At 49.5% G+C, this 131,988-nt stretch overlaps 1 long non-coding RNA gene across 1 annotated transcript; it reads left to right on the top strand.

The window, feature by feature from the left end:
- The first annotated feature begins 18,702 nt into the window (after nt 1-18,702).
- Nucleotides 18,703-83,930, top strand: LOC128946152 (uncharacterized). Its single transcript, XR_008483945.1, has 3 exons — nt 18,703-18,788; nt 81,094-81,190; nt 83,804-83,930. It is a non-coding gene; the product is annotated as an uncharacterized LOC128946152 (long non-coding RNA).
- The last annotated feature ends 48,058 nt before the right edge of the window (nt 83,931-131,988 follow it).

The following is a 131,988-nucleotide window of genomic DNA, read 5'->3' as shown; positions in this document are numbered from 1 at the left end:
CTGGTTTTTCCTTGCTGTTCAGTCTGCATCATATACATCCCTTACCCACAGTTTTGCAGCATTATCTTTTTCCATAATTAGGGAGTGTTTTCCGTGGTCTTGCTCAGGCCCTTCCTCCCTGCAGTTTCCGCCATGGGTTAAGGCCTGACTTACTGAAACTTCCACAGAGCTGATTCTGGGTGGGCAGGGAAAAGGCCAGAGGGTTTTCAGCAGTCAGCACAGTCAGATGGCTCCTGTGAGGAATATTTCACTTGCTCCTTCACAGCTCTTGCCTGCAAATTGTCCTCTTGCTCAGATGGGGCTCCAGTTTCTTTTTTTTCCTCCTTTTTCTTTCCCAAGTTATTCAGTTTTCCATACATTTATTTAAAGGGTCACACAAGCAACAGGTCTGCTTTTTCCACAGATCCTTCCAGAGCCACGTGCTGTGCCTGCTCCATTCTGGTGCAAAAGCACCTTCTCCTCTGAGGAAAACTCAGAATATCCATCCAGCTGTCTTGACTGAGCAAGGCATTTTCTCTGAACCCTGCCCCCTGTTCATTTCAGAATCTGCAGGGAATTTGGGACATAAATTAAAAAGCTATTTGATGCTCCTTGAGGTCTAGAAGCTGGTTTTGCATTTGTTCTTACTTGAACGCACACTGAGACAAATGGCTCTGCTTTACTGAAGCTGCTTCCTTTGGCATCCTGAGGAAGCTTCCCAGTTAAAAAATAAATATGGCTCTGTTTTTCCAGCCCTGCTTTACCAGCAAAAGCTGGGGAAGGAAATGTAATCTCCTTGGGTCTGTCCTGATGTTTTGCACAGCTAATTCCCATTTATTGAAAGAATTCTTCCACGCCAGATTAACGTTTTATTTTTTGTTATGTGTTTACATTTTGGAAGGAGTAAGGGTGGTGGTGTTGGAAATTCTAATGAGGGACAACATTTCTGATTCAAAAGACTCAGGCTTCTCTCTCCTGATTTTTCTGCCTGATCCTTCAGACTGCAGGAAGTTTTGCTTGGGTCATTCACCTGCAACAGGATGTTATGTGAATACAGAATTAATGTATGTAGCCTGTCACTTGGAATTGCTGCTGTTTCTGCTGCTGGAGAGCTCCCAGGGTTGCAGAGTCCTTGCAAGCAGCAATAACAGGAATGTGCCTGTGATCCTGCAAAGCCAGAGGAGGAGCAGGGAGCTGCAAGTTTCCCCCATCACTGCGGGGTGTGAATAAATAGATCTAATCAACAATTTACATGTTAGCCCCGGACCAGGGTTTTTAGGATGTGTCATTCAGCCCAAGGGAAACCTCTGCATCTCAGGCTGGTGGTGTTTCTAAAAGCACCTCTAAGTGATCACTGAGGCTGGATTTTGAGCTGCATTTACATTTTGATAGAATCTGCTGCTTTCCTTATCTGAAACAAAGCCTACCTGATCTTCATTAATTACACTGTCATTTCACCTAACCAGGGTGCTACTAATTACAGTTATCTGTCTGTTCTTCACCAGATAATGCACAAAAGAATTGTTATCCCTGGCTGTATCTGGATTAGCTGGAGCTGTAAGGGGGGTGCACATGGTGATGGGTTTTACAGCTGGAGTGCAGGTATTTATAGACTGTCTGAGGAAATGCTGGATGAGTGGCTGCTGCCCCACTGGCTGTGCTGCCATCCCAGCAGCAAAACATACAGAAAACACTGCTTAAACACAGAAAAATGGTTACTGCAGGGTGGCTGGAGCAGGCCAGCTCCACAAGAGAGGTGATGGAGTCCTGGGACATCCCAGACCCTCCTGAGCACAACCCTATGGCTGGAGGGGACACTGCTGGAGCAGGGGTTGATCCCAGAGGTGTTTCCAGGCTCAGCTATCAGGGACTGTCTGGCAGTGCCTTTTTTGAGACAGAAAATCTCACAGTGGCTTCACAGAGGGCTGCAAGCCCTGGTGGTGGTGCTGACTGCTGCCCCACTAACATCAGCTGCAGTCTGAGCGGGGCAAGCACAGAAAGGGCTTCTCTGAAAAGAGGCAGCAGGAAATGTCTGAGCTGCTGGGGAGCTGTGGGTCCAGAGGGCTGGAGCCAGGAGCCAGAGGCTGCAGGGAAGGGGGTCCATGAGGGCAGAGCCTTTGCTGGAAGAGAAGCCAAGGGGCTTTCACTTGACTCCTGTTTCATCATCCTTCCACACACTGATCTCTTCAGATGCTCTCCAAACCTTTGGTTTGCTTTCTGAAGGGGAAAGGACTTGTTCTGGAGGAGGAGCAGAGCCAGGCTGCTGAGGAGAGTGGTCGCTGTCAGCTGGCAAGAGAGGAGGGACACGGAGGCCAGAGGGGGGACACTGGGTGAGGAGATGTTCACATTCAGCTCCATCCACTGTGAGTGCCATACACACCTGCACTCCTGTTTGTACGGCTTGCTGTACTTGATAAACTGATAGATGTGAGTTTGGGCATTTTTGTTACCTTTTTGTATTCTGAAGAGAACTAAAGATGGTTCACATGATTTTTTTTTGTGCCTTCAGCAGTGCAGGTGATACAGGCAGGGATGGAACAGCAGCATCTTTATACTTGTCAAGTCTCCATCCACACCCAAGGCTCTGCCTGAAGCTCAAAGTGATTTTCTTGCAGGCTTAGAACACTACACCAGCAGGGAGAACAAGAAATTCAGTGGAGATTATGCTCCAGAAAAACTGTATGCGTGGCCCAAAAGCTAAATATGGAACCATGGAAGTGCACACTGCAGTGGTAGGGGAGGTGGGAATGCTGAATGGGGAGGTTTCCTGCCCTTCTGGCACCAGGAACCAGGGGTCCTCTGGTTCTCCATGGTCTTCCTTGAGGATCTCTGGTTCTCCATGGTTCTCCTTGAGGATCTCTGGTTCTCCATGGTCTTCCTTGAGGATCTCTGGTTCTCCCTGGTTCTCCTTGAGGATCTCTGGTTCTCCATGGTCCTCCTTGAGGATTTCTGGTTCTCCATGGTCTTCCATGAGGATCTCTCTCCATGGTCTTCCATGAGGATCTCTCGTTCTCCATGAGGATCCGTGGTTCCCCATGGTTCCCCCCAGGACTGTGCTGGTGCCTTGCCCGGAGCTTGCTGTGACAGCAGGCAGTAGTTTCAGGTGGGGCTGCTCTGCTGGCAGGGCCTTGGTGTTCCCAGCAGGGCAGGGCAGGGATGCTCCTGTCCCAGCAGGACACTGGGCATGCAGGTACCACCCTACAGCAGCTGCTCCTCCTCTGCATCACTTCCAGGGACAGAACTCCTGTCCTGCTGCGTGGCAGGGAGCCCTGCAGAGCCAGCACGGAGGGGGCAGGCTGGGCAGCAGCTGGGCAGCACTGGTTTAATCCTTTTTGCCTGTTCCTGCCATGGAAGCTGTGTACTGGGTGAGATGTGTGTGTTTGGGGAGGGCTGGCCCAACCATTAGCCCATCAGGGTTTGCAACACTGGCAGCTGGGGAGAAAACTGTTATTAAGTGTAACATGGCACCTTGGAGACAGAAGCATGGGGAGACAATAAATACAGCCTTCCATAATGCCATTTTATGGTGTCACTCTTCAGAATTTATTAAGACTTAGTTGCAGCCATGCCTGCAGCCTCCTGTGCTGGAATCCATAAATTGTGTTCATTATCTCCAGCACTTGCTCTGACCTGCTGTGTTTTACAAGGAGGGAGACACTGGAAGTGTGGGGACACCCCAGCTGCTTTCTGCAGCCATTCCCCTGGTGCCAATCCAGGTTTTCTGGGGTTGCTGGGACACCCCAGGCTGTGCTTGGCTGCGTGGATGGACCCCAGGTGTGATGTGGTGGTTGAAGAGAACACTGAGGGACTGAGGAGCTGCCAAAATCACCACAGCTCCACAGGGAGCAGGGAAGCAGCTGGGCGAGGAGGGAGCCATGGGCGCCTTGGAGCACACTGGCACATTTGTCACTCCACTGTGGGACCACTCCAGCAGTCTTGGATGTGCTGAGGATGCTGGAGATGGAAAAGGGTTCACAGGAGCTCCCTGAACTGCACACAGGGAGATGCTACACCCCTGCTTGGTGTCCTCTTGCACCAGTGTTCTCAAATGAAAACACAAATGAAATTGTGTTCCTTTAGCCCACTTTTTGTCATGACATATCCCTGCAGCAGCACGTTTGTGTACCTTCATCCTTATCCTCAGCATTTAGGTCCAGGATGGAGGAAAACAAGTTCAAGCCCAACCTCCTGTTAATTTATTATGTTCCTTGTGCTTAAGGGCAAAATTTAAGTTGCCAAAAGCAGATGTTTGCATGCTCTTTTTTTGGCTCTCAAAGTACTTTCTGTGTGCTTGATTGATGGACGTCCCTGTTACATTAATAGCTGGGCTTTGCAGAAAGCTGTTATTACCAGGAGAATCTGGTGTGGGTTTCAGTTTTTCTTCTTGCATTGAATATCCATTATTAATATCTTTCTGAGGGAAAAGAAAAAAAAGGTTTCAATTCAGGCATTTTGCTTTGATTTCTCAGGCTTCTTCTCAACTGTCTTTACAGTGGTGCTTTTAAAATCAATATTACAATTGTTCTTTATATTTTACTGAGTGGTTGAGGATTTCTGCATCTTGCTATTGATTTCTGATTGTATTGCAGGACATGTAGGTGCACACAGGTTGCTCTGTGATGGATAACTTTATATGTCTTCCTAATCATCACTGAGTTGCCTTCTGCATGTTCCCTCTTGCTGGATGCTGCTCCTGAGCATGGAAGGCACCAGGAGAGCTCTGAGTGCAATCCTGAGACACCAAACTTGTGACTTCTCATTTAATTCAGTTTGGTTTTCAATCAGACACAGAGGTCACATGAGGCTTGTGGGGTCTCCTCTTTTGTGTTGTCTTTGCAGAGTTCTTCTGCCCTTGCTTTTCAGGCAGCTTCATGTTCTGTGTTGCAGGAGCAAAACAAGTCATTGTCCTGGCTTTGTGTGGGGTGGTCATAATGCACCTTTGGCTTCCAGCACTGACCTTGGCCCTTGGGGCAGCTCTGCAGGCAGATCTCGGCATTTCAGAGGTGCAGAGTCATTGGATCCCAGAATGGTTTGGGTTGGAAGGGAACCTTGAAGCTCATCCAATTCCAATCCCCTGCCATGGCAGGGACACCTCCCACTGTCCCAGGCTGCTCCAGCCCCAGTGTCCAGCCTGGCCTTGGGCACTGCCAGAGATCCAGGGGCAGCCCCAGCTGCTCTGGGCACCCTGTGCCAGGGCCTGCCCACCCTCAGAGGGAACAATTCCTGATTCCCAATATCCCATCCATCCTCGCCCTCTGGCAGTGGAAGCCATTCCCTGTGTCCTGGCACTCCAGGCCCCTGTAAAAGTCCAAGTCTCAATGAAGCAATGCAGAAGCCCAGTGTGCATTGGTAACTGCTGTAAAGCTGGATTTGCAGACTGAGGCTCTTGGAGCACATCAGCACTGATGGCACAATCTGTGTGAGAGCTTGTTGGCACCAGAGGAACCTGTGAGGAGTGACAGGACTGTGGCCAGCACGGGTGCTCCAAAATGCTTCCGTGGCTCCAGGTGGGTGTACAGGGGAAGAGCTCTGTGTGTGTGTGGGCACAGTCCTTCCCAGCTCTGCATGCCCTGGCACAGGCTCCACATCTGCCAGGGGCTGTGGCTGTGCCAACAGGCACTCTGCAGAGGGCTGGCTGTGCACAAATCTCTGCTGGCTGGACTGGGCTGTTTGCTCCTCAGGCTTATCCTGGACAGGCTCCTGCACCTTCAGACGTGGAGGCTACACCTGGCTTCTGAGGAATTGGTTGTTGCAGTTTGTCTGTCCGTGCTGGGGACCAGGACAAGCACTGGCACAGGAGCTGGTCCTGTGTCCCCGGGATAGCAGGGCTCGGTGGTGGCAGCACTGGCAGGAGACACGGCAGAGCTTGGGAGGGGATGGGGCTGGCATGCATAACAATGGGCAGGCTCTGACCTTGGCGCTGGAACTCACTTAGCAATTCTGTTGATGTTCTGGAAACGAAAATATAATTCAGGCCACCTTCTCCTCCAAGCTGACCCTGAGAATCTGGGAGAAGAGCTACTGAATAATTAGGGGCTTTTTTTTTCTCCCCCCTTTTTGCTGGAGTTACTGCTCAGTGTTGAACTGTGCTCTTCTACAGTGTCATCACTTCCCTTGAACTTACTGCTCCGAGTGTACTTAGCATTAATATAATTACGTAAATTTCAGTCTCATTAATCACTGGGGGCTGCGGCACATCTTTGTTGTGCTGTTTCGTGGGTGGCTTGGCTGGTGGGAACCCCTGGCCAGGGATGGGGGCTGTGGCTGGAGCACTCCCCCTCTGCTCCTGAGCCTGGTTTAGCTGAGCTTTGTGTGTCTCACCCTGCAGGATCTGGAGTGTTTGCCAGCACTGCCATGATTGCAGCCTTGCTGCCGCAGAGGAGAAAAGGGAAAGGTGGGTTTGTCCCAAGGGAGTTTGGCTGGACCACATCCCTGCTGCTGTCCCTGTGATTTGGGTCTGTGGGGTCCCAAAATGCAGAGCCCAGCCTCGTGGCTTGGCAGTGAACACCCAGAGCCCGTGCTCTGTGCAGGGTCTGCTGCAGGGCTGTTTGATGATGCTGTGCTTCTGTCTCTGTGGCAGAGCTCTCAGCCTTCCTGGCAATGTAAATTCTCCTGGCTGCATGCTAAAATTACACTGAGTTATTGATTTATCTTTGAGAGGATTTCCTTCCCGAGGGACATTTCTGGCTGTTGTAGTGATTTAGTTCTCCTGCAAGGGCAGAATCCGTGGCAGAGCAGAGCCACCCTCCTGCCCTCGAGGCTGCAGCTCAGGGTCGCGCTCCCTCAGGCTTCCTCTGCAAGCTGATTTCTGTTCCAAGACTGGGACAAGGTTACATGGCTGTTATTTCTGTGTAACAACTGCAAATAAAAGGGCATTTTCAACTTTCCACTGCAGAAGCTGCAAGTCTGGGACAAGGCTTTGTGCCGTGGCACCAACATTATCTTGGGCATGTCTCAAACCCAGCTCCAAGGCTGGCACGTGGGACTTGTGGAGCCATGCCAGCCTTAATACACTTGGACTCCTGGGAATGTTTTAGTTCCTCAGAGTGGGGTATGATGGGAGCAGGAGCTTTCAACACTTTTCTCCTAAAGCTTCAGGGTACAGCCTCTCTTTTCTTTGCTTTCTATTGACTCACAATGGAGCATCTCTAAAAACCAGGCCAGGTGAGTTCCTGCTGCTGGTCCTGAGGAAGCCAAGACAGTTCTTTTCTTCTATCCCCAGTTTTCTCCCCTTGGCCCTGAAAGCCCCCCCACCAACTATGGCTCAGCTGGTGAGCACCATCAGTAGAAGGACCTGACCCTTCAGGACATTGCCCAATATTTCAGATACTCTGTGGCTGGAAAATGCCCAGCTCTGTGTCCTTGGGTGCCCATTTGAAGCATGTCCCTGTGGGTTCCTGTATCTAACCCCACTTTCTAGTGGATTTGGCACCAATCTCAGCTGCACACTGATAAAATGGGAGACTGCTCGTGCATGTGGTGTTATAAAACAGCATCCACCAATTAGGCCCAGGGAGAACGTCAATTTATTTTCCTGTGAACCAAGTGTGGCACAGCTCCTTCCTTTCCCAGTGATCTATCTGTGAGACAAAACATATCTTTAGTTTATATCTTAAATACTGCAGTGTTGGCAAGTTCTCTTGACAGAAATTAGGCTAATGTCCCTTACGGCTGCGTTAGCTGTAGAAACAAGGCTTTAAATTGAAGCTTCGCAAAGCGCTATTCCAGCGCGCTCTCCAAGGCATCTCCTTATTCCAGCTTTTATTATCCAAATTTGTTCTCGCTCTGCCTTGGCAGCAGGGCTGGCAGGCAGCTCTGCCCATCCATCCTGCTGGTCTGGCAGCCAGGGGGTGGGAGCAGCACCTCCAGGCTGGCCCGGGCAGTGCTGGCCAAGCCCTGCGGAGCCCTCGGCCCCGGGATGCTCCAGCTTGGGGGGCACCACTGCTGGGACGGGGCTGGGGCCTGGGTGAGGGCAGGCAGCTGACACCCATCGAGCACAGAGGGGATCCAAGGCAGTCAGCTGCACGCCCTGACAGTGGCACAGCATGTCCTGAAACGCTCCCACTGCGAGCTGGAGCTGGGAGAAGGTAGTTTGTGTCGTGTGTGTCTCATCCTTGCAATTTCAGCACTGAGTTACAGACTCAGAAGCTGAGAACAAAAACGGAGAGTGCTGAGGCCTGGTCATGAATCTCCTTCTTGAGCTTCCCAGCCCTCCCCTGGAAAATAGTTTCCTTTTTTGTTCTTTTGCCCTCCTCAAATTGAGCCCTTTTAGCCTTTAACTCCACGTTTCCAACAACAGATTAACCATGGCTGTTTTAAACCTCCTGGTTCTCACACTGGTGTTGGTCCTGATGGATTATCCCTCCCTATTGTGTCCTTTCTGTGCCTCCACATTGCCAGGTTCTTTGGTGGCCCTCTCCTGAGTCACTGAGAGAGGAGGAGAGGCTGAGAGGGACACATGTGGGAGACATGATGGTTGATGATGTTCTGGAGGTGCTAGCCTCCATCATAGTAAAGAAGCCTCTCTCAAAAGGTATTAGATGCCTAAAATCCCACAAAATTAATATCATCCTCAGTTCCTTTTGTCAGGTTCTCAATTCTCCTGGTCAGCTGCCTTGTTCTTCTCTGCCTACATCCTGCATTGATTTTCTCTGAACGTAGCCAAGCCTTCAGCATCCCAGATGGGCTTTCTGGAATAACAAATAGACCTGAGGAATGACAATTATTGAATGGATTGTAGCATTGGCTTGGGGATAAATATTGTAGGGAGTTGGAAAGGGATTAAAACTGGCATTTGTAAGTAAGCTTCTCATGGATGTTGCCTTGGGGACATGGTGAGACAAAGGTCACTGCAGTGTCTCTGCAGCCTGGTGTGCCATTTGAAAGATGAAATATCAGTGTGGCTGGATACATTTGGTCTCTCTGTTTCTTCTGCTCGGACCTTTGTGGGATTAAACTCTCTAAACTGCTGCAATTCACAGACTTCAAGCCCAGTATCAGAAGAAAAAATAAATCAAGTGCCTTGTATTAAATCCTGAGCACATGGCTCCTGCTGCACCCAGGGCTGTGGTAACTCACTGCAGTGCCTGCCTTGAAGCTGGGGAGAAGGCTTTGCTGGCAAAGTGAAAACAGGTTGTGCCCACTCTACGAAAGGACACCCCTTCTTCTTCCTGCCCTGTGGTTATTTTTTCCTGGTGTGTTTGCTGCTGTTGCACTGAAGGCAGAGCAGCCCTCCCAGCAGGGAGGTGGAGAATGGAGCACTTGTTGTATGAGCTCTTTGCCACAGGAAGCATTTCCCTCCTGCAGCAGCAGCAGCAGCAGCAGGTACATCAGCAGATGCTGCAGCAGTGCCCCCATCAGAGGCCCTGTATTTCCCCCTGGAGCCCTCCTGTCACCCCTCCTTCCCTGAGACCCCTCCTCCCCAGGCTCTTCGCTGGCTTTCACCTTCAATTCCATCACTTCCAGACTTCCCAGGGCGCCCAGGCACCTCATAGGAGGGCCACGCTGTGCCTTGTGTCCTGTCCTTGTGGCTCCCCTGCACGGGAGGGATGAGGTTTGGTGTGTGTTCAGCAGGCTCAGCTCTGGGCATGAGGCTGGGCCCCCTGGTGTGCCACCACCATCATCATCGTCACCTTGGCTGCCATGGAGGGTGGGTGGCAGTCACAGGGACCTGCTCTGGCACTGCCAACCATGGTCTGCCTGTCCCAGGGGCTCACGTGCCCCTCCTTCCCCCTTGCTGCAGGAGCTGCCGGAGAAGCCAAGTGGATTGGGCAGGCGGTGTGAGGAGAGAGCCCAGCCCAGCCTCACCCAGAGGGTGCCTCTGTTTGAATGGCAGCATTCAGAGCACTCAGCACCCACTGATCAGCTGGGAGAACATAAATCCCAGTGCCACAGGAGAGCCCTGGCTCAGGGAAAAGGGCCAGTTGTGAGCACTGTCCAGCCCAGTGTCCAAATGGAATGGTGCTTTCACATCTCTAATCAAGGGTTACTTAGTGGAGAGCCCCTTCCTTGTGAGGCTTTGTTCTCTGCTAGCTGTGGATTGAATCACAGGAGGAGGGATTGGATTCTGGCATCATTTTAAAAACATTTTCATTCTATTTGCTGAGGGGAACAAATTACAGAGAAGACCTCTCAGCACTGTGACAAAAGAGTGACTCTAAAACCCTTTTCAGCCAAACAAGTGTTTGAGCTGAAGGCCTGATGGATGGTGCTTAAAGATGTGGTTAGTGCAGCAAGGTTGGCACTAAAAATCACTGGGTGCAAGAAAGTTCTCCCAAGGTTACTGTGGGGGTGTGTCTCCCTGTAATCCTGGTGTGAGCAGCCCTTAACACCCTGAGTCCACCAGTGAGCTCTGTGGCATCAGCCATGGGAGAGCAGCAGCACAGCAAGCACCAGTGAGTCACTTGTCTCTTGCTAAATGAGAAATTGCAACAGGATCAGCCCTTTTGGGGTGGCATCACTGTGGCAGGAGGGCTGGAACTGGATGATCTTTAAGGTCCCTTCCAACCAAACCGTTCCACAATTCTTTCCCTGTCCCTGTCCAAGTGGGGTTCAAGCAGAAAGCAGAGATGCTGCTTTGGGACCTGTGAGGAGCCTGGGCAGGAGCACACCTGCTGTTGGGATGTACCAGAACAGGGTGGCTTTGGGGCTTTCCCAGGAATGCCTTTGCTGCCAGCAGCTGTGCTGGATGTTGCACAGGGGACAGATTCACCCTTGGCAAGCTTGAAAGCATTTCAGATGGCTTCTGTCCCTGCTCCAGTGCAGCACAGAACAAAATCAGATGTTGGAGAAGATGTCATACTTAGACATCACCATTCTGACAGGTCAATTTCCAGGATGTTTAATAGCATTGCTTGGAATGTCACAGAAAGGTTTGTCAGATAAACTAGCCAACTGAAGTTCTTACATGAGACTTCCTTGGTTTTGTTGAGGTGCTTTGAACTCTTCATTCAATCTCTCAACAATTCATTCCCTTCAGGCCTTTCTGGAAGAGCCTCTGCAAGGTCTGTGGCTGGGGGATCAGGCCCTGCCTGCTCCCTGTGTGTCTGGGTGTGGAATCCTTTGAATCCCTCAGGGCAATCCCCAGGGCTGTGCCCTGGAAGAATATGCTATGGAGTCTCCACCTAGGCTGAAAGAGAAAATTTCCCCATGGAGCCTCGCACAACACTATGAACCACCCCAGTTCCTTTCCCCATATGTCCCAAACTCTGGTAGTTTCTCCTTTCCCTGTTCCCTCATTGGTTGTGGTATCCCTGGTGGCTGGCTCTGTGTTGCTCTGCGTCTACCCTGTAGGGCAGTGCCCTTTGCCCTGCCCTTTGTGCCACCCAGTGTCTTTGGACCATTGGCCACTGACCCCTAATTAACCCTGTGCACACCACATGGCCAGCTCTTTTGTCTCTGATTCCCCTTTGGCGTTCTGGAATAAGCCTTTGCAGGAATTTATCATACAAAAGGCCCTTCTGCCTCTCGTGGCTGAACTGGCCATGGTGAGTCTGGTGTGTGGACTTGGCTGCTCTCCCTGAATGTTTACCCAAGCAGCTTTTCCACAGGAGATGCTTATTGGGAAATAGGCAGTAGCATCCACCATCTAAACCCCTGTGTTGCTCCATCTGGGTGCCCTGGGAGGCAGAAGGAAGCAGCAGTGCCAATTATTTGCTCATGCTGTAAGGACAGAAATCCTCTCTGCGGGTTTCCTCTGCAACCCCAGGAAGAGAAGGACATCTCTGTCCTTGTCAGCCCTCTGGGCAATGATCAGACAGAACAGCGATGAAACCAGGCTGGCAGCACCAGGGCTGGTCACTCGCAGGCAGAGGCAGCCCAGCTCCTCCAGCCCGAGCTGGGCAGTGCCTGGGAGAGGTGGCACCATGGCACTGGGCATGGTGCATCACCCCAGGGGTTCCTTCTGCATCCCATCCCCTGCAGAGCCCCTGCTGTCCCTGGTTACCTGAGCAATGGAGAGGCAGTGCCCAGGCTGGTGCTGCTCTGAGGAGATGCTGCACTCAGCAGGCAGCTCTGGCTCCCCAGCAGTACCATGGGAGGAGGAGCTGCCCAGGGAGTGCATTTGTAAAGCATTTCTTCCCCAGGAAGAGGAGTTTGTCACAGGAGTTTGTACTTGGGTTGTGAACACAGGTGTCTGAGCTTCCTCCCTGCCTGAGGTGGGGAATGCTGGGGGGGCTGGGGCAGCTGCTGGGGGAGTTTCCAGGCCTGGTGCTGTGAAACCTCTCCACCAGCTATCAGGAGGAGGTGACATAGAGCATATTAATGACATTTTCCAGTGGCACTTAATTGGGAGGAGCAGTGAGTGTCAGACAGGGAACTAATGCAAAAGGCTATAGCTGAGTGAAGAAGGGAAAGTAAAAGAAAGGAAAGAAAGAAAAGATCGGAAAAAAAGGGAAGAAAGGAAGAAAGGAAGAAAGAGAAAGAAAGAGAGAAAGAGAGAGAGAAAGAGAGAAGGAAAAGAAAGAAAGAAAAGAAAGAAAAGAAAGAAAGAAAGAAAGAAAGAATGAAAGAGAAAGAAAGAAAGAAAGAAAGAAAGAAAGAAAGAAAGAAAGAAAGAAAGAAAGAAAGAAAGAAAGAAAGAAAGAAAGAAAGAAAGAAAGAAAAAAAGAAAGAAAGAAAAATATATAAATGAGATTCAGGCTCTGGGCCTCTTCTTCCCATCAGTAATCCATCTCATCCTTACCTGTGTCTGTTACATGTCTTCCTTTTGTGTGAAAAATGTTCTGTTTTGAAGTAACAAACAATCTGGAGAGTGGTAGATTTGCCTTTGTAGGAAAGAAAGGAAAGAAAAACGGCGGCAGGCTTTGCTGCTTCCTTGCTCAGCAGCTGTAACCAGAGTCTGGGGTCAGGGTGTGAGCTGAGCCCCCAGACTGGGTCTGGCTCCTCTGTTTTCCTCTGAGCACGCTGGTGTGGGACATCCCATCCACCCAGGCACAGCTGGAGTCAGGCACAGTGTCCCCATGTGCCACCAGCACGGGACGCCCCAGCCTCGGCCAGGTCCCAGCCCTGGCACTGGTGGCTCCTGGAGCTGGGGACGCAGCTGTGGGGAGCTCCGCTGCTCGCTGGGATTTGTCTCCTGGTGGTTTTTAATTATTATTTTATTAAGGGACAAGGTGTGGTGCCATCAGATAACTTATTATGGATGCTCTGGCAGTGTGATTATTTCAGTCCTGCAGCACTGCCAGTGTGGTTTGCTGGAACATTCACATATTGATTCCAGATTCCTTTGTTGCCTGTACTAGAAAGAAAGTCCCTTTTCCCTCACTCCCTGCATGGTGAGAAACGAAGAGTAAAGGAAGGTAGATGTTATCTGAGGCTTGCTCACACACCAAGGTAATTTTTGAGAGCTGCAGAGCCACTTACTGACTCATAACTGGGGCTTGTTTTCAAACCCTTGATAGATTTTGAATTCTCTTACAATGGCAAACAAGGATGCTCACTTGGGGACGAGCCAGGGATCTGCCTTAGTGAGCTGGATCACCTTTGTTCTGCTTGCTCCAGCCTTCCCAGGGGACATTCCTGTGCCAAGGGGACAGGGTGGTGCTACAGGGGGAGAGACTCCTGTCCCTCTTGGGCTCCTCTTGATGGGCAGTCAGTGGCTGTCAGCTTTGTCCAAGGGGTGGGGATGGGATGGGATGGGATGGGATGGGATGGGATGGGGAAGCCACTGCCAGGAGTGCAGTGAGTTACTGCACAACCTTGGTGGGAGGTTTGCAGGTCAGTGTGTGATGTACAACTTGCCAGCCTGTAGCTGTGCAGTGAGTTGGGGCTCAGCCCTGTCCCCATGCTGGAACACAAACCCACCTGTGGAATGTGGAATGATGTGCTGGAAAGGAGCCCAGGATGAGACCTTTCTCCTTTAGTGAGGAAACACAGCTGATCATTTGGTTGCTCTAGAAGAAGAGAGATGGGGTTCTTTGGTTATCACTGCGTGCTGCATATTCCACCAGCAGCCCTCTGCTTTTACTAATGTGGTGCACAACGTGCCTGATCCTCCCTCAGTTGTGAGCCTGGTGGAAGCATGTCCTGTTTTCCATTTGTTTATTAATTTATCATCTTGTTTTTAGCCTCTGCAAAGCTTTATATTGGTATAGAGCCTGGGAAAAATGCACAGAGCAGAGTAACAGATAGTTGTGATTTGGTTACAAGGCAATAATTCAAGTGGACAGGTTTAGCTGATAACATAAAGCACACGAGAGAAATCGCTTTGGTTTATAAATGTCAGCAGAGCCCCTGTGAGGGAGCTGCTGCCTGGTGCTGCTGCTCCAGCCAATATATTATAAGGAGATATAAACAGATGTCTGAAAAAATCTGGCTGACCAAGATTAAAAGAATGGGGCTATAAATTAAAGTCTTCCTCGGCATCTCTTTAAGCGTCTTTATGGACAGAGTGCATCCAAATGAAAGAGTGCCAGTGCTCAGAGGTACCTCCAGGTGCTTTGGGCTGCAGAGGCAGCACCCAGGGGTGGGGACAGCTTGTGGGGACAGCAGTGTCCGTCAGAGCTGGCATGGGAGACCAAAGCCTGTCCTGGTGCTTCTGCAGCTAATAAAGGGATTAAATCAGGAGCAGGAATAACACCATCCCTGCAGTGTTGCCACAGGATCAGTGTCTCCTGCCTGGAAAATAAATGTTGTCGCTCTGCTTTGACATTTATTCCCAATAAAGACCTTGTCATTTGTGCAGTGACAAGGGTTTTATCCTCTGGGAGTACTTTTCCTGTTGGACACTGTCTTTTTGGCTGTGAGGCAGCTGAGTGACTGAGGGGCAGGTGGGAGGCACGTCCCCAGCAGCAGCATTGGGAGCTCTGCTCACACCCTGGGGCTTTCTCCTGATCCATCATCCCAAGGCAATGCAATAACACCTATTCAAACAGAGAGCAGGTTCAGATTGGATATTAGGGAGGAATTGTTCCCTGTGAGGGTGGGCAGGCCCTGGCACAGGGTGCCCAGAGCAGCTGGGGCTGCCCCTGGATCCCTGGCAGTGCCCAAGGCCAGGCTGGACATTGGGACAGTGGGAGGCGTCCCTGCCGTGGCAGGGGGTGGCACTGGATGAGTTTTAAGGTTCCTTTCCACCCAAGCCATTCTGTGAGTCTGTGATCTTATTTTTAATTGATTTTAATTTATTTTAATTGTGGTTAAAAAAATCCCAAGAGTGGGATATTTTTTAATTGGTAAGGGTTCCAAACCAATTGTGGGAGCAGGAATTTGCTGCTTCCCTCTCCACAGCTGGAACCCTTCTGGCAGGTTTGTGGAGGGGATTTCACAGCTATTTCTACTCACTGGGTAGTTGATTTAGAGCTGGGAAATTAACTGGAATGGAAACTCTTCTTTCCCTTTATGAGGAGCAAGGGATGAGGTCTGGCAGATGTAGGATTTGCAGCTCTCAGGGAAGAGGGACAATTCAGTAGCACATCTATGCAGTGCCTACCTGTGAATACACATATTTTATTTGTCTGAGGTGTCAAGGAGAAAAAATGTTACGAAATGGCTTAAATGAAAGCGTGGTTTTGTATTTTTTAAATTGAGTTTCATTTCCCAAATGCAACTTAATGCAAACAATAAGCAAAAAATTAATTTCTCTTGGGAAAAAGCTATTAACAGAATGGTTCTGTTTTAGCAGCATGTGAAGCTTTGTAATTGCATACACATGTATTGCTCCAGTGTGTGCTCCCAGTTGTTGAATAGTATCAAATTATAGAAATCAAAGAGAATCAACTATTTTTAAGGGAAATGTCTAGAAGCTACATACTGAAACATGATTAAAATTTAGTATTTCCAGCTTACTTGTCTAAATCAGCAATTTTAATCACATTATTCAAGCCAATCCACCCTCAAACACACTTTTGACTTCAAAATACCCCAAACTAAATAAGACAGAAGACCTTCCTTGAGCAGCTGTAACATTTTTATGTGTCAGTGTCAATCTTTTTGTTGAAAACAGAGATATTTTTCATGGTTTCTTTATTAAAGCAGCGCATTTGTCCTGCTGTGCCATGAACCTGGGCTGCTGTGCTGGGTGGGGAGGGGAAATCTCTGGAGCACCAAGAGCTGCTTAAACACATCAGGGCTGTGAGTTTTGCTCTGGGGTTCGGAGTCTCCTGGTTAAATCCCATTTAGTGTGCAAAGGAGGAGCAGGAAGGGTTTGTGCCTTGGCTGATGCAGCCTTGGGGATTTGGCTGTGCTGGGGGTGCAGCTCATGAGCACCAGGCCTGGGTTTGGTTTTGTTTTCTGCTTGCTGATTAGACAGATGAGTAATGCCATGGTTGACTCTCACAATTAAAAGGGAAATGTTAAGAGAAGTTTTATAGTTATGTTTTACCCCCTTGTGTTGTTATCAGGGATGCCCTGGGTTTGGGACATTTGGGAGGGTCACTCGTTCCTGTGGCAGCACCTGAACCCCACTCAAGGTGTCAGGAAGGGATCTCCACCCCTGGGCAGGGAAGGAGGAGTCGATGGACAGAACTTTGGGGGGGGCTAAAGGGTTACAAGATGAAACCTCCCTGGTGTGGGTGAGCACATGGTGGGGAAATCCTCTGCTCCCAGCGCTGTAATCTTTTCTCTATTCCATCTGCTGTTGTATTTCTGATAAGGTTTTAATAAACCTTTTAAATTTTTTGGAAGTGAGTAGCATTTCTCACACTGAGAACAGAAACAGGAGGGCTGGGGCCCCCAGCCCCCCACCCTTCTGGAGCCTGCTCCTGTGCTTTCCCTTTGGGTGATTCCCTCGATGGGATTCCATCCACCTCCTTCCCCTCCCTGGCAGGCTGTTGTGGCTGGATGCAGCTGGAGCTGTGCTGTGCTCCCTGTCGGGGGCCATTCCCGGCTGTGTGACAGCCCAGAGCTGCCACAGCCACTGCTGGGGCTGTGACCTGGCCTGCCCAGCGCTGGTGGCACAGTCAGGAATGCTTTGGGCTTTGCGGGGAGGCAGCCAGCCGGGCCCTGGCTGTGTCTGCAGAGGAGGGGATCGTCCTCCCGCCTCCCGTTCAGCCCGCGATGGCATTTCATCCTTCAGAGCCTGGCCTGGAAGGGACCTCACAGCTCACCTTGTTCCACCTCCCTGCCGTGGGCAGGGACGTCTCCCGCTAGAGCAGGTTAGCATTGGCTGTGTTTTCCTTGCTGGCAGAGCCCTGTCCTGGTGTTGCCCGAGCCAGGGACAGGAGATGTGATGTTGCCCTTTTCATGGAGATCCTACAAACTCCTTTCTGACCAGCACTCCACTGCCAGCAAGGGGCACACATTGGTGAGGGCACCAAATTCCTGCAGAGCCCAACTTCTCAGCGGGGGAGGATGCTCCCATAGATAGACAGAGATTAAAGGTCCTGTGTATCACAAATTTAAGGAGTAGTAGGAGGTTGAGATCTGTCCATGGAAAGCATTCCAAGTGTGGAGGAGGCACATGTAGCCTATTCTCCTCTAAAATGGGGAGATAAGCACACCTGTCCTCTCACATATCCAACCAATGCAGCTTCCAGTGGACAGGACTGATGGGGAGAAAGAGAGTCTACCAGAAATGCAAACTTTGTTTTAATAGGAAATCCTCCAAGATGGATTTTCCTGCACTTTCTAAATGCATTTATACCTATTGGATGACTACAGGCTTTGAAATGTTTCTGTCTGAATTGTGACAAACATCCCAGTCTTACACAGGAAGGACCAGGTCCTTTGATCAGGGAAATGTCTCTTTGGTCTTGAACAGGAGAGATCGATCAATTTGTTACCAAGACCAGAGATTTTATCTGTGAGTACATGTATTTATTCTACAAAATAATTACCCTTGCCTTCACTTCCCTTTGGTAGGAGATGCTCCCTGTCTCCTGCAAGCTGTTACTCTATCCCAGGTATCTTTTTAGGTAAAAGGAAGAGAGAAAGGAAAGGCTGAATAAGAAATCCTCCTCATAAGGGGGGAGGGTGAGCAGCTTTGGTCTGTCTGTCCATCTGTGAGCAGCTCTGTAGCTGTTCACCTGCAGACTCACTGTCCTGGGCAGGCAGAATTCCTGCATTGGGAGACGAAGAAATGCCATCAAGAGGTTGCAACCAAATATTGCCTCCCCTTGACCCCAGTGCTGGGCTGGCCATTGAGATGTGTTTGTGGTGAACTGATGAAAACCACTCTGAATTTCCTATCTTTTCTGCATTTAAAACAGAAGCTTAATGTATTCTGTGTATTTTTGTTGGCAGATAGTAGTAATCATAAATTCCTTTTAATACAATATTTCCACACCAGCACAGCCTTGATGTGCAGCGTACCTGGCTGTACCCTGTGGGATGCTTTGATTTCCCTTTGGCAGCTGCATTTTGTTCTGTCTGCCCCAATCAACAGCAATTCCCCTTTTTCCATCTAGCCTCCAAATCCACTCCTGGTGTGGAGTTTTAGTGCTCTGCTAGGACCTGGGCTAGAAGGGAAGGAATCAGTGTCTGCTGGGCTCAGGGTTCCACCTCCACTGTGGATCAGAGCCAGCCTGGCAGTGGAGGGACACCTTGGGTGGCTCAGGGTGGCAATTCTGGGAGGGAAAAGCAGCACTTCAGGGGTGCTGCTGGATGGGAGGAGGGTCAGTGGTAGATATCCCACTGCTCACTGTATGGGATGGGGAGGAGCTGCTCCCAAGGAGGAGCACATGTCTTCAGTTCCCAGTTCCTCCCCAAGCTGGAGCAGTGCAGTGCTCTGAAATAACGTGACCTTTGCTTGCAGGTCAGGATGTTCCTGCAGGGTCACACATGCGGCTGAACCTGCAGACAGGAGAGAGAGAAGCCAAACTCCTGGACAGAGAATATGGGGAAGGTGACACGAGAGAAGAGAGAAGAAGAAAAAGGTACAGATATACAAGGCTTTGGGTTGGGTGGGCTGTGGGATTCATGCCTTTTATTAGAGGCCAGGTTCCCTGGTACACTCAATTCCTGCATCTTCCAGAGAGTTCATTGCTGGATGAGGAGCTCAGCAGTGCTGAAAGCAGAGGCCTGTCCTTTGTGTTCCCTTTGGGATGGCAGTGGAAGTGCCCTGAGAACACTTTCAGAGCACTTCAAGGCTTCTCATGCCACGACATCAAAACAGCTTCCACACAGCCTGTGGAGTTCTGGCAAAGTCTTTGGGTTGTCCTTGATTTGCTGTGTTTGGAGTGTGATGGTTATCTCTGCGCTTTTTAGGCCAAGCTACTTCCAGGAGTCTGTCTTTTGGAATTTATCTGCCGCAATACAAAAACCTTTCTCCCGTACTGCGGTGATGACATCTTGTACTGCAACATGCAAAATGATTTGAGCTTCTGCTCAAACTAATGTTGCCTTAGCTAGGCTGGCATCATGGTGTAAGGATATCCTAATGGTTGATGCTTTGGCCATTTGTGCAATGGTAGGTTTTGGGGAAAGTGACATGAGGGATGAGAGAAAGAGGAAAAAGAGACATGCAGGTCATTGGGTTAGATAGCCTGTAGAATTTATGCGATTTATTGGAGTCCAGAATCTCTGGAGCACATAATTCCTGCCTCTTCCTGAGATTTCATTGCTGGGTGAGGAGCTCAGCACTGCTGAAAGCTGAGGCCTGTCCTTTGTGATCCCTTTGGGATGGCAGTGGAAGTGCCCTGAGTGCACAATCAGAGGCAGCTTCATGGCTTCTCATGCTACGACACTAAAACTAAATGTGCAAGGTGGCATCCTAGAATGACATGTAGTCCTTTGAAATATCTGCAGGCAGTGGTCTGAAACTGCTATCTGAGCCTGCTCCTTGGGATCAGCTGTGAGGGGCTGAGGGCTGGCCTGAGCCCGGTGCTGTGTCCCACTGGGAGCAGCCGCACAGGCTCACGTGCAGAGCAGGCCCAGCCAGACGCCCTGGAGATCTCACCTGCCCTGCAGCCACCATTGTCAAGGTGCTGTAAAGATCAGCTGGTGCTGACTTTCCCCTTGGACCCCTTGGTTTAGTCACTATGGGGAATTTCTTTCCTGAAGCCCATGGGATTTGCCCCTGGCAGCTGTGATGGGGATGCTTGGGGAGTGTGGGTCTTTGAGGGAAGCTGCCCGGGCAGGGGCTGAGCTCGGGGCCCTGTTGGGCCCATGGCCCCCAGCAGCAGCAGCAGCAGCCCCAGGGCCCAAAGCCCCGTGCCCCCTGCCCAGCACAGGCTGCCCTGTCCTTGCAGCTGTCACCCGAGTGGGGCCCAGGGGCCAGTGGCCACTGCCAGCAGCAGGAATGCGGGCAGGGTGAGGATGCCCTGGCCTGGCTTTTGTTTCTGGAACAATGTGGGCTCAGAGCAGTGCAGAGCAGACTGGGAAGCAGAGCCCAGGGCCTTTGGAGGCTGCAAGGCTTAAAGATCAGCCCCTGCAGCAGCCCAGATGCAGGTGGCCCAGTTGCCAAGGCTGTGGTGGCCTTGAGAGCATGTGCAGGTGGATTTTGCATGGCTGTGGCCTGCTGGCGTCTCTGGGCCCAGGAGTGCCTGTGGCTGCAGCAGGAAGAGTGGCTGAAGGTTTGCTGGCTGCTTTGGTGGCATGGCTGCAGGGGCCAGTGCTGTGAGAGCCCCCTGTGTAAGAGCTGGTGAGAGCTGAGCTCTTGGGGACAGCGCTGTGCCCCAGGCCAGGAAGAGCAGCAGTGCCCAGGGCCAGGAGTGGTGTCAGTGGGAGCCCCTGTGCACAGGGACCCCTAGCCCCGGGGTGGCCGTGCCAGCACCCCCAGGGACATCCAGCCCTGGGAACGCGGAACAAGTGGAACCCACAAATGTGCAAAGGCTGCCTGTTCCCAAAGGAATGGCAAAGAGAAGTCAGGTTTTCAAAAGAAACAGTATTTATTTGCCGAAGATAGGCAAATCTAGGATTTACAGAACATGTGTCATTATAACAATTGTTATAACAACAACAATGTACAGAACATATTTACATGGGATCCGAATGGCTAACAATCTTCAAAACGTATTTACAGGAATCTTCTAACATAGTCAACATATTTACAGGAACTTCTAAACTTTCAAACGTATTTACAAGGTATCGGATCTGTGCCATCTTGGGCATGAGTCCTGGAAGAAAGGAAGCAGCCGAGCTGGACTCAGCTGGCAGCACAGGGCCCAGCAGGGCTGGGAGCTGGGCCCCAGGGGCTGGGCCGGGGCTGGCAGGGCTGGCGTGGCCCCAGGCAAGCGCAGGGCAGGCCGGGGCTGGTGCTTGTGGCAGCACAATCCAGGCCCCCTGCGGGCACCGTGTCCCTGAGCGGGGTCATCCAGCCCAGCCCCAGCCTGGCGTCAGGGGACCCAGTGTGTGTGTGGGCAGGGTGTGGGAAGCATCTGCCTGTCTTACCTGTGGGGCTCCATCTTCATCCAAGGACCATGGGCTCCTCCTCATCCTTCTCGTCCACATCCATCTCTTCGATGTTGTCGTCCTCGTCTACTTCCATGTCCTCAACAGGGGAGGACATGGAAGTAGAGGAGGAGTCCACCTCCATCATCTCTTCCTCCTCCATAACCAGGTCCACTTCCATGGCCTCCACAGTGTCTCTGTCAGCCTGCAAGGGGCAGCAAAATCTCCCAGTGGGCTTCCTGTCCCACACCTTCCATTCCCACATGGCTGCAACCTGCCCAAGCCGGGTGCCTCCTGCCTGGCATGGCACTGTACCTCCATGGGCACAGCAGAGCACATTGTGCTGGGATTGGCGCTCCAGTGCAGGCAGCAGGAAAAGCCAAGGCAGCAGCAGCAGCTCTGTGCTGATGGTCAGAGCGCAGGGTGAGCAGCAACTGACCCTTGGCAGCCGGTGAAGTGTCTGCTGTGCTCGTTTCCAGGTCCTGGACGTTCCACCTGGAACCCTCTGGGAGCTGTGATGTCACTGAAGTTTCAGGGGTGCTGCTCAGTTGGAGATGGGGATGGCAGAATGATCAAATCCTTGAAGGTTTGGCTTGGAAGGGACACTCAAGATGATGTGGTTCCAAGCTGAGCAAGCTCCCAGCACAGCAGGTTGCTGCGGCCACTGTCCCACCTGGCCTTGGATGTTGCTGGGGATGGGGCATCCACAGCCTCTCTGCACTGGTCTCTGTGTCAGGGACAAGCACCCTGAGAGTAAAGAACTTCTTGCCATCATCAAATCTCTTCCACCTCTTGCAGTTTCATCCCATTTCTCCGTGTGCTGTCACTACAGTTCCTGAGAAAGTGTGCTCTCCCACTTCCCTTTGTTTCAGGCTGTTCCTACAGGGTTACACATGTGACTTAACCTGCAGACACGAGAGAGACAAGCCAAGTTCCCAGTCAGAAAAAATGCGGAATGTGGCTTGAGAACTGAGAGAATAAGGAAAAAGAAAAGACATGGAAGTCTTTGGGTTGCGTGGGTGATGGGATTTATGCCTTTTATTAGAAGCCCGGTCCCTGGTGCACTCAGTTCCTGTGTTGCAGCCTGCCCACAGCAACCTCTGGGAGGGACCTGCACTTGCAGAGCTGGGAGCCGGCTTGCTTGGATGGCTGATGGATGAGGCAAGAGAGGGATCGTTGTGTGGAAATCCAAAAAGTGTGGATTGCGCTGAAGAGGGTCCAGGAATGGAGACAAAATGGGGCTGGGCACACAATATGGGGGTTAACAGCGCAGGATCATTGCAGTAAGCCAGGACCAAATTGATACAAGAGAGTTCGAACATTCCGAGGGAGTACATATAAGGAAAATGCAGCAGTTGAACTGGGTGATGCCAGCAAAACGTACTGCATCAACATGAGCCTGCAAATGCCCATGGGCGACACAATTGCATTCAGAGCGGTGACTTTTTTTACCTTGGTCACTTTGCCCTGAGGTATTACAGTTCCAATGGTAGGCTCCTGTGCCCTCACATCCCCCGCTTTTTGTTATCTATAAAGAACGCTTCTGCCATAGACTTTTGGAGGTAGTTAGCAAAAATGGATAAAATAACCAACACAATGAATACAAAAAACAAAGCCCTCAAAACTGTCTTAACTAAAGATGAAATCCAGCCTCGCAATCCCCTGTGTTTGGAAAGTCCAGTGAACCAGTCGTTGTTGCCTTCCATCTGGATCTTGTTTCCTTGATCTTTTAGCAGCTGGATGCCCTGGTATACTGACTCCCTATGTGACAGCAGGTAGAAAAAACACGTGCCATCAAAAGCCTGACAGGCATGGCCATGGACAAGAAATTGTGGCTTGTGTGTGGAAGCACCCAGCTGAAGGCATGTGGCTCAGTGAGGAGTATCCAGATTCCTGCTGCAGAGGCTACAAATGGCAGCATCCTCTGACTTTAGCTGATTTATTTTCTGGCGGCTTGGGTGTCCTAAAAGTAAACAGAAAAAGAGATTAGAAGATGAAACTTAAGTTGGAGTCCCACTCACCTTTCTCTTCTGTAAGGCAAGGGTGTGAACACAGCTTATTACAAGAATCATAGAGCAATGCTAAAATATAATTTTTACAAATGTTAAGACATAGATCCTGGTTAGTGGTGTCTGAGCTATCTTGGTCTTGGTGTGTGTGGTCAATGCTGCTTAGGAGATCTTCTGTTCTTCTTCTTCTTTCCCAGGCTGCTGCTGTCTCCCTTAGGCTTCCATTTTGTTCTTCTGATGTTTGCCTCACCGTTCCCAGAGTTTTTATGTATTTTTCTGGGATCGATCTTAGGACTGTGTCTGTAGAGACAAGGGCATCTTCTCTTTCCCAAGAAATTAATGGGTAGGTGCCTATAACTTGTTTAGATTCAGGTTCTTTGCTCAGCACAGGTTGCTGGTGTTTTAATTGGGCTGCAGTTGAATTAGTAAATGCCTGATGACTGGGGGAGTTGTCTCCATAAATGAATTGTTCAAAAAGTTGAATACATTAAAGGCCTTGGCCAGTCTGTCAGTGGAAGATAATATCTGTACTCCCCCTCTCAGTTGCTCAAGGATCCTTTTGGTGGATCAGTGGGCCCTCTCAGCTGTGGACTTTCCAGTGGCGGAGTGTGGTATGCCTGTGACATGTTTTATACCCCAGTGGTAAGAAACTTGTTGGAATCAGTGTGAGGTATAAGCAAGAGCATTATCAAATTTAATTTCCTGTAGAACTGCGAAGGTGGAAAAAATGAAAAAGTAATGTTTTATAGCATCTTCTGATTTTTCACCAGCATGGGCAGAGATGAAAATCCCACTGGAAAAGGCATCGATTGAGACGTGGATGTACTGTCTTCTGCCGAAAGGGGCCTAGTGTGTGATGTCTGATTGCCAGATGTGGAGACTCTCTAGTCCTCTTGGATTGACTCCAGCTCTGACAGAAGCAAGGCCATGTTCCTGACAATTGGGGCAGGTGGCTACAAGGGATCTTGACGGGTCTCGGGTGTTTTTGAACATCCTGAGCAGCACAGGAATGTTTTGGTGGTAGAATTTTTGGCTGATCCTAGCCTGTGTAAAAATGATCTAAGGCGTATTGCAGTGGTTCAGATGTTTGAAGTAGGCAATTGAGGTGCTCTGGAGTGAGAAGTAAGTATATATTCACAAGGTCTGTACCTGTAAGGGAGCACAGATGCTCTCTAGCTTTCCTGATTAGTTGTGCAATAATTTTCTGTTGGGTTGTTATCATTTTAGTAGGTTGATGTGCTCTGAAAACGCATTCAATTTCTTTGAGGGGATCTGAGATAGTTGAGTCCCCCTGAAAGAATAATGCATGGAATTTTGGACTTAGACCAAGGATTGCCAGGGAGAAAGGAAAATCTGTGTGCCTGTTTAGTTTGAATCACCCAGGATGCCTTTTGTACAGTTGCTTAAGCCTCCGGTGTCAGTGATCACTGGAATCGAGTCCTTCACTGCCTTTAAGGAGGAGCAGGAACAGTGGCGTGAGGTCTTCTGTGGTCGATCCCAGCAGTGAATGTACCCAACTGATGTTTCCACAGAGCATTTGGGGTTCTGGCAGAGTCTTTGGGTTGTCCTTGATGTGCAGTGTTTGTAGTGTGATGCTTCTCTCTGCAGTTTTTAGACCAAGACACTTCCAAGGGGCTGTCCTTTGAACTTTATCTGCTGCAATCTTAAAACCTTTCTCCTGTACTACAGTGATGACATCTTGTACTGCAACATCCAAAATGATTTGAGCTCTTGCAAAAACGACTGTGTCGTCCACGTAATGAAAAATGATAGCATTAGGATGTTCATTTAGTGGTCCGTAAAACGAAAAGCGATTAGCTTTAGGGCGAGAGAATTTGGACATCAAGCAATTGACAAATTTTTGGTCTACTCTTCAGTCGTTGAGGCAATACAGTCCACTGGTACCTCTGTAAAGGTGCTTGTCGATTTAGTGACGGAAAAGGCAACCCAGGAGGGTGTCATTGGGCTGCATCGGGGTGTCAAAAAAGTAGTCATTAAGATCTATATCAACCGTCTGCCAATAACAGTGTAATTGTAGTTACAATTGGATTAAACCTCCCTGAACTAGCCTTCCTTCAGATCTCAACCCATGCAATCTTCAAAGCAATGCTCTTCCTATGCTCAGGCTCCATCAATCACAGCCAAAATGGCAAAGAAGATATCCGAAAAATAGGAGGACTCCAAAAACTGCTACCCACAACTACAGCATGGCGCACCATCGGCAATCTCGAGGTAACATGGAGGCTGAGGGCAGGCTGGACTGGAGGGAACCACTGTCCTCGATGACCTCATTGATTTTCCTGAGGTCCTGCTGGAGCCGCCTCTTGTCCTTGCCAGGCTTTCATATGATAATGACAGGCACATTGCAGGGGCTAGTAGATGGTACAATGTGGCCCACAGTCAGTTGCTCCTGCACGAGGGACTGCAGGGCCTTTAAATTTCTCCCTGGGAGCGGCCACTTATCCACCCATATGGGGTCGTTGGTCTTCCAGGTTGACTGAAGGGTGGTGCGCTGCTGGGTTGCCCTGTCTAGAAATCCTGAGGTGTTGATAGGATCTCTGACCCTGTCCCCCTTTGGGACATGAGGTCTTTTTCTCAAATTGTTATTGGTGCCCGGGTGACAAAAGATATTACCGTAGGAACTGTGCCCTCAGGACCTTCCCTGCAGATGTTACTGTGACTCCAGAAGCTGGTAGTGGCTCCCCTGGTAGCTAATAATTACCCCAGCAGCTGGAACCAGGGGCCATTGTTTTAGCCAATCAGAGCAGGAAATTATGGTGACATCAGCTCTTGTATCTAATAGTCCTGAAAGACATCTCTTTCTCCCATTACAAGACAAAGCACACTTTAGAATGGGTCTGTTTCTGCCTGTTGTCTGTGCCCACATCACCATTGGATCAGCTGGTGTGGTGGTCATCTCCCGTAGGAGGTAGGCTCTGACTGTAACTGTTCCTCTTGGAATGAAAAGGGGAGGGTCTAAGCATAGAGCCTGGACAGTTATCTCCTGCAAAGATGTCAAGGCGAGTACCTCAGGTAGTAGAGTGAGTGTCTCCATCCCTTCCCTGGTGTTGGTTAAAATCAAAATGTCTCTGGGATGTTCTTCAGGCCTGTATTTACCTGTTGGAATATGGTGAACATAAATATCGTGGATTGGAATTGAAAAGGCTCTTACCAGCTGCCTTTGGGTTCCAGGGCAGAGCTGTCTTCTGTTGAGTTTTCCGCAGTGATCGAGCTGTCCCACTGGATCTGAGGAGGTCGCTGTGCTGGTTTTCCACAATGTTGGAGAGAGTGGGGTGGAACGGCCTCGCGTTTGGTGTCATTGCGCGGGGCCTTTCTGCGTCTGTGTGGGGTTTCCCGCAGGCCAGCGGTTTTGCTGGTGTTTGAAAGCATGTGGACGAGGAGGGCAGTGAGGACAGTGGCTGCAACAGCAAGAAGGTCCCTGGTAATAGGCTTTATTTTTACAATTGTGTTGAAAATGCCCCATTTCCCTACACTTAAAGCCAGGTCATTTTTCATGTGTATGTCAGGGAATAACTTGGGAGGCTACTAGCACCTCTACTATAGCCTGACTGGTAGCCTTAGCTTGGCTGGCGTCACAGTGTAAGGATGCCCTAAGTGTGCATGCCTCGACCATTTGTGCAATGGTAGGCTTTGGGTTAAGGGGTAGAGAAGGTAAAATGTCTTTACAGGTGTTATTAGTATTTGCTTCAGCAAGTTTAGTAAGGAGTACCCTCCTGGCTTTTGGATATTCACCTTGCTTCTCTATTGCTTGTGTAAGGTGGTCAATAAATTTTAGAAAGGATTGCCCAGGTCCCTGCAGATTGTCTATGAAATCTAGAGTAGGTGTTGTTCCATTGGGTGTCTGCTTGAGAGCTGTCTTTGCAGCACTTATATCTCTTCTCACAGAGCTCTGGGAAGGTCTATTGAATGAGGTTTTGTGAAATCTTCCTCCCTGGCTAGATGGACTAGTGTTAGGTGTGCCCACCTGTCTTCCCTAGCATAGTCTTTTAATAGTTGTTCTATTAGATTTTTCCCCCATTTCTTCCCACAGAATAATTTCAGTGGGAGAAAGTAGGATGTAAATAAAATGGAGCAGATTGTGAGGCACCATAACATGTGCAGTGAAGGTGGCATTTAACAAATTATTAAAAGACGGTGAGCCCCTCCCATGGTCTTTTGCTGCTTTACAAAGATCTTTCATCTTCAGTGTGCGTGACAGTTTCCCATCAGGGGTTAGCCCCACTCTGGTACTGCACCGGTGCTGCTTGTATTTTAGCTACCAATTCCCAGTCCCCCTCTTCAGCCGCCAGCTTCCGCATCCTCTGCCAAGAATCCTCAGGCTCATGCTGAACGTCAGATGAACCTTCCCTCTCCTCTCCAGAAGAGGGAACTTGTTCTTTGGCAGAGGAGCGGGGCCGTGGGGTGACTGGCCACGCCCGGTGTTGTGGGCCTTTGGTAGCCAAGATGGCGGCCTTCCGGTTACCACCCCTCACACTTCCAGCTCTGACAGTGTGGGATCTGCAAGGGGCTGAGTTGGTGGTGGTAGGGCAGCGGGAGTAGGCAAGGAAGCACTGGATCCCAATGCAGGGGTGGTTCCTGATGCAGGGGTAGGACCCAAGACGGGGAAGACCCAATGAGAGAGCTGCGGGTGGGAGGGAGTTTGACATTGACAACCCCCTCCAGAGGAGGGACTCCATTTTGTGAGCTATCTGAGGGGGATCCAGTGAGGAGAGGTACTGGAGAATGGGTTAGGGTAGAATCCAGGCCTGTGTGACTGGGCAGGGGATAGAGAAGGAGGGAAGATGTCAGACAGCAGGTGGCTTGTCTGTGCTTTACAGCAGTTCCTGTCTCTCACCCTTATCTTGATATCAGTGGGTTCAGGAATGCCGGGGGCAGAACTCAAAATATGATTTGAGTATTAGAACATTGAACCCTTGAGAAAACTGTATAAATCATGTGAAAAATTAGATAAAATTTTGCGACTCTTATCCCTCCCTGAGTTTTCAAAAGAAAGGGTCTTTCCCAAACTGAGTCCCAAAATGCTACATGATGAATTGAATCAACAGAAATATCTGGGAACTCCTTTAAAGCCAATGAATAAATGATTTCCAATTCCCTTAATAAAAGTCTTCCCCCATGAAAGGAGAACCTCTCTAACTGAAACTTATAGGTCCCTATCAACTTTGGATAATTTGTTACCCAGAGCTGCCCCTGATGTAAAAGGTGGCCCACACACAGGACTAAAAAAATCACCCAAGGATTCTGCAGTGCAGGCTCCTGTTCCCCAGCTCACTGCTCTGGTGGCCCTGGATGCAGGTGTTTCAAAATGTCCCCTGGGCCTCACCAGCTGAGCCAGCCCTCATCCATCGTGCTGCTGCAGGGTGCCAACGCTGCAATCAGCAAGCCCTAATAAAACTGATAAAACATTGCATTTAGAGGGCTGCCTCACTTTAATTTATCATTTTTGTCATGAGGTATTATAGTTCCAGTAAGAGGCCCCTGGGCCTGCAAAACCCTGCGTCCTCCTGAGATATCATTGCTAGTAAGGAGCTCAGCACCGCTGAAAGCTGAGGCCTGTCATTTGTGATCCCTTTGGCATGGCAGTGGAAGTGCCCTGAGTGCATATTGAGAGGCAGCTTCATGGCTTCTCATGCCACGACACAAAATTAAAAGTGCAAGGTGGCTTCCTAGAATGACATTTAGTCCTTTGAAATATCTGCATGCAGTGGTCTGAAACTGCTTTCTGAGCCTGCTCCTTGGGATCAGCTGTGAGGGGCGGAGGGCTGGCCTGAGCCCGGTGCTGTGTCCCAGTGGGAGCAGCCCCACGGGCTCACGTGCAGAGCAGGCACTGCCAGAGGCCCTGGAGATCTCACCTGCCCTGCAGTCACCTTTGTCAAGGAGCTGTAAGCATCAGCTGGTGCTGACTTTCACCTTGGACCCCTTGGTGTAGTCACTATGGGGAATTTCTTTCCTGAAGCCCGTGGTATTTCCCCCTGGCAGGTGTGATGGGGATGCTCGGGGAGTGTGGGGCTTTGGGGGCAGCTGCCCGGGCAGGGGCTGAGCTTGGGGCCCTGTTGGGCCCATGGCCCCCAGCAGCAGCAGCAGCAGCAGCAGCAGCAGCAGCAGCCCCAGGGCCCAAAGGCCCGTGCCCCCTGCCCAGCACAGGCTGCCCTGTCCCTGCAGCTGTCAGCCGAGTGGGGCCCAGGGGCCAGTGGCCGCTGGCAGCAGCAGGAATGCGGGCAGGGTGAGGATGCCCTTGCTTGGCTTTTGTTTCTGGAACAAAGTGGGCTCAGGGCAGTGCAGAGCAGGTTGGGAAGCAGAGCCCAGGGCCTTTGGAGGCTGCAAGGCTTAAAGATCAGCCCCAGCAGCAGCCCAGATGCAGGTGGCCCAGTTTCAAAGGCTGTGGTGGCCTTGAGAGCGTGCAGGTGGATTTTGCATGGCTGTGGCCTGCTGGCGTCTCTGGGCCCAGGAGTGCCTGTGGCTGCAGCAGGAAGAGTGGCTGAAGGTTTGCTGGCTGCTTTGGTGGCATGGCTGCAGGGGCCAGCGCTGTGAGAGCCCCCTGTGTGAGACCTGGTGAGAGCTGAGGTCTTGGGGACAGCGCTGTGCCCCAAGCCAGGAAGAGCAGCAGTGCCCAGGGCCAGGAGTGGTGTCAGTGGGAGCCCCTGTGCACAGGGACCCGCAGCCCCGGGGTGGCCGTGCCAGCACCGCCAGGGACATCCAGCCCTGGGAACACGGAACACGTGGAACCCACAAGTGTGCAAAGGCTGCCTGTTCCCAAAGGAATGGCCAAAGGAAGTCAGGTTTTAAAAAGAAACAGGATATATTTGCCAAAGATTGGCAAATCTAGGATTTACAGAACATGTGTCATTATAACAATTGTTATAACAACAACAAAAATGTACAGAAGATATTTACATGGGATCCAATGTGCAAACAATCTTCAAAACGTATTTACAGAGAACTTCAAACGTAGTGAACATATTTACAAAAATCTTCTAAACTTTCAAATGTATTTACAAAGGCATGGCATCTTTGCCATCATGTGCATGAGTCCTGGAAGAAAGGAAGCAGCAGAGCTGGACTCAGCTGGCAGCACAGGGCCCAGCAGGGCTGGGAGCTGGGCCCCAGGGGCTGGGCCGGGGCTGGCAGGGCTGGCGTGGCCCCAGGCAAGCGCAGGGCAGGCCGGGGCTGGTGCTTGTGGCAGCACAATCCAGGCCCCCTGCGGGCACCGTGTCCCTGAGCGGGGCCATCCAGCCCAGCCCCAGCCTGGCATCAGGGGACCCAGTGTGTGTGTGGGCAGGGTGTGGGAAGCATCTGCCTGTCTTACCTGTGGGGCTGCATCTTCATCCAAGGACCATGGGCTCCTCCTCATCCTTTACGTGAACTTCCATCTCCTCGATGTTATCCTCCCCATCCACCTCCATCTCTTCTATGTTGTCCTCCTCGTCTACTTCCATGTCCTCAACAGGGGAGGACATGGAAGTAGAGGAGGAGTCCACCTCCATCATTTCTTCCTCATCCAGGCCCAGGTCCACATCCATCTCCTCCACAGTGTCTCTGTCAGTCTGCAAGGGGCAGCAAAATCTCCCAGTGGGCTTCCTGTTCCGCACCTTCCATTCCCCCATGGCTGCAGCCTGCCCAAGCCGGGTGCCCCCTGCCTGGCATGGCACTATACCTCCATTGGCAGAGCACATTGTGCTGGGATTGGTGCTCCAGAGCCGGCAGCAGGAAAAGCCCAGGCAGCAGCAGCACCTCAGCGCTAAGGGTCAGAGCGCAGAGTGAGCAGCAACTGACCCTTGGCAGCTGGTGAAGTGTCTGCTGTGCTCGTTTCCAGGTCCTGGACGTTCCACCTGGAACCCTCTGGGAGCTGTGATGTCACTGAAGATTCAGGGCTGCTGTGCAGTGGGAGATGGGGATGGCAGAATGATCAAATCCTTGAATGGTTTGGCTTGAAAGGGACCCTCAAGATGATCTGGTTCCAAGCTGAGCAAGCTACCAGCACAGCAGGTTGCTGTGGCCCCTGTCCCACCTGGCCTTGGATGTTGCTGGGGATGGGGCATCCACAGCCTCTCTGCACTGGTCCCTGTGTCAGGGACAAGCACCCTGAGAGTAAAGAACTTCTTCCCATCATCAAATCTCTTCCAACTCTTGCAGTTTGATCCCATTCTCCCTTGTCCTGTCACTACAGTTCTTGATCAAGAGTCCTCTCCCACTCCCGTTTGGGTCAGGGTGTTCCTGCAGGGTCACACGTGTGGCTTAACCTTCAGACAGGAGAGAGAGAAGCCATGTTCGCAGTAAGAGAAAATGGGGAAAGTGACACGAGAAATGAGAGAAGACAGAAAATGCAGAGACATGCAAGGCATGTGTTTGGGTGGGCTGTTAGATTCATGCCTTTTATTAGAGGCCCGTTCCCTGGTGCACTCAGTTCCTGCCTGTCCTGAGACTTTATTGCTAGTGAGGAGCTCAGCAGTGCTGAAAGCCGAGGCCTGTCCTTTGTGTTCCCGTTGGGATGGCAGTGGAAGTGCCCTGAGTGCACATTGAGAGGCACCTTCATGGCTGCTCATGCCACGACACCAAAACTAAATGTGCAAGGTGGCTTCCTTGAATGACTTTTAGTCCTTTGAAATATCTACAGGCAGTGGTCTGAAACTGCTTTCTGAGCCTGCTCCTTGGGATCAGCTGTGAGGGGCGGAGGGCTGGCCTGAGCCCAGTACTGTGTCCCAGTGGGAGCAGCCCCAAAGGCTCACGTGAAGAGCAGGCACTGCCAGAGGCCCTGGAGATCTCACCTGCCCTGCAGCCACCTTTGTCAAGGTGCTGTAAACATCAGCTGGTGCTGACTTTCCCCTTGGACGCCGTGGTGTACTCACTATGGGGAATTTCTTTCCTGAAGCCCATGGGATTTGCCCCTGGCAGCTGTGATGGGGATGCTTGGGGAGTGTGGGGCTTTGGGGGCAGCTGCCCGGGCAGGGGCTGAGCTCGGGGCTCTGTTGGGCCCATGGCCCACAGCAGCAGCAGCAGCAGACCCAGGGCCCAAAGCCCTGAGCCCCCTGCCCAGCACAGGCTGCCCTGTCCCTGCAGCTGTCACCCGAGTGGGGTCCAGGGGCCCGTGGCCGCTGGCAGCAGCAGGAATGCGGGTGGGGTGAGGAGGCACTGGCATGGCTTTTGTCTCTGGAACAATGTGGGCTCAGGGCAGTGCAGAGCAGGCTGGGAAGCAGAGCCCAGGGCCTTTGGAGGCTCCACGGCTTAAAGATCAGCCCCTGCAGCAGCCCAGATGCAGGTGGCCCAGTTTCAAAGGCTGTGGTGGCCTTGAGAGCGTGCAGGTGGATATTGCATGGCTGTGGCCTGCTGGCGTCTCTGGGCCCAGGAGTGCCTGTGGCTGCAGCAGGAAGAGTGGCTGAAGGTTTGCTGGCTGCTTTGGTGGCATGGCTGCAGGTGCCAGTGCTGTGAGAGCCCCCTGTGTGAGAGCTGGTGAGAGCTGAGCTCTTGGGGACAGCGCTGTGCCCCAGGCCAGGAAGAGCAGCAGTGCCCAGGGCCAGGAGTGGTGTCAGTGGGAGCCCCTGTGCACAGGGACCCGCAGCCCCGGGGTGGCCGTGCCAGCACCCCCAGGGACCTCCAGCCCTGGGAATGTGGAACAAGTGGTACCCACAAGTGTGCAAAGGCTGCCTGTTCTCAAAGGAATGGCCAAGAGAAGTCAGGTTTTAAAATGAAACAGTATTTATTTGCCAAAGATAGGCAAATCTAGGATTTACAGAATATTTTTCCTTATAATAATCGTTATAACTGCATCAACAACAATGTACAGAACATATTTACATGAGATCCGAGGGGCTAACAATCTTCAAAACATATTTACAGGAAACCTCTATTGTAGTCAACATATTTACCGGAACTTCACAACTTTCAAACGTATTTACAAACGCGTGGCATCTCTGCCATCATGTGCATGATTCCTGTAAGAAAGGAAGCAGCCGAGCTGGACTCAGCTGGCAGCACTGTGCCCAGCAGGGCTGGGAGCTGGGCCCCAGGGGCTGGGCCGGGGCTGGCAGGGCTGGCGTGGCCCCAGGCAAGCGCAGGGCAGGCCGGGGCTGGTGCTTGTGGCAGCACAATCCAGGCCCCCTGCGGGCACCGTGTCCCTGAGCGGGGCCATCCAGCCCAGCCCCAGCCTGGCGTCAGGGGACCCAGTGTGTGTGTGGGCAGGGCGTGGGAAGCATCTGCCTGTCTTACCTGTGGAGCTCCATCTTCATCCAAGGACCATGGGCTCCTCCTCATCCTCCTCATCAACTTCCATGTCCTCAGTGTCATCCTCCTCATCTATGTGCATCTCCTCGATGGTCTCCTCCTCGTCTACTTCCATGACCTCAACAGGGGAGGACATGGAAGTAGAGGATTAGTCCACCTCCATCATCTCTTCCTCATCCTGGCCCAGGTCCACATCCATCTCCTCCACAATATCTCTGTCAATCTGCAAGGGGCAGCACAATCTCCCAGTGGGCTTCCTGTCCCACACCATCCATTCCCACATGGCTGCAGCCTGCCCAGGCCGGGTGCCCTCTGCCTGGCATGGCACTGTACCTCCATGGGCACATCAGAGCACATTGTGCTGGGATTGGCGCTCCGGAGCAGGCGGCAGGAAAAGCCCAGGCAGCAGCAGCAGCTCTGTGCTGAGGGTCAGAGTGCAGGGTGAGCAGCAACTCAAACTTGGCAGCCACTGAAGTGTCTGCTGTGCTCGTTTCCAGGTCCTGGACGTTCCACCTGGAACCCTCTGGGAGCTGTGATGTCACTGAAGTTACAGGGCCACACCACCGTGGGAGATGAGCATGGGAAAATGATCAAATCCTTGAATGGTTTGGCTTGGAAGGGACCCTCAAGATGATCTGGTTCCAAGCTGAGCAAGCTCCCAGCACAGCAGGTTGCTGCGGCCCCTGTCCCACCTGGCCTTGGATGTTGCTGGGGATGGAGCATCCACAGCCTCTGTGCACTGGTCCCTGTGTCAGGGACAAGCACCCTGAGAGTAAAGAACTTCCCATCATTAAATCTGATCCACTTCCTTCAGTTTGATCCCATTCCTCCATGTCCTCTCACTGCATATTCTGACAGAGTCCTCTCCCACTTCCCTGTGGGTCAGGCTGTTCCTGCAGGGTTACGCATGTAGCTTAGCTTGCAGACAGGAGAGAGAGAAGCCACGTACCCAGTCAGAGAAAATGGGGAAAGTGGCTTGAGAACTGAGCGAAGACGGAAAAAGTAGAGACATGCAAGCATTGGTTTGGGTTGCGTGGGATATGGGATTCATGCGTTCCATTAGAGGCCACGTTCCCTCGTGCACTCAGTTCTTGTGTTGCAGCCTGTCCACAGCCAGCCTGTGTGCGGGACCTGCACTTCCAGAGGTGGGAGCACGCTTTCTTAAACTGCTTGTTAACGAGGTGAGTGTGGGATTTTTGTGGAACTCTAACCACTATGGATTGCAATTAAGAGGGTCCAGGGAGGGAGACCAAAATGGGGCTGGGCACCCAATATGGGGGTGAACAGTGTAGGATCATTACAGTACGCCAGGAGCAAAATGGTAAAAGAGAGTTGGAACAGTCTAGGGGAACACATATATGGAAAATACAGCAGTTGAACTGGGTGATGCCCGCAAAACGTGCTGCATCACCATGAGCCTGCAAATGCCCATGGGCGACACCATTGCATTCAGAGCGGTGTCTCTCTTTTATCTTGGTCAGTTTGCCCTGAGGTATTACAGTTCCAATGATAGGCCCCAGGGCCCCCACAACTCCCCCCTTTTTGTTATCTATAAAGAAGGTTTCTGCCATAGAGTTTTGCAGGCATTTAGCAAAAATGGATAAAATAACCAACACAATGAATACCATAAACCAAGTCCACAAAACCTTCTTAACTAAAGATGGAAGCCAGCCTTTCATCCCCCGATATTTGAAAAGTCCAGTGAACCAGTCCTTGTTTCCTTCCATCTGGATCTTGTTTCCTTGATCTTTTAGCAGCTGGATGCCCTGGTATACTGACTCCCTCTGTGACAGCAGGTAGAAAAAACACGTGCCATCAAAAGCCTGACAGGCATGGCCATGGACAAGAAATTGTGGCTTGTCTGTGGAAGCAACCAGTTGAAAGCATGCGGCTCAATGAGGAGCATCTAGATTCCTGCTGCAGCAGCAACCAATGGCAGCATCCTCTGACTTTGATAATTTGTTATCTGGAGGCTTTGGTGGCCTAAAAGTAAACAGATAAAGAGAGTAGAAAGTGAAAAGTAAGTTGTGGTCTCACTAAACTTTCTCTTCTGTAAGGCAAGGGTGTGAACACAGCTTATTACAAGAATCATAGAGCAATGCTAAAATATAATTTTTACAAAAGTTAAGACATAGATCCTGGTTAGTGGTGTCTGAGCTATCTTGGTCTTGGTGTGTGTGGTCAACGCTGCTTAGGAGATCTTCTTCTGTCCTTCTTCTTTTCGAGGGTGCTCCAATCTGTCTTAGAGTTTCATTCTGTTCTTCTGATGGTGGCTTAGGTGTTTGCTTCACTGTTCCCAGAAACAGTTTTAAAGTATTTTGCTGGAATCCATATTAGGAGTGTTGCTGTAGAGACAAGGGCATCTTCTCCTTCCCAAGTAATTAATGGAAAAGGGCCCATATTTTGTTTAGATTTGGGGTCTTTGCTCAGCACAGGTTGCTGGTGTTTTAATTGGGCTGCAGTTGAATTAGTAAAATTCCTGATGACTGGGGGAGTTGGCTCCATAAATGGGTTTTCCAAAAAGTTGAATACGTAAAAGGCCTTGGCCAGTCTCTCAATGGAAGATAATATCTGGACTCCCCAGCTCTGTTGATCAAGGATCCTTTTGATTGACCAGTGGGCCCTCTCGGTTTTGGACTGTCCTGTGTTGGAGTGTGGTATGCCTGTGACATGTTTTATACCCCAGTGGTCAGAAACTTGTTGAAATCAGTGCAAAGTATAAGCAAGAGCATTATCAGTTTTAATTTCCTGTGGAATTGCTAAGGTGGAAAAAACTAAAAAGTAATGTTTTATAGCATCTTCTGATTTTTCTCCAGCATGGGTAGAGGCGAAAACTACACAGTAAAAGGTGTAAAATGACACATGGATGTACTTTAGTCTGGCAAAAGGGGCTTAGTGTGTGATGTCTGATTGCCAGATGTAGAGACTCTCTAGTCCTCTTGGACTGACGGCATTTCTGACAGAAGCAAGGCCATGTTCCTGACAATTGGGGCAGGTGGCTACAATGGATCTTGCCTGGTCTCAGGTAATTTTGAACATCCTGAGCAGCGCAGGAATGTTTTGGTGGTAGAATTTTTGGCTGATCCTCATCTGTCTAAAAATTATCTAAGGCATATTGCAGTGGTTCAGATGTTTGAAGTAGGCAATTGAGGTGCTCTGGAGTGAGAAGTAAGTATATATTCACAAGGTCTATTCTTGCAAGGGAGCACAGACGCTCTCTAGGTTTCCTGCAATAGTTTTGCAATAACTTTCTGTTGGGTTGTTATCGTTTTAGTAGGTTGATGTGCTCAGAAAATGCATTTAATTTCTATGTGGGGATCGGAGAAAGTTGAATCCCACTGAAACAATAATGCATGGAATTTTGGACTTACAACAAGGATTGCCAGGGAGAAAGGAAAAGTTGTGTGGTATCTGTGTGCCTGTTTAGTTTGAATCATCCAGGAGACCTTTAGTACAGCTGCTTCGGCCTCCGGTGTCAGTGATTGCAGGGAATCGAGTCCTTCACTGCCTTTAAGGAGGAGCAGGAGCAGTGGCGTGAGATCTTCTCTGGTGATTCCCAGCAGTGAATGTACCCAACTGATGCTTCCACAGAGTTGGTGGAGTTCTTTCAGAGTCTTTGGGTTGTCCTTGATGTGCAGTGTTTAGGGTGTGATGATTCTCTCTGTGCTTTCATGCCAAGATCCTTCCAGGGGACTGTCTTTAGGTCTTTATCTGCTGCAATCTCAAAACCTTTCTCCTGTACCGCAGTGATGACATCTTGTATGGCAACATCCAAAATGAATTGAGCTTCTGCACAAACGTTTGTATTGTCCATGTAATGAAAAATGATAGCATTAGGCTGTCTTTTCCAGCTGGGCAAGAAAATTTGGGCTCCAAGGTATTGACAAGTATTTGGCTTCTTCTTAATTCTTTGAGGCAATACAGTCCACTGGTACCTCTGTAAAAGGTGCTTGTCAATTTACGGATGGAAAAGGCGAACAAGGGGCTTTCATTGGGGTGCAAGGAGATGTCAAAAAAGCAGTAATTTAGATGTATAACAACCATCTGCCAAACTCGAGGTAACACGGAGGCTGAGGGCAGGCCGGACAGAAGGGCACCCATGTCCTCAATTACCTCGTTGATTTTCCTGAGGTTCTGCAGTAGCTGCCTCTGGTCTTTGCCAGGCTTTTGTATGTCAGGGACAGGCGCATTGCAGGGGCTAGTAGATGGTACAATGTGGCCCACAGTCAGCTGCTCCTGCACGAGGGACTTCAGGGTCTTTAACTTTCTGCCTGGGAGGGGCCACTGATCCACCCATATGGGGTCGTTGGTCTTCCAGTTTGACAGAAGTGTGGTGCGATGCTGGGTTGCCCTGTCTAGAAATCCTGAGGTGTTGATAGGATCTCTAGCCTTGTCCCCCTTTGGGACAAGAGGTCTCTTCCCCAAAGTGTTATTGTTGCCCGGGTGACAAATGATCTTAGTGTAGCAACTGTGCCCTCAGGACCTTCCATGCAGATGGTGTCTTGACTCCAGAAGCTGGTAGTGGCTCCCCTGGTAGCTAATAATTACCCCAGCAGCTGGAACCAGGGGCCATTGTTTTAGCCAATCAGAGCAGGAAATTATGATGATGTCATCTCCTGTATCTAATAATCCTGAAAGACATCTCTTTCTCCCTTTAAATGACCAAGCACACTTTAGAACAGGTCTATTTCTGCATGTTGTCTGTGCCTACATTGCCATTGGATCAGCTGGTGTGGGGATCCTGTCCCGTAGGAGGTAGGCTCTGACTGTAACTGTTCCTTTTGGAATGAAAAGGGGAGGGTCTAAGCATAGAGCCTGGACAGTTATCTCCTGCAAAAATGTCAAGGCGAGTACCTCAGGTAGTACAGTGTGTGTCTCCATCCCTCCCTTGGTGTTGGTTAAAATCAAAATCTCTCTGGCCTCTTCTTCAGGCCTGTATTTGCCTGTTGGAATTTGATGAACATAAATATCGTGGATTGGAATTGAAAAGTCTCTTACCAGCTGCCTTTGGGTTCCAGGGCAGAGCTGTCTTCTGTTGAGTTTTCCGCAGCGATCAAGCTGTCCCGCTGGATCTGAGAAGGTCACTGTGCTGGTTCTCCATGGTGTTGGGGAGAGTAGGGTGGAACGGCCTCGCGTTTGGTGTCATTGCGCAGGGCCTTTCTGTGTCTTTGTGATGTTTCCCGCAGGCCACCGGTTTTGCTGGTGTTGGAAAGCGTGTGGACGAGGAGGGCAGTGAGGACAGTGGCTGCAACAGCAAGAAGGTCCCTGGTAATAGGCTTTATTTTTACAATTCTGTTGAAAATGCCCCATTTCCCTATACTTAAAGCCAGGTCCTTTTTCATGTGTATGTCAGGGAATAACTTGGGAGGCTACTAGCACCTCTCCTACACCCTTACTGGTAGCCTTACCTTGCCGGCGTGACAGTGTAAGGATGCCCTAAGCGTGCATGCCTCGACCATTTGTGCAATGGTAGGCTTTGTTTTGAGTGGTAGAGAAGGTAAAATGTCTTTACAGTTGTTATTAGCATTTGTTTCAGCAAGTTTAGTAAGGAGTACCTTCCTGGCTTTTGGATGTTCAACTTGTTTCTCTATTGCTTGTGGAAGGGGGTCAATAAATTTTAGAAAGGATTGCCCAGGTCCTTGCAGAATATCTATGAAATCTAGAGTAGGTGTTGTTCCATTGGGTGTCTGCATGTGAGCTGTGTTTGCAGCGCTTCTGTCTCCTCTAACAGAGCTCAGGGAAGGTCTATTGAATGAGGTTTTGTGAAATCTTCCTCCCTGGCTAGATGGACTAGTGTTAGGTGTGCCCGCCTGTCTTCCCTTGTATAGTCTTCTAATAATTGTTTTATTGGTTTTTTCCCCATTTCTTCCCACAGAATAATTTCAGTGGGAGAAAGTAGGATGTTCATAAAATGGAGCAGATCGTGAGGCACCATAACATGTGCAGTGAAGGTGGCATTTAACAAATTATTAAAATATGGTGAGCCCCTCCCATGGTCTTTTGCTGCTTTACAAAGATCTTTCATCTTCAGTGTGCGTGACAGTTTCCCATTGGGGGTTAGCCCCACTCTGGTACTGCACTGGTGCTGCTTGTATTTTAGCTACCAATTCCCAGTCCCCCTCTTCAGCCGCCAGCTTCCGCATCCTCTGCCAAGAATCCTCAGGCTCATGCTGAACGTCAGATGAACCTTCCCTCTCCTCTCCAGAAGAGGGAACTTGTTCTTTGGCAGAGGAGCGGGGCCGTGGGGTGACTGGCCACGCCCGGTGTTGTGGGCCTTTGGTAGCCAAGATGGCGGCCTTCCGGTTACCACCCCTCACACTTCCAGCTCTGACAGTGTGGGATCCGCAAGGGGCTGAGTTGGCGGTGGTAAGGCAGCGGGAGTAGGCAAGGAAGCGCTGGATCCCAATGCAGGGGTGGTACCTGACGCAGAGCTGGGACCTAAACAGGGGGAAGACCCGATGAGAGAGCTGGGGGTGGGAGGGAGTTTGACATTGACGACCCCCTCCAGAGGAGGGACTGCATTTTGTGAGCTATCTGAGGGGGATCCAGGGAGGAGAGGTAGTGGAGAATGGGTTAGGGTAGAATCCAGGCCGGTGTGATCAGTACAGACGTGGGCAGGGGGTAGAGAAGGAGGAGAGATGTGAGACAGCAGTTGCTTGTCTGTGCTTTACAGCAGTTTCCGTCTCTCATCCTATTGGTGTCAGTGGGTTCAGGAATGCCGGGGGCAGAACTCAAACTCTGGGTTGAATATTAGAACTTTGAACCCTTCTGAAAATTCTATAAATCATATGAAAAACTGGGTAAAAGGTTGTGACTCTTATCACTCTCTGAGTTTGCAAAAGATAGAGTCTTTCCCTTACTCAGTCCCAAAATGCTACATGACAAACTGAATCAACAGACATGTCTGGGAACTCCTTAAAAAGCCAATGAACAAATGACTTTCAACTTCCCTTAGTAAAAGTCTTCCACTCTGCAAGGAGAGACTACCTAACTGGAAGGTATTTATCTCTCTAAGGATTGGATAATTTGTTACCCAGAGCTGCCCCTGATGTAAAGGGTGGCCCACCCACAGGACTAAAATATCTCCCAAGGATCCTGCACTGCAGGCGGCTGTCCCCCAGCTCGCTGCTCTGGTTCCTCTGGATGCAGATGTTTCAAAATGTCCCCTGGGCTTCACCAGCTGAGCCGGCCCTGTTGCTGCTGCAGGGTTCCAATGCTTCCTTCAGCAAGCCCTGATAAAACTCAGGTCCCACTCCAGGGCGGTGGCTTACCCGAGGCGTCTTCTGTCCCGTGATGGTGGCAGAGCCAGATTCTCACTGGAGTGGCTCTCAGGAATTCTCAAAGAAGCTCCCGGTTTGGGCAGCCCTTGTGGCGTGTCCACAGCCAGACACTGTGAGAGACCTGCACTCCCAGATCTAGGAGCAGACTTGCTGGAATGCATGATGGATGAGGCAAGAGAGGGATCTATGTGTGGAACTGCAAATACTGCGGATTACACTGGAGAGGGCCCAGGGAAGGAGACAAAGTAGGGGTGGGCACACAAGGATTTCCATGGGGGAAAAAAGGACCTTGTACACAGTAATTCAGGACTAACAGGGGTTAGGAGAGGGGAGAACATCCTAGGGGAGTATATATAAGGAAAGGAGGAAGTTCATGATACCAAGGAAATGTGCTGAATCTGCATGATCCCACAAAAGACAATGAGCAAGATCATTGTATTCAGAGGGATTATTCACCTTACTTTAATTCTATATCCTTGTCATCAGGTATTACTATTCCAGTGGTAGGCCCCCCGGCCTGCAGAACATTGCCTCTGCCTCAGACTTCATTGCTGGGTGAGGAGCTCAGCAGTGCTGAAAGCTGAGGCCTGTCCTTTGTGATCCCTTTGGGATGGCAGTGGAACTGCCCTCAGTGCACATTAAGAGGCACCTTCATGGCTTCTCATGCCACGACACCAAAAATAAATTGGCAGTTTGGGTTTTTGAATAACATTTAGTCCTTTGAAATATCTGCAGGCAGTGGTCTGAAAATGCTTTGTGAGCCTGCTCCTTGGGATCAGCTGTGAAGTGCTGAGGGCTGGCCAGAGGCTAGTGCTGTGTCCCACTGGAAGGAGCCCTACAGGCTGACGTGCAGAGCAGGCACTGCCAAAGGCCCTGGAGATCTCACCTACCCTGCAGCCACCATTGTCAAGGTGCTCTAAACATCAGCCGGTGCTGATTTCCCCATGGAGAATTTCTTGGTTTAGTTCCTATGGGGAATTTCATTCCTGAAGCCCGTGGTATTTGCCCCAGGCAGGTGTGATGGGGATGCTCGGGGAGCGTGGGGCTTTGGGGGCAGCTGCCCGGGCAGGGGCTGAGCTCGGGGCCCTGTTGGGCCCATGGCCCCCAGCAGCAGCAGCAGCAGCAGCAGCAGCAGCAGCAGCAGCAGCAGCAGCAGCCCCAGGGCCCAAAGGCCCGTGCCCCCTGCCCAGCACAGGCTGCCCTGTCCCTGCAGCTGTCACCCGAGTGGGGCCCAGGGGCCAGTGGCCGCTGGCAGCAGCAGGAATGCGGGCAGGGTGAGGATGCCCTGGCTCGGCTTTTCTATCTGGAAAAATGCGGGGTCAGGGCAGTGCAGAGCAGGCTGGGAAGCAGAGCCCAGGGCCTTTGGAGGCTGCAAGGCTTAAAGATCAGCCCCTGCAGCTGCCCAGATGCAGGTGGCCCAGTTGCCAAGGCTGTGGTGGCCTTGAGAGTGTGCAGGTGAATTTTGCATGGCTGTGGCCTGCTGGCAGCTCTGGGCCCAGGAGTGCCTGTGGCTGCAGCAGGAAGGGTGGCTGAAGGCTTGCTGCCTGCTTTGGTGGCATGGCTGCAGGTGCCAGTGCTGTGAGAGCCCCCTGTGTAAGAGCTGGTGAGAGCTGAGCTCTTGGGGACAGCGCTGTGCCCCAGGCCAGGAAGAGCAGCAGTGCCCAGGGCCAGGAGTGGTGTCAGTGGGAGCCCCTGTGCACAGGGACCCGCAGCCCCGGGGTGGCCGTGCCAGCACCCCCAGGGACATCCAGCCCTGGGAACGCGGAACAAGTGGAACCCACAAGTGTGCAAAGGCTGCCTGTTGCCAAAGGAATGGCCAAGAGAAGTCAGGTTTTAAAATGAAACAGTATTTATTTGCCAAAGATCGGCAAATCTAGGATTTACAGAATATGTGTCATTATAAGAATTGTTATAACAACAACAAGAACAACAATGTACAGAACATATTTACATGGGATCCGATGGGCTAACAATCTTCAAAACGTATTTACAGAGAACTTCAAACGTAGTGAACGTATTTACAGAAATCTTCAAAACTTTGAAACGTATTTACAGAAATCTTCAAAACTTTAAAACGTATTTACAAAGGCGTTGCATCTGTGCCATCATGAGTATGAGTCCTGGAAGAAAGGAAGCAGCAGAGCTGGACTCAGCTGGCAGCACTGGGCCCAGCAGGGCTGGGAGCTGGGCCCCAGGGGCTGGGCCGGGGCTGGCAGGGCTGGCGTGGCCCCAGGCAAGCGCAGGGCAGGCCGGGGCTGGTGCTTGTGGCAGCACAATCCAGGCCCCCTGTGGGCACCATGTCCCTGAGCGTCCATCCAGCCCCGCCCCAGCCTGGCGTCAGGGGACCCAGTGTGTGTGTGGGCAGGGTGTGGGAAGCATCTGCCTGTCTTACCTGTGGGGCTTCATCTTCATCCAAGGACCATGGGCTCCTCCTCATCCTTCTCGTCAACTTCCATGTCCTCGGTGTCATCCTCCTCATCTACGTCCATCTCCTCGATGGTCTCCTCCTCGTCTACTTCCATGTCCTCCACAGTGGAGGACATGGAAGTAGAGGATGAGTCCACCTCCATCATCTCTTCTTCATCCAGGCCCTGGTCCACATCCATCGCCTCCACAATGTCTGTGTCAGTCTGAAAGGGGAAGCACAATCTCCCAGTGGTCTTCCTGTCCCACACCATCCATTCCCACATGGCTGCAGCCTGCCCAAGCTGGGTGCCCCCTGCCTGGCATGGCACTGTACCTCCATGGGCACAGCAGAGCACATTGTGCTATGATTGGCGCTCCAGAGCAGGTTGCAGAAAAAGCCCAGTCAGCAGCAGCACCTCAGAGCTGAGGGTCAGAGCACAGGGCGGGCAGCAACTGACCCTTGGCAGCCGGTGAAGTGTCTGCTGTGCTCGTTTCCAGGTCCTGGACATTCCACCTGGAACCCTCTGGGAGCTGTGATGTCACTGAAGATTCAGGGCTGCTGTGCAGTGAGAGATGGGGATGGCAGAATGATCGAATCCTTGAATGGTTTGGCTTGAAAGGGACCCTCAAGATGATCTGGTTCCAAGTTGAGCAAGCTCTCAGCACAGCAGGTTGCTGTGGCCACTGTCCCACCTGGCCTTGGACGTTGCTGGGGATGGGGCATCCACAGCCTCTCTGCACTGGTCCCTGTGTCAGGGACAAGCACCCTGAGAGTAAAGAACTTCTTCCCATTTTCAAATCTCTTCTGACTTTTGCAGTTTGATCCCATTCCTCCGTGTTCTGTCTCAACAGTTCCTGTCCAAGAGTCCTCTCCCACTTCCCTTTGTTTCAGGCTGTTCCTGCAGGGTTACACTTGTGACTTATCCTGCAAAGAGGAGAGGGAAGCCGAGTTCCCAGTCGGAAAAATTGCGGAATGTAGCTTGAGAACTGAGAGAAAAAGGAAAAAGAAAAGACATGCAAGGATTTTGCTGCATGGGCTGTGGGATTCATGTCTATTATTAGAGGCCCGTTCCCTGGTGCACTCAGTTCCTGTGTTGCGGCTTGCCCACAGCAACCTCTGGGAGGGACCTGCACTTGCAGAGCTGGGAGCCGGCTTGCTTGGATGGCTGATGGATGAGGCATGAGCGGGATTGTTGTGTGGAACTCTAAATAGTGTGGATTGCGCTGAAGAGGGTCCAGGAATGGAGACAAAATGGGGCTGGGCACACAATATGGGGGTGAACAGCGCAGGATCATTACAGTAAGCCAGGACCAAATTGATACAAGAGAGTTGGAACATTCCAAGGGAGTACATATAAGGAATATGTAGCAGTTGAACTAGGTGATACGAACAAAAGGTGCTGCATCAACATGAGCCTGCAAATGCCCATGGGCGACAACATTACATTCAGAGCCGTGTCTCTCTTTTACCTTGGTCACTTTGTTCTGAGGTATTACAGTTCCAGTGGTAGGCCCCTGGGAACTCACATCTCCCCCTTTTTGTTATCTAGAAAGAAGGCTTCTGCCATAGAGTTGAGCAGGCATTTAGGAAAAAGGGATAATATAACCAACACAATTAATACAAAAAACAAAGCCCACACAACAGTCTTAACTAAAGATGAAATCCAGCCTCGCAAACCCCTGTGTTTGGAAAGTCCAGTGAACCAGCCTTCTATCTGGATCTTGTTTCCTTATCTTTTAGCAGCTGGATGCCCTGGTATACTGACTCTCTATGTGACAACAGGTAGAAAAAACACATGCCTTGTAGTGCCTGACCGCCATCGCCATGGACAAGAAATTGTAGCTTCTCTGTGGAAGCACCCAGCTGAAGGCATGCGGCTCAGTGAGGAGCATCCAGATTCCTGCTGCAGCGGCTACAAATGGCAGCATCCTCTGACTTTAGCTGACTTAGTATCTTGAGGCTTGGGTTGCCTAAAAGCAAACAGATAAAGAGATTAGAAGATGAAACTTAAGTTGTGTTCCCACTAAACTTTCTCTTCTGTAAGCCAAGGGTGTGAACACAGCTTATTAAAGAATCATATATCAATGCTAAAATATAATTTTTACAAATGTTAATCCATATATCCTGGTTAGTGGTGTCTGAGCTATCTTGGTGTGTGTGGTCAACGCTGCTTAGGAGATCTTCTTCTTTCCTTCTCCTTGTTCTTTCTCAGGCTGCTGCTGTCTCTCTTAGCCTTCCATTCTGTTCTTCTGATGGTAGTTCTGGTGGTTGCCTCATTGTTCCCAGAAACAGTTTTAAAGTATTTTGCTGGAATCCATCTTAGGAGTGTTGCTGTAGAGACAAGGGCAGCATCGCTTCCCCAAGTAATTAATGGAAAAGGGCCCATAATTTGTTTAGATTTGGGGTCTTTGCTCAGTACAGGTGGCAGTTCTTTTAATTGGGCTGCAGTTGAATTAGTAAAATTCCTGATGATTGGGTGAGTTGTCTCCATAAATGGGTTGTTCAAAAAGTTGAATACGTAAAAGGCCTTGGCCAGTCTCTCAATGGAAGATAATATCTGGACTCCCCAGCTCTGTTGATCAAGGATCCTTTTGATGGCTCAGTGGGCCCTCTCGGCTATGGACTGTCCTGTGGTGGAGTGTGGTGTGCCTGTGACATGTTTTATGCCGCAGGGGACAGAAACTTGTTGGAATCATTGCAAGGTATAAGCAAGAGCATTATCAGTTTTAATTTCCTGTGGGATTGCTAAGGTGGAAAAAACTAAAAATTAATGTTTTATATCATCTTCTGATTTGTCAACAGCATGGGCAGAGGCAAAAACTGCACTGTAAAAGGTGTCGATTGAGACGTGGATGTACTTTAGTCTGGCAAAAGCGGCTTAGTGTGTGATGTCTGATTGCCAGATGTGGAGACTCTCTAGTCCTCTTGGACTGACTTCAGCCATGACAGAAGCAAGGGCATGCTCCTGAGAATTTGGGCCCGGGGCTACAATGGATCTTGCTGGGTGTGGGCTAATTTTAAACATCCTGAGCAGCACAGGAATGTTTTGATGGTAGACTTGATGCCTGATCCTAATCTGTCTAAAAATTATCTAAGGCATATTGCAGTGGTTCAGATGTTTGAAGTAGGCAATTGAGGTGCTCTGGAGTGAGAAGTAAGTATATATTCACAAGGTCTATTCCTGCAAGAGAGCACAGACACTCTCTAGGTTTCCTGCATTAGTTTTGCAATAACTTTCTGTTGGGTTGTTATCGTTTTAGTAGGTTGGTGTGCTCTGAAAACGCATTCAATTTCTATGTGGGGATCTGAGAAAGCTGAATCGCACTGAAACAATAATGCGTGGAATTTTGGACTTACAACAAGGATTGCCAGGGAGAAAGGAAAATTAGGGTGGTATCTGTGTGCCTGTTTAGTTTGAATCACCCAGGAGACCTTTAGTACAGCTGCTTCGGCCTCCGGTATCAGTGATTGCAGGGAATCGAGTCCTTCACTGCCTTTAAGGAGGAGCAGGAACAGTGGCGTGAGATCTTCTCTGGTGATTCCCAGCAGTGAATGTACCCAACTGATGCTTCCACAGAGTTGGTGGAGTTCTTTCAGAGTCTTTGGGTTGTCCTTGATGTGCAGTGTTTAGGGTGTGATGATTCTCTCTGTGCTTTCACGCCAAGATCCTTCCAGACAACTGTTTTAGGACATTATCTGCTGCAATCTTAAAACCTTTCTGCTGTGCCGCTGGGATGACATCTTGTATGGCAACATCCAAAATGAATTGAGCTTCTGCACAAACGACTGTATCGTCCATGTAATGAAAAATTATAGCATTAGGCTGTCTTTTCCGCCTGAGCAAGAGAATTTGGGGTCCAAGGCATAAACCAGTATTTGGCTTCTTCTTCATTCTTTGAGGCAATACGGTCCACTGGTACCTCTGTAAAAGGTGCTTGTCAATTTACGGATGGAAAAGGCGAACAAGGGGCTTTCATTGGGGTGCAAGGAGATGTCAAAAAAGCAGTAATTTAGATGTATAACAACCATCTGCCAAACTCGAGGTAACTTGGAGGCTGAGGGCAGGCCGGGCAGGTGGGCACCCATGTCCTCAATGACCTTGTTGATTTTCCATGAGGTCCTGCAGTAGCTGCCTCTGGTCTTTGTCAGGCTTTTGCATGTCAAGGAAAGGCACATTGCAGGGGCTAGTAGATGGTACAATGTGGCCCACAGTCAGCTGCTCCTGCACGAGGGACTTCAGGGCCTTTAACTTTCTTCCTCAGAGGGCCCGCTGATCCACCCATATGGGGTCGTTGAACTTCCAGGTTGACTGAAGTGTGGCACACTACTCAGTGGCCCCGTCTAGAAATCCTGAGGTGTTGATAGGATCTCTAGCCTTGTCCCTCATTGGGACAAGAGGTCTCTTCCTCAAAGTGGTTTTGGTGCCCGGGTGACGAATGATCTTCCTGTAGCAACTGTGCCCTCAAGACCTTCCATGCAGATGGTACCTTGACTCCAGAAGCTGGTAGTGGCTCCCCTGGTAGCTAATATTTACCTCAGCAGCTGGGTCCAGGGGCCATTATTTTAGCCAATCAGAGCAGGAAATTATGATGATGTCAGCTCCTGTATCTAATAATCCTGAAAGACATCTCTTTCTCCCTTTAAATGACCAAGAAAACTTAAGAACAGGTCTATTTCTGCATGTTGTCTGTGCCCACAATACCATTGGATCAGCTGGTGTGGTGATCATGTAAACTAGGAGGTTGGCTCTCGCTATAACTGTTCCTTTTGGAATAAGAAGGGGAGACTGTAAGTATATAGCCTGGACAATTATCTCCTGCAAAGATATCAGGGCGAGTACCTCAGGTAGTAGAGTGAGTGTCTCCATCCCTTCCCTGGTGTTGGTTAAAATCAAAATGTCTTTGGGCCGTCCTTCAGGCCTGTATTTGCTGTGGGAATATGGTGAACATAAATATCGTGGATTGAAATAGAAAAGGCCCCTACTAGCTGCCTTTGGGTTCCAGGGCAAAGCTGTCTTCTGTTGAGTTTTCTGCAGCAATCGAGCTGTCCCGCTGGATCTGAGGAGGTCGCTGTGCTGGTTCTCCACGGTGTTGGGGAGAGTATGGCGGAACGGCCTCGCGTTTGGTGTCATTGCGCGGGGCCTTTCTGCGTCTGTGTGGGGTTTCCCGCAGGCCACCGGTTTTGCTGGTGTTGGAAAACATGTGGACGAGGGGGGCAGTGAGGACAGTGGCTGTGACACCTAGAAGGTCCCCAGTAATAGGCTTTAGGTTTACAATTCTTTTTAAATTGCCCCATCTCCCTACACTTAAAGCCAGGTCCTTTTTCATGTGTATGTCAGGGAATAACTTGGGAGGCTACTATCACCTCTACTACACCCTTACTGGTAGCCTTAGCTTGGCTGGCGTGACAGTGTAAGGATGCCCTAAGTGTGCATGCCTCGACCATTTGTGCAATGGTAGGCTTTGTGTTGAGTGGTAGAGAAGGTAAAATGTCTTTACAGTTGTTATTAGCATTAGTTTCAGCAAGTTTAGTAAGGAGTACCTTCCTGGCTTTTGGATGCACAACTTGTTTCAATATTGCTTGTGGAAGGTGGTCAATAAATTTTAGAAAGGATTGCCCAGGTCCCTGCAGAATGTCTGTGAAATCTAGACTAGGTGTTTCTCCATTGGGTGTCTGCATGAGAGGCGTCTTTGCAGCACTTCTATCTCTTCTAATAGAGCTCAGGGAAGGTCTATTGAATGAGATTTAGTGAAATATTCCTCCCTAGATGGAATAGTGTTAGGTGTGCCTGCCTGTCTTCCCTAGCATAGTCTGTTAATAGCTGTTGTATTAGTTTTTCCCCCATTCCTTCCCACAGAATAATTTCAGTGGGAGAAAGTAGGATGTGCATAAAATGGAGCAGATCGTGAGGCACCATAACATGTGAAGTGAAGATGGCATTTAACAAATTATTAAAGTACGATGAGACCCTCCCATGGTCTTTCATTGCTTTTGAAAGATCTTTCATCTCCCGTGTGGGACAGTTTCCCATCAGGGGTTAGCCCCACTCTGGTACTGCACCGGTGCTGCTTGTATTTTAGCTACCAATTCCCAGTCCCCCTCTTCAGCCGCCAGCTTCCGCATCCTCTGCCAAGAATCCTCAGGCTCATGCTGAAGAAGAGGGAACTTGGTCTTTGGCAGAGGAGCGGGGCCTGGGGTGAGTGGCCACGCCCGGTGTTGTGGGCCTTTGGTTGCCAAGATGGCGGCCTTCCAGTTACCACCCCTCACACTTCCAGCTCTGACAGTGTTGGATCCGCAAGGGGCTGAGTTGGAAGGGGTAGGGCAGCGGGAGTAGGCAAGGAAGCGCTGGATCCCAATGCAGGGGTGGTACCTGACGCAGAGCTGGGACCCAACACAGGGGGAGGACCCGATGAGAGAGCTGCGGGTGGGAGAGAGTTTGATATTGACGACCCCCTCCAGAGGTGGGACTGCATTTTGTGAGCTATCTGAGGGGGATCCAGTGAGGAGAGGTACTGAAGAATGGGTTAGGGTAGAATCCAGGCCGGTGTGATCAGTACAGACGTGGGCAGGGGGTAGAGAAGGAGGGGAGATGGCAGACAGCAGGTGGCTTGTCTAGACTTTACCGCAGTACCTGTGTATCACCCTTATCTTGGTATCAGTGGGTTCAGGAATGCCGGGGGCAGAACTCAAAAACTGGATTGAATATTAGAACTTTGATCCCTTGAGAAAACTCTATAAATCATATGAAAAATAGAGTAAAATGTTGCGACTCGTATCACTCCCTGAGTTTTCTAAAAATAGAGACTTTCCTTAACTCAGTCCCAGAATGCTATAAAACGAACCGAATACAAAGAAATATCTGGGAAAGCCTTTAAAAGCCAATGCAGAAATGACTCTCAACTTCCCTTAGTAAAAATCTTGTACTATGAAAGGAGAGACTACCTAACTGGAAGATATATATCGCTCTAAGGATTGGATAATTTGTTACCCAGAGCTGCCCCTGATGTAAAGGGTGGCCCACCCACAGGGCTAAAATATCACCCATGGATCCTGCACTGCAGGCGGCTGTCCCCACATTCCCTGCTCTGGTGGTGCTGGATGCAGATGTTTCAAAATGTCCCCTGGGCTTCACCAGCTGAGCCGGCCCTGTTGCTGCTGCAGGGCGCCAACACTGCATTCAGTAAGCCCTGATAAAACTGATAAAACGTTGCATTTAAAGGGCTGCCTCACTTTACTTTAATTTGTCATTTTTGTCGTGAGATATTATAATTCCAGTAAGAGGCCCCTGGGCGTCCACAACCTTGAATTCTCCTGAGATATCATTGTAATGAGGAGCCCAGCAGTGCTGAAAGCAGAGGCCTGTCCTTTGTGTCCACTTTGGGATGGCAGTGGAAGTGCCCTGAGTGCACATTGAGAGGCACCTTCATGGCTTCTCATGCCACGACACGAAAACTGAATGTGCAAGGTGGCTTCTTTGAATTACATTCAGTCTTTTGAAATATCTACAGGAAGTGGTCTGGAAATGCTTTCTGAGCCTGCTCCTTGGGATCATCTGTGAGGGGCTGAGGGCTGGCCTGGGCCCAGTGCTGCGTCCCAGTGGGAGCAGCCGCACAGGCTCACGTGAAGAGCAGGTACTGCCAGAGGCCCTGGAGATCTCACCTACCCTGCAGCCACCATTGTCAAGGTGCTGTAAAGATCAGCTGGTGCTGACTTTCCCCTTGGATGCCGTGGTGTACTCACTATGGGGAATTTCTTTCCTGAAGCCCATTGGATTTCCCCCTGGCAGGTGTGATGGGGATGCTCGGGGAGTGTGGGGCTTTGGGGGCAGCTGGCCGGGCAGGGGCTGAGCTCGGGGCCCTGTTGGGCCCTGGCCCCCAGCAGCAGCAGCAGCAGCAGCAGCAGCAGCAGCAGCAGCAGCAGCAGCAGCCCCAGGGCCCCAAGCCCCGTGCCCCCTGCCCAGCACAGGCTGCCCTGTCCCTGCAGCTGTCAGCCGAGTAGGGCCCAGGGGCCAGTGGCCGCTGGCAGCAGCAGGAATGCGGGCAGGGTGAGGATGTCCTGGCCTGGCTTTTGTCTCTGGAACAATGCAGGCTCAGGGCAGTGCAGAGAGGAGCAGGCTGGGAAGCAGAGCCCAGGGCCTTTGGAGGCTGCAAGGCTTAAAGATCAGCCCCTGCAGCAGCCCAGATGCAGGTGGCCCAGTTGCCAAGGCTGTGGTGGCCTTGAGAGCATGTGCAGGTGGATTTTGCATGGCTGTGGCCTGCTGGCGGCTCTGGGCCCAGGAGTGCCTGTGGCTGCAGCAGGAAGGGTGGCTGAAGGTTTGCTGGCTGCTTTGGTGGCATGGCTGCAGGTGCCAGTGCTGTGAGAGCCCCCTGTGTGAGAGCTGAGCTCTTGGGGACAGCGCTGTGCCCCAGGCCAGGAAGAGCAGCAGTGCCCAGGGCCAGGAGTGGTGTCAGTGGGAGCCCCTGTGCACAGGGACCCGCAGCCCCGGGGTGGCCGTGCCAGCACCCCCAGGGACATCCAGCCCTGGGAACGCGGAACAAGTGGAACCCACAAGTGTGCAAAGGCTGCCTGTTGCCAAAGGAATGGCCAAGAGAAGTCAGGTTTTAAAATGAAACAGTATTTATTTGCCGAAGATCGGCAAATCTAGGATTTACAGAATATGTGTCATTATAAGAATTGTTATAACAACAACAACAATGTACAGAACATATTTACATGGGATCCGATGGGCTAACAATCTTCAAAACGTATTTACAGAGAACTTCAAACGTAGTGAACGTATTTACAGAAATCTTCAAAACTTTAAAACGTATTTACAAAGGCGTTGCATCTGTGCCATCATGAGTATGAGTCCTGGAAGAAAGGAAGCAGCAGAGCTGGACTCAGCTGGCAGCACTGGGCCCAGCAGGGCTGGGAGCTGGGCCCCAGGGGCTGGGCCGGGGCTGGCAGGGCTGGCGTGGCCCCAGGCAAGCGCAGGGCAGGCCGGGGCTGGTGCTTGTGGCAGCACAATCCAGGCCCCCTGTGGGCACCATGTCCCTGAGCGGGGCCATCCAGCCCCGCCCCAGCCTGGCGTCAGGGGACCCAGTGTGTGTGTGGGCAGGGTGTGGGAAGCATCTTCCTGTCTTACTTGTGGGGCTCCATCTTCATCCAAGGACCATGGGCTCCTCCTCATCCTTCTCGTCAACTTCCATGTCCTCGGTGTCATCCTCCTCATCTACGTCCATCTCCTCGATGGTCTCCTCCTCGTCTACTTCCATGTCCTCCACAGTGGAGGACATGGAAGTAGAGGATGAGTCCACCTCCATCATCTCTTCTTCATCCAGGCCCTGGTCCACATCCATCGCCTCCACAATGTCTGTGTCAGTCTGAAAGGGGAAGCACAATCTCCCAGTGGTCTTCCTGTCCCACACCATCCATTCCCACATGGCTGCAGCCTGCCCAAGCTGGGTGCCCCCTGCCTGGCATGGCACTGTACCTCCATGGGCACAGCAGAGCACATTGTGCTATGATTGGCGCTCCAGAGCAGGTTGCAGAAAAAGCCCAGTCAGCAGCAGCACCTCAGAGCTGAGGGTCAGAGCACAGGGCGGGCAGCAACTGACCCTTGGCAGCCGGTGAAGTGTCTGCTGTGCTCGTTTCCAGGTCCTGGACATTCCACCTGGAACCCTCTGGGAGCTGTGATGTCACTGAAGATTCAGGGCTGCTGTGCATTGGGAGATGGGGATGGCAGAATGATCGAATCCTTGAATGGTTTGGCTTGAAAGGGACCCTCAAGATGATCTGGTTCCAAGTTGAGCAAGCTCCCAGCACAGCAGGTTGCTGTGGCCACTGTCCCACCTGGCCTTGGACGTTGCTGGGGATGGGGCATCCACAGCCTCTCTGCACTGGTCCCTGTGTCAGGGACAAGCACCCTGAGAGTAAAGAACTTCTTCCCATTTTCAAATCTCTTCTGACTTTTGCAGTTTGATCCCATTCCTCCGTGTTCTGTCTCAACAGTTCCTGTCCAAGAGTCCTCTCCCACTTCCCTTTGTTTCAGGCTGTTCCTGCAGGGTTACACTTGTGACTTATCCTGCAAAGAGGAGAGGGAAGCCGAGTTCCCAGTCGGAAAAATTGCGGAATGTAGCTTGAGAACTGAGAGAAAAAGGAAAAAGAAAAGACATGCAAGGATTTTGCTGCATGGGCTGTGGGATTCATGTCTATTATTAGAGGCCCGTTCCCTGGTGCACTCAGTTCCTGTGTTGCGGCTTGCCCACAGCAACCTCTGGGAGGGACCTGCACTTGCAGAGCTGGGAGCCGGCTTGCTTGGATGGCTGATGGATGAGGCATGAGCGGGATTGTTGTGTGGAACTCTAAATAGTGTGGATTGCGCTGAAGAGGGTCCAGGAATGGAGACAAAATGGGGCTGGGCACACAATATGGGGGTGAACAGCGCAGGATCATTACAGTAAGCCAGGACCAAATTGATACAAGAGAGTTGGAACATTCCAAGGGAGTACATATAAGGAATATGTAGCAGTTGAACTAGGTGATACGAACAAAAGGTGCTGCATCAACATGAGCCTGCAAATGCCCATGGGCGACAACATTACATTCAGAGCCGTGTCTCTCTTTTACCTTGGTCACTTTGTTCTGAGGTATTACAGTTCCAGTGGTAGGCCCCTGGGAACTCACATCTCCCCCTTTTTGTTATCTAGAAAGAAGGCTTCTGCCATAGAGTTGAGCAGGCATTTAGGAAAAAGGGATAATATAACCAACACAATTAATACAAAAAACAAAGCCCACACAACAGTCTTAACTAAAGATGAAATCCAGCCTCGCAAACCCCTGTGTTTGGAAAGTCCAGTGAACCAGCCTTCTATCTGGATCTTGTTTCCTTATCTTTTAGCAGCTGGATGCCCTGGTATACTGACTCTCTATGTGACAACAGGTAGAAAAACCACATGCCTTGTAGTGCCTGACCGCCATCGCCATGGACAAGAAATTGTAGCTTCTCTGTGGAAGCACCCAGCTGAAGGCATGCGGCTCAGTGAGGAGCATCCAGATTCCTGCTGCAGCGGCTACAAATGGCAGCATCCTCTGACTTTAGCTGACTTAGTATCTTGAGGCTTGGGTTGCCTAAAAGCAAACAGATAAAGAGATTAGAAGATGAAACTTAAGTTGTGTTCCCACTAAACTTTCTCTTCTGTAAGCCAAGGGTGTGAACACAGCTTATTAAAGAATCATATATCAATGCTAAAATATAATTTTTACAAATGTTAATCCATATATCCTGGTTAGTGGTGTCTGAGCTATCTTGGTGTGTGTGGTCAACGCTGCTTAGGAGATCTTCTTCTTTCCTTCTCCTTGTTCTTTCTCAGGCTGCTGCTGTCTCTCTTAGCCTTCCATTCTGTTCTTCTGATGGTAGTTCTGGTGGTTGCCTCATCGTTCCCAGAAACAGTTTTAAAGTATTTTGCTGGAATCCATCTTAGGAGTGTTGCTGTAGAGACAAGGGCAGCATCGCTTCCCCAAGTAATTAATGGAAAAGGGCCCATAATTTGTTTAGATTTGGGGTCTTTGCTCAATACAGGTGGCAGTTCTTTTAATTGGGCTGCAGTTGAATTAGTAAAATTCCTGATGATTGGGGGAGTTGTCTCCATAAATGGGTTGTTCAAAAAGTTGAATACGTAAAAGGCCTTGGCCAGTCTCTCAATGGAAGATAATATCTGGACTCCCCAGCTCTGTTGATCAAGGATCCTTTTGATGGCTCAGTGGGCCCTCTCGGCTATGGACTGTCCTGTGGTGGAGTGTGGTGTGCCTGTGACATGTTTTATGCCGCAGGGGACAGAAACTTGTTGGAATCATTGCAAGGTATAAGCAAGAGCATTATCAGTTTTAATTTCCTGTGGGATTGCTAAGGTGGAAAAAACTAAAAATTAATGTTTTATATCATCTTCTGATTTGTCAACAGCATGGGCAGAGGCAAAAACTGCACTGTAAAAGGTGTCGATTGAGACGTGGATGTACTTTAGTCTGGCAAAAGCGGCTTAGTGTGTGATGTCTGATTGCCAGATGTGGAGACTCTCTAGTCCTCTTGGACTGACTTCAGCCATGACAGAAGCAAGGGCATGCTCCTGAGAATTTGGGCCCGGGGCTACAATGGATCTTGCTGGGTGTGGGCTAATTTTAAGCATCCTGAGCAGCACAGGAATGTTTTGATGGTAGACTTGATGCCTGATCCTAATCTGTCTAAAAATTATCTAAGGCATATTGCAGTGGTTCAGATGTTTGAAGTAGGCAATTGAGGTGCTCTGGAGTGAGAAGTAAGTATATATTCACAAGGTCTATTCCTGCAAGAGAGCACAGACACTCTCTAGGTTTCCTGCATTAGTTTTGCAATAACTTTCTGTTGGGTTGTTATCGTTTTAGTAGGTTGGTGTGCTCTGAAAACGCATTCAATTTCTATGTGGGGATCTGAGAAAGCTGAATCGCACTGAAACAATAATGCGTGGAATTTTGGACTTACAACAAGGATTGCCAGGGAGAAAGGAAAATTAGGGTGGTATCTGTGTGCCTGTTTATTTTGAATCACCCAGGAGACCTTTAGTACAGCTGCTTCGGCCTCCGGTATCAGTGATTGCAGGGAATCGAGTCCTTCACTGCCTTTAAGGAGGAGCAGGAACAGTGGCGTGAGATCTTCTCTGGTGATTCCCAGCAGTGAATGTACCCAACTGATGCTTCCACAGAGTTGGTGGAGTTCTTTCAGAGTCTTTGGGTTGTCCTTGATGTGCAGTGTTTAGGGTGTGATGATTCTCTCTGTGCTTTCACGCCAAGATCCTTCCAGACAACTGTTTTAGGACATTATCTGCTGCAATCTTAAAACCTTTCTGCTGTGCCGCTGTGATGACATCTTGTATGGCAACATCCAAAATGAATTGAGCTTCTGCACAAACAACTGTATCGTCCATGTAATGAAAAATTATAGCATTAGGCTGTCTTTTCCGCCTGAGCAAGAGAATTTGGGGTCCAAGGCATAAACCAGTATTTGGCTTCTTCTTCATTCTTTGAGGCAATACGGTCCACTGGTACCTCTGTAAAAGGTGCTTGTCAATTTACGGATGGAAAAGGCGAACAAGGGGCTTTCATTGGGGTGCAAGGAGATGTCAAAAAAGCAGTAATTTAGATGTATAACAACCATCTGCCAAACTCGAGGTAACTTGGAGGCTGAGGGCAGGCCGGGCAGGTGGGCACCCATGTCCTCAATGACCTTGTTGATTTTCCATGAGGTCCTGCAGTAGCTGCCTCTGGTCTTTGTCAGGCTTTTGCATGTCAAGGCAAGGCACATTGCAGGGGCTAGTAGATGGTACAATGTGGCCCACAGTCAGCTGCTCCTGCACGAGGGACTTCAGGGCCTTTAACTTTCTTCCTCAGAGGGCCCGCTGATCCACCCATATGGGGTCGTTGAACTTCCAGGTTGACTGAAGTGTGGCACACTACTCAGTGGCCCCGTCTAGAAATCCTGAGGTGTTGATAGGATCTCTAGCCTTGTCCCTCATTGGGACAAGAGGTCTCTTCCTCAAAGTGGTTTTGGTGCCCGGGTGACGAATGATCTTAGTGTAGCAACTGTGCCCTCAAGACCTTCCATGCAGATGGTACCTTGACTCCAGAAGCTGGTAGTGGCTCCCCTGGTAGCTAATATTTACCTCAGCAGCTGGGTCCAGGGGCCATTATTTTAGCCAATCAGAGCAGGAAATTATGATGATGTCAGCTCCTGTATCTAATAATCCTGAAAGACATCTCTTTCTCCCTTTAAATGACCAAGAAAACTTAAGAACAGGTCTATTTCTGCATGTTGTCTGTGCCCACAATACCATTGGATCAGCTGGTGTGGTGATCATGTAAACTAGGAGGTTGGCTCTCGCTATAACTGTTCCTTTTGGAATAAAAAGGGGAGACTGTAAGTATATAGCCTGGACAATTATCTCCTGCAAAGATATCAGGGCGAGTACCTCAGGTAGTAGAGTGAGTGTCTCCATCCCTTCCCTGGTGTTGGTTAAAATCAAAATGTCTTTGGGCCGTCCTTCAGGCCTGTATTTGCTGTGGGAATATGGTGAACATAAATATCGTGGATTGAAATAGAAAAGGCCCCTACTAGCTGCCTTTGGGTTCCAGGGCAAAGCTGTCTTCTGTCGAGTTTTCTGCAGCAATCGAGCTGTCCCGCTGGATCTGAGGAGGTCGCTGTGCTGGTTCTCCACGGTGTTGGGGAGAGTATGGCGGAACGGCCTCGCGTTTGGTGTCATTGCGCGGGGCCTTTCTGCGTCTGTGTGGGGTTTCCCGCAGGCCACCGGTTTTGCTGGTGTTGGAAAACATGTGGACGAGGGGGGCAGTGAGGACAGTGGCTGTGACACCTAGAAGGTCCCCAGTAATAGGCTTTAGGTTTACAATTCTTTTTAAATTGCCCCATCTCCCTACACTTAAAGCCAGGTCCTTTTTCATGTGTATGTCAGGGAATAACTTGGGAGGCTACTATCACCTCTACTACACCCTTACTGGTAGCCTTAGCTTGGCTGGCGTGACAGTGTAAGGATGCCCTAAGTGTGCATGCCTCGACCATTTGTGCAATGGTAGGCTTTGTGTTGAGTGGTAGAGAAGGTAAAATGTCTTTACAGTTGTTATTAGCATTAGTTTCAGCAAGTTTAGTAAGGAGTACCTTCCTGGCTTTTGGATGCACAACTTGTTTCAATATTGCTTGTGGAAGGTGGTCAATAAATTTTAGAAAGGATTGCCCAGGTCCCTGCAGAATGTCTGTGAAATCTAGAGTAGGTGTTTCTCCATTGGGTGTCTGCATGAGAGGCGTCTTTGCAGCACTTCTATCTCTTCTAATAGAGCTCAGGGAAGGTCTATTGAATGAGATTTAGTGAAATATTCCTCCCTAGATGGAATAGTGTTAGGTGTGCCTGCCTGTCTTCCCTAGCATAGTCTGTTAATAGCTGTTGTATTAGTTTTTCCCCCATTCCTTCCCACAGAATAATTTCAGTGGGAGAAAGTAGGATGTGCATAAAATGGAGCAGATCGTGAGGCACCATAACATGTGAAGTGAAGATGGCATTTAACAAATTATTAAAGTACGATGAGACCCTCCCATGGTCTTTCATTGCTTTTGAAAGATCTTTCATCTCCCGTGTGGGACAGTTTCCCATCAGGGGTTAGCCCCACTCTGGTACTGCACCGGTGCTGCTTGTATTTTAGCTACCAATTCCCAGTCCCCCTCTTCAGCCGCCAGCTTCCGCATCCTCTGCCAAGAATCCTCAGGCTCATGCTGAAGAAGAGGGAACTTGTTCTTTGGCAGAGGAGCGGGGCCTGGGGTGAGTGGCCACGCCCGGTGTTGTGGGCCTTTGGTTGCCAATATGGCGGCCTTCCAGTTACCACCCCTCACACTTCCAGCTCTGACAGTGTTGGATCCGCAAGGGGCTGAGTTGGAAGGGGTAGGGCAGCGGGAGTAGGCAAGGAAGCGCTGGATCCCAATGCAGGGGTGGTACCTGACGCAGAGCTGGGACCCAACACAGGGGGAGGACCCGATGAGAGAGCTGCGGGTGGGAGAGAGTTTGATATTGACGACCCCCTCCAGAGGTGGGACTGCATTTTGTGAGCTATCTGAGGGGGATCCAGTGAGGAGAGGTACTGAAGAATGGGTTAGGGTAGAATCCAGGCCGGTGTGATCAGTACAGACGTGGGCAGGGGGTAGAGAAGGAGGGGAGATGGCAGACAGCAGGTGGCTTGTCTAGACTTTACCGCAGTACCTGTGTATCACCCTTATCTTGGTATCAGTGGGTTCAGGAATGCCGGGGGCAGAACTCAAAAACTGGATTGAATATTAGAACTTTGATCCCTTGAGAAAACTCTATAAATCATATGAAAAATAGAGTAAAATGTTGCGACTCGTATCACTCCCTGAGTTTTCTAAAAATAGAGACTTTCCTTAACTCAGTCCCAGAATGCTATAAAACGAACCGAATACAAAGAAATATCTGGGAAAGCCTTTAAAAGCCAATGAACAAATGACTTTCAACTTCCCTTAGTAAAAATCTTCTACTCTGAAAGGAGAGACTACCTAACTGGAAGATATATATCGCTCTAAGGATTGGATAATTTGTTACCCAGAGCTGCCCCTGATGTAAAGGGTGGCCCACCCACAGGGCTAAAATATCACCCATGGATCCTGCACTGCAGGCGGCTGTCCCCACATTCCCTGCTCTGGTGGTGCTGGATGCAGATGTTTCAAAATGTCCCCTGGGCTTCACCAGCTGAGCCGGCCCTGTTGCTGCTGCAGGGCGCCAACACTGCATTCAGTAAGCCCTGATAAAACTGATAAAACGTTGCATTTAAAGGGCTGCCTCACTTTACTTTAATTTGTCATTTTTGTTGTGAGATATTATAATTCCAGTAAGAGGCCCCTGGGCGTCCACAACCTTGAATTCTCCTGAGATATCATTGTAATGAGGAGCCCAGCAGTGCTGAAAGCAGAGGCCTGTCCTTTGTGTCCACTTTGGGATGGCAGTGGAAGTGCCCTGAGTGCACATTGAGAGGCACCTTCATGGCTTCTCATGCCACGACACGAAAACTGAATGTGCAAGGTGGCTTCTTTGAACTACATTCAGTCTTTTGAAATATCTACAGGAAGTGGTCTGGAAATGCTTTCTGAGCCTGCTCCTTGGGATCATCTGTGAGGGGCTGAGGGCTGGCCTGGGCCCAGTGCTGCGTCCCAGTGGGAGCAGCTGCACAGGCTCACGTGAAGAGCAGGTACTGCCAGAGGCCCTGGAGATCTCACCTACCCTGCAGCCACCATTGTCAAGGTGCTGTAAAGATCAGCTGGTGCTGACTTTCCCCTTGGATGCCGTGGTGTACTCACTATGGGGAATTTCTTTCCTGAAGCCCATTGGATTTCCCCCTGGCAGGTGTGATGGGGATGCTCGGGGAGTGTGGGGCTTTGGGGGCAGCTGCCCGGGCAGGGGCTGAGCTCGGGGCCCTGTTGGGCCCTGGCCCCCAGCAGCAGCAGCAGCAGCAGCAGCAGCAGCAGCAGCAGCAGCAGCAGCAGCAGCCCCAGGGCCCCGTGCCCCGTGCCCCCTGCCCAGCACAGGCTGCCCTGTCCCTGCAGCTGTCACCCGAGTGGGGCCCAGGGGCCAGTGGCCGCTGGCAGCAGCAGGAATGCGGGCAGGGTGAGGATGTCCTGGCTTGGCTTTTGTCTCTGGAACAATGCAGGCTCAGGGCAGTGCAGAGAGGAGCAGGCTGGGAAGCAGAGCCCAGGGCCTTTGGAGGCTGCAAGGCTTAAAGATCAGCCCCTGCAGCAGCCCAGAGGCAGGTGGCCCAGTTGCCAAGGCTGTGGTGGCCTTGAGAGCATGTGCAGGTGGATTTTGCATGGCTGTGGCCTGCTGGCGGCTCTGGGCCCAGGAGTGCCTGTGGCTGCAGCAGGAAGGGTGGCTGAAGGTTTGCTGGCTGCTTTGGTGGCATGGCTGCAGGTGCCAGTGCTGTGAGAGCCCCCTGTGTGAGAGCTGGTGAGAGCTGAGCTCTTGGGGACAGCGCTGTGCCCCAGGCCAGGAAGAGCAGCAGTGCCCAGGGCCAGGAGTGGTGTCAGTGGGAGCCCCTGTGCACAGGGACCCCTAGCCCCGGGGTGGCCGTGCCAGCACCCCCAGGGACATCCAGCCCTGGGAACGCGGAACAAGTGGAACCCACAAGTGTGCAAAGGCTGCCTGTTGCCAAAGGAATGGCCAAGAGAAGTCAGGTTTTAAAATGAAACAGTATTTATTTGCCGAAGATCGGCAAATCTAGGATTTACAGAATATGTGTCATTATAAGAATTGTTATAACAACAACAACAATGTACAGAACATATTTACATGGGATCCGATGGGCTAACAATCTTCAAAACGTATTTACAGAGAACTTCAAACGTAGTGAACGTATTTACAGAAATCTTCAAAACTTTGAAACGTATTTACAGAAATCTTCAAAACTTTAAAACGTATTTACAAAGGCGTTGCATCTGTGCCATCATGAGTATGAGTCCTGGAAGAAAGGAAGCAGCCGAGCTGGACTCAGCTGGCAGCACTGGGCCCAGCAGGGCTGGGAGCTGGGCCCCAGGGGCTGGGCCGGGGCTGGCAGGGCTGGCGTGGCCCCAGGCAAGCGCAGGGCAGGCCGGGGCTGGTGCTTGTGGCAGCACAATCCAGGCCCCCTGTGGGCACCATGTCCCTGAGCGTCCATCCAGCCCCACCCCAGCCTGGCGTCAGGGGACCCAGTGTGTGTGTGGGCAGGGTGTGGGAAGCATCTGCCTGTCTTACCTGTGGGGCTTCATCTTCATCCAAGGACCATGGGCTCCTCCTCATCCTTCTCGTCAACTTCCATGTCCTCGGTGTCATCCTCCTCATCTACGTCCATCTCCTCAATGGTCTCCTCCTCGTCTACTTCCATGTCCTCCACAGTGGAGGACATGGAAGTAGAGGATGAGTCCACCTCCATCATCTCTTCTTCATCCAGGCCCTGGTCCACATCCATCGCCTCCACAATGTCTGTGTCAGTCTGAAAGGGGAAGCACAATCTCCCAGTGGTCTTCCTGTCCCACACCATCCATTCCCACATGGCTGCAGCCTGCCCAAGCTGGGTGCCCCCTGCCTGGCATGGCACTGTACCTCCATGGGCACAGCAGAGCACATTGTGCTATGATTGGCGCTCCAGAGCAGGTTGCAGAAAAAGCCCAGTCAGCAGCAGCACCTCAGAGCTGAGGGTCAGAGCACAGGGCGGGCAGCAACTGACCCTTGGCAGCCGGTGAAGTGTCTGCTGTGCTCGTTTCCAGGTCCTGGACATTCCACCTGGAACCCTCTGGGAGCTGTGATGTCACTGAAGATTCAGGGCTGCTGTGCAGTGAGAGATGGGGATGGCAGAATGATCGAATCCTTGAATGGTTTGGCTTGAAAGGGACCCTCAAGATGATCTGGTTCCAAGTTGAGCAAGCTCCCAGCACAGCAGGTTGCTGTGGCCACTGTCCCACCTGGCCTTGGACGTTGCTGGGGATGGGGCATCCACAGCCTCTCTGCACTGGTCCCTGTGTCAGGGACAAGCACCCTGAGAGTAAAGAACTTCTTCCCATTTTCAAATCTCTTCTGACTTTTGCAGTTTGATCCCATTCCTCCGTGTTCTGTCTCAACAGTTCCTGTCCAAGAGTCCTCTCCCACTTCCCTTTGTTTCAGGCTGTTCCTGCAGGGTTACACTTGTGACTTATCCTGCAAAGAGGAGAGGGAAGCCGAGTTCCCAGTCGGAAAAATTGCGGAATGTAGCTTGAGAACTGAGAGAAAAAGGAAAAAGAAAAGACATGCAAGGATTTTGCTGCATGGGCTGTGGGATTCATGTCTATTATTAGAGGCCCGTTCCCTGGTGCACTCAGTTCCTGTGTTGCGGCTTGCCCACAGCAACCTCTGGGAGGGACCTGCACTTGCAGAGCTGGGAGCCGGCTTGCTTGGATGGCTGATGGATGAGGCATGAGCGGGATTGTTGTGTGGAACTCTAAATAGTGTGGATTGCGCTGAAGAGGGTCCAGGAATGGAGACGAAATGGGGCTGGGCACACAATATGGGGGTGAACAGCGCAGGATCATTAAAGTAAGCCAGGACCAAATTGATACAAGAGAGTTGGAACATTCCAAGGGAGTACATATAAGGAATATGTAGCAGTTGAACTAGGTGGTACGAACAAAAGGTGCTGCATCAACATGAGCCTGCAAATGCCCATGGGCGACAACATTACATTCAGAGCCGTGTCTCTCTTTTACCTTGGTCACTTTGTTCTGAGGTATTACAGTTCCAGTGGTAGGCCCCTGGGAACTCACATCTCCCCCTTTTTGTTATCTAGAAAGAAGGCTTCTGCCATAGAGTTGTGCAGGCATTTAGGAAAAAGGGATAATATAACCAACACAATGAATACAAAAAACAAAGCCCACACAACAGTCTTAACTAAAGATGAAATCCAGCCTCGCAAACCCCTGTGTTTGGAAAGTCCAGTGAACCAGCCTTCTATCTGGATCTTGTTTCCTTATCTTTTAGCAGCTGGATGCCCTGGTATACTGACTCTCTATGTGACAACAGGTAGAAAAAACACATGCCTTGTAGTGCCTGACCGCCATCGCCATGGACAAGAAATTGTAGCTTCTCTGTGGAAGCACCCAGCTGAAGGCATGCGGCTCAGTGAGGAGCATCCAGATTCCTGCTGCAGCGGCTACAAATGGCAGCATCCTCTGACTTTAGCTGACTTAGTATCTTGAGGCTTGGGTTGCCTAAAAGCAAACAGATAAAGAGATTAGAAGATGAAACTTAAGTTGTGTTCCCACTAAACTTTCTCTTCTGTAAGCCAAGGGTGTGAACACAGCTTATTAAAGAATCATATATCAATGCTAAAATATAATTTTTACAAATGTTAATCCATATATCCTGGTTAGTGGTGTCTGAGCTATCTTGGTGTGTGTGGTCAACGCTGCTTAGGAGATCTTCTTCTTTCCTTCTCCTTGTTCTTTCTCAGGCTGCTGCTGTCTCTCTTAGCCTTCCATTCTGTTCTTCTGATGGTAGTTCTGGTGGTTGCCTCATCGTTCCCAGAAACAGTTTTAAAGTATTTTGCTGGAATCCATCTTAGGAGTGTTGCTGTAGAGACAAGGGCAGCATCGCTTCCCCAAGTAATTAATGGAAAAGGGCCCATAATTTGTTTAGATTTGGGGTCTTTGCTCAATACAGGTGGCAGTTCTTTTAATTGGGCTGCAGTTGAATTAGTAAAATTCCTGATGATTGGGGGAGTTGTCTCCATAAATGGGTTGTTCAAAAAGTTGAATACGTAAAAGGCCTTGGCCAGTCTCTCAATGGAAGATAATATCTGGACTCCCCAGCTCTGTTGATCAAGGATCCTTTTGATGGCTCAGTGGGCCCTCTCGGCTATGGACTGTCCTGTGGTGGAGTGTGGTGTGCCTGTGACATGTTTTATGCCGCAGGGGACAGAAACTTGTTGGAATCATTGCAAGGTATAAGCAAGAGCATTATCAGTTTTAATTTCCTGTGGGATTGCTAAGGTGGAAAAAACTAAAAATTAATGTTTTATATCATCTTCTGATTTGTCAACAGCATGGGCAGAGGCAAAAACTGCACTGTAAAAGGTGTCGATTGAGACGTGGATGTACTTTAGTCTGGCAAAAGCGGCTTAGTGTGTGATGTCTGATTGCCAGATGTGGAGACTCTCTAGTCCTCTTGGACTGACTTCAGCCATGACAGAAGCAAGGGCATGCTCCTGAGAATTTGGGCCCGGGGCTACAATGGATCTTGCTGGGTGTGGGCTAATTTTAAGCATCCTGAGCAGCACAGGAATGTTTTGATGGTAGACTTGATGCCTGATCCTAATCTGTCTAAAAATTATCTAAGGCATATTGCAGTGGTTCAGATGTTTGAAGTAGGCAATTGAGGTGCTCTGGAGTGAGAAGTAAGTATATATTCACAAGGTCTATTCCTGCAAGAGAGCACAGACACTCTCTAGGTTTCCTGCATTAGTTTTGCAATAACTTTCTGTTGGGTTGTTATCGTTTTAGTAGGTTGGTGTGCTCTGAAAACGCATTCAATTTCTATGTGGGGATCTGAGAAAGCTGAATCGCACTGAAACAATAATGCGTGGAATTTTGGACTTACAACAAGGATTGCCAGGGAGAAAGGAAAATTAGGGTGGTATCTGTGTGCCTGTTTATTTTGAATCACCCAGGAGACCTTTAGTACAGCTGCTTCGGCCTCCGGTATCAGTGATTGCAGGGAATCGAGTCCTTCACTGCCTTTAAGGAGGAGCAGGAACAGTGGCGTGAGATCTTCTCTGGTGATTCCCAGCAGTGAATGTACCCAACTGATGCTTCCACAGAGTTGGTGGAGTTCTTTCACAGTCTTTGGGTTGTCCTTGATGTGCAGTGTTTAGGGTGTGATGATTCTCTCTGTGCTTTCACGCCAAGATCCTTCCAGACAACTGTTTTAGGACATTATCTGCTGCAATCTTAAAACCTTTCTGCTGTGCCGCTGTGATGACATCTTGTATGGCAACATCCAAAATGAATTGAGCTTCTGCACAAACGACTGTATCGTCCATGTAATGAAAAATTATAGCATTAGGCTGTCTTTTCCGCCTGAGCAAGAGAATTTGGGGTCCAAGGCATAAACCAGTATTTGGCTTCTTCTTCATTCTTTGAGGCAATACGGTCCACTGGTACCTCTGTAAAAGGTGCTTGTCAATTTACGGATGGAAAAGGCGAACAAGGGGCTTTCATTGGGGTGCAAGGAGATGTCAAAAAAGCAGTAATTTAGATGTATAACAACCATCTGCCAAACTCGAGGTAACTTGGAGGCTGAGGGCAGGCCGGGCAGGTGGGCACCCATGTCCTCAATGACCTTGTTGATTTTCCATGAGGTCCTGCAGTAGCTGCCTCTGGTCTTTGTCAGGCTTTTGCATGTCAAGGCAAGGCACATTGCAGGGGCTAGTAGATGGTACAATGTGGCCCACAGTCAGCTGCTCCTGCACGAGGGACTTCAGGGCCTTTAACTTTCTTCCTCAGAGGGCCCGCTGATCCACCCATATGGGGTCGTTGAACTTCCAGGTTGACTGAAGTGTGGCACACTACTCAGTGGCCCCGTCTAGAAATCCTGAGGTGTTGATAGGATCTCTAGCCTTGTCCCTCATTGGGACAAGAGGTCTCTTCCTCAAAGTGGTTTTGGTGCCCGGGTGACGAATGATCTTAGTGTAGCAACTGTGCCCTCAAGACCTTCCATGCAGATGGTACCTTGACTCCAGAAGCTGGTAGTGGCTCCCCTGGTAGCTAATATTTACCTCAGCAGCTGGGTCCAGGGGCCATTATTTTAGCCAATCAGAGCAGGAAATTATGATGATGTCAGCTCCTGTATCTAATAATCCTGAAAGACATCTCTTTCTCCCTTTAAATGACCAAGAAAACTTAAGAACAGGTCTATTTCTGCATGTTGTCTGTGCCCACAATACCATTGGATCAGCTGGTGTGGTGATCATGTAAACTAGGAGGTTGGCTCTCGCTATAACTGTTCCTTTTGGAATAAAAAGGGGAGACTGTAAGTATATAGCCTGGACAATTATCTCCTGCAAAGATATCAGGGCGAGTACCTCAGGTAGTAGAGTGAGTGTCTCCATCCCTTCCCTGGTGTTGGTTAAAATCAAAATGTCTTTGGGCCGTCCTTCAGGCCTGTATTTGCTGTGGGAATATGGTGAACATAAATATCGTGGATTGAAATAGAAAAGGCCCCTACTAGCTGCCTTTGGGTTCCAGGGCAAAGCTGTCTTCTGTTGAGTTTTCTGCAGCAATCGAGCTGTCCCGCTGGATCTGAGGAGGTCGCTGTGCTGGTTCTCCACGGTGTTGGGGAGAGTATGGCGGAACGGCCTCGCGTTTGGTGTCATTGCGCGGGGCCTTTCTGCGTCTGTGTGGGGTTTCCCGCAGGCCACCGGTTTTGCTGGTGTTGGAAATCATGTGGACGAGGGGGGCAGTGAGGACAGTGGCTGTGACACCTAGAAGGTCCCCAGTAATAGGCTTTAGGTTTACAATTCTTTTTAAATTGCCCCATCTCCCTACACTTAAAGCCAGGTCCTTTTTCATGTGTATGTCAGGGAATAACTTGGGAGGCTACTATCACCTCTACTACACCCTTACTGGTAGCCTTAGCTTGGCTGGCGTGACAGTGTAAGGATGCCCTAAGTGTGCATGCCTCGACCATTTGTGCAATGGTAGGCTTTGTGTTGAGTGGTAGAGAAGGTAAAATGTCTTTACAGTTGTTATTAGCATTAGTTTCAGCAAGTTTAGTAAGGAGTACCTTCCTGGCTTTTGGATGCACAACTTGTTTCAATATTGCTTGTGGAAGGTGGTCAATAAATTTTAGAAAGGATTGCCCAGGTCCCTGCAGAATGTCTGTGAAATCTAGACTAGGTGTTTCTCCATTGGGTGTCTGCATGAGAGGCGTCTTTGCAGCACTTCTATCTCTTCTAATAGAGCTCAGGGAAGGTCTATTGAATGAGATTTAGTGAAATATTCCTCCCTAGATGGAATAGTGTTAGGTGTGCCTGCCTGTCTTCCCTAGCATAGTCTGTTAATAGCTGTTGTATTAGTTTTTCCCCCATTCCTTCCCACAGAATAATTTCAGTGGGAGAAAGTAGGATGTGCATAAAATGGAGCAGATCGTGAGGCACCATAACATGTGAAGTGAAGATGGCATTTAACAAATTATTAAAGTACGATGAGACCCTCCCTTGGTCTTTCATTGCTTTTGAAAGATCTTTCATCTCCCGTGTGGGACAGTTTCCCATCAGGGGTTAGCCCCACTCTGGTACTGCACCGGTGCTGCTTGTATTTTAGCTACCAATTCCCAGTCCCCCTCTTCAGCCGCCAGCTTCCGCATCCTCTGCCAAGAATCCTCAGGCTCATGCTGAAGAAGAGGGAAGTTGGTCTTTGGCAGAGGAGCGGGGCCTGGGGTGAGTGGCCACGCCCGGTGTTGTGGGCCTTTGGTTGCCAAGATGGCGGCCTTCCAGTTACCACCCCTCACACTTCCAGCTCTGACAGTGTTGGATCCGCAAGGGGCTGAGTTGGAAGGGGTAGGGCAGCGGGAGTAGGCAAGGAAGCGCTGGATCCCAATGCAGGGGTGGTACCTGACGCAGAGCTGGGACCCAACACAGGGGGAGGACCCGATGAGAGAGCTGCGGGTGGGAGAGAGTTTGATATTGACGACCCCCTCCAGAGGTGGGACTGCATTTTGTGAGCTATCTGAGGGGGATCCAGTGAGGAGAGGTACTGAAGAATGGGTTAGGGTAGAATCCAGGCCGGTGTGATCAGTACAGACGTGGGCAGGGGGTAGAGAAGGAGGGGAGATGGCAGACAGCAGGTGGCTTGTCTAGACTTTACCGCAGTACCTGTGTATCACCCTTATCTTGGTATCAGTGGGTTCAGGAATGCCGGGGGCAGAACTCAAAAACTGGATTGAATATTAGAACTTTGATCCCTTGAGAAAACTCTATAAATCATATGAAAAATAGAGTAAAATGTTGCGACTCGTATCACTCCCTGAGTTTTCTAAAAATAGAGACTTTCCTTAACTCAGTCCCAGAATGCTATAAAACGAACCGAATACAAAGAAATATCTGGGAAAGCCTTTAAAAGCCAATGAACAAATGACTTTCAACTTCCCTTAGTAAAAATCTTCTACTCTGAAAGGAGAGACTACCTAACTGGAAGATATATATCGCTCTAAGGATTGGATAATTTGTTACCCAGAGCTGCCCCTGATGTAAAGGGTGGCCCACCCACAGGGCTAAAATATCACCCATGGATCCTGCACTGCAGGCGGCTGTCCCCACATTCCCTGCTCTGGTGGTGCTGGATGCAGATGTTTCAAAATGTCCCCTGGGCTTCACCAGCTGAGCCGGCCCTGTTGCTGCTGCAGGGCGCCAACACTGCATTCAGTAAGCCCTGATAAAACTGATAAAACGTTGCATTTAAAGGGCTGCCTCACTTTACTTTAATTTGTCATTTTTGTCGTGAGATATTATAATTCCAGTAAGAGGCCCCTGGGCGTCCACAACCTTGAATTCTCCTGAGATATCATTGTAATGAGGAGCCCAGCAGTGCTGAAAGCAGAGGCCTGTCCTTTGTGTCCACTTTGGGATGGCAGTGGAAGTGCCCTGAGTGCACATTGAGAGGCACCTTCATGGCTTCTCATGCCACGACACGAAAACTGAATGTTCAAGGTGGCTTCTTTGAATTACATTCAGTCTTTTGAAATATCTACAGGAAGTGGTCTGGAAATGCTTTCTGAGCCTGCTCCTTGGGATCATCTGTGAGGGGCTGAGGGCTGGCCTGGGCCCAGTGCTGCGTCCCAGTGGGAGCAGCCGCACAGGCTCACGTGAAGAGCAGGTACTGCCAGAGGCCCTGGAGATCTCACCTACCCTGCAGCCACCATTGTCAAGGTGCTGTAAAGATCAGCTGGTGCTGACTTTCCCCTTGGATGCCGTGGTGTACTCACTATGGGGAATTTCTTTCCTGAAGCCCATTGGATTTCCCCCTGGCAGGTGTGATGGGGATGCTCGGGGAGTGTGGGGCTTTGGGGGCAGCTGCCCGGGCAGGGGCTGAGCTCGGGGCCCTGTTGGGCCCTGGCCCCCAGCAGCAGCAGCAGCAGCAGCAGCAGCAGCAGCAGCAGCCCCAGGGCCCCAAGCCCCGTGCCCCCTGCCCAGCACAGGCTGCCCTGTCCCTGCAGCTGTCACCCGAGTGGGGCCCAGGGGCCAGTGGCCGCTGGCAGCAGCAGGAATGCGGGCAGGGTGAGGATGTCCTGGCTTGGCTTTTGTCTCTGGAACAATGCAGGCTCAGGGCAGTGCAGAGAGGAGCAGGCTGGGAAGCAGAGCCCAGGGCCTTTGGAGGCTGCAAGGCTTAAAGATCAGCCCCTGCAGCAGCCCAGATGCAGGTGGCCCAGTTGCCAAGGCTGTGGTGGCCTTGAGAGCATGTGCAGGTGGATTTTGCATGGCTGTGGCCTGCTGGCGGCTCTGGGCCCAGGAGTGCCTGTGGCTGCAGCAGGAAGGGTGGCTGAAGGTTTGCTGGCTGCTTTGGTGGCATGGCTGCAGGTGCCAGTGCTGTGAGAGCCCCCTGTGTGAGAGCTGGTGAGAGCTGAGCTCTTGGGGACAGCGCTGTGCCCCAGGCCAGGAAGAGCAGCAGTGCCCAGGGCCAGGAGTGGTGTCAGTGGGAGCCCCTGTGCACAGGGACCCGCAGCCCCGGGGTGGCCGTGCCAGCACCCCCAGGGAACTCCAGCCCTGGGAACGCGGATCAAGTGGAACCCACAAGTGTGCAAAGGCTGCCTGTGCCCAAAGGAATGGCCAAGAGAAGTCAGGTTTTAAAATGAAACAGTATTTATTTGCCGAAGATCGGCAAATCTAGGATTTACAGAATATGTGTCATTATAAGAATTGTTATAACAACAACAACAATGTACAGAACATATTTACATGGGATCCGATGGGCTAACAATCTTCAAAACGTATTTACAGAGAACTTCAAACGTAGTGAACGTATTTACAGAAATCTTCAAAACTTTGAAACGTATTTACAGAAATCTTCAAAACTTTAAAACGTATTTACAAAGGCGTTGCATCTGTGCCATCATGAGTATGAGTCCTGGAAGAAAGGAAGCAGCAGAGCTGGACTCAGCTGGCAGCACTGGGCCCAGCAGGGCTGGGAGCTGGGCCCCAGGGGCTGGGCCGGGGCTGGCAGGGCTGGCGTGGCCCCAGGCAAGCGCAGGGCAGGCCAGGGCTGGTGCTTGTGGCAGCACAATCCAGGCCCCCTGTGGGCACCATGTCCCTGAGCGTCCATCCAGCCCCGCCCCAGCCTGGCGTCAGGGGACCCAGTGTGTGTGTGGGCAGGGTGTGGGAAGCATCTGCCTGTCTTACCTGTGGGGCTTCATCTTCATCCAAGGACCATGGGCTCCTCCTCATCCTTCTCGTCAACTTCCATGTCCTCGGTGTCATCCTCCTCATCTACGTCCATCTCCTCGATGGTCTCCTCCTCGTCTACTTCCATGTCCTCAACAGTGGAGGACATGGAAGTAGAGGATGAGTCCACCTCCATCATCTCTTCTTCATCCAGGCCCTGGTCCACATCCATCGCCTCCACAATGTCTGTGTCAGTCTGAAAGGGGAAGCACAATCTCCCAGTGGTCTTCCTGTCCCACACCATCCATTCCCACATGGCTGCAGCCTGCCCAAGCTGGGTGCCCCCTGCCTGGCATGGCACTGTACCTCCATGGGCACAGCAGAGCACATTGTGCTATGATTGGCGCTCCAGAGCAGGTTGCAGAAAAAGCCCAGTCAGCAGCAGCACCTCAGAGCTGAGGGTCAGAGCACAGGGCGGGCAGCAACTGACCCTTGGCAGCCGGTGAAGTGTCTGCTGTGCTCGTTTCCAGGTCCTGGACATTCCACCTGGAACCCTCTGGGAGCTGTGATGTCACTGAAGATTCAGGGCTGCTGTGCAGTGAGAGATGGGGATGGCAGAATGATCGAATCCTTGAATGGTTTGGCTTGAAAGGGACCCTCAAGATGATCTGGTTCCCAGTTGAGCAAGCTCCCAGCACAGCAGGTTGCTGTGGCCACTGTCCCACCTGGCCTTGGACGTTGCTGGGGATGGGGCATCCACAGCCTCTCTGCACTGGTCCCTGTGTCAGGGACAAGCACCCTGAGAGTAAAGAACTTCTTCCCATTTTCAAATCTCTTCTGACTTTTGCAGTTTGATCCCATTCCTCCGTGTTCTGTCTCAACAGTTCCTGTCCAAGAGTCCTCTCCCACTTCCCTTTGTTTCAGGCTGTTCCTGCAGGGTTACACTTGTGACTTATCCTGCAAAGAGGAGAGGGAAGCCGAGTTCCCAGTCGGAAAAATTGCGGAATGTAGCTTGAGAACTGAGAGAAAAAGGAAAAAGAAAAGACATGCAAGGATTTTGCTGCATGGGCTGTGGGATTCATGTCTATTATTAGAGGCCCGTTCCCTGGTGCACTCAGTTCCTGTGTTGCGGCTTGCCCACAGCAACCTCTGGGAGGGACCTGCACTTGCAGAGCTGGGAGCCGGCTTGCTTGGATGGCTGATGGATGAGGCATGAGCGGGATTGTTGTGTGGAACTCTAAATAGTGTGGATTGCGCTGAAGAGGGTCCAGGAATGGAGACGAAATGGGGCTGGGCACACAATATGGGGGTGAACAGCGCAGGATCATTAAAGTAAGCCAGGACCAAATTGATACAAGAGAGTTGGAACATTCCAAGGGAGTACATATAAGGAATATGTAGCAGTTGAACTAGGTGATACGAACAAAAGGTGCTGCATCAACATGAGCCTGCAAATGCCCATGGGCGACAACATTACATTCAGAGCCGTGTCTCTCTTTTACCTTGGTCACTTTGTTCTGAGGTATTACAGTTCCAGTGGTAGGCCCCTGGGAACTCACATCTCCCCCTTTTTGTTATCTAGAAAGAAGGCTTCTGCCATAGAGTTGTGCAGGCATTTAGGAAAAAGGGATAATATAACCAACACAATGAATACAAAAAACAAAGCCCACACAACAGTCTTAACTAAAGATGAAATCCAGCCTCGCAAACCCCTGTGTTTGGAAAGTCCAGTGAACCAGCCTTCTATCTGGATCTTGTTTCCTTATCTTTTAGCAGCTGGATGCCCTGGTATACTGACTCTCTATGTGACAACAGGTAGAAAAAACACATGCCTTGTAGTGCCTGACCGCCATCGCCATGGACAAGAAATTGTGGCTTCTCTGTGGAAGCACCCAGCTGAAGGCATGCGGCTCAGTGAGGAGCATCCAGATTCCTGCTGCAGCGGCTACAAATGGCAGCATCCTCTGACTTTAGCTGACTTAGTATCTTGAGGCTTGGGTTGCCTAAAAGCAAACAGATAAAGAGATTAGAAGATGAAACTTAAGTTGTGTTCCCACTAAACTTTCTCTTCTGTAAGCCAAGGGTGTGAACACAGCTTATTAAAGAATCATATATCAATGCTAAAATATAATTTTTACAAATGTTAATCCATATATCCTGGTTAGTGGTGTCTGAGCTATCTTGGTGTGTGTGGTCAACGCTGCTTAGGAGATCTTCTTCTTTCCTTCTCCTTGTTCTTTCTCAGGCTGCTGCTGTCTCTCTTAGCCTTCCATTCTGTTCTTCTGATGGTAGTTCTGGTGGTTGCCTCATTGTTCCCAGAAACAGTTTTAAAGTATTTTGCTGGAATCCATCTTAGGAGTGTTGCTGTAGAGACAAGGGCAGCATCGCTTCCCCAAGTAATTAATGGAAAAGGGCCCATAATTTGTTTAGATTTGGGGTCTTTGCTCAATACAGGTGGCAGTTCTTTTAATTGGGCTGCAGTTGAATTAGTAAAATTCCTGATGATTGGGGGAGTTGTCTCCATAAATGGGTTGTTCAAAAAGTTGAATACGTAAAAGGCCTTGGCCAGTCTCTCAATGGAAGATAATATCTGGACTCCCCAGCTCTGTTGATCAAGGATCCTTTTGATGGCTCAGTGGGCCCTCTCGGCTATGGACTGTCCTGTGGTGGAGTGTGGTGTGCCTGTGACATGTTTTATGCCGCAGGGGACAGAAACTTGTTGGAATCATTGCAAGGTATAAGCAAGAGCATTATCAGTTTTAATTTCCTGTGGGATTGCTAAGGTGGAAAAAACTAAAAATTAATGTTTTATATCATCTTCTGATTTGTCAACAGCATGGGCAGAGGCAAAAACTGCACTGTAAAAGGTGTCGATTGAGACGTGGATGTACTTTAGTCTGGCAAAAGCGGCTTAGTGTGTGATGTCTGATTGCCAGATGTGGAGACTCTCTAGTCCCCTTGGACTGACTTCAGCCATGACAGAAGCAAGGGCATGCTCCTGAGAATTTGGGCCCGGGGCTACAATGGATCTTGCTGGGTGTGGGCTAATTTTAAACATCCTGAGCAGCACAGGAATGTTTTGATGGTAGACTTGATGCCTGATCCTAATCTGTCTAAAAATTATCTAAGGCATATTGCAGTGGTTCAGATGTTTGAAGTAGGCAATTGAGGTGCTCTGGAGTGAGAAGTAAGTATATATTCACAAGGTCTATTCCTGCAAGAGAGCACAGACACTCTCTAGGTTTCCTGCATTAGTTTTGCAATAACTTTCTGTTGGGTTGTTATCGTTTTAGTAGGTTGGTGTGCTCTGAAAACGCATTCAATTTCTATGTGGGGATCTGAGAAAGCTGAATCGCACTGAAACAATAATGCGTGGAATTTTGGACTTACAACAAGGATTGCCAGGGAGAAAGGAAAATTAGGGTGGTATCTGTGTGCCTGTTTAGTTTGAATCACCCAGGAGACCTTTAGTACAGCTGCTTCGGCCTCCGGTATCAGTGATTGCAGGGAATCGAGTCCTTCACTGCCTTTAAGGAGGAGCAGGAACAGTGGCGTGAGATCTTCTCTGGTGATTCCCAGCAGTGAATGTACCCAACTGATGCTTCCACAGAGTTGGTGGAGTTCTTTCAGAGTCTTTGGGTTGTCCTTGATGTGCAGTGTTCAGGGTGTGATGATTCTCTCTGTGCTTTCACGCCAAGATCCTTCCAGACAACTGTTTTAGGACATTATCTGCTGCAATCTTAAAACCTTTCTGCTGTGCCGCTGTGATGACATCTTGTATGGCAACATCCAAAATGAATTGAGCTTCTGCACAAACGACTGTATCGTCCATGTAATGAAAAATTATAGCATTAGGCTGTCTTTTCCGCCTGAGCAAGAGAATTTGGGGTCCAAGGCATAAACCAGTATTTGGCTTCTTCTTCATTCTTTGAGGCAATACGGTCCACTGGTACCTCTGTAAAAGGTGCTTGTCAATTTACGGATGGAAAAGGCGAACAAGGGGCTTTCATTGGGGTGCAAGGAGATGTCAAAAAAGCAGTAATTTAGATGTATAACAACCATCTGCCAAACTCGAGGTAACTTGGAGGCTGAGGGCAGGCCGGGCAGATGGGCACCCATGTCCTCAATGACCTTGCTGATTTTCCATGAGGTCCTGCAGTAGCTGCCTCTGGTCTTTGTCAGGCTTTTGCATGTCAAGGAAAGGCACATTGCAGGGGCTAGTAGATGGTACAATGTGGCCCACAGTCAGCTGCTCCTGCACGAGGGACTTCAGGGCCTTTAACTTTCTTCCTCAGAGGGCCCGCTGATCCACCCATATGGGGTCGTTGAACTTCCAGGTTGACTGAAGTGTGGCACACTACTCAGTGGCCCCGTCTAGAAATCCTGAGGTGTTGATAGGATCTCTAGCCTTGTCCCTCATTGGGACAAGAGGTCTCTTCCTCAAAGTGGTTTTGGTGCCCGGGTGACGAATGATCTTAGTGTAGCAACTGTGCCCTCAAGACCTTCCATGCAGATGGTACCTTGACTCCAGAAGCTGGTAGTGGCTCCCCTGGTAGCTAATATTTACCTCAGCAGCTGGGTCCAGGGGCCATTATTTTAGCCAATCAGAGCAGGAAATTATGATGATGTCAGCTCCTGTATCTAATAATCCTGAAAGACATCTCTTTCTCCCTTTAAATGACCAAGAAAACTTAAGAACAGGTCTATTTCTGCATGTTGTCTGTGCCCACAATACCATTGGATCAGCTGGTGTGGTGATCATGTAAACTAGGAGGTTGGCTCTCGCTATAACTGTTCCTTTTGGAATAAAAAGGGGAGACTGTAAGTATATAGCCTGGACAATTATCTCCTGCAAAGATATCAGGGCGAGTACCTCAGGTAGTAGAGTGAGTGTCTCCATCCCTTCCCTGGTGTTGGTTAAAATCAAAATGTCTTTGGGCCGTCCTTCAGGCCTGTATTTGCTGTGGGAATATGGTGAACATAAATATCGTGGATTGAAATAGAAAAGGCCCCTACTAGCTGCCTTTGGGTTCCAGGGCAAAGCTGTCTTCTGTTGAGTTTTCTGCAGCAATCGAGCTGTCCCGCTGGATCTGAGGAGGTCGCTGTGCTGGTTCTCCACGGTGTTGGGGAGAGTATGGCGGAACGGCCTCGCGTTTGGTGTCATTGCGCGGGGCCTTTCTGCGTCTGTGTGGGGTTTCCCGCAGGCCACCGGTTTTGCTGGTGTTGGAAAACATGTGGACGAGGGGGGCAGTGAGGACAGTGGCTGTGACACCTAGAAGGTCCCCAGTAATAGGCTTTAGGTTTACAATTCTTTTTAAATTGCCCCATCTCCCTACACTTAAAGCCAGGTCCTTTTTCATGTGTATGTCAGGGAATAACTTGGGAGGCTACTATCACCTCTACTACACCCTTACTGGTAGCCTTAGCTTGGCTGGCGTGACAGTGTAAGGATGCCCTAAGTGTGCATGCCTCGACCATTTGTGCAATGGTAGGCTTTGTGTTGAGTGGTAGAGAAGGTAAAATGTCTTTACAGTTGTTATTAGCATTAGTTTCAGCAAGTTTAGTAAGGAGTACCTTCCTGGCTTTTGGATGCACAACTTGTTTCAATATTGCTTGTGGAAGGTGGTCAATAAATTTTAGAAAGGATTGCCCAGGTCCCTGCAGAATGTCTGTGAAATCTAGACTAGGTGTTTCTCCATTGGGTGTCTGCATGAGAGGCGTCTTTGCAGCACTTCTATCTCTTCTAATAGAGCTCAGGGAAGGTCTATTGAATGAGATTTAGTGAAATATTCCTCCCTAGATGGAATAGTGTTAGGTGTGCCTGCCTGTCTTCCCTAGCATAGTCTGTTAATAGCTGTTGTATTAGTTTTTCCCCCATTCCTTCCCACAGAATAATTTCAGTGGGAGAAAGTAGGATGTGCATAAAATGGAGCAGATCGTGAGGCACCATAACATGTGAAGTGAAGATGGCATTTAACAAATTATTAAAGTACGATGAGACCCTCCCATGGTCTTTCATTGCTTTTGAAAGATCTTTCATCTCCCGTGTGGGACAGTTTCCCATCAGGGGTTAGCCCCACTCTGGTACTGCACCGGTGCTGCTTGTATTTTAGCTACCAATTCCCAGTCCCCCTCTTCAGCCGCCAGCTTCCGCATCCTCTGCCAAGAAACCTCAGGCTCATGCTGAAGAAGAGGGAACTTGGTCTTTGGCAGAGGAGCGGGGCCTGGGGTGAGTGGCCAGGCCCGGTGTTGTGGGCCTTTGGTTGCCAAGATGGCGGCCTTCCAGTTACCACCCCTCACACTTCCAGCTCTGACAGTGTTGGATCCGCAAGGGGCTGAGTTGGAAGGGGTAGGGCAGCGGGAGTAGGCAAGGAAGCGCTGGATCCCAATGCAGGGGTGGTACCTGACGCAGAGCTGGGACCCAACACAGGGGGAGGACCCGATGAGAGAGCTGCGGGTGGGAGAGAGTTTGATATTGACGACCCCCTCCAGAGGTGGGACTGCATTTTGTGAGCTATCTGAGGGGGATCCAGTGAGGAGAGGTACTGAAGAATGGGTTAGGGTAGAATCCAGGCCGGTGTGATCAGTACAGACGTGGGCAGGGGGTAGAGAAGGAGGGGAGATGGCAGACAGCAGGTGGCTTGTCTAGACTTTACCGCAGTACCTGTGTATCACCCTTATCTTGGTATCAGTGGGTTCAGGAATGCCGGGGGCAGAACTCAAAAACTGGATTGAATATTAGAACTTTGATCCCTTGAGAAAACTCTATAAATCATATGAAAAATAGAGTAAAATGTTGCGACTCGTATCACTCCCTGAGTTTTCTAAAAATAGAGACTTTCCTTAACTCAGTCCCAGAATGCTATAAAACGAACCGAATACAAAGAAATATCTGGGAAAGCCTTTAAAAGCCAATGAACAAATGACTTTCAACTTCCCTTAGTAAAAATCTTGTACTCTGAAAGGAGAGACTACCTAACTGGAAGATATATATCGCTCTAAGGATTGGATAATTTGTTACCCAGAGCTGCCCCTGATGTAAAGGGTGGCCCACCCACAGGGCTAAAATATCACCCATGGATCCTGCACTGCAGGCGGCTGTCCCCACATTCCCTGCTCTGGTGGTGCTGGATGCAGATGTTTCAAAATGTCCCCTGGGCTTCACCAGCTGAGCCGGCCCTGTTGCTGCTGCAGGGCGCCAACACTGCATTCAGTAAGCCCTGATAAAACTGATAAAACGTTGCATTTAAAGGGCTGCCTCACTTTACTTTAATTTGTCATTTTTGTCGTGAGATACTATAATTCCAGTAAGAGGCCCCTGGGCGTCCACAACCTTGAATTCTCCTGAGATATCATTGTAATGAGGAGCCCAGCAGTGCTGAAAGCAGAGGCCTGTCCTTTGTGTCCACTTTGGGATGGCAGTGGAAGTGCCCTGAGTGCACATTGAGAGGCACCTTCATGGCTTCTCATGCCACGACACGAAAACTGAATGTGCAAGGTGGCTTCTTTGAATTACATTCAGTCTTTTGAAATATCTACAGGAAGTGGTCTGGAAATGCTTTCTGAGCCTGCTCCTTGGGATCATCTGTGAGGGGCTGAGGGCTGGCCTGGGCCCAGTGCTGCGTCCCAGTGGGAGCAGCCGCACAGGCTCACGTGAAGAGCAGGTACTGCCAGAGGCCCTGGAGATCTCACCTACCCTGCAGCCACCATTGTCAAGGTGCTGTAAAGATCAGCTGGTGCTGACTTTCCCCTTGGATGCCGTGGTGTACTCACTATGGGGAATTTCTTTCCTGAAGCCCATTGGATTTCCCCCTGGCAGGTGTGATGGGGATGCTCGGGGAGTGTGGGGCTTTGGGGGCAGCTGCCCGGGCAGGGGCTGAGCTCGGGGCCCTGTTGGGCCCTGGCCCCCAGCAGCAGCAGCAGCAGCAGCAGCAGCAGCAGCAGCAGCCCCAGGGCCCCAAGCCCCGTGCCCCCTGCCCAGCACAGGCTGCCCTGTCCCTGCAGCTGTCACCCGAGTGGGGCCCAGGGGCCAGTGGCCGCTGGCAGCAGCAGGAATGCGGGCAGGGTGAGGATGTCCTGGCTTGGCTTTTGTCTCTGGAACAATGCAGGCTCAGGGCAGTGCAGAGAGGAGCAGGCTGGGAAGCAGAGCCCAGGGCCTTTGGAGGCTGCAAGGCTTAAAGATCAGCCCCTGCAGCAGCCCAGATGCAGGTGGCCCAGTTGCCAAGGCTGTGGTGGCCTTGAGAGCATGTGCAGGTGGATTTTGCATGGCTGTGGCCTGCTGGCGGCTCTGGGCCCAGGAGTGCCTGTGGCTGCAGCAGGAAGGGTGGCTGAAGGTTTGCTGGCTGCTTTGGTGGCATGGCTGCAGGTGCCAGTGCTGTGAGAGCCCCCTGTGTGAGAGCTGGTGAGAGCTGAGCTCTTGGGGACAGCGCTGTGCCCCAGGCCAGGAAGAGCAGCAGTGCCCAGGGCCAGGAGTGGTGTCAGTGGGAGCCCCTGTGCACAGGGACCCGCAGCCCTAGGGTGGCTGTACCCGCACCCCCAGGGACATCCAGCCCTGGGAACGCAGAACAAGTGGAACCCACAAGTGTGCAAAGGCTGCCTGTGCCCAAAGGAATGGCCAAGAGAAGTCAGGTTTTAAAAAGAGACAGGATTTATTTGCCGAAGATCGGCAAACCTAGGATTTACAGAACATGTGTCATTATAACAATTGTTATAACAACAACCACAAAAACATACAGAACATATTGACATGGGATCTGATGGGCTAAAAATCTTCAAAATGTATTTACAAAAAACTTCCAACGTAGTAAACATATTTACAGGAAGCTTCTAAACTCTCAAACGTATTTACAAATGCATCCTATCTGAGCCATGATGTTCAGCAGTCCTGGAAGAAAGGAAGCAGCAGAGCTGGACTCATCTGGCAGCACTGGGCCCAGCAGGGCTGGGAGCTGGGCCCCAGGGGCTGGGCCGGGGCTGGCAGGGCTGGCGTGGCCCCAGGCAAGCGCAGGGCAGGCCGGGGCTGGTGCTTGTGGCAGCACAATCCAGGCCCCCTGCGGGCACCGTGTCCCTGAGCGGGGCCATCCAGCCCATCCCCAGCCTGGCGTCAGGGGACCCAGTGTGTGTGTGGGCAGGGCGTGGGAAGCATCTGCCTGTCTTACCTGTGGGGCTCCATCTTCATCCAAGGACCGTGGGCTCGTTTTCATTCTCCTCATCTTCTTCCATGTCCTCGATGTTATCCTCCTCATCGACCTCCATCTTGTCGATGTTGTCGTCCTCCTCTATTTCCATGTCCTGAACCAGGTTGGACATGGAAGTAGAGGAGGAGTCCACCTCAGTCATTTCTTCCTCATCCAGCCCCAGGTCCACTTCCATCTCCTCCACGGTGTCTCTGTCAGCCTGCAAGGGGCAGCACAATCTCCCAGTGGTCTTCCTGTCCCACACCATCCATTCCCACATGGCTGCAGCCTGCCCAAGCCGGGTGCCCCCTGCCTGGCATGGCACTGTACCTCCATGGGCACAGCAGAGCACATTGTGCTGGGATTGGCGCTCCAGAGCAGGTTGCAGAAAAAACCCAGTCAGCAGCAGCACCTCAGAGCTGAGGGTCAGAGCACAGGGTGAGCAGCAACTGACCCTTGGCAGCCGGTGAAGTGTCTGCTGTGCTCGTTTCCAGGTCCTGGACATTCCACCTGGAACCCTCTGGGAGCTGTGATGTCACTGAAGTTTCAAGGCCGCTGCTCAATGGGAGATGGGGATGGCAGAATGATCAAATCCTTGAATGGTTTGGCTTGGAAGGGACCCTCAAGATGATCTGGTTCCAAGCTGAGCAAGCTCCCAGCACAGCAGGTTGCTGCGGCCACTGTCCCACTTGGCCTTGGATGTTGCTGGGGATGGGGCATCCACAGCCTCTCTGCACTGGCCCCTGTGTCGGGGACAAGCACCCTGAGAGTAAAGAACCTCTTCCCATCATCAAATGTCTTCCATCTCTTGCAGTTTGATCCCATTCCTCCTTGTCCCGTCACTAATGTTCCTGACCAAGAGTCCTCTCCCACTTCTCTGTAGTCCCTTCCCTCACTGGAAAGGTGCTGAGGTCTCCTGTGACTCTCTGTGCAATGTTCATAAGCTGAAATCTGCAAGTTGAAGCTTGTAGGCCCTCTGCAGTTATATAGTGGCGCTGGGGTTGTTCCTCAATGGCAACACAAAATTCTGACGTATCAATTCATCAGCTGTTTTTATTGTGGTGGGATCTGAGTATTTGGGTCAGCAGAGCCCTATATTGTCAGGGGGTGGTGTCTGTGAGCCTGACACAGAATCCAGCACTCAGCCTAATCTTTTCTTGAGTATGGTGCGTTTTTTCATTCCTTTCCTGCTGCCCTTAGCCATTGCTAGAATGTCACCGTGAAGATAGAATTGAGGCCGTTTTTCACTCATTACATGTTCTTGTTTGTTTTGTTTCTTCTGCAAGGCTGGGCAAGGTTGATCTTGATGCAAATTCATTCACATCTGAGGAGCTTAAAAAGGCCTTGGCTAAAATGAAGGAAAGTGAGAAGGCAGAAAGGAAGGTGAGTTTCCCATTTCTAAAGCAATGCACATTGCAGGGATCTGAAAACACCCTGTTACACTCTGCTGAAACACAATGGTTAAAATGATTGCTTGGAAAACACTGTGCAAACTAATTTTGTGGTGAATATGGACCTAAAATACCTTTATTAACCTGTTAGTGATATTGTTCCCTGACTTTTCTGTATGACTCGAAGATTCTGTGAGTGGTTTGGGTTGGATAGGACCTTAAAGCTGATCCAGTCCCACCCCTGCCATGGGCAGGGACACCTTCCACTATCTCAGGTTGCTCCAAGCCCCATTCAAGCTGGCCTTCGACATTTCCAGGGATCCAGGGGCAGCCACAGCTGCTCTGAACAATGTAATTTATCTGTTTCACTGCAGCTCAATTCACAAAAATGTCTGCAGACCCCAAAGGGAACTGGATTACAGCTGACGATATTTACAGAGGGTATTTCCCTTTACTCTCCTTGCTTTGGATTTCCAACCTTGTGCTCTGGATAGCAAAACCCAAGTGGCCATGGTGAAGCAGGGGCTGATGTTTCCTTACACAAGCTCCAAGTTGTCCATTTAGTTACAAAACAACCCACAACCCAAAGTAAATAGGTGGGAAGATGTGTGACTCATCAGGTACATCAGAGCCTCTTTCCCTTCTCCCCCTCAGCAGTATTTCTTTAACCCTCACTCCTCCTGCTGCCTTGGTCTTGGCTCACTCAAACAAAAACTGAAAGAGGAGTCAAGGCTCTAAAGTTCTGGTGTCACAGAAAGGCTTTTTCTTCCCTTATGTGGCAGCACGGTATGATTTCATTTGCTGGAGATTATTTCCATAGCAGCATTGCTGATTGATTGCAGGGCTGCTGAAAAGGGCTGCTGGAAATGAGGATCATTGAAATGCAAAAATTAGTGATACTCTATTAGGTGAAAATAAGCCATCTTTTAAAACCCCCTGTTAGAATAGCTTTTGTCCCAGCAAGTGGGCTAAAAGCAGCTACATCTAATGCACCTAAAGTATTCCATTTGCGGTCACTCCTGCAGAGAGCAAATCCATCCCTGAAGGCTTAGTGTCAGAGGAAATGGAGTTACACCGAGCCTCTCTGTGCTCCGGCAGAGGCAGCTCTGGGAGGGATGGGTTGGTTGTGGTACCTCTGGTAATTTATCATTCCATTGACACAGCTTTCACCTCCGTTGCTCACTTGGTTTTCCTCCAGCCCTCTCTGATCCCTCATGAGGAACAGGACAGTGCATACCCTCCAGCTGAGGCTCACTCCGCATACAAACACATCTGGGCATTTGTGACAAATGCCTTCCAAAAGGGGCTTTCTGCCTTTCTCCTGTCCTTGGGGCAGCCCAGCTCCAGCATGGCCTCTCTGCTGCTTCTGTCCCCTGCAGCAGCAGGCTCTGTCCCCAGTGCCACCAGTGCTGATGTTCCTGCACCTCTGGGGCTCTCTGAGATCTCTGACAGAGCCTTTCCTCCTCACCACATGTTTTGTGTCAGCTCTCTGTTCAGGGCAGCCCTTGGGGTGCTGTTACTGCGAGGGAGATGAGCTCAGGACAGGCTGTGTGCTGGCCAAGTCCCATGGCACAGCACGTCAGCTGCCCCCAGCTTATCACTGCTCCTTCTGCCTCCCTTTCTGACAGCTTCTGTCCTCACACCTCTCCCTAGGAGATAGACTGTTACAGCACCCTGTGTGGGGTCGCTGCTGGTGAGAGAGAGACGGTGAATCTTGTTTCTTGATCAGAAGGCTGGATTTATTGATATATGATATATAATACATTATAACTGTACTAAATAGAATAAAGAGAGAAGTTGCAGATGCTTGCTAAGCCAAGAATAGAAAAGAAAGAATCTAAAACAAAGTTGTGCCCAGGGACTCGGTCCCCTGGCTTGCTCTTGTGATTGGCCCTCAATTATAAACATACAAACATGAGCCAATCAAGGTGTCCCTGTTACATTCCACAGCAGCTGATAACAACTGTTTACATTCATCTTCTGGGGCCTCTGGCCTCCCAGAAAATGCAGAAATCTGAAAGAAAGGATTTCTGTGAAAAAATGTCTGCAACAATAGACCCTTCCAGGAATTTGCTCAACACTTGGAAAGGCAAAAGCATCTTTGTCTGTGTCTGAGAACTCGTTGGAGTCACTGGGCACTTTGGGCTGGATGGGACCTCTGGAGCTCTCCAGCCTCATGTCCAGTTCCAGAGAGGTTCAGCTGTAAGATCAGGGAGGTGCCTCGGGGTTTTTTGCAGCCAGGTTTTGAGAAGATCCACTTGCAGGCAAGCAGAGAACAGCAGTACTGCTGCCTGTGGGCTTGATGTTGAATTGGATGGAAATGGGATGTAGAAATAGTGCACAAATGCTGTAGAGATGTAGAAGTGGTGCACAGAGCTCTACTGTTCACTCATATTGTGGGTATATCACAGCTAACTGGGTTCTTGGGCTTCTCAGAAGGACCCTGCCCCTGCACCTCTGATGTAGAGCAATAAATCCATTGGCATAGACAGCCAGGTTCCCTTTGTGAATTTTGGGGCTGGCATTCCTTTCTGTGTCTGTCTTGTCTCTCTTCATCTCCTATCTTGTTATCTCACATCTGGTTTTTCTTCCTTTTGTTTCCAAGGCCCGAGAGGAAGAGGTGAGGAAGAAGTTCCGGCCCATAGAGCAGCTGAAGGAGGAGTTTGAAAAGCTGAACATGAAGATAGAAACAGATTATGAAATTATGGTTAAATTAATCAGCAAATTCAACAGCTCTGCCTCCATGCTGGATGAGAAAGTCACGACGCTTTATGATCTTGAATATTATGTTCACCAGGTAGCAAGAATGCCTCAGTAACTACCGTGTAAAATCCAGGGGATACAGTGTCATAAACGGGGCTTTATTTTTCTTATCAGTATCAGGTAATACAAATTGCTTAATTACCATAATCCTGGGACAATACCAGACAGCAGAGGACTAGTGCAGGCTTATTTTATATCCAGGTTGGAATTAATCATCGCTTGTTCCAGGAGCCAGCAGTATCCTGGTGGTTGCCTGATTTGTTGTCTGTTCTCAGGCTGGTTTTCTTATCCTCTCTTTTTCCTTTTTTATCTCCTTAATGTTACAAAATGGTGTTTTAGCTGCCATTTTTGGGTAAGTAGAGTGGTGGTTGCTCAGAAAATAATTATTTTCTTTCTGCTTCCATGGAAAGCTGCCGTGGTTGATGGTAGGTGCCTTTATATCAGTTCACAGAGAACGTCTTTGTACCAGGAAAGGTGACAGCCACCCAAAACCCCCTATTTTGTCTTGGTGTGAGTAAGCAGTGGCAAGCAGAGCCTCGCTGTGCTAATTAGCTCTGTGTGAGGGTGAACATATTTCCTGGCATCTCGCTTCCTGGGGTTTGTGCTCACACTTTTCCCCCCTCTCTCTGATCTCTCTTGCTCTGCTTTCAGCTCACACATTCCTACCTCCCCTTGGATGCAGCTGCAGGCACAGAGCTCTGCTCCCCTGGGCTTGGTGCCTGCCTTGGTGCCACCCCTGGGAGGGTGTCTGGGCATCCAGCCTCTGCTCTGCCGTGTGGGAAGGGACTTGGCTTCTCCCTCCCCAGTGACTGGGGAGAGTCTGGAGTGCACTGGGAGAGTTTCCAGTGGCACTTTGTCATTTCAGAGGGTGAATAGGACAACTCTTGGGAGGTGCCAGTGCAAGCCCTTTCACTGGAACAGCACTTGTTGAACCAAATGTGGTATTTGGAGGCAGGTAGCTGAAGTGTTGCTGCTGTGAGAGAGAGAGTCCATGTGCCAGCTGATACAAGTGTTATTTCCAGGGCTCTTTGTCTTGAATTTCCACTCTGAATTGTCATTGTGGGCATGCAGAGGCTTCCTTGCTGTTTGTTCTCCCTGCTTTTGTGTCACTGACTGCATTTGTGTGACTCAGAGTTAAATAACTGTGAACAATGGGCACCCAAAGAGCTTCATATTTGTACTCAGGGCTAATCTTGCCTGATTAAGGGTGCCAGAGCATCAGGCCATTGTGCTAAAAAGCAACCCCCAAATGCCCTGGCATGCCTTGAATTCCAGCATAGCAATCTGGACTATTCCAGCAGAAAATCCCTGCAGCACAGGATGGGGCAAACAATTTCAGAATGGCAGAGGAGCAGGGACTGGAGCATCAAACGGAAGCACATGCAGCATCAAAGGGGTCAGAGAGGGGGAATGGCAGGAGGCTGGCAGGAGCACAGGGGCTCCTTTGTGCGCCGATCACAGCGCTGCTCTGTGCCCGCGCTGTTGGGGCAGATGGCTGGGCAGCACCTTCTCGTCAGGCAGGAAGCTGATAAGAAATATGACTTGTCTCTAAGCCAGCATGGCTTTTCCTCCTCTTTCTTCTTCCAGTCAGTTGAATGCGTCCAGAGCATTATCTCTGCTTGGGACTGACTTTAGCAGCAGTGGCTTAATATAATTACTGAACAGCAGCCAAAGGACGCTGGTGCTGCATAACCCTGGAAGGGCTGAACTGCCAGGACTCCTCTGCAGCGAGTCACAGCCCTGCTGTGGGAGCAGGGGATCCTTGCAGATGTGGGTGGCCAAGGACTTGTGTAGGGCCACTTTGCAAGTCCCACCTTCCCCAGCCTCCATCAGAGCAGTACCATGCCGTGCCGTGGCTTTTCAGAACTGTTCAGCTCCCGGCCATCCTGCTGCTGTCTCCGGGACACGGGATGCCCTGTGGAGTGGAAAATGCCATGCCCTGGAGGGAGTGCAAGCAAAGGCTGCTCCCTGCTCTGTGCCATGGTCACCCTGGAGCAGTGGGTGCGGGGCAGCTCGTGCCTCGGAGCGTGCTGTGGGAGCCATGGCTGGTGCCCAGCCCGGGGAGATGCTCTCTCCTGCCTTTGAAGAGTCAGCCCAAGGGCTCTGCCTTTGCTCAGCTTTTGGTTGCCAGCTCTGGTTTGCCTCTCCTCAGCCACGATTCAGCTTGGCATGTTCGGGAGCCCGTCTTGGAGAAGGAGTAGGAAGGTTTGGCTTGCTGGGTTATCTGTAACGCATAAAACCCAAATGCAAATGTGAAGAGGGAAGAGCATAACTCATAAACAGCATTCACGGTGCTTGCACAGCAGTGTGTGGAGCCAAGACCCGTTCTCAGGCATTGCAGGCTCTTTCTCTCAATTATTTACTCTGCTTATCTTCTCCTCTCCTCTGCTCTGACATGCTACACCATCTGTCTCTGCTAATTTCCTCTCCATCGTGTGCAGTTGATATGCTGCTTTCCCTCGCTCTTGTTTTCTAACATTTTCTCTCTCACCTTCCCTCCCTATTTTCTTTCTCCTCCAATTCAAACCTGCTCCCTGAATAACTGCTGTCATATTTGCTCTTCTCCTATCCCTCCCCTCGCCTGCTTTGCCCGTGTACTTTACTCAAGAGCTCTTTTGATCTTTGGTTTTTCTTCTGTGGTGATTTCAGTGGACTGAAGTGAGGTAGAAGCTGCTGCCTTGCAGCATACACTGTTCCCCAGAGAGGTTAATACCTTCAAGTTGTTAAGTTTGGGGATTTTGTTAGTTTTAGAACTGGAGCTCTCACAACAGACTCTGGTTAAAAAAGATAAACACATCTTCAGAATAAGCTTTACAGCACAACAGCACAATTTACATTCTGCTGTTGTGGTGTCTCACTGACGCTGGGGCAGCACAAAGGACTCTGGTGCTGCTGAGGTTACAGCAGGGGATGGTTTTACCACTCCAGCTGCTGGATGCAAATTCCTGCCTGTCCATATATTCCCTCTCATGCAGAAGTCGATGTCTGATTCCAGCACTAAACCAGTTTTTACAGAGGCTGAGCAATAAAAGGACCCACTGGCAGATGAAATTGGGTTGCTGCATAGATTTCGTTGTAGATAAAGATGGGTCTGCAGAAAAGTGAGAGCTCTGGCAGGCCTGGTTTATAGGGACAGTTAAAAGAACAGCATCTGAAAGGATACAAAAGCTGCTGCAAATCCTCAATCAGCCCCAGCAGACCTGCAGAGAGCAGCTTTGCAGAGGGACAGGTGGGTATTGTCCCACTGGGGAGCAGAGATGAGCTGGAGCTCCCCAGGTCCTGCTTTGGTCGGTAACGGCAGACCTGTAGGACACAAAGCTTCTTCTTCTCCTGGGTACCTGAAATATCTGACTTAGGGCCAATTTTGATGAAGGTACATGGTTGAGATACATATAACACTGAGCATGAAGTCATTGACTAGAAGAGGGTCCCACATGCCCTGCATGGCTTGTGGTCCTGTTCCACCTCATCAGGGGGTCGGCTTGCCCTGCTGATAACTCATTTTTATATTCTGTTTCCATCAGCCAACGATTGCTGTTGTGTCCCTGTCTTTCAGAGAGATATGTTGAATTTCTAAACCTGATTTTTCTGTGCAGGCAGAAACTGATTTTTCTGTGCAGGCAGTTCTGAGCATTCATCAGATCCTCTTTTAAACTGAAAAAAAAATCATTGAATACCAAAATGCATTGATTTGACTTTGGACTGAATTTTGTACTTGAAGTAGTTTGTGCTGTTTCTCTAAATTTTGTCTGTGAGCACTCAGAGCCTTTTCTGATCTCCTCTCAAAGAGCAGATGCCCGCTGGGACTGTGCCTGGCTAGCCCCTGATCCACTTAGAGCCAGAGGCTGATGAATTCCCACTAATGTGCAAACTTTTCCCTACTGGCAGTTAATCCATTATTGTTTGCTTAGAAAAGTCATTGTGGGGCTGCTCCCTGGGGAAGCTCCTGGATGACCCCTCCAAGCTGGGACTGGCTTTTTCCTTCCTTGTCCATGGGAAGTTGTTGATGGAACTCATGGAGAACTCCCAGAACTGCCCATGCTACTCGCTCCCATGCCCCCTTTGCACCCTGTTGGTGCTGACAGGCTCCTAAACATCCCTGACTCCTGGTGCTACAATTACAGCATCAATTAATTAACTTCATTTGCAAAACATGCAATTCCCTGGATCCCTAGTAAAGGCTTGCTCAGGGGAGAGCAAAGAGCTGGAGTTTTTTGACATCAGCAGATATATTGAGTTTTTGACACCACCTGAATTGCCAAAGTACATGTCAAGAGCAGTTTTGATAGCTATAATCAAAGTATTTGAGTTTCCAGTGATGCCCTCTGAGTGTGACAATGTCCTCCCACGAGGACACTGTGCCTGGGCAGCTGTGACATCTCTGCTCATGGGCAGGGCTGTGCTAAACTCAGCCACAGCCATTCCCTCGGAATTTTTAATCCCTTGTAAAACTCCCTGCTGGTCAAAGCAGGAGGGAAGGGATGCTGTGGGTGTGAAGGGAGGTGTTCTCCAGGGGCTGGGGCTTTGTGCTGATGGAAGCTGCTCTCTCCCAGGTGGACAATGCCAAGGATTTCCTGTCCATGGGTGGACTCCGGCTGGTGATCGAGGAGCTGAACAGCAGCGAGGCCTCACTGAAGGAACACGCTGCCTTTGTCCTGGGAGCTGCCCTGTCCAGGTGAGACCTGCCCTCGCCTGGGCTCTGTGCCTCTCTCCACCTCCCTTGGTTTATTTCTGATAGCAGAGACCAAAAGCTGTGTTGTGACACACCACAAAACTGTCTTGTCCCCTTCCTCGCCCTTGCAACATCTGTTTCCCCTTCTCCTCAGTGTGTCCTTATCTTGCTCATTGGACACATCCAGAAGTAATGTGGTGTCAAATCTATGATTGTTTCTTGGTTTCCCTGGCCTCCCTGTTTCTACAAAGTCCAAGGAAGGAATAATTCTCCTTCTGTCCCACTGACAGCTCTCTCTGGGGGAAGATGTAACAGAGGGTACAGTTACAAGCACCCAGTGAGCACCTTTGTCCTTCCTCATCCTTGCTCCTGGGCTGCCTCAGGATGGCAAGGTGCTGATTTGAGCAGCTCCCGTGGTCTTTAGAGAGAGATTTGGGCCCCATGAACACGTGCCTCTGACATCAAAGGCGTGTTGATTAGATGTGGGGTCAGGAATAAGGGTCAGCAGCCAGAATCCAGAGGAGACTGACCTGCAGAATGTTTGAGGTTCAGGGGAAGGAGCCTGCTCTTCCTTATGCTGGGGCATCGTGTGTAGTGCTGGCTGCAGGAGGTATCCTGTGGGCTCCATGGGTTTTCCTGGTGCCCCTTTTTTGATTTATGGGTTTTGGGGCTTTGCAGGGGATGTGTTGCTCATTCAGAGGTGCAGAGGCTTTAGAAATGCATTGGATGGACTCAAATTCAGGATCAGAAGTGCAGAGTGAAAACTGAATGTCAGGACTGTTTTATCTGCATATTTCTACACCTAAAAATATAGTCACCTTCTCCAGCATCATAAATTATTTATGGCCTAGTCTAACACATGGTGCATGCACAGACCTGCATTTACTTGGCAATCTCATATGCAATGCAGTTGGGCCTCAGCGTGTGTGGAGTGATGGGCCTCATGGACAGGAGCAGGTACCCAGGTTTATACCAGGGAAGGATCCAGCTTCTAGTCTGAAACAGAGCCTGATTTAGGGATGACAGGAAGATACATGAGAAACAAAACCTGCTCTTCATATTCTGGTGTATCTTTGTCTCTGAAACAATACCAGAGTGGTTTGCTCAGGTTCTTTATGTAGACTCTTTCTGCATACAGAGAAGATCATGCAGAGGATCTGGAAACATTTGCAGGTAACTTATGAAATGACAGGGGCTGCTAAAGAGCTTCTTTCCAGATGTACCTGCCATGACATGGCCAGGACTCCAAAAATTCATTGTCTCATGGTACCTGACAGTGTAGCAGTGGCCACGAGAGTCACACTTTTGTGTAGTGTTTCTTACTCAAATGCAAAAATCTTCTTTGGAGAGAGCCTCTCATCTGATAGGACAACATTAAACTGCTGCTTTGCAAACTTGTGGACCTTTTTTCTTTGAAGGACATTCTGGCAGATGGTAATTTGGAGTGGTTTGGCTGATACATGGTCTGAGAGCTCTGCTCCAAAATGTGAGGGATATTATGCCTTGGTTTGAGTTTGCTTTTTCTCCCCTTGCTGTGCTTAAGCTTTCTCAGTAGACACCTACATGCCAACTTGTCTGCTGTGTGCTCACTTGTTTAATTCGTTTGTTCATACATTTTCTCAGCTTACTCCATGCTCTAGTTAAACTGTTGGGGACATTTCAGGTACTTCACACAGCATTTTGTGTTTTTCTGAGGGCTTGTTTTTTATTTCCTTCCCTCATGGTTGTTCCGGAGAGCCTTAGAGAGGTGGTAGGGCTTTCCAGTAAATTCCCAGAGGTGTCACAGCTCGCTGGGCTGCAGGGACATGATCTGCTCTGTGCTTGTGTGCCTGGGGCTGGTGTCAGATCCTCTGCTGGATGCTGAGCCTGGGAAGAGGCAATGGTCTGCTGCTCACCAAATGGGTCTGTGGCCACCTCCCAGGTCTCTTCAGCCAGGCTGGCTCAGGCCAGTGGTTTCAAGCCAGGCAAACATTCCCAGAGGGAAATCTGGGCATGATGAGAGCAGCTCCAGAGCCTGGCACAGGAGGTCAGTAACTCCTGGCACAGCTCAGTCTGGAAGAGGGAGTTTGGCCTTGTCTGTAGACAAGTGTTTAACACAGGAGGAAACCACTGGAGACAGAGTGATTCCAGACATGCCTGGGACACATCCAGAACTTTTCAGCTCTCAGAAATACCCAGATCTTCTCCAGATTTGCACTGTCCTTAACTCTGCTCAGGTAGTCAAGCAGGTAAGGGATGGAACAAACAGCTGCAGCCCCCAGGTCCTGCCTGCACATGGCCCTGCCAGGACCTGGCTCAGAGCTCTGGCTGTGTTGGAAGCCCATTGGAACAAAAAGGTTTTCCAGGGGATCAGCATCTTGAGCCAACAGGCCAGGGGGCTGGCCAAGACTTGGATCAGCAAAGGCAGCAGGAGGAGAAGGCACAACAGGGCCAGCTCAGAATTTCCCCTTCCTGATATTATTGCTCCTATTTATTTGGCTCAAAGCAGACTTGAAAAGCAGCCATAGCACAGCATGACTGGGACATGAACATGCCCTGCATGTGCAGCCAGGGTTGTCCTGCAGAGCAGCTCCTGCAGCCCTCAGGGCTCTTGGCCAGCCCAGGGCATGTGCCACCTGCCAGGGGCAGCTCTCAGCCTGCCTGGCAGCTTCCCATGGACGCTGCAGGGGAGAAGTTGGAGGTGGAAGGAGCCACCCCCATCAGGGCAGATTCCTCCTGCTGTGGAGATGGTGCTGCATGGCCAGGGCTGCTCTCAGCTTTCTTCTAAAGGGAAGGGAAAGGGGCTGTCAGCTTTGCCTGTGTCACTGAGACTCCTGCACTGTCACCCTGGGCATCAGCAGATGGGCCTCAGATCTCCCTCAGAAAGTGCCTCCTCAGCCTTGTCTCCCTACAGACAGCAGCAGCAGCACCTTGGCTTGCAGCATCTCTGTTTGTGTGGCCTGCCCTTAAGGCCCTGCTGCCAGGGAGATGCCCCTGGGCAGTGCCCAGTGCTGGGAGCGGTCTGCAGGGCAGAGCTGAGCCCCCAGGGCTGGGCTGGGCTCTGGCAGCACTGGCAGGGACAAGGCTTGGGTAAAGAGAAACTGCTCCCAGTAGGCACAACTCGAGGCAGCAGAGAGCCAGGCCAACCCTTGGTATCCCTCCAGCCAACAGCATCAGGGAAGAGTGTAGGGTTTGGAGAGATTGATTTTGAAACTGGAGTGTTCAAAAAGGCTACGTTTTTTATAACTACAGTTAATAATTTTTCCATTCTGTACTAGAGGGAGGTGAAATGAGCAACGGGCAGCTGTTTAGGATGAGCAGCTCTGACTATTCTGGGGCACAGGGAGGCCTGTTTTCCCTCTGGGCTCCCCAGTGTTCAGGGTGAGAGCAATGCCAAGAACAGGATTTCTGTCCGTTCTTAAAAACACACAGTTACTTAGCAGCCGAATTCTTAACTCAAAAAAAAAAAAAGTAAATGAAATTTCCACAAAGAAAGAAAAGGAATTTTTATTGCTTGTGTAAGAAAATAGCATAGGACTGACTCAAGGTAATTTGTCCAAATTGTCAATGTGTCTTTAAAAAGCTCACAATGTCCATAATGAAGAAATGTCCAACAGCAGCTCCATCAGGCACTTCCTCCTGCTGGCGTTGGCAGACACGCCGCAGCTGCAGCTCCTGCACTTCTGCCTCTTGCTGGGCATCTCCCTGGCTGCCCTCCTGGGCAACGGCCTCATCATCAGCGCCATGGCCTGCGGCCACCACCTGCACACGCCCATGTTCTTCTTCCTGCTCAACCTGGCCCTCACTGGCCTGGGCTCCATCTTCACCACTGTCCCCAAAGCCATGCACAATTCCCTCTGGGACACCAGGAACATCTCCTATGCAGGATGTGCTGCACAGCTCTTTTTTTTTGTGTTTTTCATGTCATTAGAGGTTTCCCTCCTGACCATCATGAGCTACGACCGCTACGTGTCCATCTGCAAACCTCTGCACTACGGGACCCTCCTGGGCAGCAGAGCTTGTGCCCACATGGCAGCAGCTGCCTGGGCCAGTGCCTTTCTCTATGCTCTGATGCACACAGCCAATACATATTCCCTGCCCCTGTGCCATGGCAATGCCCTGGGCCAGTTCTTCTGTGAAATCCCCCAGATCCTCAAGCTCTCCTGCTCCAAATCCTACCCCAGGGAACTTGGGCTTCTTGCTGTAAGTGTCTCTGTAGCCTCAAGCTGCTTTGTGTTCATTGTTTTCTCTTATGTGCCAGATCTTCAGGGCTGTGCTGAGGATCCCCTCTGAGCAGGGACGACACAAAGCCTTTTCCACCTGCCTCCCTCACCTGGCCGTGGTCTCCCTGTTTCTCAGCACTGCCATTTTTACCTACCTGAAGCCCCCCTCCATCTCTTCCGCATCCCTGGATCTGGCCCTGTCAGTTCTGTACTCGTTGGTGCCTCCAGCCCTGAACCCCCTCATTTACAGCCTGAGGAACCAGGAGCTCAAGGCTTCCATGTGGGCACTGATGACTGGATGCTTTCAGAAACATTAAACTACTGGCCTATTTCTGCCAATCACTTGTAATAAAAGTAATCTTCAATACTTTTTGTTAGTTTCACTTTGCAGGTTCTTTATCTTTGTTTTAATTTTAAAGTATTGTCTACAAAGTGATGTCATTGTGCCATTTCTCATTTTGTTTCCCTTCTCCTTTACTGTGACCCACAACCTGTTTCTATGAGGAGCTGTGCTCTCAGTGGCTGTAAGTGAACTAAAGGATCTCCCAGGAAAGTTTTTTGCAGAGATGCCCTTTTGTTCCTTCTCTGGAGCTGCAGCAGCAATGTCTGTGTGCAGAGCTGGAGGCAGATCAGTGCTGGCACAGCAGCTGTGCCCAGCAGCAGCAGCAGCACTTGGTGTTGCCAGTGCTGCTGCCGTGGCCCTGCCCCGCTGCCCTGGTGGCCCTGGTGTTGCTGCAGGGCCTGAGTGCTCTCGGGGCCGGGCACAGCCCTGGGTGTGGCAGTGCCGGGGCTGCACCAGGGACAGGCCATGGGCACTGCTGGGACAGCGCTGACGCCTCAGGCCAGGCCCTGGGGGCTCCAGGCTCCTTCCCCAGGCTCTCTCAAGAACACGGCCTGGCCAATGCTCAGCACAGAAAACCCCCGTGAGCAGCCCCAGGCTGGCCGTGGGCAGGCTGGGGGCAAACAGCATGGCTGGGGCTCTGCAAGGGCCCTGGGGCAGATGGGAAGGATCAGCAGAGCAGGGGCTGATCCATCCCCAGTGCGCTGCACAGCCCAGGGCAGCGTCCCAGAGCGTCCTGATGGAGCTGCCAACAACATCCCCCCTCTGCAGCCCTGGCCTCTCCCCCAGCTCACACAGGTGCCCCATCCTTGCAGGCACAGACACGGCAGCACTGGCTCAGCAGCCCCTGTTTGCATTGCACACAGCAGGCGGGAGCACCCCCATGCTGTTGGTGTGGGGACGTGAACCTGAGGGAGCACAAATGCCATCAGCCCCTGGGGCCAGCAAGGGCTGGGGGCCACCAGGGAAACCACTCAGCTTTGTCCTGGCCTCTGCAGTCAGCCAGAAAGTTTGTTCCCATCAGCTGGGAGTTTCCTGTGCCACTGCAGACGCTGTTGCTCAGAGCCAGGGCTGCCTGGCAGCCACCCTGAAACTGCCCTGAGCATTTCCTTGCCTTCACCTTTGCTTTCTTTACTCTTCCCTGGTAGTAATTTCTTCCTTTTGCCCACCCCTGTTCCTGCCCTGGAAAAGGGCAAATAGCCCATCCCTGTTTGCCCTTTTGTCTCCTCTCCCCAGCCTTTTTGCCCTTTTCTGGGACACACTCCAGCCCCTCCATGTCCTTCCTAAATTGGGGGACCCAGAACTGGACACAGCACGTGAGATGCTGCCCAACCAGTGCTGAGCACAGGGGAAGAATCCCTGCCCTGCTCCTGCTGGCCACACCATTCTTGATCCATAGGAGTGCCAGGGGTTGGATAAAAGAAATGGTGGAGAGGGGGTGGGAATAAAGTGCAATTGATTGTCAGCCATGAAGGGTCCTGATATTTGTATATATTCAGACTGCATTAGAAGGTGCTGGGGGTCAATATCAACTGGGGATTGTAGATATCAAACTATAAAAAGGAAAAGAAAATAGGACAAAAAGTTCTCTCTGCTTTTTTTTTTTTTAAGATAGCAGATTGAATTTTGTTATGTTTGCTCAAGTATCCCATCATAAAAATAACCAAACAATATTAAAAGTAGCAGCAATTTTAAATGAATAGTTAAAATAAAAAACTATAAATTGGATACAATATAATTCAATTAAAATAAGGGATAATTTGGTTCCAATAATAGCGCATAAGCAAAAGATAACCACGGGGTACGGAGGGCAGGGTTCTGGGACCCTTGCCACCTCACGTACAAGCTTGCTAAGTGAAAATCATCCCTTATATGCCATGTGTCAATACCATCTCCTCCCATTTTCGGTTGGTCATATCTCTATCTCCGCTTTCATTACCACCTTTACCACCCGTGCGCCACCACTCGGTTTGGTGGTCACACAAGTCTTTGGGGGTCGTCACTGATGAAGGCTCTGTAGTCTTCTTCTGTGTCCTTTAATTCACGTTTGGGTTACACATGCGCACCAAGCCAGTACAATGTAAGCCAAGACTAACATATCGCTATGTCGACATATCAAGGCATTAAATCCCTTATGATTAGCATTTTTTGGCACCCAACCAGGTTTTTGCTCATTTTTAGCAATGACATCTTTGGCTTCTTTCCTGTGATCCTTGAAAACATCTGCCGGGAGGGGGAGGGTGGAGCCCCTCCTCTCCCTCTCTTCTTTTGCATTACAACTTCTAACTATTTTATTATTCCCAAATATTAATTACTGTATCAATATCAATTACTGTTTCAATTTTTATCAGCATGAATCATACCTATTTATCACAAATCCCCCATTTATCTTCTTGTTCATTATGATTTGTGCTTTATTATAAAGCTATGCTCTGATATCTTTTGTATTTTTTCAGAATTTTGGTTTTCTTGTTGTCTCTTTTCAGCTTCAAACTTTTCTAGCATTTCTATTACTGCCTCTAGTCTTTCACACTCTCTTTCAAGTTTAGTTAGCATTTCTTGTTCTATTTCAATCTTTTTAGGTCTTTGTTCTTTAACAGGGGTCGATTCAGCTTTTAATACCATTATATATCTTGGTTTTCCTTTTTCTGCTGATTCTGAATCTAGAGACATTGTTGTAATCTGCATCCCCTGAATCACTGAGTGAATTAGCTTAATAAAACACAAAATCATACAAAGCAGAAACAGAAGTCCCAGAATTGAGCATAACAACATGAACTCTAACTTTTTTTTCCAAACGCTTCCAAAGAGGCTATCCCACCAATCTGCTTTCAAGATTGAATTCCACTTTTGTACCGGGCACATGAGCCACTCTTTTAATTTCTTCTGCAAGTTCTGTGATAGCTTCCCCATAATCACCAATTTATACACAGCACTCAGATTCATTTAATCTCCCACAAACTCCTCCTTTTTCTGCTAACAGATAGTCTAGGGCAATCCTATTTTGGTACACAAATGCCCGCATTTTTGTATATTGCCTGGCTAACATTTTTAAAGCACTGGAGGTGTGATTTGACACTACCCCTACTGCTGCTTGGAGCCTTATTAATCGATTCAACAGGTAAACTGGGGTCCTATATCCCCATGACCCATCCTGAGCCCATCTTGCTGGTTCATAATATGCTATAATTCATTCTGCAGGCCACCCCTCCTCCCATCCTTTTTGGTTCCCTCCTGCTGTTGGAAAGTTGAAATTCAAATCCCTTTTACTCTGCTGCAGGGTTTCATACAGAGGAGTTCTTAACACATTGCTCCTAGACCTCGGTAGAGCAAAGAAGGAGGGTTGTATTACTCTGAACGTACAGGTTCCTCCCCATTTTTGAGGTGACTCACTGTATGCTCGTTGCCCACAAATCCAATATATCCCATCTGAGGCTTTCCATTTCTTATCAGTTTTCTCCAGTTGTTCTCAATATGACCTCAGGCTGTCGATGGATTGGTAGGGGTTAGCTCCAGGACTTCTGTACTAGCATAAATTAATCTGTTCATCCCATTCACAATTTTTTTTTTTTATTGATCCTCAATATCTTATAGGGGTTTCAGGTCACCAAACTTTTGAACAATTATCCATATTGACTACTAATGTGGATTTACAAAGAGTATGCCCCACTACTTTATTAAATTTCCTTCTTTCTCGAGTTACACAAATGATTCTAATTACTTGATGGCTTAAAATCCATCCTTCAGGTCTCTTCAATGTTCCAGAAATTTGGGTGCGATTCTACTTTAAAAATTGCTCTGGAGGTAAGTTCTCACTTTTCCACAGCCGTCTTTCAGCCATTTTTAGACCTCTACAAATCCAACATTTGGATAATCCCAATTCTGTAGCAATCTCTTGTATCAATCCCACAAACAGATTCTTATTCGAGGCTGGCAAATCCCAATCTTTGTAGTGCTGTTTTAGTTGTTTATACAGTTCAGCCAATTCTGTTGACTCTTTTCTCCTGTTTTTTCCTCTATTCCCCTTTGTTTCTTTTTTTTTTTTTTTTCTCTTTCCATTTTTCTTTTAGTGCCTGGTTTCCCTGTACTTGGATCCTTTCCATTATCATCTCTTTCAAAACAAAAGAATCTTCCATATTGAGGGCAAATTTGATCATCATGGGGATAAGGAGCTTGTCTATTATATCTCAAATTTTTCCTTACCCAATACATCTTTCTTTCCTTAATACAAACATCTATAAAACTGCTGTGATTGTAGCAAGCAGAACTAACATATAGGTGTATCACAAACACAGATTTCATCTTGTCCTTAATCTACACAGGGTGATTGCAATAGTCACAAATGTTGAAATTACTGGGACTTGGTTTTTGCTCTGATTGCTTTTTCATTGCCGAAACTCGGTCTAGTGTGGCTCTCTGACTTTGACCAACCGTCCAGGGTACCATAATGATCACAGTGAAAATAATCCTCAGGAAATCTACCTTTCTACCTTTCTCAAAGCCCCTTGGGTTGCAACCAAGGGCCGAGATGCCAGTCTTCTCGGGAGCAAACGTAATATTCAGGGATCTAGTCACTGGTGCTTTTCGTTTCCTTGGTACCCATAGCCTCACAGGGTTTGCTTGTCCCCTTTTAAATTCCATTTCTCTGTTCTGGCTAGTTAAGAAGAAATAATTACAATGAAAAGAACAGGGAAAATGTTAGGCAGGAACACTATAAATTTATATTTTCCAAAATTTCAGAGATATGCCAACCACACTAAGACTTAATTAATTTTTTTTTTTTTAATTTTCTTCAAGGGCGGGGAGTGCATTAAGTCTCTGCCTCCAATTCCGGGGCCAATATGCCCCAAAAACATGCCTATGATGTGATATATAGACTTCTTCTCCCCAACAACTATCAATTATGAGACACTGGTCTATAATATTATGAGTTGCTCATTCTCTTATTTGTGCTATTGCCAATATAGCAAGAACCAATTGATCTAAGTTCTCTATTAATCCAATTGCTGCTTGAAGAGTCCCGTCTCCCAGTCTCAAAGGTATTTCAAAGAAATCAATAGCAATGAGTTCTATAGTTAGCTGGCTAAATACATAACCATAGCAAAACAAGCAAATCAATTGTCTCTCTTTCTCTTCCCTCTTACTTTCCACCACGAGTTAAAGCAAAGTGTGCAAACAATACATATCCAGGGATGACACCCTAAACCATGTTTACTGCACTCCCAACATTTTACTTGTCTCTGAGCTCTTTTAGCAACAGGTGTTATCAATCTCAGTTTCTGGAATTGCAGTTCTGTAATCAATTCTAATAATGTTGCTGGTGGGTGATCCTGGAGGAGATCTTCGATCTTTTTAGGCTGTTCCCACCTATTCAGAAAGTCTTTTATTCTTTTTCCACCGGTGTTCTTCTGCCTCTGAGCTCAAGGGAATTGCGGTTCGCAGCCACTCCAGGATGCTTAGTTCCTTCTTAATAAATCAGGGTTAATATAAATCTACTTAAATCCCACCATATTTTCACATTCTTGGAATTTCATGTTCCAACAATATTTTAGCTACCGTTTAAACTGTAGCCCGAGTTGCTGGAAATGCTTCAACTCACTGAGTTAATTCATCTATTATAACTAACAAATATTCCACCGAGCCACTTAAAGCAAGTCTACAAAATCAACCTGAATCTTTTCAAATAGCCTGTAGGCTTTTTTTTTGTCGTCCAGAGGGAGGGCTCTTTAACACTTTCTTATCTACCTTTTGACAGGTAAGACACACCTGGGTAATTTGTTTTCCAATTTCAAATATCCTTATGCACCCATAAAATTTTAAAAAGTGATCACGAAAGGCTCTTGTTCCCCAGTGTGTCTGTCTATGCAAGTTATCTAAGATCTAATATGCCACTGGTTTTGGCATCATCATCCTGCCATCAGGAAAAACTCACTTTCCCTCCTTGAATGTTGCTCCTAATTTCCTTATAGCTGCCAGTTCTGCTAGCGGAAGGGAAAGTGTCTCCTGCTGAATTTCTATTTTTTGTAAGGTCATGATTTCAGTATCTCTTTTCCTTAAGGTTGCTCTTTTTTGCTTCTTCATCAGCCAAATTATTTCTCTGACTCTAATGTCCCTCCCTCTCTGGCATTCCTTTACATGAACTACTGCTATTTTCTTTGAGCCTTTTAAAGCTTCAAGTATCTGAATTATCAATTCCCCGTGTATTAATCTTTTCCCTTGAGAGTTTATAAGTCCCCTTTCCTTCCAAATTTTTCTAAAAGTATGTACTACACTAAAAGCATATTTGGAGTCTGTATAAATAGTCCCTTCTTGCCCTTTTAGTATTAATAATGCCCAGAGTAATGCATAAAATTCACAGGCTTGTGCTGACCAGGAGGGACTAAGGGGACCAGACTCCTCTACCCTAAACTTTTCCCATTTCACCTGAACGCCAACCCGTGTCATTAATTTCTAGATTGTCTTCTTCAGTTAAAGAATAAATTTTAAGTTTTCCTTCACAGGGTTTTATCCGTAAATTTAAGGCTATTATTAGATCTCTGCCTAACAAATTATTCTCGGCCTCTGGTATCAACAATAAATCATTTACTCCAAATTTGCCATCTGTTTCAATTTGCACTCCTTTTATTACAGGAAAAGGGAAACCACCTCCCGTAATTCCGATTACTGAAACTCGCTCACGACTTATCTCACATCCCTGGGGTAATTTTGTCACTGTCGACTGAGAAACTCCTGTATTGACTAAAAATACAACTTCTTCACTCTGAGGACCTACTTTTAGTTTTGTTATCAAGGCCTCTTCTGGTTGTATTTCGGTCCTCTTCATTAAACAAAACTCTTGACCTCTCTGATTCTCCTGAGTAGTTTTCTCATCTTGCTGTTTCTTTCTGCAATTTTTTTGCAGGTGCCCCTTTTTATGACAATAAAAACAGGTAGGTCCCGCATCCTTTAAAGTAGGACAAGAATGTTTTAAGTATCTTTTCTTGTGGCGGGAAAAATGCACAGGTCTTGTCTTCCTAAAAATAGATCCTGACATCCGCCATTTGTTTTTCCCTGCAGATTCTTCTGTATTCAAAGCTGCCTGCATTTCTTGAACGCCGCAACCAAAATTCTGGCATCTGCTTTCTGCTTTTTCTCATTTCTCTTTACAAACACCCTTTGTGCTTCTCTCAGTAACACTTGAAGTCCCCTGTCCTGCCAGTCTTCTAATTTTTCCAGCTTTTTCCTGATGTCACTGCAAGATCTGGTCACAAACTGAATTTTTAACAAAACCTGCCCAACTGCAGTATCAGTATCTATACCTGAATATAATTGCAAGTCTCTTTTTAATCTTTTTAATCGTTCTGCTGGGGACTCATATTTTTTCTGATGCTCACTCAAAGCTTTTCCTATATTATGTCCCTTAGGCACTGCCCTCCGAATTCCTTGATTTTCTTCCCTTTGGGATTTCCATTCATCCCAAAACTGTATTATCATCCCCAGTGGGCTGTCCTGAGGAATGCTCCTTCCCTGAGAACCCCCCTCACGGTTCCCCGATTCCTCAAACCACTGCGAATTTTTCCTACAATCCGCAGCCCCTGGGTCAAGGAACTTACTTTTTCCCTGACCCATTTCTGGCGGCAACAAACTAAGAAATCCCCGGTACCAGGAAAGTCTTAGTTTCCCACACTCACCTCGTGGCTCAACTGCCTCACTTATTACACTGTCACACTGCCTTTTCAATCTACCTGTTCCACTTCTATCTCTCCCTCTGCAATCTACTTGTTCCACTCCTATCTCTCCCTCTTTCTCAATTTATTAGCCCCGTCCTCTCACCATCTAATCACATACTAAATTGCCTGCTACCAACCCCTCCAAGGAAATTGAACCTATTCATTCACTCTCTTTCTCAGTCTCCCTACTGAGTCAATACCTCCTGCTCAAGGACCCTCCCACAAGTGCCTGGACCAGGGATCCCCTCCTTGCCCCTGGGTCAAACCCTCCCAGGGTCCCCACTCATTCACTTTGCACTTCCCTCCTTTTCCGGCCGGTCTCCTCGCGGAGAACACGAAAACGCGGTACAGGGAGGTCCCACTTGCTTCGGGGGTCCAGGACTGCCCAGCCCCCGTCTCAGACACTCCACACACACTCACACATGCATACAGCCGCCCCCTGACCCAAAACCCCGTGATACTCACAGCCTGATCTTCTCACGAGGGTCTTCGTGCACAAAGCAGTTTTCTATGGGTACTCTCTCTCCTATAAGCCGGCACTCTGATGGGAGCCTCTCTTGCACGCTCTTAAAAACTAATTTGCTTATGTGTTATTGTAATAAAGCCTCTCTTTTCCCAAGGGAGAGTGGTCTAGCCTTGGGACCACTTAAAAGTCTGGTGGGGAGCTCCTTCCCAGAAACTATCCACCTCCCCGGAGTTGAGAGAGTCACGGATGTCGCCACCAAAATTGTTATGTTTGCCCAATTATCCTATCATAAAAAAAGCCAAACAATATTAAAAGTAGTAACAATTTTAATTTAATAGTTAAAATAAAAAAAAATTATAAAATTTGATACAATATAATTTGATTAAAATAAGGGATAATTTGGTTCCAATAATAGCGCATAAGCAAAAGATAACCACGGGGTATGGAGGGCAGGGTTCTGGGACCCTTGCAACATCACATACGAGCTTGCAAAGTGAAAATCACCCCTTATATGCCATGTGTCAATACCATCTCCTCCCATTTTCGGTTCGTCATATCTCTATCTCAGCCTTCATTACCACCTTTACCACACATGCGCCACCACTCGGTTTGGTGGTCACACAAGTCTTTGGGGGTCGTCACTGATGAAGGCTCTGTAGTCTTCTTCTGTGTCCTTTAATTCACGTTTGGGTTACACATGCGCACCAAGCCAGTACAATGTTAGCCAAGACTAACGTATCACTGCATCTACATATCAAGGCAATAAATCCCTTATAATTAGCATTTTCTGGGACCCAACCAGGTTTTTGCTCATTTTTAGCAACTTTATCTTCAGCTTCTTTCCTGTAGTCCTTGACAACATCTCCTGGGAAGGGGGGGGGGGGGGGGGGGGTGGAGCCCCTCCTATCCTTCTCTTCTTTGGCATTACAACTTCTAACTATTTTATTATTCTCAAATATCAATTACTGTATCAATATTGATTGCTGTTTCAATTTTTATCAGCACGAATCATACCTATTTATCATACATGTAAATTGCAGTTTAATGAACTTGACTTGAATTCAGTTTTGACTTCTGAAGAATTAAAAATCTGAATGACAATGACACAGCCTCACAGCCTCACCTTCCCTTAGTGATATGTGAAAGGCCAGAACAAGAAGAGGGAATCTGGTGCCTGCTGAAATCCACATGTACTGAGAAATTATTGTTTTTATTGAAAGAACAGTTTAAATTACAGGACGGTGTCTTGCTTTGGTGAGCCCTCATCCCTCTGTGATACACCTCACCTCAATGTAAACTTCAGGTGGTTTGGGGTTTTCTTTTTCTTTCTCCAAAACACGAAGAGATCAAAATTCTTGGTAAAAACAGGACTTCTACTTTCAGTCAAAGCTAAAGAGAAGCTCTGCAGGGCTTCTTCCTAGATACGGATAAAATACCCTGGTAATCTTATCACACCCTGTTCTCAAACTTTTGGGACCAGCTTCTACTCTGGAACACCATGGCTTCCTTGTAATCTGAAAGAGGGAACAAATCAAACCTCAAGAGCTGGTCCTACCTTTAAAACCAGTGTTCCTCCCACCAGAAACTTCTTTTCCTGTTGTGATAGATGAGTCATGTGATGATTGACTCTCACAATTAATAGAAAAATATCATGTATATAAGTTAAGAAAAGTTTTATAGATTTATAGTTATTCTGCACCCCATCCCATGGTTATCAAGGGACAGCTGGGGTTGGGACATCTGGGAGGGCTGGCTTGTCACTATGGCCACACTTGACCCCCAATCAGGATTTGAGGAAGAGATCTCCACCACTGGACAGCAAAGAAGGAGTTGATGGACAAAACTTTGGGAGGGGTTAAAGGGTTAAAAAGGGAAAGTCTCCAGTGTGAGGGGGCTGAGCACATGGCGAGGAAAATCTTTTGCTCCTGGTGCTGTAACCTTTTTTCTTTATTCAGTCTTCTGTTGTGGTTTTGATAAGGTTTAATAAACCTTCCAAAACTATGAAGAGTAGCTATATCTCACACTGTGGTCTGCAACCCTCACTCTTTATTACAATAAAATGCTTCTTTTTATTAGGTTTACATCAGTTCCATATGAGCTTTTATGAGCTTTTATGCCTTTTTATCTATATATGTTTAATACCACTTTCTGCTTATTGCAACATTCCAGGAATCCCTTTTGACTCTTCTCTCCATATTCCTGCAGAAGGTCAGGTCACTGTGGGTTTTACACCAATAAAAATCCAGGTTGTTCAGATCCTAGGTGTGATGGGCAGGCACAATTTCCCTGCTGACACAGGGACTGAAGACAAACCCCTCTGTTGTCATTGAAAACAAAACAAAGGAGGAAGTTTCTGCCCATTGGAAAGTCCCCGTTTGCCCTGAAGGACTCTGCCTCTTCTTTCTCAGCAGCAGCTCAGCAGCCTGACGCCAAGGACAAGAGAGGGAGGGGTGGTTGATTTGTGTGACAATTTAACAGCCCTTGCAAACAAGAGCTGAGTCTGTCAGTAACATCTCTGCAGAGGCAAGTCCTTGCTGAGGATGCAGAGCTGAGTCACTTGTGTTTAGTTTGCATCGAGTTAATGGCACGGTGGGTTTTCATGCTGCGGGTGTGGCCCCTGTGCCAGCAGCCTGTTCATCCTTCAGGGGGTTTGCACCCACAGGGACAGTGCTGCTCCTGCCAGCACACCACAGTTTGTCCTCATGCCAAAAAGTCTGGGCAGAACTTCTTAAAGGAACATTTTCCTTTTGCTCTCAAACCAAAGATTTAGATGTAATGGTATAATAGAAACAAATCTTTTCCCCTGTTGTCTGTTGGGACAGGAGGAAAATCCTATCACATCCAGATAGCACGGCACTGATTTCACTTCTACTCTGGAAATGACTTGCAGGAGCAAGTAAATAAAATTCTCTGCTAGAACAGTGAAGTCCTGCCACTCTAAATCAATGTGGTGCCTGAAGGGTTTTGTAGCAGGGTTGCACCTAAGTTGATGCTCAAGAAGTTTATGAGGTCCAACACAGACCTAAGGTTTGCACAGCAGAGTTTAGGCTAACAGCTAAGGGAGCATAAATTAAATGGTCTTTCCAACCCAGAAGGCTGATGAGAATTGTTGGTATTTGTGCTCTCCTTCCTTGTTTAAAGGATAGCAACATATTTGATGAGATTTTGGAATTGCAGCTAAAAGTCATGGCCAGATTAAGTCACCTAAGTGGTTGTTGTGCATTTCTAATTGTGGAGGTCAATATCAATGTAGCTGCTTCTGGTAATACAAAAAGCTTATTCAAGACACTTCTTCAGAGAAATGTCCTTTTCCTTTTCACTCTTAACTGCAAAGCACCTCCAGGATGAACAGCAAACAGGTTATCTAAATTGTCCTTTCACAATAACAGAAAACTTCCCCTTTAATCAGCCTGAATTGCACAATTCTCATCTGTATGAAGGGATTTCATTTAGTCTCTGCTGTAAAGAAGTGATTTCTATGCAACAGGGTTGATAAAGGGAGGACCCAAATTAACAAGAGTGGTATTTGTTAACACTGCCATTACTCATCACAAACTTTAAACAAACCACACCACCCAGCCTAAAGCTAATATGGCTCTGTGTTAAACATTTCTGAGGGATTACACATCCCTGTGTGAAGATGGAATTAGGATTTAAAGCCAGTATTTCTGCATATACAAGCATTGTGCAAGAACATTTCATCTTCAAAATGGAAACCAAATATCACCTGTACAGGGTAAATGCTGCAATAACATGAATATACTTCTTCCATCAGGTTCACAGGCAGCTTAACCAATTCTGTGCTTGCAGATAATCTGTTCTGGCATCTTTTGGGGCCCTGAACCAGGAAAGTCACACTGAAATACTTTGGGACCATGAAAATTTCTTCAGATCCAAACCAGACTCCAGGTGACACAAGTGACTGCAGACATCAACCCCCCAGCGGAGGCCAGGTTTGCTGTGTTCTCTTTGTCATTGTGGGTTTCTAATTCAGACTCACAGAAGGGCTTGAGCTGGAAGGGGCCTTAAAGACCCTCTAGATCCAACCCCCTGCCATGGGCAGGGACACCTTCCACTAGACCAGGTGGCTCAGAGCCCCTGCGAGCTTTGGCAAATACCCAAGGACACCTTTTCCTCTGTTTTGCAAGGTCAGATTTCCATGCTCACTTTCACAGATGGCTCCAGTCTCACACAGAGCATTGCTGATTGGTCACTCTTATCTCCACAGCCAAGCAGAGATCCTGTTTTGGATGGCTCTCACTGCTCCCAAGGCCCCAGGGACCAGCCACTGCCTCTCCTGCTTCTGCTTTCCCTTCCAGGATCAGAGATTTCCTGCTGCTTCCTCCACATCTGAGACAACTGGAGGAGATGAGGGGCTGAGGATGTGGCTTCTGACAGAGAGTTGATAACGCTCAGCTAAGTATTTTATTCTCCTGCCACTAAGCAATCAGGCTGCTGCTGAAATTCCTCCTGCTTGGAAAGGGCTGGTGTGAGCAGCAGGAATTTTTGCTGGCTGGAACTTTTCCAAGAGCTGGACAAAAGAAGCATTTTGTGGAAGGCCACCAGCTGCCCTTGGTCAGCAGCACAAGGTGTGAGGTCCCCTTTGAAGGCCATCCCTGCACAAGGACAGCCTGGCCTTCTCCAGTGCTCAGAGCACCTTCCAGGCTTTTGGGCTGGCCTCGTCCCTCACCCTGGAGAAGCAGGTTGCTGTTGGAACTCTCATATCCACAGTTTCTGGCTGGATTGCCGTGTCTTACCACAGACAGCCCTGGAGACACCAGTACAGGCTCCATCTGCAATAAAAGGGGACTTTGTTCCAGCTTTTCCCTTGGACCAGCGTGCAGCAAGCCCACCTGGGCCTCATTCAGGTCTGTGTGGGCTGGTAGTCAGCTTCTGCTGGGAATTTAAAGCTTTTGCCCTACTTTCCCCAGCAAATAGTGGAGCGAACCCAGCCACACCAACCCCCGAATTTCACTCTAAAAACCACAATTTTCATTTTCCTCTATTCAAGCCTTGAAGAAAACAAACTTTTTCTTGAGTGAGCTGGAGGCACAGTGTCCTCCAAGATCATTCTTGAATAGGACAATATTGCAGGGGAAGACTGGCAAACCCAGAGTTTACTGGTGCCTAGGAAGCTTTGCAAAACCTTCCCACATGCAGTGCTCTTGCTCCTGAGCTCCTGGAGCCCTCACTCAGCTCAGGCACAGTTTGGACAGAAGGGGATGGTTCCGTCTGTCACACGTGGAGACAGGAGGAGGGAAGACTTTGCAAACACTGCCACGAGGGCAGGGCTGTTTTCATTGATGGTGCCAAGGTAGTACATCATCTTTGATTAAATGTGAGGTGCTGAAGGGCAAAAATTCTCAGTGATAAGGAGTGAGTGTCTCCACTCACACAGCAAGGCAAGTGAAGGGGAAAGAGCAATCTGTATTTCATGGGAGGTGTTCAGTTTTTAACAAAACCTTTTTGCAGAAGACGTGCCTAGGCAGGGGTGATTCAGAGCATTTTATCATCCTCACAGAGTATCCCCACATCTGCTTTGCCACATTTTCTCTCTTTTTTTCATTGTGAATGATTTCTCCTGTCAGGGTTGCTCCTGCTTGGAGTTCTACTCTCAGTGGAGCCCCGGAGTTTTCTCAGCTGCCTCTGCAGCGAGTTCTGAGCCAACGTGGGGCTCTGCTGCCAGCCCAAATCTGCCCTTCCCCTGCCCAGCCTGAGTGCAGGTGGGGCATGTGCTGGGCATGGCCGGAGATTGGCATGGCCAAAATCCTCCAGCATTTACATCTGCTCATGGCTTTGGGGAGCACAAATGTCAGAACACCCATCACAGCTGACAAATGGTATTTCTTGCAGATTGCTACAGCCACGCTGCTGATCCACAAATACACGAGAATCAATTTCAGTTGAAAAATGTCATTTATTACAAAGTGCTACACCCACGCTGACAATACAGAACTATACAAATCTCAATTTAGGTTAAAAACAGGAATTAATTAGATTATTAAAACCTGTGTATGTAATAATATACAAATACCAACCTCAGTTAATTTCTTGCCAACCTCTACAAAAACTCACTATACACAAAGATCAATTAGGCGTTTAACAACTTAATTTATTACATATTACTACAAGGATTAAGCCCATCTAGGAATACAAAAATATGTCCATAGATATGTAAATAGAATTACATACATAAACAGATAAATATACCTATACAAATAGACTTATATACCTATACAAATACCAATATTCCTATTTAAAAAGCCATATAACAAAAATTACATCAAAAGAGATACCTACACCACTGTACCCATGAGAAATAGAAATTAACACAGATATAACAATATCCATGTATACATAGATAAATTGATACACATATATGTAATTTCAAACATATATGTATATATACAAATAGCATACATTCATAACAAAATAAATATACATAAATACAAGAATTTACACATGGAAATAAATCCATACAAATAGCAACCCACATACAGAAATATAGATGTAATAATCCCTGTCTATGTTCAAGTCCATGTATCTGTAAAGAACACTCAAAGCAGAGGGATCCCAGCTGCCCCATCTTCAAAGCCTCTCGCTCGGTCTCCTCCTCCCGTGCAGAGCAGCTCTCCTGGACAGGGACAAGGACAGCAGATGGGACATCTGGCAAGCAAAGGGAACACTGAGTGAGTATGGGGACGTTTCCCTTGGCAGCAGCTGCACTTCCATCAGGGAAGAGGAAATGTCAGAGCCTCCCCAGGGGGTCAGAAAAAGAAAGCAGCCGGGCGGGCCGGGCTGTGGTGAGCGCAGCCGCGGCGGGACTGTCCCGCAGCCTGGCAGAGCCGGCACAGCTCCCGGGCCCTGCCGGCACAGCTGCCTTGCCCAAGGACAGCCCCTGTGCCAGCCGGGGCAGCTGCGCTGAGCAGCCCCAGCACGGGCAGGGCCCGCTCCTGCCCCGCCGGGCAGTGCCCACGGCCACAGCCCACGGCAGCCTCAGCCCCACCTGCCTCCCCGGGCCTGTGGCCTCAGCCAGGCTCTCTCCAGGCTGGCAGCAGCAGGTCCCTGTTCACTTCTCTCGCTGCTGGCCTTCAGCTCCTCCCTGCTGGCTCCCGTCAGTCTCCAGCTGTCCTCAAGGTCTTCATGGCAGCTGTGGCAAAAGTGGAGGCTCTGGAATTGCTTCCAAGGCCTGGCAGAGCTGCAGTCCTGGAGCCCTCTGTGCTCCCTGCTGGCCCCCTCCATGCTCTCGGTGAAGCCCCAGCTGCCTTCAGTTTCTTCAGCCCCTCACAGTCCTCTCACTTGCCTCAGTCCCTTCTGAGCCATCCCGTCCCCTGAGACCCACCACCCTGCCAGCCTGTGCCACTTCCCTGTCACCTCAGTGCCACCAAGGCCCTCGGCTGCCCCACAGCCCTCAGCCCCAGCAGCAGCTCAGGGTCACTGTCCCTTCAGCGCCACGGCCCCCTCAGCCTCCTGAGCCCCCTCAGTCTCACCGTCCTTCAGCAGCTCCTCAGGGACAGTGCCTGGGGCCAGCGGCAGCTCCCACCGCTCCAGGGACAGCCGGGGCTGGAAGTGCTGCTCCGCCCGGCCCGGCCGCCAGCTCGGACCCAGCACAGGGACACGGGACACAGGGGGCACCGGGGGAAAAGCAAGAGGTGAAAAAGGCAGCTGAGGGGGGAAAGAGCTACAAATGCAGCCTAGGCCTACACAAACAGCAATCCTTCCATCAATCTCTCCATCTAAACATTCTTCTTACTATATAACTATACACATTCATAAATGTAACTTCATATATATATATAAATATTTTACTCTACACATAGAAAAATCTAACTCTGAAAATCTACAAATGTAAATATATTTTAAAATATAATTATATCATATCTATACCTATATACATATCCACATTTAACTATACAGATCTATCAATATATGTCTATATAAATAGAACAATATCATCTATAAATGGAACTATAACCACTAATAAATAACCATAGAAATCTATAAACATATCTACAAGCAGAGGACTTCTACCTGCCTGATGGTCACAGGCTCTCCCCTGTCTCTTCCAGCCCTCCTGGAGATATTGGTCAGATGGCATCTGGGAAGCAAAGGGAACGCTCAGTCAATATTGGCCCTTCTGCACCTTTCCCTTGGGCAGCAATTGTCCTTCTACCAGGGGCTGTCAAAGATGACCTGAAAGGCAGACTCTCACTTGGCAATTTGAAGCAATGTGCCCTTAAAAGAACAGGGACCATTCCAAGGGTTCAAAAGTGTGCTTCAAAGCATTGAATTATCTCGAAAAAGTCCCAGCCGCCGCAGTGCAAAGGGCACCCAGGAGAGCTTGAAACACAGACAGTCCCAGCTGCCACAAGGAAGCCCGGCCTTGTTCTTTCTCTGAGCTGACAGAGAGACCTCAGTCCTCACTGAAATGGCTGAAGCTGAAGGTGCTGGGAGCTGAGTCATGAACCAGCTCCATTACCTGCCATCTACAAACTGCCCTCTGCAGTGAGCAGCAGCTGCTCCAACTCGACCATCAGCTCTGGCAGCAAGGGCTGGGAGGGACAGAGCTCCCTACAAGGCCTGCAGGCTGCACCAGCTTGGCTAAGGGATGGATCCACAGTGCTCCTTCTCTCCTCTTAGGCCTCCCTAATCAGGGGTCATTCAAGCTTTTCCTTCTGATACTAGAGTTACTGTGATTTTTCAATTGGTTGGCCTCTGATGTTGTGCTCCTTGTTTTTCTTGTGGGTCAGGACCAATACCAGCAGACTGGTACTACATTTAGTCAGTGATTTGGATTTCTACCCTGAATTTTTGCTCTTTTTTTTCCCCTGCTCCTTCAAGTGTCGCTCAGCCTGGCCTCCCCTGGCACCTTGCAGTAAATTTATCCACCAACTTCAGCACAAAATTGGGACACACGGCTTGGTGACACAACTCCCACAAGGTCAGGTTTATTCCCTGCTCTCTGCCCCAGCAGAGGACTCCGTGTCAGAGCCTCCGGAGAAGCGTGGAGGGCAGGGCTCAGGGAGGTTGTGCCAGTGCAGGATTTGAACTCAAGGCACCAGGAAGCACCAACCCTGCTCAGAGCAGCCATCTCACAGCTCTCTAAACCAGTGGGGGCTCTGTCCTTACCAGGCTCCTTGGGCTCCTGGGAACTGTTCCTGCAGCTCTCGGTGCCAGATGAAGCTTCCTCTGCTGCAGCTCTGTCCACAGGCTCCCCTCCTGAAGAATCAGGGGCAACACCAACATTGCCCTGAACAGAAAAACAGAAAGAAAGGAACCCAAAGATCACTCACTATTTTGCTGGAATCATATCAGGGATACAAAACCTGTCCTTCTCCACTCCTAAAGGACATGGAGCACAGAGGAGGGAACACTGCCCACACAGTTCACATGACAAGCCTTTTAAACTCAGGATTCAGGGGGCCACGGTGATGCCTGGAGGACACACATGGGGCAGTAGTAGAAGGCTCCAGCAAGCAGCAGCTGCAGCCCAGCCCTTGCTTTGCCTTGGCCTTCCCACCCAAAAGAGGCACAGCCCACATCTGCTGCAGCTGCAACAGAGGCACCTCTGGCAAGCCCCTCCCTGCACAGGACACTTGGCCTTCAGTGCCACTTCTCCAAACACTCTTCTCCTCTTTCCCAGCAAGTAAAACCTCTTCTTTATTTCTTTTTCATCCCCTCTTTTAGAAATCCAAGAAGAATTCAATACCAAGAATAATTCAATAGCTAAAAAATAATGAAGTAATTTCAATTAAAGAAGCCTTTGCTTCCCAACCGTGTAACAACGCTCAAAAGCTCTCAGTCCAGCCCTTTTATCCCCATCCAATGGAATTACCTGCACAGAGGGAGATCTTTCAGACAGGGACCTCCTGATCTCCCGAATCATTTTCTCTACGGCAAGGCCCAGATCTGCTGGTGGCCATTCCTCCTCCCCAGGTGCGTTCTGTGCTGAGCTGGAGGCCGCCCATGCTGCACAAGCTGCACTGCCGGGTGGAGCGCTGGGCCCTGAAGTGCCCAGGGTGGCTGCAAGAATCCAAACACATTGGTCAGGCTCCACAACGTGGCTGTGGGACACAGAGCTCTAGTGCTGCTGTGGATCAAACATCACGGGAAGCACACAGCAAAACCAGGCAGAGAATCTTTTGGTCTCCTAGGTGCCCCTTCCTAGTAGGCTTGACAACTTCTGGCCGAGAATGGCAGAGCCTTGCGGCAAAATACTTCAAACGGTCACTTTTCAGGACCTTTTGGAAAAGCAAGGCTCCAACTCTTTTCCTACCTCGTGCGTCGTCAGCTGGGGGCTGCTGCTCCCTGTGGAGCTGCTGGAAGCTGCAGGGCTGGATGGCGAGCACCTCCCGCTCGGCCGGAGGCAGCTGCTCCCCGCAGAGCTCCTGCGAGCGGCTGCGGGGCCCCTCCCGCTCGAGCGGCAGCGGCCGCTCCCCGTGGAGCCCGAGCAAGTGGCAGGGCGGGATGCCGAGCACCGCCCGCTCGGCGGGCGGCGGCCGCTCCCCGTAGAGCTCCTGGAAGCGGCTCGGCCCCTCCCGCCGGGCCGGCAGCGGCCGCTCCCTGTGCAGCAGGTGGAAGCCGCAGGGCGGGCGCCGGGCGAGCAGCGGCCGCTCCCCGGGGTGCTGCTGGAGGCGGCCGGGCCGGGGGCTGCGCAGCTCCCGCCCGTCCGGCAGCAGCCGCTCCCTGTGCAGCAGGAGGAAGCCGCTGGGCGGGCGCCCGGCCGGCAGCGGCGGCCGCTCCCTGGGCAGCGGCGTGAAGCGAGCGCGCCCGTGCCGCCCGACCGGCAGCGGCCGCGCCCCGGGGAGCTGTTGGGAGCAGCGGGGCGGGCGCCTGCGGCCATCCCGGCCCGCCGCCGGTCGCTGCCTGTTGGCCGCGCTCCGGCGCTTGATGCGGAGCAGGAGGTCGGGGCGGTCGCGGCGAAAGCAGGGGTTGCTGTAGTGGAGCCAGGCCCCGGCATCGCCCGGCGCAGCCGAGCCGAGCCAGCCCGGCACCTTGCGGAAGCCGTAGCGGTAGAGCTGCCGCACGAAGCTGCGGAACTGCGTGGCCCTGAAGGTGTGCGGCACCGGCGCCGGCCCATGGCCACGATCCCTGTGGGCGCGGCCCGAGCTGAGCAGCTCCCGCTCCAAGAGGGAGCGGTCGATGAGCAGCCCCTGGGCGCGGCTGTCCCAGCGCACGGAGCGGACGCGGGGGCTGTTCACCAGGCGCCAGAGCTTGGCGGGGAAGGTGCGGGCGCTGAGCCCGGCGGGCAGCGGCAGCTCCGCCATGGCATCGATCGCCGACTGTGGCCACAACGCCCGCAGAGCAACGGCCGCGGCTGCGCCGGCGGCGCGCGGCCTGAGGGGGGCGCTGCGCTCGGGCCCGGGGGGCCGCGCGCGGCAGAGCCGGGGCGGCGGGCACAGCGCGGGCGGGGCGGCTCCGGGGCTGGCCGGGCTCGGCTCGGCTCGGCTCGGCACGGCACAGCACGGCACGGCACGGCACAGCACAGCAGGTTATCCCCACTCTGCATCCCGTGCCTGGGTCACCATCGGTGACAGAGAGGAAGGACATTGCTCTGTTTTGGCTGGGAAAAGGATGAAAAGGGGTGATTAGAAAACATTCATTTGGTCTCCTTTTCCACAGACTAGCTGGTTTTATCTCACTATGTCTGCCTGTCTTTGGCAGAGTTGGCACATTTCTCGTGATTTGGAGTCAGCTACAGCAGCAGGAATGGGAAGCAATTTTGTTAGCATTGATATCAAAGCCAAAGTGCTGCCCCATGGATGGATGTTGCTATCTTCAAGGGATTTTTGGCCTAGAGCTGTAGCAAACTCACACTGGTGTCTTCCCAAGCAGCGTTGCCTTTGTATTTCCACAGGAATCATCTCTTCTTTTTTTTCCCCCCCATTTGGGGAGAGCTCCAATGCAAATGCTTCCTGCAGCCAACTCTTGTCACTGTGGACTGACAAAGGAGATCTTGCAATGGAGAGACTCCCTAGAGCTGCTGTGGAGAGCTGAAGGGGGAAGCTTTGTCCCTTAGTCTTGAAGTCTTGTTGGGGAGCTGCTTGTGCTCTGGGGGACGGACACCAGTGGTGTTTATCCAAGCCTTGCAAGTTCATTCCTGTAAAGAAAGAAAGTATATGGACGCCAGGTAGAGAAACAAGGTGTATGGGAGAGAGACGGGGAAAAGGAGAGGGGTAATAGAGAAAGGAGCCCTCCGGAGGCAGAGATCAATCTTCATGGAGGTAATGATCAATGCTCAGTTTATTGCAAATCTCAGGGTACATTTATATGCTAATGCAGGGTTCAGCAACAGGAGAATACATATAAGTGGTTACAAAGTGTTGTGTATAGGACAAAGAGCTAACATATCTTTGGTCAGGTACATAGATTGGCAAAAGTGTCAGCAGAACATTCTGCCCCATATCTTCTCTTCACATCCCTAGAACATCTTGCTTCACATCTCTTTTCCTGGGGTACATCTTGGCAAACTTCTTTATATTGTTTGCCCAAGGGCAGCATGCTTCTGCTATAACGCACACATGCAGGACTGTGCAGCTTGCTTCTATCCAGTGTCTGCTCAAAATGCTCTCTACATTCCTAAGCTTCCTGACCCACCACAGAGACTTTGGGGTTGTCATATTGGCAAACAAATTTCAGACTGGGAACTTTTTGAAGTTCCCAGTTCTTTTTTTTTTATTTTTTGCTTTCCTCCAGAAATACTGTCATAATCTAATGCTTCCAGAGAATCTTTTCCTACTTTTTGGGGAATTCCTTTTGCTGCCCTCCCAGACCAGGCCAATTCCCAGGGCTCCTTCCCAAAGTGAGGTGCAGCCCATGGCCTCCACTCTCCATCTGGAACAGAAGGAAGCATAGAGTTTGCTGATGTGGGAGAGGAGCTTCTCTTTCCTGCCTGCTTTCCCTTTGGGACAGGTTGGTGTGTGCACATTTGATAAAGGCAGGTTTAAACTCTGAAGCAGCTGTGTTTCAAACTGCTCCCTTCTCCAGCTCTTCTGTGGGTATCCTTAGACAAAAGGCCTTTTGGTGGGAGCTCTCTGTGGCAGGTTAAGGAAGGAGGTTGATATTTCAGGGTTGTGACTGCTGAAAGCAGCTGGTTTCTGGAGGTGTCCAGAACTGGGAGTGGCTCCTTTTCTCACCTGCCTGCAGCAAAGGAAGTTGCAAAGTGGGAATTTCATTTGTGGAGATGGCCACCAGGGGTGTTTTCCAAGAGATGGGCTGGCAGAGAGGCAGGTCTCGTGCTAAACTGGCTGTGTGTTTGTTTTGATGGTGGAGAGGGTCAGAGATGCAGACACACCAGCTGAAGGAACAGTGTGATTTACTGTAATGCAGAAGTGCAAAAAAGAGTCAGGAAAGGATAAGCTAAGCAATGCACCTCAGCATTATTACAAAAGGGTGCCTCTGGTGACTAAGGAAGATCCATCACCAGGTAGCCCAATGGTTTCCCCTTCATCCAGAGCTGCACATCAGCTGGGGGAAGATGTCCCAGCCCAGCCCTGCAGAGCCACGGCCAGGAACCGGGAAATCCGGCGGTGCCTCCACCTTTGGCGGCCACGAGGCTTTGAGTGCACTGTGAGAGTAGCCCGGCTCTGACAGTGCTGGACGAGCAATGTGCCAGAGCTTCTGCTGGGGGCACAGCTGGTGTCATTCTCCTCTTGGTTTTCTCCCCGAGCCTGCCGAGGGCTCAAGGAGGAACCAAGGCCAGGTGTGGCCTTGTCAATTTTCCTCATGCCGAAAGGTGAAGACATGTTTCACCAGTGAATGGATGCAACAATCCTTTTGATAGTAACACTTGGTTAAGGAGCAGATACATAGAACATTGGGTTGGGAAGGTCATCTAGAGTGCAGATTTGGCTCAGGTCCTGTTGTTGAGGCTTCAGTCAGGGTCTGTGGTTCAGGCCTTAGCCCTTCAGTATTTTGTGGTGTAAATTACACCTGTGCAGAGCTGGAAACAAACAAGTCTGTCCTTAGCACATTTGAGACAGGGAACAGGATTAGCCCTGCAAGGCCAGGCTAGGGCCAGGAGCAGAAGGCCAGCACCCTGCTTTTGCCCACAGGCAGCCCTGCAGAGCAAGCAGCCCCTCCTGCCCAGGGGCTGAGGTGCCCGAAGCTGCCTCCCCGCTGTGCAGCTCTGCAGAGCCCGCGGGGCGCAGGGTCCTGGGCAGCCAGGGCAGCCCGGCTGCCTTGGGGCACAAGGAGTGGCCCAGAGAGAAGCTGCTGCCCCTTGCTTTGGAACTGTTCCTCAGAGTCTTGTCATTAATCCTCAGTGTCTGATGTGTTTTCCTTTCCTCTCCCAAGTTTAACACAGCTTTTTGAGAAAATTGACTGATGCAGCTGCTGCTGGTGGTGGTGCTTTTGTCTGCAGGTAAGGGCAGGTGATTTGGACCAAGGACGGAGTCCATTGTTAACACCCCAGCCTTTGCGAAGTCAAGAAAACCATTCACAATTGGGCTATCACTGCTGAGCAGTTTTCCTAGGTTTTGGAAAGCTACCACCTTAAGAAACCCAACAGATTTTCCTCCAGGAGGATACTAGCAGTAGCATGATGCCAATGTTTTCCACTCCTTTTCTGTGTCTTTTAAGAGTTCCACAGTGTCCAGCAGGAATGAAATGACCTGTGATAATGTGATTTGAGAGCTCTGTGTTGTTCGTTGCCACATGAGTGTTCATGACAAGCTGGACACCCCACTCGTGGCTCTGTTGAGTTAAATTCATCCCAGTTCTGTGCAAACAGCAGCCCCGAGATGCTGAGAAGAGCAAGCACAGTGGGTGGGTGTGCATGCACGCACCCGGGGGCTGACTGCTGTGTGGGCAGATGGTTTTGCACTGTTGTAAATCTTCACTGTCCCAAGCTGAAAGACTATTTCAAATATATATGTTAAATGAAAATATATATATAAAAAAAAAATTGTCCAAAAATACATGTTCATTAAATTTTATGCATATTATATAGTATATATTTTGACTAATATAATATAATATAACATAACATAACATAGCATAACGTAACATAACATAACATAACATAACATAACATAACATAACATAATTAATAATATATAATAATATAATATAATAACATAGCTATTATAATATATTGAATATATGAGATCATTTTTGAAGCCATTGCTTGTGGGGGATATTAGATGATCTCCTAGTGTTTGTCCATTTTTGCTTTCTGCTACTGCTGATCCTAGCAGCAACTCCCTGTCAGTTCTTCCAGGTCACTTCACACAAAGGGATTCCATCATTTCAGTGCCTGTGAGAGCTTGGCACTGAAATGCCAACTTGAATCCCAGCTTTCCAGCCTCCCTCTGGATTTTGGGGCATCTCAGCACTTGTGTCCATGGCCCTTCCTTCATCCCCAGCCTGCAGCAGTCACAGTCACTGCTGCCTCCCCCTTGCTGCAGCTCATTTGCCAAAGTGCTGCCAAAGGCAGCAGAGCTGGCTCAGGATCCCTGCTGGCTTCTGCTCTCTGGGATGAGCTTCAGGGGGACACTTGGAGCACTTTTCTAAAGAGCTGCCCGTGGGATGAGGGATTTGTCCTCCCGGGTGGCTCCTGCTTGGATTCTGTGCTCATGGAGGCCCAGAGTTTTCTCAGCTGCCTCTGCAGCGAGTTCTGAGCCAACGTGGGGCTCTGCTGCCAGCCCAAATCTGCGCTTCCCCTGCCCAGCCTGAGTGCAGGTGGGGCATGTGCTGGGCATGGCCAGAGATTTGCATGGCCAGAATCCTCCAGCATTTACATCTGCCCATGGCTTTGGGGAGCACAAATCTGCACTTACTTCAGTTGAAACACTGCATTTATTGCAGATAGTTACACCCACACTACTAATGTACAAATACACAAACATTAACTTATGTTTAAATATGAAATTTATTTTAAATTGCAACACCTGTGCTACCAATATAGAAACACAGAAATATCAATTTATGATTGAAATCTAATTTATTGTGAGAATTGTGCTATGTAAATATATACAGATATCAACTTCAGTGAAAAAAAAATTCCTTTATTGCAACCCTCTGCAGCAACTCACTGTACACAAATATTGAAGTTACTGAATTGAAGTTTAACAATTAAATTAAATACAGAAACATCAATATCCCTCTCTAAAGAATCTCAGATCCAGAACTAAATAAATAGAATTTTAGAACTATACAACTCCATACATAATAAATAGAAGTAAATACATATATAGGCATAACAATATAGACATGGAAACATGCATTACATATTTCATGACATATAACATGACAATATAATACAAACATAACAAACCTGTCTATAAATACACAAATATCAATGGACCAATACAACAATCCATACAACCCCAGCAATAGAAATGCACAGCTACAGAGCTATACAAGTATGTAAACAGATGAATATACACGCATCAATATAACAATATACACACATAATATCCCTATGCAAATATCAGTCAGTGTATGTAAATATCCCTATACTTGTAACTATCCAAATCCAACTACACATCCATAAACAGCGCTAGATCAGGAGGGATTGCAGCCGCCGATGTTCCCAGGCCCTCGCTCGGGCTCCTCCTCCCGAGCAGAGCAGCTCTCCTGGACAGGGACAGCAGATGGGACATCTGGCAAGCAAAGGGAACACTGAGTGAGTGTGGGGACGTTTCCCTTGGCAGCAGCTGCGCTTCCATCAGGGAAGAGGAAATGTCAGAGCCTCCCCAGGGGGGTCAGAAGGAAAAGCAGCCGAGCGGCCAGGCTGTGGTGAGCTGTTCACTTCTTTCTGGCATCCCAGTTGCTGTGAGGGAACTCCCTCATGTCACGTTATTGAACCACCTCTGCACTTAGCAAGACTGTGGCCCCCAAATCAATCAGCATTTATGTCTCCAGCTGCTTGCGCCAATGACAGGGAATGTCCTCTAACAGTGCTGGGGCACAAAGTTACCTTGCACAGGTCATCTGACAGGGCCTTGTTCTTCCTGTGCTTCCCGTGTTTCTCCTTACCTTCCACTTGGAACTTTTACAGCATTTCTTTTTCTTTCCCCTTGATCAGTGCTGAAATGCGTGTTTCTCTTCCAAGTTACAGTTTGTTCAGTGATCCCGTCAAGCCTTTTCTCAGAAGCCTTTATCATGGAATTGAGAGTTAATTTCAGCAATTTTGGTGATTTTCTGTGAGATTTATGCGAGTGTCCTGTTCATTGGGCACCATTTAGGACGGTACAAAAGAGAAAAAGGATGTTCTGTTTGTCAGTTCACTAGTGGAATATTCATGGATAGAGAGAGTGATTAGCTGAATTTTACATCTACTCCTAACCTGAAAGTGCAACAGGTAATTTGGGGAGAAATTAAAGCCTGATTTCTCCTTCTACCAGCCTGTATTCAAATGTAAAGTAAATAGAGCAGGGAGAGAATGTCAGTGTTCAGTTCCTGAAGTGCCTTATTAAGGTGTTCTTAAAGTAATGGAGATAAAATCTGGGTGGGCATTCCTAATTTCCAGCCACTCATTGTCAATTTCATTGACTCTGAAAACAGCAGAGATGTGCACATCATACCTGATCAATCCATTTGGGGATGGTTTAGGTTCAGATTCTCTGAGGCTTTAGATTTTTAGATCTCTAGACAATGCTTCCAGGAATCTAAATAGCTTTCAGAAATTAAACTTTTCTCCTTTTTTCCTCAGTCTTTGCACTCATGTGCACCAGAGACCTTCAGTGAATGGATTCCACTCTAATCCATCTCCAAGCTGAATCTCCCAGCTGTGCTCACATTGGTGGTTCGTGTGTCTCTTCTGCACAGTGCAATTTTAAAATCTTCCTTCCTTATTATCTCTGCCCTTCCTTTTCTGTTTTAGCTTGCAAATGCATGCAGATATATCAGAAATTATACATCTAATTTCTGATGCATAATTTCTTGTCTAGCAATTTCATTTTATCCTGTTCTGATGTTATGCTAGCCTTCTATGTTTTATTCTAAGTGGACTCCTGTTTTCTTGCATGTGGAAGTTTTACAATGCAATGCTCTCATTCACCTGCTTTCATGAAACCCTTCATTAACATTAGCACAAGTAACTGTGTGATTCCCTTCTGCTTTGTAGATTTGGGAAACTCAAGTCCTGCTCAGCTACAGTAAAACATACATGGTGCTTGGTAATTCCCCTAAGAGCTTAAGCTAATGGTAAACAACTGCAGCTTATTAATTTCACAGAAATTGGGAGAAAAGAAATTGCAAATATTGAGGAATGTATGCAATATTGATGGGCATCCCTCAGTTATCCAGACAGACTGATCTCACTGGCAAAATTCCCTCTTTTCCAAAGGTTTTCATTTGCTTTGGCTGTGCTTCGTATGGCTGCAGGTCACATTTCCCTTGATTTAAGGAAGTATCTTGGCAGTTACTCTTGGTAATATATCTTGCTAATTCTACACTTGGAGGAATTACTCAGTTCTGCAGTCCTTATTACATGCCCTGTTCTAAAAGACTTTTATACTGTTTTTCCCTCTCTCTGTGTTTTCACACTTGTTCAACAAGGTTTTCTTTCTAAGAATATTAGTCACAATATCCCAAAGGATTAAAAAATGCTTATGTATTTTTCCCTAAGTATATACTAAAGAAAAATAATAATAATAAAAGAACTGTATGCATGCTGGATATAAAATACAAACAGAAATAAACTTGAGAGTTCTCCCAAAAACCTTAAGAAAAAACCCCATGTATTCTATAAAACCCAGAGTATTCATCTACAGCATACAAAAAATGGGCATGTTCTAGAAGAGAAAATTTGTGCAACGGTTCTGCACAGAATTCTATGCTTTCAAGATTTTTGCCCTTCAGGGGCAGTGCCATTCTCTGAACTGTAATGCTCTGAGCATGTTCTGCTCACCATGGCAGCTTTCTGCTCTGCCCTGGTACAGATCATCCTCCCAGCAAAGGGGGAGTGCAGCCACCACAACTCGCAGCACCTTCCCACACAGCAAGAACCTGAAGGAGAGAGATGGCTTTCACCAGCTGCTGCGGGTTCAAATAGTGCCACTTCTCAGCTGCCGAAAGCCTGAATTTCTGTGTTGCAGTGTGGTAGTTTATTGAGTGAAATGTTCTGTTATATAGTGGTATGTTCAAGTGTTCCCCGAGTTATTACAGTTAGTTTCTCCCCTGTGTTATGCCTTCCTACCCAAGTGTGCCTCAAGGAATTCCCTCCCTCCTCACCAGATTTTTCCCTGTCTGTCAAGACAAATCAGCCCCTTTGCCCCAGCCATCAGCCCAAACCCTACCCTTTGTTCCAGAAAGCTCCCTGTCTCTCACCCTAAGATCCAATCGCTATCCCAACGCTCTCTCTTCCCCTTGTTCTGATTTGTTGTAGCCCTCAAAACCACATCCCAAGAGTCGCTTATTGGTTACTATATGGTGTCCACCCCCTGTTTTGAAAGATTTTAAAAACGCGTGCACAGGGGTGCTAGGGCTTCTCTGAACATCTGTTCCCTTTGGGAATTCTGACTTGTAGAACCTTCCCCCTGCCTGTCCTGATGAATTTGCTGCGCTTTACACCGCAGAAGAGCCTCCTCTGCTTCCTCCACTCGGTCCTCCAGGGGTCTCTACTGCTCGGCATTTGGCCTAGAGGTTCTGGCTCAGGCAAAACCCTAACCTAGCCAGATCCCCACTCTTGCCATTGTCCCTGGAGCATCACAGACCTAGCCAGGGCTGCAGAGGGCAGTGACAGTGACCCATGGCCTGGCATGTCACAGCCCCCAGAGCCACACCTGCCAGGCCACAAGCCCCAGCCCTGGTCCCCACTGCCGGCCTCAGGGCTCCTGGGCATCCTCACCCTGAGTGGAAAGGCAGCCTCAGGAGCCCCCCAGGGCGCTCTGGATCCAGGCTGCAGACACCCTAAAGCCAGCACTGAAAGGGGCATGGATGGGGACTGCAGCTGGATCTTGCAGTGCTCACCAGCCCTGACTACTCTCTAAGTGAACCCAAACCTCATTGGCAGCACCTTGAGCACATTGACCCTGCTCGCCCCTCCTGGAATGTGGTGTTCCCACATCCTACACCAGCCCTTTGCAGGGAGTGACCAGCTCCCAGCTGCTCTGCTACCCTGGCCTTACTTTCTGTTTGCCAGCAATGAACTTAACAGATACACTCCTGAGAAACCTAGCACAACATTTGCTTCTCAGGAGCTCTGTGGCAAAAAAACTCCACTATTCCCTAGTTTTGCACAGAGAAGGAGGTCCTGACAAAGCATAAGGCACAGGCAGGGCTCTGGCATATGAATTCCTGAGCCACAGGATTCCACCCATTGTTGTTCCTAGCTACTTTGCTGATATTTTAGAGCCAGTTCTGGACAAGGGCTGCTGCTGACAGGATAGGAAAATTTGGAGAAAAAAAGGTGCAGGAGACAACAAAAAAAAAAAAACCAAGGGGGAAAACCCTTAGAAATACAGAGCACAACAGAAGTCCTTGGAGATGGTTCAATAGAAAATGCCAGCAGCAGTGAGCAGAGCCCGAGGTTGCTCACTGCCACCCCAGGGGCTCCTCAGTCCCCTGCTGGTTTGTGTCTGATGCAGCCCTGCCTGGAAAGGGCTCCAGGCTCTGGAGTTCCAAGCTTGCTCCAGGCTACATTCTTAGCAGCACTGAAAGAAGAGGTGAAACAAAGAGCCATTTTCTGTGCTGCCTGCAAACTCTTCTCCTTCAGTGCCACTGTCAGAGATCATCCCTCTGTCAGCTTGGCACTGTGCCTGCTGCGTCCTCATCCCTGTCCCTTGCATCAGCTCCTGCACATCATCAGCACTCGCTGTCCCACATCATGAACAGAGAGAGCTGTGTCAGAAGAGCAAGGAGTGCATTTTCTTGGCCTTTCTAACAGACACAAGAAGCATGAGTCCAAATAACTTTGTTGTTTGTTCCTGCCCTCCTTTTCGATAACTCTTTTCTGCTTTAATGCAAAAGCCTCTTTTCATACATGGATGGAATGATCTGGAATTGGCAGTTGCTTCAGGCTGTCAGGCACCATGGGAGTTTTCTCTTGTCTCTGATAAGGATTTGGTGAATTTTCCATTGGTCACTTGGTGGTGTCACCATGGGCTGAGCTCAGCGGCCGACTCTGCTGTCCCCAGGGGATGCATTGGGACGCCAAGCCCCTCAGGGCTGGAATTCGGGGGAGGGCGGGCTCGGAGGGCCCAGGGCCTGGGCCCGTGAGGAGCTGTTGCTGGCGCTGGCTGTGCTCAGCCCGCTGTGCCGAGCAGCCGCGGCCATGGAGACACAGGCGGGAGCTGTGGCCGATGCCGGCAGGCGGCCCGGGCCGGCTCGCAGCTGCGAGGACGCCAGCAGCCTGTGCCCTGCGGCCGAGGCCGTGGCGGGCGGTTTGCGGGCAGGGCTTTTCCGAGCCGGCCGCAATGTGCTGCCTCCCGTGTGGGCCCGGCTGCGGCAGAGGCAGGCGGGAGCGCAGCGGGGCCGGCAGCGGCGGGCAGAGGCCGCAGAGAGCAGCAGCCCGGCCGGGCCCGCTGTGGAGCCCTCGGCCGTGTCTGTGCGCACAGGGCAGGAGCAGAGGCCGCAGACGAGGCAGGAGCCGCGGCAGGAGCCGGCCATAGCGGCAGCTTGTCGTGCCCGGGGCCGCAGCCGCAGCTCTCCCCTGCGGGCCACAGCAGCAGCCGCTCGCCTCCAAGGCTCCGGCGCATCCCGAAGACGAGGGGCCCGGCCCCCAGCACGCCCTGGAGCCCCGCAGCCAGAGGAGCCGCCGGCGCCGCAAAGGGCAGTGCAGAGGGCGCAGGGTGAGGAGGAGGACATGAGGCTCGCTCTGGGCCGCGCTGGGGCGGCTCTGCCCTGGCAGCCTTCACCTTGAGCCCTTTGCTTCTTTTCCATGAGACCTGATCCCCGTCTATGGCCAAGGGCCCCCGCAGCCCTTTGCAGGGCTGCAGGAAAAGCTGCCTCAGTCACAGAATCACAGAATCCCTGGCTTGGAAGACAGACACTTTCAAGATGATCGAGTCCAAACTATGGCCTAATACCTCAACTAAAGCACGGCACCGAGTGCCACATCCAGTCTTCTTTCAAAGGCTTGCAGGGATGGTGAGTCCACCAGCTCCCTGCAGGGGTCTGTCCCAGGAAGAACCAAGATAACACTGGGGCCTTCTACCCCCCGGCGCTTGGAGCTCTGGAAGTTTGTCTTTCTGCTTAGGCAAAGGCCATGGAAAAGGACTGGGAAAAGTAGTCACAAATCGAGTAGCCTACAGAGCTCTAAATTGATGTGCAAGGAATACAGAAAAGACAGAAAAGAAAAAAGGCAAAACCCAAATGGCATCAGCAAAGTCTTGGGCATGAAGACGTAGCTGCAAAGGGTCTTCTCAGCCCTATTTCTTTGTATTTCTGGGAACCAGAGGAATCCTGCTTGAGCCTCTGGGGAGATGGGTTGGGGAGGTAAAAGTTCATGTCTTTTTTCTCCTTGGGGCAGCTCCTGTTCCTGGCATCAGCTGAGCCTCTCTCCAGCCTGATGCCTGTTCTGATTGTTGCAGCAAAACAACTCATGGCAGACAGAACACACTGACACTTGCAGAGACATGACTTTTTCCAGTGCCAGCTGGGAGTGAGAGTCAGAAGAAAAACTCGTGAAAGCACAACTCCATTGGAAGATTGCCTTCCTTTTCGTTGCGTAAAGAAGCTCTAGATCCACTTGTGAATTGTCAGTTGTTTGTTAAGGATGGGAAGTTTTCTTTCCTGATTTTTTTCCTGTAGTTTGGAAGTGTATGAGGCTCTCGTTCATTCACAAACTCCAGACCAAAGTGCCTTTGGAAGATGGCCCACGTGGCAGTTTTTGCCCAGCCATGGTCCTTGTGGATAGAAGAAAGCAAGGGCAATGGTATTTGCAGCCAAAACCCAGCAAAGCTTGGCTCAGCAAAAACATCCTGGGGAGAGAGAGGCCTCCAGCTGTTCCTAGAAATCAGCAGAGTTCCAGCCAAATGGTTGTGTAGCACTAAGTGCAATCTCTTTGCCTGGATCAGAGCCCTGCTCAGCTGAAGAAGCAGAAAGATCAGCAAGGAGCTCCCAAAGGCCCATCACATCATTTTCATTTTGCTCATCTTGTGTAAGTTTGCAACTGAACGTGTGTTTGCAGTTGAGCTAATGAGAGAAAAAAAAAAGTAAATAGAAGCTTTACGGTGGGGCCATGATATTCCACAAGAGGAATCACTGGTGTGCATTTAATTGGAGCTCTCTCAATCCTATAAAAGTATTGTAGCCCTGATTTAAAATAGGCCGATATGAACCAATTTGGAGAGACAGAGACTAAAATGGCTTATGGGGTTTTTTTTTAAAAGTGAGAAAAACTACCCAAAAGGTGTTGTTTTGTGGCATTTTAAAATATACTACCTCAAAATTACCAACTGCAATAAATCAAGAGTTTAAAATGGAGTGTTTAGGTATATGAATAATTAAAACCACAAAAATGTGAAGATATGAATGCATGTTTTCATAAAAATCATGAAATTATAGACCAAAAAATACATGCCCTGAACTACAATGCAAAAGCAGGTAGAACTGTACTTGAATGGTCTCTTTTTAGATTGCTGGAGTTTTTTCCTTGTGAAGAGGAGCTAGGGTATTGCTGAAGAAAAGTGGCACAAGCAGGACAGGGCAGCGTGCCGTGCTCCGTGCAGAGGCTGCCAGGGGCTGCCCGAAGAGCGCCCTGCTGCAGCCAGAGCCCTCCTGGCCTGGGGCCCGGGAGCAAAGGGCCAGGGCAGGCACCTCTTCCTCGTCCTGACCCTGCCACCGCTCCCTGCTGCTGCTGCTGCTGCTGCTGCTGCTGCTGCTGCTGCTGCTGCTGCTGCTGCTGAGGGAAAGAGAAGACTCTCCTAAGGCCCCATGAACGAATGCACTTACACAGCCCTGGGGATGCCAGTGAAGGAAACCATGTGTCATGTAATGCATGTGTGACCAGAGTCACCAAACACCACCTAAACATGGAATTGTTGCCCCTCTCTAGGACAGGCAGAAATTGAAAGAATTAACTGGGGACTTGAGGGCAGAAGAGGCTGGAGGAGGAAAACAACTCTGAGGGGAAAAAACCCCACCATATCTGGAGGGGGAAACATCTCCGCCTTCTCAGAACTGGTCGAGGGAACATGTCTCTAATTCTCTCCAGAAAGGGATACTTTAGGTGAGCTCTGCACCTCCAACTGCCTTGGACCAGAGCCAGAGCCAGAAGATTCAGTTATGTAAATGTTACGTAGATAGATGGATGGGTGGATGGATGGATGGATGGATGGATGGATAGATAGATAAATAGATAGATAGATAGATAGATAGATAGATAGATAGTAGATAAATAGACAGATCTCATTACTGAAATCTCTCCTTACTGTCCTGTCTGTTGCTACACACATCAGAACTTGGTATCCAGTGCACCGCTCAACTACAATCCCGAGATTGCTCTCCTGTTGCTTCAGTAACCCACACTCTTGGGGAATCTGGAGCATGTAGGTCATTATGGAATGCAATCAGGCACCGAGCATTGCTGGGAACTGCACTCTTTGTGCATCTGTGCTCGGGCAAGTTCTTCTCTTGGACTCGACCACACTGATGGTGCTGAAGTGGCTGGAATCAGAAATGCAGCCCAGCCCCTTCCAGCTCCTCTAATCTCTGAGCACCAGCTGGAATGCAATTGATTTCCTGCTCAATTCCCAAACACAACACACACTGATGCCCTGGGCTGCCAAAACACACAGGAGCCGTTAACCTAGTGAAAGTGATGTGTTTCTGCCAGTGCTGGAAAAGGGCAGGAAAGACGGAGAAAAAGCTCCCTTGCTCCCTGGAGAAGGAGAAATTACACAAGGCTTCTCCTTCTAGCAAACAAACAAACAAATAAACAAAAAAAAAAAAGAAAAGAAAGTGTTACCCACTCCAGTGTCTAAAGCACTTGGATGCAGTGAAGGGATGTTTGGCAGGGAAACAGTCCTTGTGCTGAGCACTGGCTCTATGGATCTAAGGCAGGGATCTATGGAAGTCTGCCTGAAGGTCCCTCATGAGCCCCCATTGTCCAGGGTAAAGCTCCCTCAGCCCCTCCTCCCTGGCCTTGTGCTGCACCCCTTGCCCAGCTCCCCTGTCCTTCTGTGCACACGCTGCAGCCCCTCCATGACTCTCTGCTTCCCAGGGCCCACAGCTGCACACAGCACTCCAGCTGTGGCCGCAGCGCTGCCCAGCACAGGCCACGCTTCCTGCCCTGCTCCTGCTGCCCCAATGCTGCCGGCACAGCCACCGTGCCCTTGGCCTTCTTGGCCCCCTGGCCCCACGCTGCCTCATCTTCAGCTGCTCACGGCCGCAAGCCCTACGTCCTTTGGGCCCACGCAGCTCCCCAGCCACAAAGGTGCCCACTGCACTTCAGATACTGCAGGCACCATTGCAAGATGGCCTTCCTGTTCTACCACCTCATGTTCCAAGCAGATATCATAAAGTTTGATAAGAATAGGAGTCTAAGCCACTCTGTTTAAATTGAAATGATCTAATTCAACTGTACAGGAAATTGCTCTTAATTAAATTTTCCCTATCTGCTGTCTGCAAGCATCGTTCTCTTTTCAAAACTAGGTTTTTAATTCTTTAAACTCTGAGAAGGAAATTTAAAAATATCTATCTCTGCCGTTATTATTTTTGTTACAGGCAGGAATATGGATTTTCTTTCAGCCTTCCTAGCTGGGCCTGTACAGTCTACTGCTACTGGCCAAGCTCACATCTTCCTCTACAATTCTTAAACACCAGGAACATGAAATGTTCCTTTCTCACTCACCTCAGGATCTTCAGCACTGCTGAATACATGCCTCAGTTGTCCTGTAGTGGGAAGGGAAAATTAACCAGATGCTGTCAGAAAACTGCCTGGGCTGCTGAATCCCACAGAACAAGTCAACCCAAACAGAGATGATTTCCTGTTTCACAACATCCCTGCCAGAGACACATTTCATTCACACAGCCAGCAAGGGATCAGGACAATATTCTTGGCTGTGCCCACACTGCAGCCAGTTTAGCCAGTAAATGAATTCAAATATGATCAAGCAAATGCAAAGTGTTTTTCTTTAACACTCAATGCTCCTGTTCTACCAAACACATAAGACAGCTTCTGAAATTTTCTCCTTCAGGTACTCTTTTTTTTTATCACTCAGTGTCATGCACTCGTTCTGATTAACTTGCCGGAAACAGTTGCCTAGAAAAGCTTCCCCACAGTCCCCCTGCAGGTGGTGCAGTTCTATTGCTGAAGAGCACAGCAGCACTTCCATTCAAAGGGAACAACTATTTTAGCACTCAGTAAAAGGTCAAGTTAGTAAAATCCTTTCATGACAAAATTTAAAAAGAAAGAAGCTTTCTCTGAATTCTGGGAACAACTGCAGAGTTTTTGGAAGGCTTTAAAGAAGGTCTGCCAGTCTACATTTTCAAAGCTGTCTTGCTTGTCCCAGCAACCTGAGGAAATGACAGACTCTGCTGCCACAGACTCTCCCATGGAGGGAATGGAAGCCCTGCAGGTTCCCTTGCAAATGCTGCCCCTGTGGCTACAGACACCCCCTTTTTAGCTGAACCTCTTGACAGGAGCTTTACCAAACCACTGGCATCCAAATGCTCTTTCTCCTACAAAATCAGAAACTCAGCCACCAAGAAAGAGCAGGAAGACATACAAAAGCCAGGTTAGGATACACCCTAACCTAATTAGAATGGAAAACTCTACTTACGTGCGAAATTTGTAAAATAATAAATGGAATAGGCAATGCCATATGCAGCAAAAGCTGCAGTGGCCAGATGGTTAATTACTGGCATTTCGGCAATTTTTCTAAAAGCTTAAAAAACAAACCTCTTGTCAGTGGGCAGCTGCCTACTGACAGATGCTTTGACCAGGAAGGTTCTCCTGATCTGAGCAAGGCCTAGGGCTGCTCTGACACTTAGGCCTTCCGTGCACCAAGGCAACCTTCTGATGCCACTATGACGATGTGGCAACCACGCCCTGACATCACAAAGGGACAGCTCTGTGTTGGTCTGTGAGTTTATGCACAGCAAAACCCACCTTCCCTACAGCGAACACAAAAGAGCCTGGGAAATTCTCATCTGTCACAAAGCAGCAAAAATTCCCCTCATGGGCCAAACCCTGTTGTTCAGGGGATCCAGGAGGAACTCCAGGAGTGTCCCAAGCACCTACAGCCTGTACCCCAGCTGAGCACTCAGATGGGACACAAGCAAAGGAAACCAGACCAAGACAATGGCCCACAGCATTGCACGTGTGAGAAATGACTCTCACTTTTAAAATTTTAAAGGTTTAGTAAACCTTAACAAAGGACTGAATAAGGAAAAATTGCAGCATTGGGAGTCTCTGTGATTAGCAGCCACGTGCTCATCTACAAAAAGGATGTTCTGCCTTTTATACCCTTAGCTCCTCCAAAAGTTTTGTCAGTCAACTCTTTCTCTGCTGTCCACTGGTGGAGATTACTTTCTTGCATCCTGACTGGAGGTCAGGTGTTGTTACACCCTGCCTGCTGGTCACAAGCCAGCCCTCCCCAAACGCCCTGACTACCAAGGCTATTACAAGGGGGATGGGAAAGAGGACTATGGGAGGATATATTACAATACCATCACTACACATTTGAACATCCACATAACATCTACTTCTTAATTGTCAGAGCCAACCATTGCATTACTCACCCAGAACACACAGAACCAGGAGAGAAGCCACTGTTGGCATCACAGCTGAAATCCTTCCTAAGAGATCTCCCCACATATTTGCACCTTTATTGGACATGCCCAGGGCTCCAGTGCGGGTACATCTCTGCCTTTCTTCCCCTTTGGCAGCAGTTGAACTGGCAGCATCTGCCCGCCAGCAGCAGCTGCTCCAAGCTGGGAATGCCACTGGCGGTGCTGATTTCCAGAGGCTTCTGTGTGCCAGGGGAAGCCAAGGCAGCAGCGGGTTGAACGGTGCTGGCGCTGCTGCTGCTCTGTGCCAGAGAGCCCCGGCTGGGCAGGGCACAGTGCCCACTGCGCTGCGGGCTCCTTCTCCTGCCACAGCTGGGCACACCTGGCAACAAGGCATGACAACTTGTGGGCAAGCCAAGGGGTTTCTGGGGCTGCACTGCTCTGCACACACCCAGCACACCTGCAGCACAGAATTTTAACCCTCAAACAGGTGAACCAAAGGGAAACAGCTGGAAAAGATTTCATTTTGACCATTCTTACCTGCTCAACAGAAGTCTTCAAAATGAACGTTACCAAGCAGGGCCCAATCCCTGCTGCCAGGTCAGGGTTAGAAAAGAGGCAATCCTTGATCTCAGCACTGGGTGTGTGGGGAGTCACTTCCCCAACACGTGCACACCCAGCAATCTCAGTTACTAGTTTGTATCCATGGATCTAAGACATATTCAATACTTTGCTGAAACTCACAGGCTAAATATTCCCCCAAATTATTTGATTTACTGATTGATACTTCTTGACTTATTGATACTTAAATCACTTCTCCGAATTTACTGACATGAGAATAGGAGTGTCCTTTAGTCCCTGCCAGCCTTTGACACAGGTTCAGGAGGAGACCCATGCACAAAATAACCCAGGACAAAACTGGGATTGCAAAGCAAATTCATTCTATTTGTTGCAGTAGCAAATCATACATACCAAGCCCTGGATTCCTAAAAATCTGCTGAGCAGGAGAAGGAGGTGGAGCGTGGTGCTCGGCAGCAGGGGCAGGTAGGTAGTGCACTTTCAGGACATCCCCTGGATCAAAACGCTGTGCATCTCATCCTTCTCACCCTTCCAGCTCAGAACCAGGCCTTGTATCTCCTGCTCAGGAGTGGAATTTCCCAGTTACAGCATTGGCTCACACATGGCTGGTGTGTGAGATGAGGCAAATGAATCCAGGATTTAAAAGAACTGGAAGAGTTAAAATTTTAGCAAGATTTAGTTAGGCAGAAAGAGTATAGCAAGAAGAGTAGAAATAATAAGGGATAGTTAATTTTTAGCAGATAATGTAGTTAAGGCTAGGGTAATATATCACTTGCCTGTCTTTACTATGTTTAAAGAAGCAGGATGGGATGCGGATTTCTTTGTGACAAAGAAGAGGACCGTAGCCTGCACCTGGGCCCTGAAATTTCAGCTTTAGCCAAGGGGTGCGAAAGCCTGCCAACAGGTCATAAGGAAAGAGGTCAAATTGAGGAAGACGTCTTGGCTTCATCAGAAGGAGACCATTCCCTGCTTTAAAACCCACCAACCCATGTGATGTGAAAGAATCCGCAAATGTGAAGGAACTTTGGACTCAGTTATAATACATTTTAATACAAAGGGGGTAGGTGGGGTTACCTAATTAATATGTATTAGTCGTTTTGGGAATTATATGAATATGTAGGACTTTTTTAGATAAGTAGAGCGGCAGTGATTCTTCACACATGTCTTTAAGAGACAACTCCTCGTGTGCCTGGCGCTGTAATAAACACACCACCTTCTACCTTTAACTGTGGGGAGTTCTATTCCACACCTCATTTGGTGACCGCGGCAGGAACGCTTCTCTGCTCCAGCGAGAACAACCGGGCTCTGGACGTCTCTGGGCGCTGCCAGGACATTCCTTTCCTGGAGGCACCTCCGCTCTCAGCTGTTCCTCGAGGGGGACAGACAAGACTGCTGGGACTGTGGAGAAAGGGAACGTTTAATTCTGTATAAAGTAACCCGTAAGGTGTATGCAGGGGAAGGGCTGTTCACAAGTCACACAGAGACGTCCTGTGCACAATGTACGCCTGTGCAGTTTGGGTTTGGGTCTGGCTGCTGGCAGAAAGGATTTGCTGTGTCAATAAGGACCTGCTAGCAATTGTGGGGATGGATTGAGCAAATCCTGTTTTATTGCTGCCATTTTTCCTGTGTCTTGTAATTGTGCTTCCGTTTTCAGTGTGTGAATGCTTGAGGAAGATGATGTGTGTGGATGCTGATGTGGTGGATGGTGTGTGTTGTGTTGAGAAAAGTGAGCACTCTGTCCCCTCATAAAGACATGCTCCTTTCCCGGTGAGCCTGTGTGTGTGGACTTTCTAGTTGCAGGGGTTGGTGCTCCCTGTGACACCTGGTGCTTGGGTATACAGGGGGGTTGAGTGGTTTTTCTCCCACATTGTGGTCATTTGGGACTGCACGGTTGTGTTTGGGGAGATTTTAGGATTTTGTTTGCAACAAGTGCAGCAATTTATGCAGAAAACTTCAGTGTGGTGATTTATTATGTTAAACTAAGGTAGTTCCTTTCTACCACTCCCCTCCCCAAGGGCTTAAAGTCTCCTGCCATGAGGTGGACGCTCTCTATCCTCCTCTGGACATCTTCTTTCCTCTCCTGGACACTCCCTTTCTCTCCTGGAGTTGTTCTCCATTAAAGCTGTGGGACTTTGGTCCCGGGAAGAGAGAGCGCCTCTTGTCTTTTGCTTTTGTCCTTGTCAGTGTCACTGGGCCCAGAGCTCGCCAAACTGATCCCTCACGAGATGAAAACTGACAAATGGCCCCATATACACAGCTCAAAAATTGGTCACATTTTTGATGGACTGGGGTGTTTGCCACACTTTTGAAATTCCCTATTCCCACACAGGTCAGGCAATTGTTGAAAGGACGCACCACACTCTAAACTCATTCTAGATCAACAAAAGGGGGAGTGGCTCAAGCAACATCCCAGATGAGGTTGAGCAAAGCTTTAGATG

The sequence above is a fragment of the Melozone crissalis genome, unplaced genomic scaffold (assembly GCF_028551555.1).
Source record: "Melozone crissalis strain CALT ecotype California unplaced genomic scaffold, PUWL_Pcris_2 ptg000077l_1, whole genome shotgun sequence".
Lineage (NCBI taxonomy): Eukaryota > Metazoa > Chordata > Aves > Passeriformes > Passerellidae > Melozone > Melozone crissalis.
This window is presented reverse-complemented; position numbering and strand designations above follow the sequence as displayed.